Consider the following 144,179-nt stretch of genomic DNA (forward strand, 5'->3'; position numbering starts at 1 on the left):
CATGCATTTAAAAGAGGGGCCCTAGCCAGGACCTGCTACATTGATTACACTGGAGCCTGATTGACTTCAACTGCTGTTGAAGTCCCAAAACCCGATGGAACTCACAACTTCTACTGCTGATTGTCCTGAGTAACTGCTGATGCCAGTTTATTTTAGTCCATCTACATCAAACATAGCCTAGAGGTCATGCTGCAGATATATTTCTTCTACAACTACCATGATCCTCAGCCAGGTAAAGACTAGCCAAACAGCTGTCTGAGAGCTGACCACATCAGAGGATAGCATTAGCTGTAATTTAGCAACAATTTGGACAATGTTTATTGAGCCCCAATTCTACACAATGTGCACCCTGCACATTAACGTCCATTGCAGTCTAATAAGCAGAGTACTTTACTCAATACCCTTAAGACATTACTCGTTGAAAAATAAGGCTGCTTACCGACTGAAAAATGAATGAAGTTGTAAAGAAAGATAATTTCACTGCAAGAGTTCTAAAAATGAATTATAGGTAAGCAGCTCCCTCTACTGGAATCTTATGGAAACACCTAAAAGCAGACTTTTTTTTGTTTGTTTGCTTGTTTCAATATTGTTGTGCCTATCAATCAGACAATCTGAGTTCACTGAAGGGAGCTTACTAAAAACAGATTATAATCATTATGATCAGGTCATTAAACAGGTCTATACTATGGATTCATTTTGGTCTGCAATCTATTCCAAAATATAAAAAATATATATATGTGGATGAGGTATGAAACCCCCCCACAGACGATACCGCAACTCCAAGTAAAATGTCTTAAATGTCAGTTGAAATAATCCTGAGATCAAGGCCTTGATAGGGTTAATTCCGGTGCTGGGCTATCCCACATGTGTAGCAAGTAACACAAAACAAAATTCAGTCCTATTATATTATAATATATATATTAACGGCAATAGATTTGGAACCATGCCTATGTAAAGACTCCGCTACCAACAGTTTGCCAATTTTTCCATCTTTAACACACCACATTCTAATATTGAGTTTCTATCTCTTTAATGAAAGGTTCATTCCTCTCCGCTTTCCAATTTTTTCTTATATGGGGTTATTAAACCTAGCAATTTAAAATGATTGTATGTATGTGGGAGTCATTATATCATACTTCGTTATTTTAAAGATATGAGGGAATTTATTCATTTATTTAATGGAGCAGGGAACCGCCGAAGTAGGACAAATTATTAGCAATTTAGATTTTTGTATGCTCCTTCGTTTTTATTAAACATTTCAAAATTAAATTTATATAGTATCCATACTTGTCCTTTAACTATTTCTAAGCAAAGCTTTAGGTCAGTGGTGGTGTTCTGCCAATTAGTATAGAACAGGCATAGGCATCCTTCGGCACTGCAGATGTTTTGGGCTACACCTCCCATGATGCTTTGCCAGCATTATAGATTTAAGAGAATTATGGGGGATGTAGTCCAGAACATCTGGAGTGCCGAAGGTTGCCTATCCCTGGTATAGAACTTCCATCTATACATTTATCTGGTATATATCCCTTTATCGTACTAATCCACTCTGGAACTTTAGTAAGAGTGCCTTAGTTCCCTCTCGCCCATCTCTAGATTCAGGTGTAGGTGATTTGTATTACCTAGTACTTTGAATGTACTCGCCCTCTATTTCCCCAGAAAGCACCAGGGGGGTGTGAAACGCGTCCAGGTTACTCATTCTTACCTTTTTGTGGGTGGCAGTGTAGGTGGTATTCCTCACGTCTGGCAGCAGCAGGTATCACATTTCATTCCCTAAGTGTTCCTATTTTTTGCAAGTGTGCTGTCCTTGCCTGGATATCTGTATCTCCATCTTGGGATTATCATATGCGGTTTGCATTACTCAATATTCCTGCTCTTATATTCAGCTTTTTGGAGTGCTGCCATGACTATTTTCTGCCATACATCGCTACAATTTTTATATCAATAAATGTGCACCTTTTCATTATTTCTGTGTATTTTTCTGTGGATCTTAAGGGTTTACTCCTGAGTGTGAACTGCATTGAACTGCATTTTGTTTTGTGTTACTTGCAATCTATTCCCCCTACCTTTCACACACTCATACACCTTGAAGCTACTACCTTATTCTCTCTCCTGGTCAACCAGTTGAGTTCGATATAGGAAAATAAATAAAAGACTAATAAGGAATGCTCACTATACAAACTGGATAAGGATAAACAAATAATTCTCTCAAAATACTATATGATGAAAGTTGCATTTTATGTTCATTGACCAGTTAAAAGAGCCCACATAGGGCGTGGCCTAACTGCAGGAGCGAGCGGTCGCACTAAACTAGAGCTCCGGGCTACACACGACGAAATCTGGGAGATAAACCCCCCAAATACTCACAAAAGACCCTCTAAACGCCTCCAACACTATGGGGCGAAAAACGAAGAAAATAATCGTGGCAAAACCTACCCAAGGGCTCACAATCGGAGACATGTGGAGACAGACACGAGGCCCAAGCGCGTCCAATATGGCGGCGCTCCATGGAGGCTGCTCGGATTTCTCCGACGACCTCTCGGAAGACGAATCTCCACCGCCTCCTACGACGGGACAACCTCCGCAACAGCACAGACCGGATCCGGACTCGGCTCCGGTAACAACAGCGGTCCTCAAACAATTGCTCGCCGACCTCCAAACGACTCTACAAAAAGACATAACAGCGGTGCGGGGAGACCTGAAGGGCTTGACGACCCGCATGGGCACCCTCGAAAGAGCCTCCTCGACCCACACCAAAGAGATTGGTGAGCTTCAACGGGCGGTGTGTGACCTACAAACACAACAACGTCACTATGAACACTACATTGCAGACCACGAAGATACTAAGCGGAGAACCAACCTGAAGATTCGTGGGGTCACGGACACAATACCTGATGCGGAGCTCCCACAGGTAGTTAACCGAATGCTGGTAACCATTATGACACCCCCACACGCTAAAGGCATCAGTCCTGACCGCATCTTCAGAATTCCCAAGCCACCAAACGCACCGGCAATGGCTACCAGGGACTTAATAGTTACTTTTCGCACCTTCCAAGACAAAATGTCGGTCCTTAGAGCCTTAAGGGGGAAACCGCCTCTTCGTTTTGAGGACATGTCGCTAAGCTTCTTTACTGACCTCTCAAATAAAACCCTGGCGTGGCGACGCTCCTTCCGACCGCTTACCTCACTGCTCCGACAACACGACTTTCAATACCGCTGGCGGCCCTCACACACGCTTGCAGTCCGTCAAGGAACGGAATACCATAAAATACAGGACCCTGCCGACGCGGCGCAATTACTCCGGGCTTTGGGCCTTCCTCCGGACTCCCTTACCCAGATGGGCCAGCACGGCAATGCCTCGCCAACGCACTCCTGGGACCCAGCGAGAACCATCCCATTCGTGCCGCAGGGACTAACCCCCGACCCCTATGTTGCGGTCACTACATGAACAGAGACTGGCGAACACACAATCGGTTACACACCGACAGACGTTGTACAGGGAGCAGTTTCAAAGCCTGAGGTCCCCAGGTTACCCTAGCCCGGCGGGGAACCCTCATCAGACTCTTGTTCAGACATCTACTTTTTATTGTGTTTAGGTTTTTTTCTGTTGTTTCCCGAATAGGTGCCTCTCTTACCTTTGGCACAGACACTAGACTCACAGGAACATTTAATGAATACTGTTAATATTATGTGTACCTGCAATCTACCATAACCTATATTGTTAGAATATGTTACCCCAGATATGGGCACCAATCTCTAAGCAAGAGGGTCGTATGAATCAGATCCAGGTCAACTTGTACACCTTATCTAATGTCCCATATAATGTTGACAGCATATTAGTAGCTGACTTACTGTGTGCTTGCAAAAACCCTTCCCCTGAGCAGTTCCACTGCCTCTCACCCAGAGGCATAAGCTTCGCACGGCACCCAATCGACACACACAAGGTGTCACATGGCTTGCATGTCATTATACCCGCTATTTTTAAGCCTAAAACGGGGCACAGGACTTCACGAGTTAACTTAGCTCAATGTCCTGCACCATCGCACTCAGACTACCCCCCTAGGCTTACGATCCTTAAGGGTGGCACAGCCGCAATGGGACTTCACAACTATACAATTAAACACTGGGGGAGAGACAAGTGAAGGGGACAACAACAACAAACCACTACTAACACTGCACAAGAACCACGGATATCGGTTTTCATTCAGTTAACCCTTCAAACACCTATACAAATATCGCACACACGCACGTATCTCCCAGCGCATATCTCCATATAACATAGCACCCTTACATAAGGGACCTGAGAACCCCACTGCACACAAAATCATCCTCACTCCATTTCTAAAAACCAGCAGAAACTAGTAGATATAGTTCCCGCTGCTATGGCAACACTGAACCCTCCGAATGTTCCTGACAGCTCACTATCATACCCTTTTATGGAGTTATGTTCCGGCATAGTCTAACGCATGAGAATTTCTGTTTGTTATAACTATGTTGTTCTCGCCTACCACGAGCAAAGCCAAAGCGCAGTTCTAGCCTACCTTTTTCATCTCACCGCTACAAACAAAAGCGAATGTTTTTCACTTGTATACTGTCTAGACCTTAACATGTGCTTGCTCTTAACCTTAAAAAAATGTGCTTGACTATTGACTGCCACAACCTGTATTGCTAATGTCTATTACCATACCTTGAGTTCGCCGTTGTGGCCCATCAAGGATTACTGTTCCTATTATGCACAATAAAAATACAGAATTTAAAAAAAAAAAAAAAGAGCCCACATTCTCACCCATGTGTAGGACAGGACAGGGAATCTCCAAAGCAGCCCTGGAAAAAAAGTATGACAGCCCTATCATTCATCATGTCACATAGTGTGCACTGGAGAGTGACTTAAAGGGACACAACAGACACTTTAACCATTTCATCTCTTTTAACTTGTTATAATTTATGGAGTTCCCTGGCACAGTCCCTCCATTCAGTGTTAAACCATTTTAGAGCAGTTTAACATTAAATAAGAGTCCCTGTTCACCCACAGTCCGGCCCCTTCTGGAGGTGTGGCTAAGAGAGAGATTACACACTTCCTTCTAGCCATACTATTCATACAGTCAGTTGAAGCTCTAATAGCCTAAAAGCAGTCAGCTGACACTCTCAGACAATCACAGCTGCCCATTGCTGATCTGGCTAATACTTCCTTCATTAGCCAAAGTAGGGCAAAGGGCGACAGCAAGGATCAGGATCAATGGCGCTCTATCGGATCCGTTCCACATCCACAACGGAACCAGGCAAGGCTGCCCACTCTCACCCTTACTATTCGCTCTGACACTGGAGCCCTTCCTCAACAAGATCCGACACCATACAGATATTCAAGGAATGAGGATTGGAAACTCACACCACAAAATCCTGGCTTACGCGGATGACCTTCTGTTCGTGGTAATGAACCCAGAAAACTCCCTGTGGGCAATACAGACAGAATTCGAACTATATGGCCGACTTTCAAATCTTCAAATCAACCACTCGAAGTTGGAAATTCTGAACCTAAACGTCGACCACGCACTGAGATACACGATCCAGAGACAACACCCATACCGCTGGTGCGACCACCGACTGAGATACCTGGGGGTCTGGCTCACACCCAACCCAGCAGACCTAAAAATTCTGAAAAAGGCAACAGAGGAACTACACAAATGGAACTCCTACTACATATCATGGCTAGGAAGGGTAAACACGGTCAAAATGACGCTGCTTCCCAAACTACTATTCATTTTTCAAACAGTCCCAATAACAGCCCCGCAATCATTCTTCGAGGCATTGAAAACGGAAGTACGCAGCTTTATATGGAAAGGCAGATCACCTCGTGTAGCACACGCCCAACTAATCCTCCCCAAACTCCGCGGGGGACTGGCGCTGCCAGACTTTGAAAAATACTACCATGCGGCACACCTCACGAGAATCATCAGTTGGACGGTGGCCAGCGGCACGAAACTGTGGACCCAATTAGAATCGGACACGACAAACTGCGACCTTAGAACATTACCATGGATCTCTAAAGCAACATACAAACACAAACACATCAACAACCCATTCATAGCTGCCACCATGCAAGTCTGGCATAGACAAGGCACGAAGCAATACCTGACGACAGTCCCAGGCCCACTCCTCCCCTTGAGAGGCAACCCGGACTTCCAGGCGGGGGACATGGGCCCAACCCCGAACCCAATAGGAAACAAGCCAATAATCTGCATGAAGGATGTCCTCCAGAATCCCTTCGACGTCTGGTCACTGAACAAATTATTTCCAGACAGACCACTCACCTTTATGCACACACTCCAGAGAGCGCAATTGTCGCAATACGCCTGATCTATCCCTCAGAAACCATCCCTCCTGAGAGAACCAACAACGTTTGAACATCTCTGCACGCAAGACAGGGAACCGCCACGAGCTATATCACAGATCTACTCGGTCCTAATCACGAGCAGATACCTACTAGCACCCCCATGTATCAGACAGTGGGAGGAAGACCTAGGCGAACCCATGACAGAGGCAGAATGGGACACACTCATCACCTTGATACAGAAAACACCAGGATCAGCACGCCTACAGGAGAATTCCTACAAAATCTTCACCAGGTGGTACCTGACACCATCAACGCTCCACGCAAGGAACCCAGAGATAACAGGCAAATGCTGGAGATGTGAGGAGGCAGTGGGAACGTTCACGCACATCTGGTGGTCATGCCCGAAGATCAGACCATACTGGGAGATGATCAGGAAAACTATACACGAGGTAACAGATGAATTACTGCCTCAGACCCCGGCCGCCTTCCTCCTACACAAAACCACCATGCCAACACAGGCATATATCAGATCCATCATCCCCAGACTACTCAACGCGGCCAAGGCGACCATCCCCATCTACTGGAAGCAGACCAATACACCCCCACTGAGACGCTGGGTAGAAGAAGTGGAAGCGACGCGGAAATTCGAAGATATGAAAGCAAAGGGACCGCTACACACAACGCTAGTTCCACTGGCTACGCCACACCACATCAGACCCCTTCCAAAGCAACCTCGCAGCAGGCACCCCCTGAGAGGAATGACAGAGAAAGAGACAGTCCCAGTCGGTGGTCCAAGGAGCCCGGAGGCTAAGTGGGACGGAGCGGCGAGGGGGGACCAGATAACCGACCTCCTACCCACAACCCTCCCACCCACACACCCAGGACACACCCACATACACTAACAAACTCACTCAAGTGAACTCAGACACAAGAGTAGGTCACTCCATGGGACGAAGAGAAGGAGACACATAATACAACCGTAACCAGCCACACGACCAGTGCATGACACAACTAACCCCACACAACACAAACACCAGGGAACAAACTGTAAGACTAAAGCGAACAAGCACGAAACGGACAAAACTACAGCGCAACAAAACACCCTCACGCCAACGACAGGAACATAAGAGGCACGGGCCGCGACAACGGCTCCCCTCACACACAACACACGAAACAGCAAATCAGACCCGCACACTAACAAAACGTATAGACAGATAAAAACAACTGCAAGACCATACTACAGGAAACACCCTGACCCGGGGAACTCCACGGAGACAACCCAAGGACATAAACCCACTCGACACGCCGGACGCTGTATAACCCACTAGACCCCAACGGACCCCGCAAAATTCATGACAACAAATAATAAAGTAAGACAGCAGGGATCGTGATGGAGACGGGCGGGAAAGACGTCGATTAAGAGGCAGCAACCCAGACACCCGAAACGCAACAAGCACTCACACCACACACCCATACAACACCCAACCATACACAGCCTTACGGAAGATTCAAGCGCACTCAGCACGGGCTGACCCCCCAATAGATACAACAAACAACACTGCAACAGGCGACAAAACCCAAAACAAGCATCGGGACGAGCACCAAGTTCCCTGAACAACACACACATACAGGCAAAACCACACACAACACGCTAACTATGCCAGTCGTTAATGATGCATATGACATGACCGAACCGCCTCTGCGCAGGCAGAAGTGGGGTTTGTTCACTAAAAATTAAACTGTTCTGAATTAAAATTAGAATGGAAAACATTTCGGCAAACATAGCCTTTATTTCGTCATTTGAATTATTTTTTTTTATTCTTTATTTAGGTTGTGCATGAGTTAACAAGCAGATGTGCACTGCCACAATAGCTAGTAAACATGTTCATAGCAATAAACATTGGTGATCAACAGTGTGGCTGCAGATACAATGCACTTTTTTATATAGAGAGGAGTAGTTAGTAAGCTAGAAATACAGGTCTAGACTGTGCTTATCATACATTTGTACGTAAGGTTTTGCAATCTAGACTGATATTAGGTTAAAGCAAAAATGCTAATAGTTATACATGCATGAATGTGAGCTATACAACGTGTGGGTGCAAATAGTGTTTAGTCGAATAACATCTATTGATGTACCCCCTACGATCCCCTGGATGATCATAAACGAAATGATAAGTTCACTAGAGTGTACATAAATCTTAGGAGAGTGTTCATCTGAAGCATAGTAAGGTGGGAGATATAGGGCACTTTGCCTGGTATTAAGTCCCAGTCCTGGTTCAGCCGATGCCTAGCCGATGCGGTGTGTATTCCCGCCGCTCTGTTCGTTGCAGCTTGCTCCGTCTCCAGGGTATGGGAAAGCGTGGAGCCCCTGTGCCGCGAGGTGGTGTGCTTGTCTGAGGATATGTCCTCCAAGGTATGTTCAGAGCTTGGTTTGCCTGTCGGTGGCTTCTAAACCTCTTCATTAGCCCTCCTGATGCGGTCGCTTTCTTGGGTTTCACGCCCCTCCTTGGGTTCACATGGCGTTGCCGGGAGGCGGTCTTTGCTATGCCTGCCATGGATGGATGGTCGGGTTTGGTCACTGCCTTACCCCCCTGGGTCACACGCATCTGGTTCCGCGGCGGGTCCTCAGGCAGTGCCCCTGGTACTGGGGGCTGCATGCGGGCCTCTAGTTTCTCCCAGAAAGAGGCGAATATTTTGTTCAGCCTGCGTTCCGTGTCTGTCCATGCTTGGATGAGCCCGGTGTCGTGGCAGGCATCCGCCATTTTAGAGGTCTCTCTGGTGTTATGGTTAGGGCCCTGTGTCGATGTATTGAATCCCCTGCTTTGCTTGGGGTTCGCATGAGGGTGGACCGGGATAACCCCCACCGGTCCAGAGGGGGAGGAACGTAGGTCCAGTCTTAGGGTCTCAGTTTGTCGTGGCTGCGGGAGAGCGGCCGTTTCCCCCACGCCCGCCATGCTTGTAGGCCGCAGAGTAGTTGCGAGTGGCCACAGCTCGGATTGTCGCTTGGATAGTATCATCCTATTCGTCTCAGTGTCAGCAAGAGCTGGGTGGCCTCTCTGCAGTGAGAAATCGTCTTTTTGTTAGTTAAATTCTGCTTTTTCTCTCTGAATTAATTTTATTTGCTACAATGTGAACTATAGTGAATAACCTTGGGCAGATATGCATTTGTTTTTTTGCTGCCCTAGGCCTGACATACGTCTTGCACCCCTTGCTCAGTCGAACATGACTGGAAATATAGTTCATATACACATGGCATGCCAAGTTTGCAACCATATTTTACTAATCACATAGTGCAAGATGGCTAAACTTGGCAATCCAGATGTTTATTAACTACTCAAGCATCTGGGGTAGCAAGACATAGTTTAAATGTTATAAAGTAACAACATTAAGCATTAACACACACACACATATATATATACATACATACATACATGCATAAGAAAAAGTGTACTCACTGGACTTCTGTAAACTCTTAATTGCCTTCCATTATTTTACATATACAGCAGTACAACACAAGCTCACTGAAAGACGACGTCACTGACACACGCACACAAGATCCCTTCCTACAAACTTACAGGCAGGCACACAGAAACCTAAGATCACTATCTGTAACGGGCTACTGCCTATTTGAAGCCTACTAGTACAGGACACTGGCAGTGGGGACTATGAAGAGGTTGCCATTTCCTGGCCTCTTCCTGCAAGGTCAGCTGGTTGAGGGTGTCACACTCAAGTGCAAGGGCTGGCTCCTGCCAGTGCCACCTTTTATGTGGCACACAGTGCTGGGAAACACAAAGGGGCACTTGTGAGAGAGACTTAAAGGGACACAGTAGGCACCCAGACCACTTCAGCTAATTGAAGATGTCTGGGTGCTGTGTCCCTATTGCACTTAGTGCTTCAATGTAAAAAATTGTAGTTCCAGAGAAACTGCAATGTTTACATTGCAGCTCTAAGTCTGCACTGAGTGGCTGTCTACTAGACAGCCACTGGGGGCGATTATGGAATCCAAACAGACTTTTGGTCCATTATCTAAAGCTGGACGTCCTCACACTCTGCATGAGGACCTCCAGTTTCCGATTTTCCCCATAGGAAAGCATTGAATGGGGAGGTATAATGCGCCATTGCCACACATGCGCATCAGGTCTCCCCCGTCGGCTGACGGGTAAGTGACTGAAGGGGTTTTAACCCCTTTAGCCTCCAAGGAGGGGGGGACCTATTAAACCTACAGTGCCAGGAAAACGGCTTTGATTTCCTGGCACTATAGGATCCCTTTAAAGTACTCCCTCACTCCTCCCAGTTGGTAGCCAGCTGCTAGCTATTCCAATGTACCGACCTCCAGCAGCCAAGTCGCGTGCACCAGCTTCAAACACCTCATTAATTCCACAATCAACCCACAGTCCCAGGGGAAAAATGCATGAATAGAAAAATGTTTTAGGCAATCTGGCTGCACTGCCCGGCCCCACGTGGCAAATTCTACCAGGAATTTGTTCCTGCATCCCTGTGAGCCATTCCGGCCCTGCCCAACTGTCCAAATAAATCATGCTGTTTATTTACACAAAAAATAAGATTAAGATATTATATCCTAAAATATCTAGCATAGTGCTTTATGCATTCATTAGAAATCTGCGTTATACAAAAATCACGGCCTACAAGCATGGTCGGCGCAGGGGAGGTGCCCGCTCCCCTGCCACGTTCAATGGCTGAAATTTGTGGACCGGGGGGTTATCCGGTCCCAGAAAAGCCCCCCCCCCCCCCCCATGCTGTGTGGCGGCATTCTTGAGTAAAACCTCCTAACCCCTAATTGGCAGTGATCAGCACTGGGCCATCTGACACAGCAAAGGGGTCAGAAATACTGGCACGGCTGGACACCATATTTGCGGCCTTCTGGAGGAAGATGGAAAGCAGAGAGCGGCAAGCTATCGCACACTCACCAGATGAGTACTCACCCTTGGCACTGCCCTCACACTCCCGTCTCGGAGGCACATACCACCGAACGAGGCAAGCCCGAAAATGGCACTGCAGATGGCAACTCCTCTCTGAAAACAAACCCACGTGTCTGCACCCAATTGCAGCTACCTCCTAACACAGGAAAAGGCCAACTCTAACTAAGCCCAGCCGCATACCACAACCCAACATGGGGTCCCAGAAGAACCTGCATCCCCACACTAGGACTCTCAGGACTGGGCTCTGGGATGCCACAGCGGGGCATTGGCTGGCCCTGGCAATGAGCCACAGAATATACTATTGCAGACACAGAACTCACCACAAGACCTCCAGTGCAAGTTTAATTTGATTTTATTAACGTTTTCATAACTGCCTACCTATCCCTGATGCCTTTAACGTGTCTATGTATGCATGGTTGGGCCGACCTGATAATTTTAGTATTGTTCTCTCAAGTATCTTAATCCTGTACAAGTTATCATAATCTCTTTAAGCATGTTTAGCTTGATTAACTTAACATAAAATTGTGCTGACTTATTATCACATGCCATGCCATTTCTTGTATTACTCATGCTTACTACTGCTGTTGTGGCACAGTGAGTTTGTTTGTTACCTGTAATCTCATGCACAAAAAAATAAAGAATTGAAAGGAAAAAAAAAAAAGAAATCTGCACTATAACAAGTATTTCAATCAGATAACCAGACCTTGTACTTCCTGGTTTGCTTAACTCATTTGCACTGAACTCAAGAGGCAGCAATTGCCCAGAGCACCTACCTTGCAAAGACTTCTCATTGAGCTGCATTGGGAAGTCTGTGATTGGACAGTCACAGAAAGTCTGGGCGGGTTTAGAAGGGGAGGGCTTGCAAAGGCTGCAGACAAGTGATCTGCAGCTTTTGCAAGATGTTTTTAGATATAACTCCAATGAAAGAAACGCATTATTAATGCATGCATGGTTTCATTGGGGGTATATCTACTAAACAGCGGGGTGTGTTGGGGCCAGTGGAGTGTCTCTTGAACAAATATCTTCATATTGTGATAGAAATGTATGGGTTGAAAACCTCTTCTGCCTGTAGTCCTTAGCCGCCAAACCTGTAGCTTACTCATCTTTCCATTCTGTGTACATACACCGAACTATGCACTAAACTCATATTTGTAGTGGACAGTTTACTCTAAATTAGTTAAGCTAGGGCAATAGCAGGGTTTTTTTTCAGAGAAGCTATATAGCCTACATTTAGCTTAGTGAATAATCCTGGTTTACTTTCACTTATAAGTTGAATAATATGTATCTGTACATTTGTTAGAATAAATGAAGTTGTGTTATCACATACGGGGTTGGTGATAATCAGCACTCATCATTAATAGAGTGCCCAAATAAATAACTCGTATTGTCCACCCAAGCTTGCTTTTATAGCTACAATTCCATTGCAAGGTTTTATTATTTTTTTTTTATAAGACTGCCGGAAGGAAAAGGATGTCTTAACAGGGCACAGTCTAATAAATTGTGTCCATACAGGCACTCGAGTCAAATTGCTAATGCCTCTCATCTAACAAATATGAATACAATGTCACAGCATTCACCCTGCTTTTGTCACCTGACCTCATAAACTCAGAATTACAAAAACAGCTTCCGTTTCCTTCCAAATATGTTTGGACCAAAATCAGAAGATTTTTGTGCAGCGTTTTTTTTTTTTTTTCTATTTGCCTTTTTTTTTTTTTGGAGTGAATATTTAGTCGAAAGACTCAATCGCACTTTTTGGATTATGGAGACTGTGGCAAGCTATGCCTTTATGTTGGTATGTGTCAATTCATTGAGAAAATCTGAGTTAAACAGACTTCAGAAGCTAAGCGGTGCAAGCTTCACTGCATCTTGTGTTCAGTTGCTATGCAGCGATCGCTCAGTCATAAAGAACGCTGGCTTTTTTTTCATACCCGCGAGCAGTGTGGCATTCATGTTGCTCCAATATTTTTCAGAACCTCCATCCCTCATTTACGTGTTGGGGAGGGTGTGTTAAGTGCAAGCTCGCAGGATTGCTTGATCACATGCAAAAAAAATTACAGCAACCAAATAAAAAAAATATATATATTTTACAGGAAATTGATTTTATGTTTTGATTTGTTTTTATACATGTGTGTTCATAAATAAATCACGCTGGTTTACACACAAAAAACAGGATTGAGATATTATATCCTAAAAAAATCTAGCATAGTACTTTATGCATTTATTGAAAATCTACAATTTAACCCTTTACATTACGTTTAGAAATCTGCCAATTGAGATAAGTTTTAAAGTCTCTTATTTATTTATTTTAGATTTATATTTTTTGCAGACGGAACGGATTATATAATTGAAAAATGGGCAGGCCATTGGTACTGCGAAGCAGAAATATTTATACATATGTGGTGTATAAATAAACTCACGCCAATTATTTTCTTATAGTACAGTGTCTGAATACTTCAGAATCCAATTTACAATGTAAACTCTATGGATAGGCTGCAGGGACCACCTAATCTAAATATATGTAAGAATATATCACTCACTGTAAATGTAACCTCTAAAATCATAAATAGTGGCAAGAAGATCTTACATCAGGGATTCGATACAAAAGAACTAAGCCTTGGTGGTCAGTCTTCGTTGTTCTAAAAGTTTAAACCACAGGATGACGGATTCTTTATAAAAAAAAATTAAAAAAAAAAGAGTATTTGTTGGACAAAATGCTAAAGTTGGAGCAACCAACAGGAGCATTCTTTTGGTTTCCATGGTGACTGCTCCACTTTTAGAACTTACATCAGAATTTATCTTAATATAGGTGAGCCAGTGTGTCCCTAATTTAAAGATGGAAGTAAGAGCAGGACATGCATATATATGAGATAATACACTTTAACTATGATTAGCACTCACCTTACCAAATTACCCTAAGCACCTCTTGGGTGTCAAGAGAATTTAAAGCTTTGCCAAAACATGTTAATGCCATCATGTAGAATGTACTGCTTGACAGTCTAGTGGATAACTTTGTGCAGTTGTGACCATAGGTACGCTGGCTATCAAGATGGTGGACTGGGCCCTGTTTGGGGTTTACTGGCTCAGTAAGGGCAAACGCAATTTAGCACACTTTATGGTTTGGTGAGCGATTTTTAATGATATGGTTTTATGTTGAATGAAAAGGGGGGAAAAAAAGCACTGTGCCTTTAAGAGCTTTGTATGTGAACACCCCTTCAGCCTCAAACTGTGGAACGTGCACACAAGCTGTGGAGCAGCAGGATGTTAAAAAAAAAAAAAAGTGTACTCTGTGTGTGCCAGTCTGTGCTGTGACACTGCCTTCAAGGAGGTAGAAGAAGTAGTAGTAGTGAGTTCTCCTCACTTAGACATACCTGGTGTGCAGAGGGTCAACATCCCCACAAGAGCCCGAGGACGTCAAACTGAAACATTCAACAAGGCTGGCTGGCAGCTGAGCTGGGCATACAAATTCAGGGGACTGGAGAGATGGCTGTAGAAAATCAGCTCGAAAACTCTAGCAAGAGCAGTCCAGGGCACGAACAAACAGCAACCACGCAGCACCTACCCAATGCCACAGCGAGTGCAGACAGCACCACGGAAAAGGTGACACTAAAAAAGGAGATAGGACTTGTCAGTGCTTGTGCCATTATCATAGGTAAGAAGACAATGATCATTCACACCTCTTTCACCGAACGTTGACAGGACATCAGATGGAATGTTAAGGAGGGTTATGGTTAAAACAACGTTACTGCAATAATGTTATAGCTGTTGCATTACAAAGAGAATTGTTTGTGCTTCTGCATAGATATAAATTTAGGAAACACATTTTTAAACTTACTGAAAGTGTGAGACAGGTGCGAATAATTGTTTTACATTTTAATATCGCATAAAAGAAACAGTAGCAATATTCCAGTGGCAACTGGTGCACATTTTGATTAGACATTTTAAGATTCTCTCTTGTGAGATCCTTGTAGACAGAATCTCTAAAGTTCGGGGGGGGGGGGGGGGGGCAACTATCTTATGACATATAATGAATATTTAAGTGAAAACCACACATACAGCTCCTATGAGAGCAAAACAGAGGGAAACCAATTGCACTGGTCTTTTCCCATTCCAATATATTAAGATCTTTATTAAAGATTTAATAATAAAAATATGTACTGAGTGATACATAAAACAATCTAAATAGTATGGATATATAAGAGGCTTATACACATAATAATGTGATGTATTCTGTGACAAATAGAAGGATTTCTATAGTACAGATCATTTAATAAGATGAATAAAAGGTGCAGGGGTTTATTCACTAAAGACCAAACTGTAGTGAATGAAAAACCTTATTTCAAAAATGTATGCAAAAACTGAAAAAAAATCCAACTAAACTGTCACAATTTGGCTATTTTTGCCTTTATTTTTCAATTTTTCTTTCTTTTTTTTTTTATTCACCACAATACAGTTTTTAGTGAATCAACCCAACAGAGATGTAAATTGGCACACACAATCTAACTTTTCAAAAAAAAGAGTTCCCCAATCATTCTTACGTTCAGCTCGATATGGCTAAGGATTATGGGATGTGGAATTTCAAATTATAAAGTCTTCCTTATGACCACACATTTTGTGCTTAACCCCTTAAGGACACATGACATGTGTGACATGTCATGATTCCCTTTTATTCCAGAAGTTTGGCCCTTAAGGGGTTAAATTATTTTGTGCAAACACAAAACACATTTCCTGGCAATGTATGCCAATACCCCACTGGAAAATTATAGCAAGGAGAATTATGATGTCCTTTTTAGGATCTACACACGGTCGGAGATGAGAATTGTATCGTATAAAGCCGTTTCTGACGTTTTAAGAATTTACAGCCACAGTAAAGATCAATATATACGAGAAGGCAGATTTAACATCCAACACACGTAAAAAGTGTTGTAACTTGCAAGTTCCAATGGAACTTGGATGCTTCGGAGTTATGGAAACATACGCGAATATTTATACAGATAATTCCATATATTCGTGCATGCCTATGGTGTCCCTTTAACAGAGGAATAAGAGACCAACACAATGACCAATAGATAGGCATTATGCCCTGCTTTGAAAAGCCTGAGTGCTGCTTTTTCAGATCAGGTTAATTACCTGTGAATGAATGGGCTAATGAATGAATGCTGAATGACTTCTTGGTGTGGGATCTTGTCGTAATATTGGGCTCATTAGCAAGTCATTGAGCCTATTGCTGGTAGTGATCAGGTACCTGCCCCTTCTCTGCACCCCGGAATACAAATGTGAGGGGAATAATTAGCGGATGTGGATGTGGACATCACGTCCTGAAATGTATTCTTTCTAAAACATCACATAAATCTGAGGCTCGTTGCTTGGCTGGGAATCACTTTGGCCTGCTATGTTCTGGGCTGACGAGCTGTAAAACGTTTCTTTAAGACGGTGCAGTGTGAGGGTGTGACATTGTGGAAGATTTATAAAAGTGTCGCAAAGTTCTAAAAGTGAAGCCATTACCGTGGAAACCAGTGAAATTTTCCTGCTGATTGCATTGGTTTGCACTGTGATTGCTCCTCTTATAAATCTGGGTAATCACTTTTCTGTTGGTGACTTTAAAAAAAAAATAAAAAATATGCCAAAAATAAAATTTTATCCCGGGATTCAGCCACACTTCTAGCAGAGAACACCGGAGTACGGTCTACTAGTAAGGCGACATATCCTTCTTTGTTTTATTTTTACCGATATTGGCAAATTACAAGATGTGCACATGTAAAAAACCAACTGCATCAAAAGGGATATTTTAAAATGAATTAGTGATTATCAAGGTTAGCTTAATACAACATAAACAGCGTTAACATATGTACCATAAATGGTTCTGATAATAATGATTACAAACATAGGACTGGGTAAATTACAATGAATTGTCCTTTTTGCAATTCTAATAATAGAAATATATATTGTAAATGTTTGTATATCCCTAACTAAACAAGGATCAGCTAAATCAAGCTATAGCTTCATTACAAAATATTCCATGGAAAATTTCAGTAATTTTTAGGCCGGTCTAGTAGTTGAGATTATTGCATTTAAAGGACCATGCTTTAGAACTCCTTTAAATCTTTAATAATGTCAACATGCAAAAGCAAGGACCTTCATACATGTATTCAATTTCCCCACAATGCAGGTGCCACTTATTTCTCATAAGGAAATACTAATTGTCATAAGATGATTTGATTGAATGGATGACATAATTCAATTAATCTTTCCTGGAGAATCGGCAGAACCGAGAGCCTTGCTTATTAGCAATGACTGAAATAGACTTTGAAAATCATAAGCAGTATATGAGGGCAAGCAGCTCTCGTGACACAATCAGGTCGATTCCAACAAAACAATAATTGGATGAGTAGGTCTTTTATCTAAGTCCCTGTTAAAGAGGGAATGATAAAAAAAAAGGCAGTAAAAAGATACAAATAAAATGGTTTATATAGTTTGAAGCTTCAATTACACCCAGCCATCAATCATAAGAATGCCAGCTCAGTTCTTCTTAATGAATTAGCCTTCCTCATGACAATGGGTATCTGGCACAGAGTACGGTCCTTTAACCTGGACAATGCAGTGAGGAACACTCATTTGGGGGGATGATAACATTTAATCCTAGATCCCACTCTTACATGGAGAACTAAGATTATAGGACCCTAATGGCAAGCTGGTCAGGTGAGGACCACAACAGCTAGCTGGCTTGCAGACCTTTCATGCTGGGTCTAGCTCCAAGCAGGAAGCCTTGATTATTACATTTTTATTATTATTAATTATTTATTTTTACACACCAAAGAATTACATGTGCAACAGCATTAGATGGACTCTCCATCTGTCCACAAAAGGTAGCAGATTTAATGGGGTATATTTTAAGATACTTCATTAAAAGGAAACCTATCTCTAGCTACAAAAATAAGCAGTTGGGTTGAACAGGAAGAATGCTCACATTAATGGAACAGATGACACTTGCTGGATGGATGGATGGATAGATACATAGACAGACAGACAGACAGACAGACAGAAACACAGATGCTACCCAACCTAGGTTGTTGTCAATTAAAATATATACTCTTTCATCAGTAGGTTTGAACTTTTGAGGTATAGTAGATAAAAGATTAAAAACTGATCAAAAAGAATAATTCAATGACAGAGGAAAGCTAGAATGTTTAAAACTGAGGTGTTATTCACATTCTGGGAAAAAATAAAAATTGCAAAATAACTAGGACAACACAATATTAATGACCAACACACACAGTATAACTATTTATATTTCATGTATAAGGCACGCTGAAACAAAACGGTGTTCTAGGAAACAATGATCGTGATATAACCGTTTTGCGTTCTAGAATCATGATGATACACTTGACATCCATGGGTTTTTGTGTTGTTCAGTCTCTGATGTTAACAGGCACATGCACAGTAAACAAAACCACGAGCAGCAGTTTTGTGGGTGAAATACAGATTGTTAATGAGAGCTTAGAGGAGGATAGGCAGATACAGGCAAGCTGCCACAAATGTTGACAACACTCAATATAGCCACTCTTTAAAATAATGGTGTACAGGCAACATTCCAGAATGCATAAGTTGCATTTGGAAGTACATTGGCTACAACAACAAAGGATCACTATAAGGGTGTAAGCAAAGCCAACGGATCTCAATTTTTGATGGAGGCTAAGAGGGTTATTCTCTAAAATGAGAATACATATTGACAGAAGCATATTTTATTGGAGGTAAATCTAAAAACAGCTTGCAAAACCTGCTGATCTCCTGTCTGCAGCTTTTGCAAGCCTTCCCCTTCTAGCCCTGCCCAGACTTCCTGTGGCTGTCCAATCACAGACCTCCCACTGCAGCTGAATGAGAAGGCTTTCAAGGCAGGTGCTCTGGGTAATTGCTACCACTTGAGTTTAGCTTTACTGGGCTAACCAAACCAGGAAGTAACTGAACCTGTTGTCTGTTTGAAAGTCAAGGGGATGTAACCATTTTAATTTATAAAAGTGTACATTCATATTGAAATCAGCACTTTTTGCAAAATGAAAAAAGAGGACACATTCTTTAACCCCTTAAGGACCAAACTTCTGGAATAAAAGGGAATCATGACGTGTCACACACGTCATGTGTCCTTAAGGGGTTAAACATAAAGCCTTTTAGCCTAATGTAAGGTGTTTTAGGGGTCTGGAGTGCCCCTATCAAATGGCTGTCTCTTAATATCACAGTTATAGCTTAAAGGAGCACTATAGGCAATGGGAACAAGACCTGGGTGAGGTTTTAGAGGGGGTGGAATGGCAAGAGATATGGGAAGCTAGCAAAACGTCCTCAGTATGCGTAACCCTGCAGGAGCAATCGTTTAAGATGATGTTCCGCTGGTACACTACTCCGGTAAAACTGTATAGGATGCACAAATCCACCACTGATGTCTGCTGGGGGGGATGTGGAGCCAAGGAGACATAAATACATATGTGGTGGGAGTGCCCACATGTCATGATATTCTGGAGGGCTGTTGAAAACTTGTTGAACCAGGTGTTCTCCAGAACACCGGACTAAGACCTATGGGTGTATCTATTGAATAGATCCATCGATGGATGGAACCGACGGGAACAAACATTAATACATAAAATTACGTTAGCTGCGAGACGGGCTTTAGCATACACATGGCTAAAACCAGACCTCCCCCAAATAGCGAGTGCGATAACTAGAATCAAAGAAATACGTCTGATGGATGACTTAACGGCCAAAGTGAGGGGAACTACTGAGGCGTTGGCCCACCCGCGGGGGTCCCCCGGGTCCCCTCCCCCTTGTCACTCTGCGTGCCCACCTTCTTTCATCCCCCCCCCCCGGACCTTCTTTCTTGTTCTCTCTCTCTCTCCTCTCTTCTCCTTCTTTCTTAGGCCCTCCTCTGCAGGGCAAATGCTTAGATTTATGCAACTGTGCTCGCAGCTCAGGTACAGTGTGGACACTCAACAGGGTGAAGTGTAACGCTGATTTATGCCAATAACAGGATAACTGTTGTTGAATTGCTATGATGCTGCAAAATAGGCAAAGATATTTAAACTCAATATATGTTTAACAAATATCCAGGTTCATACGTTAAAATGGGCACTTGAATTATGCCATGACAAAGTGCTCGAATTATACCACAAAATGTGATAAGTATGTTATGGCTATTTGAGCCATTATACACTCTCTTCACATCATAACTAAAGAATGCTATGTCCAGTGAATGACCCCAACGGGATGCTAATATGATAACTGATGTCCCAGATCAATATGTCATTGTAATTAAATCAGAAAGTTTTAAAAAGTACTTTATGTATGAATCAATGTCAATAAGTCAAAATGTGCACTTTGCTCATGTCACACCAAAGTACCTGTGCTATTATGTAATATGTAACGAGCCTGCTGAACGTTTAATATTGTCTGTATTATCGCTGTTGTGGCGACTATAACTTGACTGTTGTTATCCATGCCCAACAAAAAAAAGCATTAAAAAAAGGAGCACTATAGGGTCAGAAACACAAACATGTATTCCTGACCCTATAGGGTTAAAACCACCATCTAGCCATCCTTGCCCCCTCATGCCTCCCTAAATATAGTAAATCTTACTTGTATTCAAGTCTGGAGCTGCTTATTTTGTGCCTGTTTCCTTTAGACCTGCCCACTGCCTGCTGACATCATCAGAAGTGGTAGCCTAATCCAATCACAATGCTGCCCAATTGGCTGAGACTGACAAGGAGGCAGATCAGGGGCAGAGCCAGCACAATTCAAACACAGCCCTGGCCAATCAGCATCTTCTCATAGAGATACATTGAATCAATGAATCTCTATGAGGAAAGTTCAGTGTCTGTATACAGAGGGAGGAGATACTGAATGTTTGGATGCATTTTAGGCAGCCATGACCCAGGAAGGATCTCTAACAGCCATCTGAGGAGTGGCCAGTAAAGTTATCCCTAGGCTGTAATGTAAACACTGCATTTTCTCTGAAAAGACAGTGTTTACAGCAAAAAGCCTGAAGGTAATGATTCTACTCACCAGAACAAATTTAATAAGCTGTAGTTGTTCTGGTGACTATAGTGTCCCTTAAATGAATGGATAAATAACTGAAAATGATTTATTACAAGAAGATGTAAAGTTTAACATTTTCCCTGTAAGCTACTTCAACAATTCAAAAAATCCAATTTAGGTTGTACTGAGATATTTCAGTCTCCATCCCCCTCCCTTTCTTTGGTTGACAAACATTTATTTTCTTTTTGTCAAATGTATAATCTTCTTTATAAATGTGTGTTGAATCCAAGGAAAAGTTCAGTGAAATAATTGGGGTTGTACTGCCCCCATTTAACATCATTAAAGATCATCTTACAGCTCGTAATAAAAAGGACCAATTATTGGATACAGTAGGGAGTTTTTAAAATGTCCTGCCTTGCTTCATTTCAGTACAATAAGCGTGTTGTGGTCACGATGAGGGAGAAAGACAAATAGGTATGCAGAGAAAATCTATAACAAGGCAAAGGGATTCATTTTTCCATTAGAGATGTGTATTCCCACACAATAGCAGAGCTAAATCGCCACCAGAATAGTTACTAGTCTCGATGATGGACAGTGGTCACAGTTATAGAGAAAACATGCTGACCAAAGACACTAAAGCTAGAGTTGACACCAATTTTTAATAAATTATACAGAAAAAAAAAAGTATAAATTAAACAAATAAAATGTGTATAAAAAAAAGCCTGCATAAGCTACAAATCCACAGAGTTTGTAGCTAACGCACTGATCAGACCAGGAAGTAAAATACTGAAAATCTATCAGAGAAATCCTGCAATCTAATTTCACTCCATACATCCCCTGAACATAGTCGAGAAACTGTTGCCCAGTAGAGGTTTATTGTAAATGTAGCTCAGCATAGACAAAATGGATTGCAAAAATTATTTTTTTTGGACAAGCTGGACATCCCCGCACCATAACCTACATTAATTATTTCAGTACCTGGAGGGTCCCTTAAACTTAGCATGAAAATTCTCGTTATAGTCTTTACAGAAACATTTACGGTATTTTAAACATCTTTGCATGTCTAATCAGGCATAATCTGTAGATATGTGAAACTGAGATACAGTTGTCTGATCTATTGTGATAGACTAGGGCAGTAGTAGGCAACCTTTGGCGCTCCAGATTTTTTGCACTACATCACCTATAATACTTTGCCATTATTATGGTAAGAGTACTATGGAAAATGTAGTACACAACATCTCTGGAGTGCCCAAGGTTTTCCCCGGGAAACTTCCCTGTGGGCCGTGATAACTTCAGACGGTGCACGGTTGTACTAGACTGGGGGTCGCAGTCTTATGGTGACCGGCAGGAGTAGAACGCAGTGCACATCGCTCCCCTCCTACCAGTCACTGCATTTTGTGTGGCCGAGCAGACCACAGTCTGACAGGAAGTGCTCTTTCCTGTCAGAAACATAAGATCCCCTGCCCGGTTCGCTTGGGCATGCTACATGGAGGTCCGCAAGCTTAGGGATGAGGGGGATGAAACACATGGAGTGGCTGGGGAGGAATGAGACACATGGAGGGGCTGGTGGGGATAAGATACATGGATGGGGGCATGAGACACATGGAGGGAATGGGTGGGAATTAGACAAACAGAGGGAATGGGGCTGAAGAAAGACACACAGATGGGCTGGGGAAAGGAATAATGACATAGAGGGGCTGAGAAGGGGACAGGGGCACACAAAAGGGTTTGGGAAGCAGAAAAAGACACAGATGGGCTAGGGGAGGGGACAGTTACACACACTGAGGGGCTGAGAAGGAGGCAATTCCACATAGAGGGGCTGGGGAAGGGGACAATGACACACAAAGGGGCTAGAGAGAAAGAGAAATAAGGGGCTGGTAATGTGAGAGACACACAAAGGGGCTGGGGGAAGTAAGAGACACACAACAGGGCTGGGGGATGTATGAGACACACAATGAGTAGGGGAAATGTAAGACACACAAAGGGGGTGTGAGACACAAAGGGGGAAAATGCTTCTAAGCCAGAGTAGTCAAATATTATTGTGGAATAAAAATTGGCATGCATGTAGAAAAGGAAAGCACAGGGCAAGTTTAACATCAGTGTTTGCATGTCTGTATTTGCCTGGGTGTCAGTGTTTTTATCTGTGTATCTGCATGTGTGTCAGTGTGCTATCTGTGTATCTAGGTGTGTGTCAGTGTATGTATGTATCTCTGTGTCTGTGTATCTTTATCAGTGTTTGTATCTGTGTATCTGCATCAGTGTGTGCATCTGTGTCTTTAGATGTGTTTCAGTGTTTCTACATGAATCTTTTGTTTGTCTGTGTATCTGCATGCGTGTCAGTGTTTCCATCTGTGTGTCTGTGCATCTGCATGTGTGTCAGTTTTGTATTTGTATGTGTTTTTGTGTCTGTATGTCAGGGTAAAGCAGGGTATAGTCAATACTGTCAAACAAGTCACACTAAAACAACATGTATTCAAATGACACTAGTGAAAGTTATTTTGGTGAAAGGGGATTTGGTAACAATTCCGCTCTCAGGCCCTTTGTATTGCATTCCCTTTACATGCAGATTAATATCCCGATCCATGGGAATCATTTAACAGACCCTCCATACCTTCTCACAAACCGTTCCCTCCACTCTCATCCCCCCTGTACTCTTCAAAGAACCTGGTTGGTGTCATTTCACAAAGCATTCCCCTTTAACCCTACAACAAGAGCAGGACTATTCAACCTCCCCTAACAAAAGCCATGGCCCTTACACCAAACTCCCAAAAAAGTATTTCACTTTAATTCCCCCATATAAAGGTATGACTTTCTTCTTTGACAGAAATCGCCTCTCCTTTCATCCTACTCAGGGCCGGACTGGCCCACCGGGATACCGGTAAATTTCCAGGTGGGCCGCGGCACCTGGGGGCTGCACTGACCATGTATGTGCCACCAGGTGGCCGGTCCGGGGGCACACACTCTGAGGGGGCCGGTCGGCGGCCGCATTCCACGCTGGAGCCGCCGGACTGGGTGGCAGCCTCGCCGGTCCGGCGGCACTCCTGTCAGGCTGTCACTAGTGCTGACTCGCTGGGGGCTGAAGGAGGAGGATGGAGGAGCATGTCTCTGTACCATGCTCCCTCGCGGTTCCTGTGCTGGGAATTGTGGGAACCGCGAGGGAGCATGGTACAGAGACATGCTCCTCCCTCCTCCTTCACCCCCCCGCGAGTCAGCACTAGTGACAGCCTGACTGGAGTGCCGCTGGACCGGCGAGGCTGCCACCCGGTCCGGCGGCTCCAGCGTGTAGAATGTGTTCTATCAAAAAACCCTACTCCCTACTCGCAGGTAAATGGGAGGGGAAGACGGGAATAAAGAGACACAAGGGGAGGGGGCAAATAAAACAGAGGGGCACAGGGAAAGGATGGGGGAAAGAGACACAGAGGGAGAAAAAGTGGGAATAGAGAGATGGTGGAGGGAGGAAAAAGAAACAGGGGGAGAGAGAGGGGAAGGGGGAGAGAGAGACAGAGGGGGAGATGGAGAAGAAGGGGGAGAGAGAGACAGAGGGGAAGATAGATGTGGGGGAGAGAGAGGGGAAGAGAGATGTTGGGGAGAGAGAGACAGAGGAAGAGAGATGTAGGAGAGAGGAAGAGAGAAGTGGGGGAGAGAGAGAGAGAGACACACACAGGGAAAGGGGGGAGAAAGATGTGGGGGAGAGAGAGACAGAGGGGAAGAGAGATGTGGGGGAGAGAGAGACACACAGGGAAAGGGGGGAGAAAGAGACAGAGGGGAAGAGAGAAACAGAGGGAGAAAGGAGAGAGACACACAAGGGGAGGGGGAGAAAGAGCCCCACCCCCCACGAGGCTCTCCCCTGCCAGCCGATCTCCCTCCCCGTTCCACAGGCACCGTGCGGGCAGCCAGCAGGGGAGGGAGGAAGAGAGGACCCGGGAGCTCAGCCTGCAGCTCCTCTACGTCCTTCTTGCACGAGCACAGAGCGTTGCTGCGGTTACCACGGCAATGCTCCGGCTCTCACGAGAGTGAACTCTAGCCCTGGAGCTATGGGCTAGAGTTCACTCTCACCACTGCGACCACCATGAATTCCTGGTGGTCACAGTGTTGAGAGTGAACTCTAGCCCCATAGACACACGGCCCCCACACATACACCATACACATTCACACACTGCCCCCCATACACACCATACACATTCACACATTGCCCCATACACACACACACACACCATACACATTTACACACTGCCCCCATGCACACATTGCCCCACACACACATACACAGCCCCCCATACACACACACACACACACACACACATTCACAGCCCCCCATACACACATTTCCCCCCACACACTACACCCCCCCCACACACACACACACATACACTGAACCTTTCACACACACTGCACCCCTCACACATTGCACCACTGCTCCTATACCCTACTACAGCCCCATATCCCAGCAGACCCCAGGTCGCGACGCATTATGGGGCTGGTAAATATTTTTTTCCAGGGCTGCTTTTAATTCCCAGTCCGGCCCTGATCCTAATTCACACATTAACCCACCTATGTCTCCCTACATCATGTCCTCTTTATGTATCCCACTCTCCTCACACACGTGTCCCATCTCTCCTCCACCCCTCACAGTGTCACCCCTCTCCTCAACCCTCATACTGTGTCCCCTCTCTCCTCCACCCCTCACACAGTGTTAACCCTCTCCTCAACCCCTCAGACTGTGTCACACCTCTCCTCCACCCCTCACAACCCTCAGACTGTGTCCCCTCTCTCCTCCACCCCTCACACAGTGTTAACCCTCTCCTCAACCCCTCACACTGTGTCCCACCTCTCCTCCACCCCTCACAACCCTCACACTGTGTCCCCTCTCTCCTCCACCCCTCAGTGTCACCCCTCTCCTCAACCCTCAGACTGTGTCCCCTCTCTCCTTCACCCCTCACAACACTCAGACTGTGTCCCCTCTCTCCTCCACCCCTCACACAGTGTTAACCCTCTCCTCAACCCCTCACACTGTGTCCCACCTCTCCTCCACCCCTCACAACCCTCAGACTGTGTCACCTCTCTCCTCCACCCCGCACAGTGTCACCCCTCTCCTCAACCCTCAGACTGTGTCCCCTCTCTCCTTCACCCTCACAACCCTCAGACTGTGTCCCCTCTCTCCTCCACCCCTCACACAGTGTCACCCCTCTCCTCAACCCTCAGACTGTGTCCCCTCTCTCCTCCACCCCTCACACAGTGTCACCCCTCTCCTCGACCCTCAGACTGTGTCCCCACTCTCCTCCAACCCTCACACCGAGTCCCCACTCTCCTCCACCGCTCACACCGGGTCCCCCCTCTCCTCCACCCCTCACAGTGTCACCACCCTCCTCCACCCCCACATCATGTCACCCACCCCTCTCCTCCACCCCTCACACAGTGTCACCCCTCACACAGTGTCCCCCTCTCCTCCACCCCTCACACAGTGTCCCCCTCTCCTCCACCCCTCACACAGTGTCCCCCTCTCCTCCACCCCTCACACAGTGTCCCCCTCTCCTCCACCCCTCACACAGTGTCACCCCTCTCCTCCACCCCTCACACCGTGTCACCCCTCTCCTCCACCCCTCACACCGGGTCCCCCCTCTCCTCCACCCCTCACACAGTGTCACCCCTCTCCTCCACCCCTCACACCGGGTCCCCCCTCTCCTCCACCCCTCACACCGGGTCCCCCCTCTCCTCCACCCCTCACACCGGGTCCCCCCTCTCCTCCACCCCTCACACCGGGTCCCCCCTCTCCTCCACCCCTCACACAGTGTCACCCCTCTCCTCCACCCCTCACACAGTGTCACCCCTCTCCTCCACCCCTCACACAGTGTCACCCCTCTCCTCCACCCCTCACACAGTGTCACCCCTCTCCTCCACCCCTCACACAGTGTCACCCCTCTCCTCCACCCCTCACACAGTGTCCCCCTCTCCTCCACCCCTCACACAGTGTCCCCCTCTCCTCCACCCCTCACACAGTGTCACCCCTCTCCTCCACATCTCACACGGTGTCACCCCTCTCCTGCACCCCTCACACGGTGTCCCCATCTCCTGCACCCCTCACACGGTGTCCCCCCTCTCCTGCACCCCTCACACGGTGCCCCCCTCTCCTGCACCCCTCACACGGTGCCCCCCCTCTCCTCCACCCCTCACACCGCGTCCCCCCTCTCCTGCACCCCTCACAGTGTCCCCCCTCTCCTCCACCCCTCACACCGCGTCTCCCCTCTCCTGCATCCCTCACACAGTGTCTCCCCCCTCTCCTGCACCCCTCACACCGCGCCTCCCCTCTCCCGCTGATCTCACACAGTGTCCCCCCTCTCCTCCACCCCTCACACGGTGTGTCCCCTCTCCTGCACCCCTCACACCGTGTCCCCCCTCTCACACACCTTTTCTCCTCTCACCACACACAATGCCCCCTCCCTTCTTTCACACCGTGTCCCGTTCCCCCGCCCCTCCTCTCCCCTCTCTTTTCACTACCCCCCCACACACACACCTTTCTCCCTCTCACACAGCGTGTCTCCGCAGACCATCTTTCAGCGGCGGTCTCCATGTCTCCCCCCAGCGGAGCGCTCTCCCTGCTCGCTTGTCCAATGGCAGAGCAGTATCTCTGTCTGTTCCCGCCCCCGAGGGTTCCGCACTCTTTACAGCCCGAGTCCTTTGCGACGGGAGTGGGCGGGGCCTTTGAGGGGTACTTCCGCCCCACATGGGGCCTAGACCGGGTGAGATCTGGGCCTTGTGCCACCAGGGAAATGAGTGGAAATTAAGGCGGCCATTTCACATGGTATGGAGGGTACTGCCCCATCTGATACCAACACATGGTGTGCAGGTTACTGCCCTATCTCATACCAACACATGGTGTGCAGGTTACTGTCCCATCTGATACCAACACATGGTGTGCAGGTTACTGCCCCATCAGATACCAACACATGGTATGCAGGTTACTGCCCCATCTCATACCAACACATGGTGTGCAGGTTACTGTCCCATCTGATACCAACACATGGTGTGCAGGTTACTGCCCCATCAGATACCAACACATGGTGTGCAGGTTACTGTCCCATCTGATACCAACACATGGTATGCAGGTTACTGCCCTATCTCATACCAACACATGGTGTGCAGGTTACTGCCCCATCTGATACCAACACATGGTATGCAGGTTACTGCCCCATCTGATACCAACACATGGTGTGCAGGTTACTGCCCCATCTGATACCAACACATGGTATGCAGGTTACTGCCCCATCTCATACCAACACATGGTGTGCAGGTTACTGTCCCATCAGATACCAACACATGGTGTGCAGGTTACTGTCCCATCTGATACCAACACATGGTATGCAGGTTACTGCCCTATCTCATACCAACACATGGTGTGCAGGTTACTGCCCCATCTGATACCAACACATGGTATGCAGGTTACTGCCCCATCTCATACCAACACATGGTGTGCAGGTTACTGTCCCATCAGATACCAACACATGGTGTGCAGGTTACTGTCCCATCTGATACCAACACATGGTATGCAGGTTACTGCCCTATCTCATACCAACACATGGTGTGCAGGTTACTGCCCTATCTCATACCAACACATGGTGTGCAGGTTACTGCCCCATCTGATACCAACACATGGTATGCAGGTTACTGCCCCATCTCATACCAACACATGGTGTGCAGGTTACTGCCCCATCTGATACCAACACATGGTATGCAGGTTACTGCCCCATCTCATACCAACACATGGTGTGCAGGTTACTGTCCCATCAGATACCAACACATGGTGTGCAGGTTACTGTCCCATCTGATACCAACACATGGTATGCAGGTTACTGCCCTATCTCATACCAACACATGGTGTGCAGGTTACTGTCCCATCTGATACCAACACATGGTGTGCAGGTTACTGCCCCATCAGATACCAACACATGGTGTGCAGGTTACTGCCCCATCAGATACCAACACCTGGTATGCAGGTTACTGCCCTATCTCATACCAACACATGGTGTGCAGGTTACTGCCCCATCAGATACCAACACATGGTGTGCAGGTTACTGCCCTATCTCATACCAACAAGTGGTGTGCAGGTTACTGCCCTATCTCATACCAACACACGGTGTGCAGGTTACTGCCCCATCAGATACCAACACATGGTGTGCAGGTTACTGCCCCATCTCATACCAACACATGGTGTGCAGGTTACTGCCCCATCAGATACCAACACATGGTGTGCAGGTTACTGCCCCATCTGATACCAACACATGGTGTGCAGGTTACTGCCCCATCAGATACCAACACATGGTGTGCAGGTTACTGCCCCATCTGATACCAACACATGGTGTGCAGGTTACTGCCCCATCTGATACCAACACGTGGTGTGCTGGTTACTGCTCCATCTCATACCAACACATGGTGTGCAGGTTACTGCCCCATCTGATACCAACACATGGTATGGAGGGTACTGCTCCATCTGATACCAACACATGGTGTGCAGGTTACTGCCCCATCTGATACCAACACGTGGTGTGCAGGTTACTGCCCCATCAGATACCAACACATGGTGTGCAGGTTACTGTCCCATCTCATACCAACACATGGTATGGAGGGTACTGCCCCATCTGATACCAACACATGGTGTGCAGGTTACTGCCCCATCTGATACCAACACATGATATGGAGGGTACTGCCCCATCTGATACCAACACATGGTGTGCAGGTTACTGCCCCATCTGATACCAACACATGGTGTGCAGGTTACTGCCCCATCTGATACCAACACATGGTGTGCAGGTTACTGCCCCATCAGATACCAACACATGGTGTGCAGGTTACTGCCCGATACCAACACATGGTGTGCAGGTTACTGCCCCATCTCATACCAACACATGGTGTGCAGGTTACTGCCCGATACCAACACATGGTGTGCAGGTTACTGCCCGATACCAACACATGGTGTGCAGGTTACTGCCCTATCTGATACCAACACATGGTATGGAGGGTACTTCCCTCAGTGACACCATCATTTGCAGAGAGTGAGAGATGGGGTTATGGGAATATGATTTCTTCAGAGTAAGATACATGCATGAAGCATAATACCTGGAGATGAATGGGAGGCAAAGAGGTAAAATACCTCCTTGTGGAAAAGAGACCGTTTTAATTAATAATTTAAGTGAAAATTTAACAAGGGAGATTATGCATCCTCCCAAAATACTCTCAGCCAGTTCTTTTAACCCTCATAGAGTAAAAGGGGCGGTAATGATGGCAGCCTTCAGCGCCAGTACTCAAACGTTGCCCCGGATTTTAGCTTCTAATACGCACAGTCAAGACATTGCATTTGAGAAGAGGGTTAATTTATAGGATGGGTTTAATTTGCGCAATGGTTTTCTGTTAAACTGTATACATGGAACTATTTCCATGAATTATCAGGCCATGTGTCGTCATCATACAAAACTAGTCTATTATTATGGAACACTTAAAAGGACACTATAGTCACCAGAACAACTACAGCTTAATGTAGCTGTTCTGGTGAGTATAATCATTCCCTGCAGGCAGTGTTTTCAGTGCCCCCTAGGGATAGCTCCACTGGCCACTCCTCAGATTACCACTAGAGGTGCTTCCTGGGGCAGTGCTGCACAGTGTGACTGACATTCAGTGTCTCCACCCTCTGCATGGAGACACTGAACTTTCCTCATAGAGATGCATTGATATCAATAAGAATATGAGGTAAGTTTTATTACCTTTGGGGGGGGGGGGAGGGGGAGAGTAGAGGGGGGCAGCCACCTAAATGGAGGTTTTAACACTATAGGGTGATGAATACATGTTTGTGTTCATGATCCTATAGTGTTCCTTTAACACAGGTTCTATAGCATCAATAACGTACATATTTACATAATGTTACCAAAACCCACATGACCATAGTTTAACAATTCATTTCAGGCATTTGAAGCAACAGACCAAGAGATTATAGGATCAAGTGTAAATGAAACTAGTAACGAGGAAGGTAGTAGCAGAACAGTGCCCATTCAATATGCGTATTTACTACAAAAAGAATGTTAATGATCTAGATGCCCTGGCACAGAACAAAGGTCCTCACAACTCAGCACGGCTGAGCTATAATCTAATGTGGGCCAAAGGTCTTCAGACAATCTACAGCTATGCCAAAAAAAGGCCAGGTCATAAAGTATTTTAAGAACACAACGCGTTTTGCACCCCTCCCTATCACAGGTGCCCCATCCCGGGGCCCTATTTAGCCTTGTACTGCAGAGAACTCCAGATGGAATTGTTTCCCAAGTAAGTATCTCATGAAGCAGACATTTGGCTGTTAGAGTAGGACCTGCCATGATGGGGTACATTGATGTTGTGGCAGGCTTATCCAATGTATGATCATATAATGTAACTAAACCCCCATTATTTTTGCCTTGATTAGGTGTTTTTAAAAAAAACTAACAAAATCTGTCAGCACCGAAGTTTCCGTTTAGTGGATAAGGGAGTGTGTTGGATTTTCTTTTTTATTGTATAAATTGGCTCCCAGCAGCACTCTATTTATGCATGTTCAGGTGAGTGCAGCCAGCCCCCTGGTTTCTCATAAGAACTCAATGTGGTCTAAATTCATCTAATTTATGAATGCTTAATGCACATGGGGGCATAAATATACCATAATAAATATATGTTTGTCCCTAAAAGTAAAATGAAGAAATTTAGATCAGTGGGATTTTTTGAAGTTTGAATATTTTTAAAGATGTCAGAATAAATTTATATACGAAGATACTCCAACAACAGAAAATGCTTGGAGGCTAAATTACTTTTTTCCATCAAAGTAGCTGTTGATGCCCTGTCCCATGCCCACCAAGAGTGAAGAACGGACTAGGGGAGATATTGTAATGTGTGGAACTAGTAGACCTAAGTCCGTGTAAATAAACGCAGTATGTCACAATGGAAGGTTGAGGTGGAGACTGGAGTCTTGCAGAGTTGACATAAAGCCAGTAGTGACATTCATTTTGAAATTAGCAGAGCTCTCCATTATATAATCCTCTTACCAGTTCTTAGCTCAGGAAAAGCCGGTCGGAATGTTGAACTTATGGCTCACAATGATTTTTCATGTTGTTACTTGTTAAGAATGTTAATGTACATTTTCTTTTTTTTAACATCTGGGACAAGTCAAGTTCTTCTTAACCCTCTTTCTGTGTAACACTAAACTGCAACATGCAGCGGGTCATTTTAGGAATCAAGACAAATGGCTTACACAGAAAAAAAAAACCTGGTTTAATCTGAAGAAAAATTCCTGATCTATGGAATTATTTCAGAGCACCAAGTAGGTTTATATTACAATGTAAAAAACCTCTGTGTTAACACAGACCTCTCACAAAAGGAAGTAATGAGGGGTCTTAGGGACAAGATGCTTATGAGATGGTTTGGGACTCTGGCAGAATTGTCCCTTATGGGAGCAATGGTTTCAGATGATTGTCGGAGGGGTTGTGGAACTAGAGACACCTTTTTCCATATGTAGTGGGTCTTGCTGAATGTGATCAGGTTCTGAGATTTGATACGCTCCATCTTGCCGGCTATGCTCATCAAGCCGAAAGATCCTCTCCCCTGACTTTCTCTAGTTCTGTAGACTCATTCACCACTTCCGAAAACCGTTTGCTAAGCAAAATTAAACTGGTGGCATGCAGGGCCTTGGCTTAGACCTGAAAAAAAATGATACTCTGCCCTGGCATTGGTAATTCTTAAAATAAGGGAAGCAAATTTGATGGATGACTTTAAACACCACTAAAGGTGCCCAGACCATTTCATCTCAATTAAGTGGTCTAGGTGCAGTGGTCTTGTCATTTTAACCCTAATTGCATATTGTGGTTCTACAAAATACCAATTTATCCCGTTAACAGTTTCAAGCTGAGCTGCGTAGCACACAGTGCCCATTACCTCATAATTTAGAATTAAAACGGTTTCTGATTTTTTTAAGATCTTTATTATAATGGTCAATATCCAGAAGAGACTGAGCATCACTTGATCAGCTGAGACCAAAAAAAAAAAAAAAACACAAAACATGTAAAATCATTCTCTCTCACACAATGGATGTAATGATACAAGCCTTACAGGCCATTCTACACAGTTAACTCACAAACACAGAGTGAAGGAAGCAAATTTAATGGACGATTACATTTCTCATTTTCAGGCAATAGATAATTTTTAATTAAAATACAAGATATCTTAAGCTATTATTTTTTTTAGCCTGGCCATTTTTGCCTTAGGTCAATGAGGTGGTCCCGTCTTTTTAGCTCTGCGATATAAGGGACTGTTATCCCTTGAGGAAGACACTGTTTAGTGTTGAAACGCTGTTGTTTGTTTTGGTTGTTACCAGCTCTGGTAGGCCTGGTAAATACAGTACGTTTGTTGCTTTTTGTTGTCTTAGCCTATTTATTTAGTTTTATGTGATTTATATGAGTATTGTGTATTCTTGGTCTTTATAGCAAATAAAGATTGTTTTATTGCTTGTATTGACTCATTGGTGTGCATCCTTTTGTTTATATTTAGTTTTTTTATTTAGACATGTAGAGGGAGTGACCCTTTAGGATTAGCACCCTGTTTTTGTTTATATTGTTGTCTATGTTGATACTCTCTACATGTCGTTATTTTGGAGCCAAGCAATGTAAAACACTGTCAATTAGCACATATGATTAACCCCTTAAGGACCAAACTTCTGGAATAAAAGGGAATCATGACATGTCATGTGTCCTTAAGGGGTTAAATGACTCTCCTAGCATTTGATTGGCGCAGCGTGACATTTTGCTGCGCATGCACAGTAGCCTCTCCAGGGTTTCCCATGAGGAACAATTGGATTGGCTGCGATTATCGATTTTAATGCTTTCAGCCAATTAGGCAGACTACAAGATGGAAACCTGCAAAGACTGTAAAGTAAAGTTAAACACTCAGACGATAGCATTATAGTGTTAAGTGTTAAATGCAAATGGAAAAAATGATCAACACACATTATAGTAAGTTTTAACAAGCTCTATAATCATACAGATACTATTTCTATTGGCAGAGCCACTTCAACATTAAACCTATGGAGTTTCGCTCAGGGTTTTCAATCACATAGATTCGGATACTGTAGGTTCTTGACCTTGGGGAAGTAGAACCAAGAGTTCTAACATGATGGAAACGTCCTTCCCCTTTGTTGGATGTTTTATAAGCCTCCTGTGCCAGGGCCTGAGACTCTGCCACCCTACTTTCTTACTCACCTACCAGGGAGACACTACTTGGTATGTATAGATGCTTTGAGAGACCATCATCTTTCCCAGAAACTATGGGCCCTTTTTGGTATGAATTGACCTATGTGGTTATGTGGCCCGGACCCCACATCCCGTGTCTGCCCAACACAGACAAGGGCAACATATCACATAGTCCGTGATAAAGATAATTTTTACATCTCTCTTCGCTGTGGCTGGAATTGTTTCATATATAAGCACAGGTAACAGTTGTGTCATATTTGCATGACTTTTCACACTGGATTGCTTTTCTAATTACCCCTAGTGCATCCGTGACTACTGCGGACTAGGATCAAACACCAATTAACACTTTGGAATACAAATCAGACACTTTTACTCTCCACCACCCACACAAAATGTCCTTATCCAATAATTTTAATATGTTTACGTCTAAAAATGTAATAGGGGCTTAACCCCTTAAGGACCAAACTTCTGGAATAAAAGGGAATCATGACATGTCACACATAAGGGGTTAAAGGACCACTCTAGTGCCAGGAAAACATACTCGTTTTTCTGGCACTAGAGTGCCCTGAGGGTGCCCCCACCCTCAGGGACCCCCTCCCGCCCGGCTCTGGAAAGGGGAAAGTGTTTAAAACTTACCTTTTTCCAGCGGTGGGCGGAGAGCTCTCCTCCTCCGATCCTCCCCGTCGGCTGAATGCGCACGCACGGCAAAAGCTGCGCGCACATTCAGCCTGTCACATAGGAAAGCATTCATAATGCTTTCCTATGGACGCTTGCGTGCTCTCACTGTGATTTTCACAGTGAGAATCACGCACGCGCCTCTAGCGGCTGTCAATGAGACAGCCACTAGAGGAAATAGGGGAAGGCTTAACCCATTCACAAACATAGCAGTTTCTCTGAAACTGCTATGTTTCTGAAAAAATGGGTTAACCCTAGAAGGACCTGGCACCCAGACCACTTCATTAAGCTGAAGTGGTCTGGGTGCCTAGAGTGGTCCTTTAATTCAGCTTGCAAAACTTAGATCGAAATAGTGTAGTCAGAGGTACAGTTCCCAGCTTTACCCTAAACTGGACATCACCCACTAAGGTTAAATACCCATTTTGGCAAAGGCTGGCAAAGCATCAGGGAGTTCTAGTTCAAGTTGTAGTTCAATAACAGTTAGTGGGCTACTTCTAGGGCCATCACCAATGCAAATCAATTTATGTTCTTTAAGAGCCTACGGGACCAACAATTCATTTTTTTCTAAAAAATATTCAAATAGTTTATATAGTGATCTTTTATCCTGGGTTAGTGATTTTTGGTTGGTCTGTTTGTTCTCATCCTGTTCTGTATCAAGATCTTAACATCTCGATCTGTTTCCAGGTCTATGAGGGTTAAACGTTCATTAGTGGTCTTCTTGTTTTGGCTGCCCTGCTCTGAATGTCTGCCTGCACCTCTGCATGCCAAGCAGGGAGCAGTAAGGAAAACGAACACCATTTCTCATAGTGGTTGCCTGGGGGAAAATTAGAGACTCTGAACGTGGCATGAGCGTTTGACCTCATGCCACTAAGCTAAAAGACTTTTTGCGGGATAATAAAGCGCTTCTGCTGAGGACGAATAAAATTTCCTTCTAGCAAGGGAACTTGGAGCAGATCACACAATTCCGTTGCAAAAGGACGTTCTTCTGACTTTGCATTCTATCTGGAATAAACGGTTGAAAATGCATGCTCAGGGCTGTGTTTAATTGTAGCCTTTCCGTGTACATATAACCCCTGGAAGATCGCATCTCTGTGGCACGGTTTGTGACTCTCATTAGGCAATATCCCTCTCGCTCTATCAGAATAAAGTTTAGAGTTTTGGGAGCGTTTTTGTCTGCATATATCAATTAGTTCTGCGCATATGGTCTGCTGCCTTACAGAACAGCTCACACTTGGTGCATGGATTGAGACCCAGCACTCTCAGCCATCAGTAGCACAGTTATTTTATCTAGAACATAACAGATATTTTGTACAGTTCAGCGAAATGTTGTATTACCTCAGCGCTGCGGTTTTAGGCAAGGATGGCTAATCTAGGCACTCCAGATGTTTGCAAACAACAACCCACTATAATAAGTTAGCTATAATTATTAGCCATCATTATTAGAAATAAACTGGGGTGAACTTCAGTTATCATTAATAACATGATGTCAAGATCAACACTCTGAGAATGTGAGGTTTGAAACAAGTAAATTGGATCAATCGTGCAAAGATCCAACTTGCTTGTCTGACCCCTTTTATAATGCACTGAGGGGATAATCGGCAACATTTGTGCAATTATTATTTTGCGTTCCAAACTGATGTTGTTTTGCGTCGTGCTGAGAATCTGATTTTACTTTCCTTTTCTCCCATGCCGTGTCGTTATTGCAGCGGCTGGTCCCGCCTCCATAGCTGAGATTATCAATATTGATGATCTCAGCCAATCCAATGCTTTCCTGTGTGGAAAAAGGATGTGCCGGTCAGCATCTCCTCAAAGAGCAGCATTAAATCAATGTATCTCTATGGGGAGCGTTCAGCATATCCATGCAGAGCGTGGAGACAATGAACACCAGTGCCGCACAAAGTGAAATTATTCATAACACACCATGGTCTCAATCACGATTTCTTGTTTAATAGTTATTGAAATGTTAACACTGCTGAGGAGTTGTTAATGATGTTGACACAAATGCAATTCTGATATATAACATTGCTTTTAAAAACACTGTTGACATTACAGATTTTTTACTAAGTAGTGTCTTAAAGGGACACTCCAGGCACCCAGACCACTTCTGCCCATTGGAGTGGTCTGGGTGCCAACTCCCACTACCCTTAACACTGCAAGTGTAATTATTGCAGTTTTCATAAACTGCAATATTTACCTTGCAGGGTTACCTCCTCCTCTAGTGGCTGTCTACTAGATAGCCACTAGAGGGCACTTCCTGGTTTATAGCACAGAATTTGTGCTATAGCGTCGCTGGACGTCCGCACGCTATGTGAGGACCTCCAGCGTCGCTGAAATCCCCATAGGAAAGCATTTTCAATGCTTTCCTATGGGGAGGTGTAATGCGCGTGCACGGCATTGCGCACATGCGCATTAGGTCTCCCCCGTCGCCGGCCACGCATGCGCAATAGGTCTCCCCTGCCGGATGACGTCGGCGGGGAGGAGCAAGGGCGGACCCTGAACCAGCGCCGAGGTACATCGGCGCTGGATACAGGTAAGTCACTGAAGGGGATGGGGGGGTGGGAGGGAGGGAGAGGAGACCTGCAGTGCCAGGAAAACGGTTTGTTTTCCTGGCACTGGAGAGTACCTTTTAAAAGGATCTGAATGATGCTCAGATATTGATATAGCTAAAGTAGATTACTTTGGTCATGTAAAATGTAACACCGCACCATAAAATGTAAAAAGACTTTGCAAGGCAGGTGCTCCGAACTATTGCTGCCTCTTGAATTTAACGCTGCTGAGCTATGTAAACCAGGAAGTAACAGGTCCATTTGCATGCTTGAAAGCCAAGGGAGCGTATTGAAATCTGCACTGTTTGCAAAATGAAACAAATAAGAAACACTCTTCAAATACGTAGCTTTTCAGCAAGATAAAGTGCTTTAGGGATCTGGAGTGTCCCTTTAAGTTGACAACAATTTCTAACTTTGCTGTCAGGAAACAGTCAAAAACACAATATTGCTCAATTTTTATTTATTTTTTAATTATCATTTAGATACCGAACTAGATAGATAGATAGATATTCAGGGTTATTCTATGAACTATGCTTTAATTTGGGCTGAAAGTTTGGAATTCAGGACATTGCATTAATACCGGAAGTGGCTTTTTTTTTTTTAAACTGCTCCCAGCATCAATCTTTAAAGGACAATGGTCGCCTCAAAACAATTTTTAATAGAATAATCCTTTTATGAAGTATTCAAAAGGAAATAGATATAAAATAAATAAATAAATGTTAAAAAGAAAACAGAAAAAAAAAACCTCATCCCTGCCTTTACTGGACAGGATTGTTCAGCCATATACATACAGCTTGGGCCAGACGGTGTTTGGAAACCTAACGTTCCTATGGCTGAAGGATCCGATCATTTACTAAAGGAAGGAATGAGTTTCTCTTCCTTTCCTCTACTTCCTATTGCATTCTTTCTATTTTCTTATTAATGTGCTATTGAGCTGTAGGCTATTTTGAGCTGTAATTATATTATTCTGTCTGATTTTCTTTAAAGGAACACTATAGTGTTCGAATAAACAAAAACAAAATTGAAGTTAAATCAGCAGTTCACGTTATATAGAGAATAAGCCTCTCAGTAAAATCAAAAGCCAGCTTTCTGGTAATTATTTAGATTTTATTTATTCTCAACCCTCAAATGACAGTGTGAGTTCATCCATCGTCTTCATTTTCCTTGCTGTAATAAAATCTGCATGAATGACACATTAGTGGGTTGTTATTAAAACATGCTTTCTCTTATTCCCATAACCCTATAACACGGTTCTCCCTATGTTCTCTTTCAGGTAATATTATTGGTTCTGGAATTTTTATTTCCCCCAAAGGTGTCCTTGAACACAGTGGGTCGGTAGGACTGGCATTAATCATCTGGGTTATCGGAGGTGGAGTTTCAGCCTTGGGATCGTTATGTTATGCTGAACTTGGAGTCACAATCCCAAAATCAGGAGGGGATTATTCATATGTCACAGAGATATTTGGCGGGTTAGCGGGGTAAGTATCAGAGCGCAATGTAATGTTTAACAAAAATGTATCTAACCCAGGCTGTTAACCTAATTCAACTATATTGGCCTAAAATGTTGACATTCTCTTGGAATTCCTGCCAGTTTACTGAAACCCTGATATTTAACATTTTATGCCAAAATAGCAAAGCAGTACAAATTCTTTACGGTATTTAAAGCCGGAATAATTCCACATGCACGGTAAATGTCACGGTTCCCATCCCAAAGTGAAACCACTTTATTTTGCTTACCTGTCAGATAAAAGTCGATTATGTTAAGTTGTTATGGTGCCCAAAGTGTTCCCATACTATAACCCACTGCTACTTAGTATTACTTTCACTTCAATATCTGGTTTAATGACTAAAGCCCAACAATGTACTGCAGAATGAAAATACAAGAATGTTCTGCAGAATAAGGAAGAGGAGTTCAAGGTTCCTGACATTTCTGGAAAGCTGTTATTTTGTATTTAATATGCCACATTTGATTTTCAATGTACCCTATTCTGTGCTGCATGTTGTCTTTGTCTAAAAATGGAGCCTCTAGCTAGTAACCCTCCTGCCCTTGTGTTACTGTCCGTGCAAAGAGGTCCACACTGCATGTTCCAGGTCAGAGTTGAATTACCATGCATACTCGTGTTTAATTCGAGAAATGTAAAACGCAGAGTCGACTTTTCCACGGGTCAGTGCTAGTTTTGATAGAATTTTGTACATTGAATGCGGGGCAATATCGACTCCCGAACGCCGTTCGACTCCCAAACGCGATTCTCCTAGCTGTTCGGGAAGTCAAACAGGCAGGGGCACCAGTTTCAGCGGGGTTCGCAGACCTGCGTAGCCGACTCAGAGATCCATGCCGTCGACGACCATGTACCGCTGCCTGCATTCGGGAGATCACACGGGGGCCACACAGAGTCTGTACAGTAACCGAACGGAAGGGGGACAATTCGAAAGTCGTACCTTCGACTTATCCACAAGTCATAGCATATTTCACAAATGTTGGTCAAAAAACTGCACTCGACTTATACACGAGATCGACTTATAGACGAGTATATACGGCAAGTACCAGAGCTCAAAGTGTTGGAGGGCTATGGGGGTCTATTTGCTTTATGGAAATATCTACAATGGAAAAAATATTCCATCTAGAGCAGGGGATGTCCAAAAGGTAGATCCCCAGATGTGTTAAAACTACAGCTACCATGATGCTTTGTCATTCTAAAAGCATGCAAAGCATTATGGGACTTGTACTTCTACAACATCTGGGAATCTACCTTTTGGGAACCCCTGACCTAGGGATTGTTTCCACATCAGCTACTTTTGCCTAACTTGAAATTCCATCGTAATTCCACCACAGTTCCTCGTTTATTAGTTCACTAAACACAGAATTGTACATTTCATTGACAACCGAATTGCAAAAATGTAGGTAAAACAGCCAGGCTGTGACTAGAACGAAGATTTAATAATTCTTTAGACTAAAAGCTTGTTTGTTTGAGGGGGACCTTCGTCACCTACTGTTCCCATATATTGTAATTTTTTGTTGTTGTTAGAATTACATGTTTTTTTGTACAGAGCTGCAAAATATATTGGCGCTATATAAATAATGGTAAAAAATGTATTTTAAAAATCAGTTATTTTTTCTCCTAAATACTGCAATTCACTACAATTCCGTTTTAGCGAATAAATGACTCTATATGCTGGCTTCTGCCTGCCTTCATTCCCTCTTGTCATAGCTGTACAGAGACATTTTACTTTCCTTGAAAGCAGCATGGGAAGTGGTGTAAATATAATTTCTCTGCAATTATAACAAGAGTTCTGTTATTGTATTGCTAGAAAAGGAAAAGAGGAATGGTACAGTTTTAGCTGAACGTGTTCCTGCTGTGATCGTTGTCTGCATGATTTGTCTAACAGTGTGAAATTACAGCTCAATCATTTGGGTCAGCGATCGGCTGGCAATGCGTTCAGTCTCCGAGCTGATTATTTATACTATGCCATGTGGCAAGCCATCACTAACAGGGTACTCCCTCCCTTTCCCAGCATGTCCGTTAGAGATCTAGAACAAAATTAGGTTAAAAAAGAAAGATGCAATAACACTGGCAAGACAGCCACATCGGGCCTACAGGTTGAACTTCTAGGGTCGGGATGGCCACAAGATACAACTACAATCACAACCAGTGATGTTTTTCCAGTCTCAAACTCCCACATGTTCTCGAACACCTGGAGGGTCTACTTTCTGACCACGCCAGCCCTTTGGTCATGTAAAACTGCACCATAAAATTCCTAAAAGAATGCCATTTGGAATCATGAATTTCAAAGCTGGCAAAGCATCTTGGGAAGGAGTCCACAAAAAATTGGGGTACCAAAATTACGGTAGTCCTCATTGTCCTAAACTGTAACCTTGGAATTTCACATTCAAGTATGTAACACCGTCCGAAGAAACTTTACGTAGATGTGATTGCATTACACTCGTCGTCTTTATGATACAGCCAGTCCAGCACGGAAGAGGTATATTTTTATTTTAGAATGATTTTACAAATTGCTTGGCAATAAACAGGAGCACATTGTGGCTCTACAAAATACCAATTTGTCCTGTTAACAGTTTCAAGCTGAGCTGCGTACCGCACTGGGCCCATTACCTCGGAATGGAGTCATATTTTGAGCAGGTTTATTTAGAAGGTCTTTATTATGATGGTCGGTATCCAGGAGAGAGTATCACTTGATCAATTGAGGAAAAACACAAAACACGTAAAATCATCCTCTCTCGGTATGCAGCACAGAGTGACGCAATTATACAACCATTACTGGGCTTTCTACTCGGTTAACTCACATCTTTATTGAAATAAAATGTGAAATAACTCTGAGTGAAGGAAGCAGATTTAATCCTACACTGTTTCAGGCAACAGACAAACTGTAAATATTTTAGATGCAGCTATTTTTAAAGAATGCCCATTGTGGCCTTAAAGAGTCAGACTTGGCTCTCACAGCTGACTTCCTAAAATGCTTCTCATAGAGAACATTCGATCGGAGTCAACACTCACGTCTACTATGCTCCTCTATAACGTCAGGGTTACCAATACAGGTTTGTATAACTAGCGCTATTGCATTGGTTTGAAATTCAGGTTTTAAACAACTGAAACAACTTTTTTCCCCCCACTGAACATTCACACTTGTAAGTGATATATGGAAAAACGTGAACTGATGTAACCTATCGTATTAAAGGGACTCTCCAGTGCCAGGAAAACATATCCGTTTTCCTGGCACTGCAGGACCCTGCAGTGCCCCCCTCCCTCCCACCCCCCATCCCATGTTGCTGAAGGAGATAAAACCCCTTCAGTGACTTACCTGAATCTAGCGCCGATGTCCCTCGGCACTGGGTCAGGCTCCGCCCTCGCTCCTCCCCACCGACGTCAGATGGTGGGGGAGACCTAATGCGCATGCGCAGCAATGGCCGCACGCGTGCATTAGACCTTCCCATAGGAAAGCATTATTCAGTGCTTTCCTATGTGGATTTCAGCAACACTGGAGGTCCTCATGCATAGCGTGAGGACGTCCAGCGTCGTTTAAAACACTTTTCGTGTTCTAAGAACAAGGAGGTCCCTCTGGTGGCTGTCGGATAGAAAGCCACTAGAGGAGGACTTAACCCTGCAAGGTAATTATTTACACTATGGGCAGAAGTGGTCTGGGTGCCTGGAGTGTCCCTGTAAGGGTCAAATCAAATTTGACATGAACTTTTCCACTATAGAGCTTGTAACTGTTGTCTTGTTGGGAGAGATACAGTTAGCACCAGTATATGTAGCAATCATTTCAAGCTTAGTGCCCGTCCCGGGATCTTCATGCATATTGCCAAGATTATGATGGCAATGTCTCACGGACTGCCTGGCCTGAATATTTCACCATGTTTTTCGATTTTAGGTTCTTGCTGCTCTGGAGTGCAGTTCTCATTATGTATCCCACAAGTCTTGCAGTCATTGCCTTGACGTTCTCCAACTACGTACTACAGCCTGTTTTCCCAGAGTGCATACCTCCCTACGATGCCACCAGAGTCCTCTCTATGGTCTGTTTGTGTAAGTTTTACTCAACCTTCTTCACAAGAAACCTGTGTGCTTAACTAACAGGGAACACGGACAACAGTGGAAATAACCAGGGGATTTTTTTATTTCTGAATAATAATATAAAAAGTTGATAACTAGACCAGGGGTATGCCACCTTCGGCACTCCAGGACCACATGTCCCCTGATGATTTTCAATTATTTTTCGTGCAGAAGCATTACGGGAGATGTAGTCCATAACATCTGGACTACATCTCGCATTGAATCATTTGGAAGGCTTATTAAATCAAGGCCAGCATTAGATTGATATTTGTTTTTAATTGTATTATTTGTATTATATTTATATATTATTCATATTACGCACACATTATGCTGTGTCTATTCTGACATGTCTTTTGCTTTGTACAGTTTTACTAACGTGGGTAAACAGCACCAGCGTACGATGGGCCACTCGAATACAAGATATATTTACTGCCGGGAAACTGCTCGCACTTGGACTTATTATAGTAGTTGGGTTTATGCAGATATTTAAAGGTACGCGCTTCTATAGTCTGTCACTCTATATTACTATATGCGCTATATTACTACATTGGTCTTCTGCTAGAAAGATGAATAAAGTTAATTTGAATTGAATTTAGACTTTGTAGCAATCTTCTGCATTCCAGTTACCAAAATTACAAACCGATACATTATGCATTGCTGCACTGACTTACAATGGAAAATTTACTTATTTACTAATTCTCTGAAAAGGCAGTGTTTACATAAAAAATCCTGCAGGGACCGGCATTAGACACCAGAACAGCTACATTAAGCTGTAGTTGTTCTAGTGACTATACTGTCCCTTTAAGTGCTTGTCCATTGCATGTAGCAAGCATAATGTGTTCAGCTGGTCCCAGGTAAATGCTCATAACAAATACCTTAACAGCACTGCCTTTGCCAAGCCAAGATTTAGTGTGTGTGTTTTGCAGAATGTATCTTGGCAGATTTATCACAACTGAAGAATGGGTCACCAAATGATGTCATGTTAAAAAAAAAAAATCAACCCTATGCCAAAAATAGATCAAGAATGACATAAAATTGAGAGATGGAGCGGAGAGACAGCCCTGACGAGGTCACTGCTACTTTTCACCACCCACCCCCAGCCTTCCAAAATCAACAAGTATTCACCTTTCTCTCCCCCCCATTTTTTTTCTTCTTCTTTTCCCTTCCCCCCCTCAGCCCCCTCCCTCCGGCGTCTCGAACCTCTACCTTACTCTAACACCCCCAGGTGAAAAGGGAAAGAAAGTCTGACGGCTCGCCCTCACGGCTTAGCCATTGGGTACCCAGAGGGCAGGGGGAGGGTTGACAGCTAGGGGAGGAGCCGCAGACAATTAGAAAGAGATACCCAGGAGAAGACACCAATTGTGACCAGACGGCATACGACAAAGGAATACTCCATAGAAAATCTAGTCAGAGGGGCATAGTTACATAGTTCAGGTACAGCTAGAGAGACGGGATGGAGACCAAACGGAAACTGACGGAACATCAGACGACTTGAACATTAGAATAGCATTAGGAGTTACACACATGACAAACCTCGTGAAGATCACTCACGGCTCGTTGACACACTGTTAGGTATGACAGCAGTATACACACTCTCTGTTAAAATGAAGCTAAACTCTCAGACTCCAAGCCACAAATGAGAGTGATACAATAAGAGCAATTTCACTGGAACCCATTGCTGTTCACCTATTACAACGATTGTACGGGCTGTCATAGCTATAAATACTAACTTGTTTGTAATTCTATAAATGCTTCAAAATAAAAACCACAAAATTGACAGGATGACTTACTGTCATACGTTATTAATGCTTTCATTTGACAACAAATCTGTAGGCAATTGCGACACAGAGAGCAGTAAATAAAAGTACGCTTTTATAGCTGTTTTATAACGAGATCATAGAAAAAAAAAAAAAAAAACCTTTGAGAAAAAGAAGAATTATAGTTTTGAACAAGATTTCCCAGAAAAACCAAGAAGCAGTTTCTAACATTCCGTTTAGGCTTTACATTAAAATAAACCTCCACAAATCCCAGTCTAATTATGTCATGCCTTAACTACCGGTAATTCCTTGTCTCTTCCGGGTTGACGGAGCTTAGCCACACCCCCTTCTCTGACGCGGTCTCCCCACGCTACATAATGCGACCGCGCCAGATACAAGACGCTGGATTATTGAACAGCGTTACCGCGAAATCAAACCGGCTAAAGATTCTCTGCAGTATTCTCTATCAGTATTACACTAACCCTGTACTTGAGCCATACATTGCCCTAACTCTCTCCTGTAAAAGACCCAAGGCAGACTTCTATTCCAAGTCAGATAAATAAAAGCCTTCTTAATCAAAGGCTCAAAGCAAATGGGTTCCGTTCTTGTTCTAAAAGTAAAAACATAGAATTTTAAATAATAATTGAATTAGACCTGAATATAGTTTAAAATGAGCAAACATTTTGAAATAGACAACAAATCCATTTTTTTTGTCCACAGGAAACTATGAGGCATTGAAACCAAGCAACGCATTTAATTTCTGGATGACCCCAACAGTGGGGCAGTTGGCATTAGCGTTTTTGCAAGGATCTTTCGCCTTTAGCGGTTGGAACTTTCTCAATTACGTCACAGAAGAACTGGTCGAGCCAAGAAGGTACGCATTTACTTTCACGGGGAAGTTTTATATTTTAGTAACCATCATCCCTGTCACTTCTCAATATCCAAACAGCTGGAAGCACACGTCAACATAATGTCTAAAACCTGTATCAGTTATCTAGATGTGCCTTATTGTATACTTTGAACCTCAATAAAAGAGTTGAAAAAATGTAAATATAACAATAGTTTTTATATATATATATATATATATATATACACACACAAATATATCAAAACAGTTGTATATAACTATGCTCTGTTTAGCTTATTGTCAAGTCAGATGAATTTATGTTAAAATACTTTGTTTCTATACTGTCAGAAACAAAACAAAAACGTTAATTTCCTTTTTGCGTAAAATGTTTGCTTTCATCATGAGTTATAAAAGTAATACAAAATGAGGGGGGTGGGAGAAGAGAAGAGAGAGGGAGTTATTTGTAAAGTACTAACCCTCTTAGTCCAGTCAGCCTCCTGGGATTGATAAACAGAATGCAGGAGCTGCACTCAGTGCTGTCCTATGATATACTATATCACTAAGTCCTGCCCCCACTCCTCCTGCAAGTCATTTCCTGTGTGAGAGGCTGTTCGTGGGCAGATGGGAAGTGATCCTTTTCACTTCCTGTCCAGCCTCACACACAGACCCTGGAGGAACCGGGACAGCACTTTTAGTTTTACATCCTCTAAAACAGTTCCTGCAGCTCTGTTAGAAGCCAAACTGGACTACAGAGGACACTGGCCAAGTCTCCTGGCACTTATCTCCCCTCACTTGCCTATTTAAGCTCAAAGAGATGTCAAAGGAAAACAAAGATACTGAAAAGGCGGCCATGTTGGATAAAATAAAAAGAATAAAACTCACACACAACTAACCTGCACCATGGACATTGAAATTACTACACAGGCCTGTGTGAGCCTTCCCATGATCTGTGAAAAAAAATATTTATGAGGCTGATTAGTATAATACTTCTCTTGAGGTAGAATTTGACATCTAATAAAACATTTTTTTTAAATATTTAAAGTGCATTAATAAAGACTATATGCTCCCAATGAAAAATGCATAACTAAACGCACGCATGTTTTCACTGCGGACACATCTACTAAACAGTTACTAAACCCTTGCATGGCAATAAACACAGACATACATCCTTCTAGGATTTAAAGATATTAATATAAATTTAGACCGATAACCCCTTTCAGGGGATCACAGGACACAGAAGACTCACATATTTAATAAATTATGCGCACAGTCACAGTACAGGCTCTCTCATAGAAATCTAGGAAAGTACAGATTATTTAGGATGTGTTCTATGTGCACACACCATACAGGGTATGAAGTATGGCTCAGTCTATGACATAATTAAGTATATAAGGGAGAACTCTTAGTAATGAAGAAATATGGTAGCCAGTTTTATCAATATCAATTGAGAGCAGGAGAGTCAATACCTCGCTGTGTGACCCTGATATTGGAGTAAAGAATAGTGATGTCCCGAACAGTTCGCCGGCGAACATAGCGTGTTCGTGGTCGCGAACACGCGCGCTGTTCGGTCCGCCCCCTATTCATCATGGAGGTGGGAGGGTCTGGGAGGGAGGGCCTGCTGCTGATTGGCTGGAATGTGTCTGCTGATTGTGAGGTACAGGGTCAAAGTTTACTCAATGATGACGAATAGGGGACGGACCAAACATCGCGCTATGTTCGCCTGCAAACGGTTCCCGGCGAACTGTTCGGGACATCACTAGTAAAGAACTGTATATGCCCCAATCTGGCATACACTGATTAAGGGCTCTTTTCTAAACAGTACAGGCCACACGAGGTCCCAAGGTTCAATGCCTGATGCCCTTGATATAAAACTTTATTAAGTAACAATGTATCTGTGACAACACATAACATTCTGTCTGTGTTTTATTGTCAGGAACCTACCTCGAGCCATATTTATCTCCATCCCTTTGGTAACATTTGTGTATACATTCACCAACATCGCCTACTTTACGGCCATGACCCCCGAAGAGCTGATGTCTTCGAATGCCGTTGCAGTAGTAAGTAAGCCTCTTACGGTCTCAGACACGTAACACCATCTTTTTTACCCCCCCCCCCTCAGCCTTTATTTATCATTGTTATTATTTATCAACCTTTTATTACTGTAGACGTTTGGTGAAAAACTACTGGGTTATTTTTCTTGGATCATGCCAGTATCTGTAGCGTTGTCCACATTCGGAGGGATCAATGGATACCTCTTTACCTCATCAAGGTTTGAGGAAGTATGCCCTAACACCGTAGTATTAGCATCTAATCTCTAACATCTATCTAAGATTTCCTATTATTTTTTCTTAGACTAGAAATAGTTACAATTACATTTAAATTAACAAAAAATGTTTTGCTGATTTTACGAAGTTTGATTTTTTTGTTCTAATTTATAATATATATATCTTTTTGTTTTTTGTTTTTTTTAATATAGAATGCCAGAAGAGTAGGGAGTAAATGCATTTTCTACCTCTAATTTAGAGTTCTTAGAGCACCTCTTCAATATACAAATCACTTTGTTTGGACACCAAACAGAAAAAGAACAATTAAAAAAAAAAAAAAAAATCAGACAGATAAAGGTTCTAGATCAGGACTGTTCTACCAGATCCGAGACAGTTGGAAAGTATGGAGAGAGTTTCACAAATCAAGCACCACATATCACCTACCCCTCGTCTAATGCAGTACTTAGGGTTATTTGTGACAGGGTTAATCAGGAGAGTGTGAATAGTTGAAAATTAAAACAGTGTCATGCAAGAAACCCCATATACTGTATCAAACTGATATCTGACTTGCAAGACTGAGGTTAGACTAGCACAACGATGACAGTAGTTGAGATTTTTATTTTAGTCTAAATTTTTTGATTTTATCTCGGTACTATTTGGAGTTTATTAACCCCTTAAGGACCAAACTTCTGGAATAAAAGGGAATCATGACATGTCACACATGTCATGTGTCCTTAAGGGGTTAAATGACCAGGAAAGTAGAAAACTTTAAGTAAAAAAAAGCCGAATTGGAAACAAAATTCAAGGCAGCTAATGCAAATCTGGTTTGGCGTTAAATTTGAAATTCAGTTTGAATTCCCAACAATTCCTAAATGGGTGATTAGCCCTGCACTAGCTTTGTACACAAACAGTTATTCTCTACAGTGAAAATTATCAGGAATAGCGAAATAGGAAGTATAGAGAAAATAATCCCCAGTTTAGTCTGGTCCTTAAATTTGAAATTCATTTTAGCAAATAACCAGAAAGGTGAATAAATTATATTACATTTAGCTTAGCTTAGTTTGTTTTTATGCCGTTATCATCATTTACTTTAGATGATTGTGTTATAATCTTTCTCTGCTACATATAAGAATTTTCTAATCGGATACAAATCCTGTCATTTTTTTGAGATCACATCATGTGTTTTTTTTAGATGCTGTAGTGGGATGTGAAATCTCTTTCTCTTCCAGGTTATGCTTTTCTGGGGCTCGAGAAGGCCATCTGCCTAGCTTACTTGCTATGATCCATTTTAAATACTGCACCCCAGTGCCGGCCTTGCTCGTCTGTGTAAGTATAAAATTATATTTTAGTGAATTAGAAATACCTGGAAACGATTAATCCGCAGGACCAGCAATGATTTAAACGCAGCTTTTGCGGAGACGTGGCTGCAGTGTCTAGAATTCATTGAAAGCAGAATTGTAATAAACAGAAATGACAAAATTTAGGCTGAAATAGTCAAGTTATGACAACAGAGTTGGAGAATTTCTCCAACTCAGCCATTTTATCCTAAACATTTTGTCTTATAGTTCAGTGTTAGTTTAATTCAAAAACTTGAAAATTCAAAGTGAATTAAAATGTTCAGGCCAAAGCAGCCAAACTGGACGTAAGTCTAACCAGAGAATTTTTCCAGATTTGACTAGTATGGCTTTCATTTTGAAATCTCACTTTAGTTAATATCCTTGTTAGTGACTATACCCCAGTAATATAGCAAACAGAAGGTACATAAAAGACCAGATAGTCCCTGTTCTTGTAACTGATTAAACTACCATCTAGGTAGATACCAGGCTGACTAGATTGCTATAGAATCATAGAGGTTTGGGTTGGGTGGAATGTGGCATTTAGGCAATTTTGAGACCATATACGATTGGTAACAGACTGGGGGGGCGGGGAGTTAAGGATGGAGAGAGTTGACGAAATACAATTACCATATAATATTTATTATAACCTCTCATACGTTTCTCTAAATGCACTTTATAACCCCCTCCTTCCCCACTAAATTTACAATATTTACCCCCATCATCCTAAATTCCTATTCTCTACCACCTCTCACCTTATTTCTGGCTCAGGATATTTGCAATGCTGGACAGGGAGTGTTTCAGTGAGAACAGGTGAATGTAATGTGTATCTAACCAACAGATGGGATACCGCACAAGGGTTGGAAAGCAACAATTCAAAGAAAATGTATCTTTGAAGGCCACAGTAGACGATCTATTTTAAACTTAAATTTAAAATCCACTTTGAATTCTCAGTTTAGTAAATAAAATGAAACGTATTTCAAGTCTTTATTCAATAAACTGGTAAACTAAAAACGTAAATACTTATAATTTTAGTATGAAATAGCCATGCTAGAACTGCAGCAGAGTTGGGGGAAGTAAAAAGGAGTTCAGTTTTCAATTCACTCCATTTCACTGCTTAGGGAATTAGTCCCATAATATTTTACTGAACTCCAAATTGTTGCCAATGAAAATCTGAATTGCAAAATGTAGGCTAAACTAGCCGACCACAGTTGATTATGGGGAACTTTTCCAGATCAGCTTTCCTGGCCTACGTTTTACAATTCAGACTTTCATTCACTATAATATAATTTAGAGTTAGTAAATTTTGCATTTTCAGGCACAATAGTTGTGAAAAGAGAAAAAAAAGTCAATTATGTGTCAAGTTTGGCAATTTCCACCATTTACACTTTAGTGATTAACCCTGTATTGCTTTGTAAATATCCCATATTGAACCACAGTTCATATTAACGACCCCCAGACACCTCTCTTACCTCCTGCCAGGTAACAGCCATTCCTGGTGACAGCAAGTCTATTTAAAATGTAATTACAGTGGTACCTCGATTTACAAACGCCTCGATTAACATCATTTTCGGTTTACAAATAAAAATACATTGAAAATAATGCCTCGGTTTACAAATTGTTTTCGCAATACAAAGAAAGTTTCCCCAGGATGCATTGCGCCTGGGAGGTTTATAGCGCTGCCCCCGTGCATGCTGGAGTCTGTGGGTAGCACATGACTTCGAGTGTGGAGGTTTTGGAGCGGTTTTTGCATCGAGTTTTGGAGCCATTCTGGATTTTTTTTTGCATTGGTTTTGGGACTTTTTGGGTGCATTTCTCAAGCGGTGGAAAGATAGGGAACTGAGCTTTGCTGTTTGCATGCCTTTTACTGTGTGTTCTGCATTGTGGGTTGGTTTCCATGCCAGCTCATTTTGACCCCCGGAACGGATTGATTGGGTTTCAATGCATTTCTATGGGAAACCGCGTTTCGGTTTACAAATATTTGGCAATAAGAAAGGTCCCGGAGAATGCATTCAATTTGTAAACCGAGGTACCACTGTATTGATTAATCATGTATGTATATGTGCTGGGTTTAAATAATCAACCACTCTCTTGGTGCAGTCGGCCTGTAGGCTTCACTCTGCAATGTAATGCATTGCTGTTTTGTAAATCCTGCAATGGCACCCTCTAGTGGCTGTATGGCGGTTATACTAACAGTCACTAAAGGTGCTTCACTGAAATCTATTTTTCTAATTTGATTATTTTAGCCTACAATTTGTAACTTCCTTGTTAGGTATGAACAATTCCTTAAAGGTGAATAAACCTAAACATGTGTTGCTATTAAAATACATTTATAATTCTGTAATTTTCAAATAAGTCCTGGGGTTCATGTCTGACCACAACACCACAGGCTGCCACCCCACACATGCACAACGGTCCTTTCCAGCCTACAAGCTAACGTAATGCAAGTTTTGTTAAATTAGCTTTATTTCTTTATTTTAACAGGGGGTGACATGCCAACAAGGATTAGTCCTTCCAAAAACAGCCCATGATCTCCTATTGCCTGGGACAGAGTCAATTCTCGGTTGGTGCAGACCACCCAGGATCTCTGTAGATAGGCAGGGTGTGCAGTACTAGGATCTGTCACCTCAGGTAGATCCTGCCCCCTATCATTAAGCCCTGCCCCTGCAGAGCAGTGCCGGTTGGCAGATGGGGTGGGGCCTAACGAGAGGGACCAGGATCTACCTGAGATGGCAGAGCCTAGTGGTGCACACCCCACCTATCTACAAAGCACATGGGTGGTCTGCACCCAGGTTTTTAGTGAATACGCCCTTTACTATATTAGCCTACCCATATAGAGCAAATATTTCTGAATTCAAATTATTGGGTCCCTAGAGTCCTTTATTACTATTATTATAATGAATTCCTAGACAAGAGACCTGTTATCTGTCCGGTGCAGGGATGTCAGTGGTGGCCTCATGTTCGAGTTCCCCGTAAGACCTCGTAAAGTCTAGAGCCGTCTCTAGTTCCTAATACTGAAATAATTAATATTTCTATGTGAAAGCTTGAAAGCTTGGGAAACAATATATGCTAATTCCGATGTATCCTTTCATTTTAATGAACAGTACTCTGATCTCTTATTTGTTTCTTCCAGTGTGGGGCGACCATAATTATAATGCTTGTTGGCGATACCTACACCTTAATAAACTATGTATCGTTTATTAACTACCTCTGCTACGGAGTAACAATTATGGGACTAATTGTTCTACGTTTCAAGAAGCCCAAAATGTTCCGACCAATTAAGGTAAAGTTTACTGTTTATAATGTAAGGGACAAAGCAATAAAGTGTAGCAGAAAAGAACAGTGATTGTTGCACAAATGACCGTTGTTGACCAAATATCTCAAATTCCGGAAGCTGCTGCCCCGGCCGGGCTAACCTGTGACGTTCACAGCATCACAAACTGAAATAAGGACCGCTTATGAAAGCCGAATAATACAGGGTAGCACTTCTAGTTCCCTGCCCAGCAGCATTAAGAAGTCATGTGCCCAGAAAAACCATAATGGACCATGGCTGGAGGACAACGGTTGGACTTCTAAAACAAACCCAAAGGTGGACATTGTTAAGACCTGCAGTGGTTATGGTACTGTGGTCTTCTATTCCTTTCCCAACAGCTGAGCCTAAGTGATTATAGCTACAGCAGGGAGTAGAGGAATAATAGAGATGAATGCAGCTTACAAGACGATTCTCCCCAGCAAATAGAATCCAAACATGAGCCTAGACTTCATGAAGTGTGTAACAGGAATGATCTTTATTGAAAACAGGCTGGCTTTTATGAGAAATCCTCCTGCAAGAGGACCTCCCACAGCAAACAAATACATTAACCAATCATTATACAGTTTTGCACTAATACACGCCTTCCCTCTGCCTGGGAGATATTGAGATAAGTTAAGGAATAAATCAATTATCTCCAGGCAAAGGGCACACAATTTCCCCGAAAGTTAGAACACCCCTTTCCCCACAAGGTATCCCCACAAAATACATATCCCCTGATATCCTTGATCTGGGGGACAAACATATCCAAATTTCACCCAGATCAGGTTCAGGGGTTCTTAAAAAGTGTGGAAGTCATGTTTTACCCACCACACGAGGCTCCTGCCCAAAACAGTTCCACAAATTCAGCGTGTGCGGTCGGTCAATTAGGAAAAAGGCGAAAAACAAGCAAAATACCGAATAGCTCCTCCTGGCTCATAGAAGCAATTGTTCCCCTAGTCTGCACGAACATAACTACCAAATGCCGCTCTTCTGGCTGTTCGGTAAGTGGGAGAAGCCGGTGTTTGGTAGTTTCAGCGGTGGTTCGTGAGGTCGAGTGTCCGATTTTAGTTCCAGACACTCAACGACCAAGTCCCGCTGACTCCCCTCGTGCGAACAAGATGGCCACCGTTTTCTTTTTCACGTGGCGTTCGGCTATACGAACAGCCACCCAGGGAACACTTAATCAACGGTTCTTTTGAACTTAACAAGCCAGGAGGGTGGTCGGTGTTCAGTAGTTTCAAACTGCCGAACTAATATCCTATATTCATACAGTAAATGGAGGAAACACACGAATACAGAAGAAAATGTCAAAATAAAGTTCATTTTCTTCACAGACATTAACAAGGTTCTTTACTAAAATGAGAATTCAGAGTGAATTTCAAATTTAAGGCTAAAGTAGCTGAACTGATAGAAAAAAAAAATTTTTTCCAGGTCAGCTATTTTTACCTTAAGTTTGAAATTCACTTTGAATTCTGAAGAGTAAATGACCCAGTTACAGTCTGGAGAATGTTGGAACTATTGGTGCTTTGGCTTCCTATTTCCCGACTATGAAAAATTTCCAATATAATACTTTCAAGGCCTAATTTTTTTAAATGTCTCCCCCCTGACTATCCTAGTCCTAAATGTCACCCCATGAAATTCTTTGCCTGCTCTGTTAATAGACTGCTAGAGCCTGCAATATCCTCCTGTGATTAAAGACTAATAAACAGAGCAAGAGATAAGAACTTCTAAAGTAAACACACTGTGCTGTGTGACCTGTGTGAGTCACTGTCAGGGAAGGTTTGGCTAGGGCTGCATATACAGAGCCAAAAGTGATTTAACTCCTAAATGGCAGCTAATTGAGCAGTGAGACTGCAGGGTGCTCAGGGTATCCCGTTACATTTAAAATTATGTGTCTGAATGAATATTTCTACCTCTCCTTACCTTACCTCTTGTGACCAAATTATGGTCATGATTTCACCCCCCTCCTTCAATTTACAGATCTAATTAGGGCTGCACTTCCCCTATACTCCCTCTGTTCCAATTTCCCCTAGAAGTCAGTAACCTTTTTTGTTTTGCCCATCAATGTCTGTTGTCACCGTGCACCCTAACATCTTCCTCATTGTTATGGGGTCAGGAGGTCTCCGGACACTCTTACCTGAAGGGGTTAAACAGTTTCATTCCAAAGGTTGCCTCGGCGTCAAATCTCCAATTCCCCCAGAGCTACCGTGCTTCTGAAATTGACTTTGTGCCATCTGACAGAGGTGCCGCTGATTGGCTAGAGTGGCCAGCTGATGCTCTAAGCAAATCAGTAGCTTCCCATTCATTAAACTAAAAAAAGTTACGTACTATTTTCAGAACCTGGATACCACTGAGGGAATTGGATATCAGGCGCTAGACTTTGGAGTTAAACTGTTCGAGAACGCTTTAACCCCTTTAGGCAAGAAAGCGCCTGCGGACCTCCTGGCACCATAACAACTTCATTTCCTTTACTTTATCTATGTTGACTTGTCCATGGTACTGCGTGACCCGGTTAGGTTTTCTATGCCAATTGACTTGTTTGACTTTTGTTCACTACAATGTATTAAAATGAAATGGGTATACCTTGTAACCTTTTCCCTATGTTATTCTTGTTACCTTTTGTCTGAAAATCCTACCTAAATGAAGAATGTTAAAAACAAAAAAAAATTAGTAATAAAATTTACTGGAGCATTTTTGAAAAGTCATAGTTTGCTTGAATTGTTGGATGTTTAAAGTAAAATGTAAAATGTTATGCCAAAATAGCCAATTTGAAGACAACATTTTATAATTTTGCTATTGTAGAAAATTTGAAACTCACTTTAAATTCTCTGGGAAAATCCGGACAAATCCCAACTTAATGACGAAATGCCAAACTGAATTGCAGTTAATTAAAAGCCAGTGTGCAAGATTCAAGCTAAAATAGCTCATCACTGCTTGGAATAGAATTGTGCTATTCTGATTTTCATTTGGTACAGTTCAGAGTTTATTGAATAACCCTATTTGTGTATGTATAGTAGATTTATTTCTGAAGACAAACTTGTCGTTTCACCGTTACTGACCTGAAAATCTGTTTTGTAGGTTAATCTCATCGTTCCTATCACGTACCTGATATTTTGGGCATTCCTCCTGATTTTCAGTTTTTACTCCGAGCCAGTTGTCTGCGGTGTAGGACTCATTATTATTTTAACTGGAGTGCCTGTGTTCTTCTTGGCAGTCTACTGGAGGAATAAGCCAAAGTGTATAGATAGATTTTTTGGTGAGACTATTTTCTTACTATATAACAACAGTCCATTGATTTGATGTCATGCTAAATAATATGTATTACGTTATATAGGCTTGGAGGCCACTCTTTATGCAAAACTACCCGATCTGAAATATGAGTACTTTAATTACAAAAAAAAAAAAAAGGAACCCGAAATGGCATTAATGTCTTGCCGCTGCAGTATGGGGGCAGCCATCTTTAAGTCCTGTAGGGCCTCCCTTTTGCTGGCTTAGAGTGAGAGCATGTGCTCTGAGCCAATTAAATCCTACCAAGTCTTCTCTAAGCATTAGACCTCAATGAGGCTCCTGTGACATCAGACGGGGTGTAACGTTAGCGTTACCATGTATTTATGCATTGACATTTAAGCAACACAGTTATATTACATATCATCCTTTAATTTTAGTTATAATAAAATGATAATTTTCCTCTGAGAAGAATTTGCAATACATTATATGTTGCAGAGAGTGTAGTATCCATTGTGCAGTATTCCAAATAATGCTTTTCCACTGAATATTCAGTATGATCACATTTAAAATCATTAGCAATTTCACCGATAAGAATATATAGTGTTGGTTCTCCTATACTCTTATTTTTTATTTATTTTTTTAAACTTTACTTTTAACCAAAGTGTTGTCGATTTCTATGTGTGACACAAAGTTTAGGCCACCAAAGCTAAATTGCAATCTGCTGCTTAGTGAATTTCTAAAAAAAAAATATATATATAGAAGAGAAGATATATCACAGAAGTGTTCATATTTAACCCTTGATAGGTAAATCCCTTTTTAGAACTAATTTTCCAAAATGTGACCTCCTTCCAAGTCCTACAGACCCAAGCACTGCTTTGCTGCCATCTAGTGGTCAAATGGTGATTGTCAGACAGTTACACAATTCAGAATGCAGCTATACCCATCAAATGGCTTTGTGTGCCCAGTACACTTCATAGTTTTGAGTTACATTTGAAGTTGGGGAGGATTTATATTACGGTTTGGTTAATGCATCTGTTTGAGCCTATTTCCCCAACAAGAAAGTGTAACTTTTTTTTTACAGTCTGGCTATTCTGCCTGAAACGTTGCCATTTATGTCAATTTTCCATATTTCACCATTTAGTGAATAAATGTCACAACACAATTCTACGGTTAATCCAGTTTTCACATTTTGCACTTGTTACGGTGTGTTATCTTGCCACAGGCTTTACTTTCATTATAGAAATTCTATGATGCGCAGTTAATTTGTGTTATTTCAAATTACATTCAGTTGTACACATGCTTATTGGCATATTTTATTTCAGAATCCATGACAATCTGTGGACAGAAGGTTTGTTATGTCGTCTACCCCCAGCCCTCCATCCCGGACGATGACCTGATGCCCTATGACACAGAGGTTACAGAAAACTCCCTAAAAAAGCAATGACTGGTGCTGAAAGTCAGACGTAGCATTTGGTTTACACGCTGATTTTTGGAAAGAAGACAAGAATGTACTTGAAGACCTAGCATTGTAGAGAACCAGTGAAAATAAGGCTCACAGTGGCACAACATCATCAGAAGAACACAAAGAACGAAGTGTGTATTGGAATGGATATGCAAGAAAGCAGACGAAAATGCCATGCCATGGATTCCTTCCCATTATAATACATTAATTAAACCTTCCTGCCAGGGACAAGCACAGTGTGAGGGCTCCTGGCATTAAATTGATTGACGTACAGTATATTCTGAGGAAAATACCATTGGGGGTCCCTTTTATGTACATTGCTCCATCATATATGTTGATTAAAGCCTCATTTTCAACCACGTGACGCTCAGTCTCTATAAGTGTCAAGTTGTTTATATGTAAAAGTACTTGTTAAGGCAAGCATTCGCTAGTAAAGGCAGATTGTTTGAACATTTTCGCATTCTTTACACCAAGTTTTAAGAACTATAATGTAGCGAACTGCGTTGGTTACTCGGGGGAGTGAGAATTGTACAGAACTGACAAGGGATTACAAATAATTTCAGGTCAAAATTTAGATTAAGGTGGATATATTAGAGGACGTTTCCAGTTCAGTTTGGATCTACAATTTGCAATTTCCAAGACTTTGTGCACAATTCTTAATTAAGTGCATAATCTCATCGGCGAATTAAAGTTTTGTGGAGTTACAGCTCTGGTAGCCAAGGGGTTAAACTGCGAATCGCTGCACAGAGACTCCAGCTACCATAACCACTTCAAACCACTGAAGTGGCCATGGTGCATGGAGTTACTCTCTAAATGCATTTTCTATTTTCTACAATCTATTGAGAATTTGCAGGCATTATCTTGCTACAAGAATGGAAATATTTGCCTGGTTGTTAATACTGAATTAGATAGTTGATATAATAAGATTACATTTATTTTTGCATGTTATTTGCATAATTGCAAACTATAAAAACCTTATTTTATAGATATAATGCATAAAAAGAAAAATGCAAAAGTAGATAGGGGACACAAACAATGATGGTAAGAAGTATGCCAAATTTAATTATTAGTTGTACTTTCCCTTTAAACCCCTACCCCAGTTCTAAGCTCCCAGAAAATCAGTTTGGCATCATAATGAATGTAAACCAGGCAGTGAATTAAGCTATTCATTCACGTGATATGCTTAGACCAGGAGTGCTAGCAATGGAGTTTAAGTCTGCCCTTAGTAATCTCAGCCAAGACATGGATGGCTGGCAGTGATGGACTTTGTCTTTAAACAACCGGTATATCAAATAAATAATTGAATGTGTGGATTAATGTATGCTGCCTGCTCTAAGATCATTTCAGGAACAAGGAGTTTTGAGAATGTTGTAATTGGGAGCGGTCATCAAGCAGAATTAGGAACAATGATCTAGCTGGGGGGCCACAATGGCGGCACTTTTCATGTGAGACACACCGCCGTGCCGGTAACCGGCCACATACCAGCATCGGTGGGCTGGACAGAGGTGCAGACGGAGCTCAGCCACGCTACATGAACTGACTGTCACTTGGACATTGTGCCCCTTGTTAATATGCCATTACTAATAGCAATTAATGGCGAGCTAATGTCAGCTGTGGCTGCTTGGCGCGGACTCAGGCACAAAGCTCCATCAATGAACTGAACAACACTTGGCCATGTTCTCCTTGCTGATTGAGCAGGACCATGAAGCGGAGTCCATTACAGTGTAGCAGGCGATAAGAAATATAGAATATATTTCAAACTTTCTTCTTAACCTTCAACTGTGTGCTTGCTACAAGTAACAAAGTGCCACGGTTGTCACTAAATAGCCCATATCTCCAACCAGCTCAGTGTGTCAATGAGTTTGTATCAAAGACAATGGTGCACGTGCCCGAGGGGATCATTGTCCAATTGACGGGCAAGAGTGGAGCGCTATGTGCTCCTCTCCTGGCGGTCAGTTCATGTAGCATCCACTGGCTCTGGAGCATGCTGCAAGCTGTGTGGAATCCCCATATTCCTCACAGCGAGGCTGGCGCAGGGGTTGCAGGATTTTTTTTTGGTGTGTATTGAGAGGGGAGGCAAACTCAGGTACTGCTCCAGGTGGCAAAAGCTCTAGCAACGCCACTAAATTAGGAAGAGTTGGTGTTTGAACAACCTGCTCCAACCCAACACATTTGTAACTAATTAATGCTCTGAGGATTATATGCTAAATGTAGGCCACAGCAAACAAGATGGAAGAATCCTTGTGATTTTTCCATTCCTAATATGTGAGAATCTAACGCTGTTTATTATAACAAGGTTTAATTTGAAATGTGAATTTAGAGAGGACAAAAATCTGAACTTCAATTATTGTATTTTTCAAATAATGATCATCAAAAAATAATTCAGGTGTATTAATCATGACTTTGTAACATTATAGATTTTAAATAGACACATTTCCATATCACATCACCCTCTGCAAACCAAAATCCTATGAATCAGCATAATTTCATGGCTACACCGTAGGAAAATGTAAAAAAAAAAAAAAAAAAAAAAGTGACCTAGTGTGCTTGTTTGGTATGAGATGGGATCTTGCCCTTCTGAAAATTAAAATGACAAGAGTTTACCAGCAAAGTCACAAAATGAATCATCATTTAAAGACATTCAGTAGACGACAAAAAATGTAATTATTTTATGGCAAATGTCTCAATTTGAAAAAAAGTAGTCAAATGTGGTTTTCTTTTCTTTTTTTTTTTTAAGTGCCTTATATGCAATTAAATCAGCTCAGTCATGGATTCACAACTACTTTTGCTTTTTCTTGCTGAAATGGCTTTTATTGTTCTTTATTGATGCATTTTCTTCCTGTTTAGTTGTTATTTTGTTTTACCTATATGCATTTGGTTCTTATCATTAATGAAACATTGTATCTCCCCCCCCCCCCCCCACCTCCCCCACATTTACAAATCATGATATGTTTCTAGAGATTTATATAAGTGTTTGCAAGGGGCTCCGATCGCCTTTCTGTACCATTCATTAATACATAGTTTAACACATTTCCATTCTTTGGAGATTTTAAATTGATGGGGGAAGATGTTTCTAGTTGCACTTGTCATTTCCTCCTTCATCTTACAGCAGCTACAATAACAGGAAATAAAAAGGTATAAAGACCACGTGCAACAGGTCAAATACTTCCCCACCTGTAAACAGGAATTAAAAATTTTACTCATACATACGTGTGTCACATATTCTTTCGCATGGGATTGTTTTAGGTATAGATTAACTTTGAAGTCAGAAATTACTTATAGCAGAATGTTTTATATAAAAATAGATGCTGCTGGTCAGAAATACAAAAAACAAAACAAAAATCTAGGACCAGAAACAGCAGCGATTAAGTTCTTGTTAGCAAACCAGTAAGTGTTCGTCATCACTAGTGTCCGAGAGGGGATGAGAGGTCTGCGGTGTTGGCATTTCAACTGGGCTGTAACAATCAACATGTACCCCCAATGGTTCCTGATATGGGGTTACACAGCAGCGTGGATTATCATTCACCTGAATTTGGACATTTACTGAGTCTATGTTATTGGAATTCAGATTCCTGAAAGGCAAAGGCAAGCGTTCATTTGTCTGTTGATGGCTAGGAGTTATATTGCTTATATTAGATGTAGTTCTTTTTGATAGAGGCACCAAACATAAGGATCCAGGGAGTTCAGTGATTAGAGAGTCTCCACTCATTGCTCCTCTCTCCTCCAATATGGCTGGATTAAAATAACTGTGAGTGGGTTCGCTGGAGCGCGAATCTGCAAAAAACAGTTCTGTCGGAGTCTGTGAATTTGAATCAGTGCATGTGTCCTGTAAGACACGTAAAGGGAACTGGTCTACAGCTCCCAAATCAAGATGCAAATCCCTGATGGACAAGTCACTTGTAGCCTCCTGGTCATTAGTTTGTGTTTGTGTGTCATATCTTTCCGGAGGTGTTGATGGACTCTGCCAGTTTTCTTCATTTATGCTGAGATCAGTCTCACTGATTCTTGCTTGTGAAAGTAACGATGGTGTCAGAAGTGGGATTTGTCCTCTTGCATGTGGTCTGTGGAACAATCTGTTCCAAAGTCGTCCTAAACGACGCCTAGAAGAGGCTCTCCTGGAAGAGTGTCGTCTCATTTGTCGCCTCATGGCTGTTCGAATATTCTGTAACATGGAGACCTGTTAAATAAGAATACAAGGTTTATTTCTTGCCAGATCTTTTAGTAATTTGCGTTCCATTTTTGTTCAGGTACTTACTAGTGTATGAACCAGTACACGACTGCAGTGAATCTGCTATTGGTAAAATTTTTGGCTTTTAGTAGAAAACATATGGACAACTCACACAAACAAGCACCTAGTTTGTTTCTTTAGACCTTTAAAGGGACTCTCCAGTGCCAGGAAAACAAATCAGTTTTCCTGGCACTGCAGGTCCCCTCTCCCTCCCACCCCCAGTTACTGAAGGGGTCAAAACCCCTTCAGTGACTTACCAGAGGCAGCGACCATGTCCCTCGGCGCTGCTTCTTGGTCCGCCCACGCTCCTCCCCTTCATCACGCCCGCCGGCTGGGGAGACCTAATAAGCATGCGCGGCAATGCCGCACACGCGCATTAGACCTCCCCATAGGAAAGCATTGAAAATGCTTTAAATGCTTTCCTATGGGGATTTTAGCAACGCTGGAGGTCCTCACACAGCGTGAGGACGTCCATCGACGCTATAGCACAGAAAATCTGTACTATAATCCCGGAATTCCCCTTTAGTGGCTGTCTAGTAGACAGCCACTAGAGGAGGAGTTAACCCTGCAAGGTAATTATTGCAGTTTATAAAAAATGCAATAATTACAGTTGCAGGGTTAAGGGTAGTGGGAGTTAGCACCCAGAAGTGGTCTGGGTGCCTTGAGTGTCCCTTTAATAAGATAAAAGGGCTATGAAACAAGGCAATGAGGCTATGAAACACTTGACCTCTCGCAGTCCATGTTCCTATTCAATGAAAGGGGGCATGGATAAGATATAGAATGTACCACCTTCCGTTTGTGCTGCTAGAGAATTAGCATTACTCAGTGCTATGACGTGGTTATGGTGCTTGGAGTCACTATGCAACGCTGCACATATACTGAAAATTGACTTTGTTGCTGCAGTGTCATTAGAGCGTCATTAGACAGCCGGGAACTCTTGCCAGCACTCTTGTCAGCACTCACAGCATGCTGCCAAAGTCCTACCATCAGCCCATCCTCTCTGACATCAGTTCCCACGAGGGGAAATGTCACCAGAGGAAGATCAGGCTGCCGGGAGAAATTGGTCTCAGAGCTGGAGAAAGTTTTTACTATTAACCATGCCAGTAAAGGTTACTCCAACCGGAAAGTAAAACACTGTTTTTAGGTTGAAGTAATCCTTTTAAAGAAATATGTTATTTTTATGATTATTTAAATAAAATACACAAATCTTTTATAACATGTATGCATACTATTTTTAATGCATACATAGAAGTACATACTTTGAAATCAGTGTTTCTCCTGACTTCCAAGGTAGCAGCCACCCTTCGATCATCATTGATCGGTAGCACCACTTATCAAGCCAAGCTCATCTATGAAACGGAGATTCTGTGCCCATTCACAAACTCAGATGTCGTGTGATGTCAAGTGATGGGCATCTCAGAAATGCTCTGAGTTGGTTTTAGTCTTTCAAATCCCACATTGTTTGGTCATACGTGTATTGTTTATGACCAGATTTTAAAACATGTTGCCCCCACAGTCCAAGGATGACCTTAAAATACATTAGGTATTTACTTATATGTAAATGTATTACAATATAATACCACGGGGGCTGTAATACATTAGCTATAGCTATTAGCTGCCATCATGGCCATAAGATCACAGCCACATATCCTCCTTTAAGACAGAATATGAAAATACAATGTATTTACTTGAGAGTCACTGAATGCTGGAAAGTCTTCAACGGGGGGGATGAGCCCTTGTGCAATAAGCTGCCCATAGGAGGGTGGAGCGTCACGTCTCACAAACTCCGCCTCTAGACGCGTCATCTGTGTTTCAAATGCTCTGAAAAAGAAAGCAAACACATTGTGTAGGTGAGGGGGTCGTGTGATACAATAATAGGACAGATATAGTATTTGGCCAGATTGCAAGTACATGTTACTGTTACCCAACTTAATGGTATACAGGTCATCAATTTTGGAAGGACGGAAGGCTGAATTAACTGTGCTGTAACTATGAGACACTGCAGCTGGCTTCCTTAGTCCCTGGGATATCTTTCAGAGTATATAGTGAAGGGGAGTGATATAGTAAGTGTCAATAAATTTTGCTATCTTAGCACAGACAAAAGAAAAATACAAACAAAAATACTTGGCCATGGCCTTGGGGTGACAGAGAGGAGAAGGGCCGCACAGCCTGCGGGAAGACCAAAGAATTCCTTTACTTGCTACCCTGATCTGCACCCCACATGCATCCTGGTCCACCCCCAAAAAGTGGTATCCAAGTTACCAGCATCACTCGCAGTGTGTGCGGTCTCCCCGTTACCAGCATCACTCGCAGTGTGTGTGGTCTCCCAGTTACCAGCAACCCCCGGAGTGCGCCGTCTCAAAGTTACCAGCATCCACCGGAGTGTGCCGTCTCAAAGTAACCAGCATCCCCCGGAGTGTGCCGTCTCAAAGTAACCAGCATCCCCCGGAGTGTGCCGTCTCAAAGTAACCAGCATCCCCCGGAGTGTGCCGTCTCAAAGTAACCAGCATCCCCCGGAGTGTGCCGTCTCAAAGTTACCAGCATCCCCCGGAGTGTGCCGTCTCAAAGTTACCAGCATCCCCCAAAGCTAACTACAGCTTACTTTAGTTTGAACGCTCTTCTATTCCACTGATGTAAAAACTACAATTATCAGCAAGACCTAGTGCAGTGATGTAATTGCATGAGGCCAATGCTTTTGAACTACAACTACTAAGAGGTGGAGGGGAGGGCGGGCAGAGGTTAGTGGAGGTCAGTGGGTACTATGTGTGTTCTCCTGGGCCTGTGGTGTCTAACTGTGGCACATAACTGTTTCTGAACTCCATTTTATATGATGCTCTGCCAGTATGAAGGATAGAAAACATTGGGGGCGACATGTTAGGCATCATTGTCCTTACGTGCAACATCTGAAATAAGTACAACAGCCCCATATCATTCCCCCACACACACACACACACACACACACACACACACACACACACACACACAGTCTCCCCCAACACAACCTACAGCCAATACCACAAAGCACACTTGCGTTCCATTTTTGTTCAGGTACTTACTAGTGTATGAACCAGTACACGACTGCAGTGAATCTGCTATTGGTAAAATAACACTACGGCACCAACCGCCCCCCCCCCCCCTTTGGATGCACTGTGTAGGTTAGGTTGCAGTTAGTTATACTGGGTGGATTTATATTATAAAGGGACACTCCAATCTCCAACTCAGACAGATTGCTTAGTAGTACATTGAATCTAGACCTCACACTGCAATCTGCTCACCTGTACTCCCTGCTCCGCAGTGAATAGAGTTTGAACGCACATCCTAAAGCTATAACCAATAGCAATCCGCACACAAGGCTCCCAATGAGCGCCGCTGTGATGACTTTTCTAGGCACAATAACAAGGCAGTCCTGTTCGTCGCTTCCATCCTGGCAATCTTCCTGCCCATCACAGCGCCATGTCTCAAAGATACACAGGTTGGTGCCACAGTGAAAGTTTCCCGGTTGGCACGCAAAACAGTTCTTTTCGTCAGAGCCATCTGGGCAATTCTTCTGGTTGTTACAGCGATCCAGAGATGAATAGCAGAGTCCACTCCCTCCTTCACAAGGATACTCGTTGACCTGACAAGCTGGGCAATTCTCCTCATCTCTGCCATTGGGGCAATGCCACCACCCATCACAGCGCTGGCTGTCGGAGAAGCATGTCTCATCACTACCGCAAGTGTGTTCCCATGGGAGACAGAATCCTTTGACCTGGTAGGTTGCATTGAAGCCGTGACCGGTACTCTTTGATCGGGCATGGTATGACAGAGTGAGTTGGCCATTTGGAGACTCTGCGTTAACCGTGTGCCTGTTGTTGCGTACAGTTAGCGTCTGCAAGAGTCTGTCACTTTTCTCACCAATGCCATCGTAAACTTTCACAAAGTCACTGTATCCCAGCTGTAAATCCATTTGAAGGATGATATGCCGGTTATCCTGAGTGTCTACATACCAAGTACACTGAATGTCTGACCGGCTGTGGTCAGGACGAAAAAAGTCTGGTGAAGCAAAGGAACCGTAAAAATTACTCAGCTTTCCACCACATGACAGATCGGGGCAGTTATCCTCATCCGATCCATCACTGCAGTCTTTAATTGTGTTACAGCGGAGCTCGTTGGGCAGACACTGCGTAGATTGCGCCGTACTGCATGCGAAGGTGCCAACGCGACACAGACTGGTGCGCGTCTCAGTGGAAGGTATTGAGCAATTTCTCTCATCGGAGTTGTCTCCACACTCATCTATAGAATTACATTTCCACGTATTAGGGATACACTTCCCATTTCCACACAGGAACTCATCAGCTGGACAGGACGTCAGACCTATTTTTCCTACATGAAAAATGGAGAAGAAATATTATTGCACGAATTCAGGGGATTTATTTATTTATTTTTAATTCTGGCAGAGGATATTGCATTAAACTCTGGCATAGATGCCATAGAATATTATTAAAAAAAAAAAAAAATGTAATATATACTTTACAAGTTTTTTTTTTTTGCTCTAAAACTTTAAAAGATTTTAAAAAATAACATGTCTAACACCCCAAGCATGATGATCCCACATTAAGTAGAAACCCCCAAGGGATTTGTTCACGGTCTGGGTTATGCAGTAAAATGTGAAGTGCTGTAAATTGAAAGGGTTCTATTTACTTAACGGCGAATGGCAGTAAACGAAAATACGAATTGCAGAACTGATCTTAAAATAAGCCAAGCTGTGATTATAGTTAAAATGGAGAATAGTTATTTTTTTTAAAACCAGTCCTACTGGCCTAAACTGTACAATTCAAATTTCAATTCACTGCAATTTGGTGTGTAGGGAATAGAAAATAGCTGTCTGGGAAGAATGCTTCCAGTTTAGTAAATTTGTTTGCATAATGGAAGTGTTGAACTAGCTATTTAGGTCACCAGCCTACTCGAAGTGGAGTTAAAAGGTTTTAAACTCGCCTTTTCTCCATCGCGTCTATCAAACTTGATGATCTCAGCCAATCCAATACTTTCCAACAGGAAAGCATTTGGAGGTTGTTGCGCATGCGAGACAAAATTCTGCAGTGCACCAATCAGCATCCAAGAAAACCAAATGTAAATATTATAGGGACTGACAGTGAGAAATAAATAGACCCAATGGGATCAAATAACAGTAGGGCTGCGTCACATACAAGGGAGCGACTTATCTAATAGAACAGAAAGGATATAACTGGTATGTGAGCGCTCCAATTAATTATGCAAATCAACAAAAAATATAATCTAAAAAGTAATGATGACCAATATCGCTGGAATCACCACAATGACCACCATAAACCAAAATTAAAAATACTGGGTGAGTCTATCTGATTCAGAATACTCTACACATATATAAAGAGTATACAAAATATCATTTATTGTCAAACATAAAAATATGAAACACCATCTCAAAATGTCCAGTATCAAATGTAAGCGTGGTGAATAGTAAGGGGCCCCTTGTTCATATTCTTGTCGACAAAGGACTGATGTAAAAAATCCGAGATGTGCACATAAACATAACAATTATATGTGAACTTAAAAGAAATCAAGCGATAAACTCCATGTACGGTCCATAAAAAATATAAGTAGGTAGACGGATAGTGCCCAGACGACAGAGCCGTCTCACGGAGAGGGAGCTCGAAACCAGCCAAACACCCTGGTCAAGACTAAGGGGGAAGCGATAGGGATGGCCCCAAAAGTGAAAATCACATCCACCAGATATGGAACACTATGGGGATATCACTACGGCAACTTACCCTATTCGTCCGACCATCTGATGAGATACTGGGAGCACATAAACTCCAAACCGTGGGAGCTGCAGGATCAGTCGTTCACGCCAGGTCACTTGCCGAAAATCACTGGCGGGTCATAAAAGACGGACCGGCTGGAAAGTTCAAATCCGTCGGCGGTGTGGTGAAGCAGCAGACAGCACGTCTACGCGTTTCGTCCTAACTGGAGGACTTTTTCAAGACAATGTATGCTGTCTAAGAGCCGGGTATATATACCCACTCTTAATTGTTTCATAGAATGGTCATGATTGTTGATTGATATACTGAGATCAATTACAGATCTAAATAGAAAATGCTGCAAGTAGATCAAGCAACACCAAATAAAATAAATGAAAACATTTATCCTTATTGGGACAATGTCATATTATTCACATCAAGAAATGCATATATGTAGAAATAAAATAAAATAAGGATTTAAAAGATTTTTTACTAATAAAATATTTCAATCTCCAATTTAACAAAGCTTGATGATATTAGTCAATCTTAGTTTGCTAGCCTTTATTTAAAAATAAAAATAATAATATAGTTGAATTACTTTATGAATCATAAAAAATTTTTTTTTTTTATATATATATTTAATTAAGAAAAAGAACATTGAAATAAATGCTGAGCACTGTATTTTTATATATATATATATATATATATATTTAATTAAGAAAAAGAACATTAAAATAGATGCTGAGCACTCATGTGAAATTCATTTAAGTGTCATAGTAACAATGGGGTCTATGGTTAATCACAGTATATATGTGGTTCCCAATTGATTCCCTCCCACATATAGAAACAGTGAAAAAACTTTCACTGACAGGGACAAAGAAGTATATATTCCGAATCTTAAATGTTACATTCCACTTCTTCATTTAACCCATTGGGGGTAAGTGTATTGAGTCTGAAGATCAATTTAGTTTCCGCTGTGATTAAAGCTAATTTTCTATTGGGTGTATTCTCTGCAATATGCTCAATGCCCATTACTATTAGCTGTGAAGGATTACTGTCATGGGCCATTTGAAAGTGTCTGGCTACCGAGGATTTTTTGTCACGGTTGCTGATGGCTCGTCTATGTTCCCTAAACCTAGCTTTTAATGGTCTCGAGGTCTGACCTACATATAGCAAGTCACAAGTACATATCAGCAGATATACTACAAATGAGGTATTGCACGAGATTCTAGTAGTTACATGGAAGTTCTCATCTTTAGAGGATGGGGAAAAATTCTTCCTTCCATGACATATGTGTTGACAGGTTAGGCATCGAGTAGCACCACATTTGAAATTTCCTGCTTCACATGATATCAATGTTTTGTTGTTTTTTGCAGTCGGAAGTTTGGAAGGGGCCAGTAGGTTCTTTAGATTCCTATTTTTACGGAAAGTTACTCTGGGTACTTCAGGGATACTGAAACGAAGCCATGGATCCAAACGTAGAATTGACCAGTGATTATTTAAAATATGAATGATCTGATTGTACGCCCTATTGTACGTCGTCGAGAAAATGGGACCTTTATTCTGACCAACCTCTCTAGTACTGATGTGAAAGTCAATCCTTGATTTAGGTCTCCTTTTTATCGGATGATTCTCCAGTAAAGATAGAATCTCCCTATGTCTGACTGAGGGGGGGGGTGATGAAATCGATGTATCCACTGCAAACCCAGGGATAATCGTGGAGTTCTTTCCGTCCATTCCAATTTTTCGCTGATTGATAAGGGAATCTCTATTGAGCCCTCTAGCCTTCTGGTATGCCCGACCAATGATGTTCGGATCATAATTTTTATCCAGAAATCGCTGGCAGAGGTCCAACGACTCCTCTTCAAAATTCTCCAAAAAGGAACAATTGCGTCGGAGCCTGGTGAACTGGCTAAACGGGATATTATTAATCCACGTAGGATGATGACCACTAGTGGAGTGCAAAAATCCATTGACATCCACTTGTTTTTTATATGTTTTGGTATGGACATGACCAGATTTCCCACTCAAGATTAAATCCAGAAATTCAATCGTCGATCTGTTTTTGTTGCTCGTAAAGGAGAGCCCCCACTCGTTGTTATTAAGACTTTGAACGAACTCCTCAGCTTCATTTAAATCGCCTTCCCAAATGATCAGGATATCATCAATGAAGCGTTTGTAGAATTTCAAGTGCCTCTTCCAGATAGGGTTATGGTAGATGTTGGAATGTTCCCATAGACCCATAAAGATGTTGGCGTATGCTGGGGCAAAGCTCGCCCCCATTGCTGTCCCTTTCTTCTGTAAATAAAATTGCCCGTTGAAACTAAAATAATTGTGGGTTAAGATGAAGAATATGCTTTCAACAATAGCTTCCACTTGGAAACGTGGAAGCAGAGGATCTTCCAGAAGGAAATGTTTGACCGCTTTCAAACCTAACTGATGGTCAATATTGGAGTATAGGGCCGCCACGTCAATAGTTAACCAGCAGAAGTTCTCCTGCCACACAAACTCTTGAATCAGAGACAGTACATGTCCTGTATCTTTAATGTAGGAGGGAAGGTGAATCATGATTTTTTGAAGGTGAGTGTTTACCCATTTTGAGAGTGGTGCAGTCAGAGAACCAATAGATGAAATGATGGGTCTCCCCGGCGGGTTGGTGAGTGATTTATGAATCTTGGGGAGAAAGTAAAAAATGGGGATATTGCCTTCACCAGAAAGGAGGAAACCTTTCTCCAATTTGTCAATAACCTTCATGTCAAACATCTTGTTCACCCAAGCCCGTAATTCTTTAGTAAAGCGGGTTGAGGGGTTGAAGGTGAGAACTTGATAGTATTCTTGGTCTCCAAGAATTCGATTAGCTTCCTCCAGGTAATCCTCTCTATTAAGAAGGACAATCCCTCCTCCTTTATCTGCTCCCTTTATAATGATGTTATTATCCTTTTTAAGGCCCTTTAGGGCTGACATTTCGATATTAGTGAGATTGTGTTCCAATTTTCGATCTTTCTGTTGCTTCTCAAGATCCAGGACCAGGTGTTTAAAATCCTTCATAACCAATTCATAGAAGATAGGAATGAACCCTCCTTTGTCAGCTAGAGGATAGTATGTAGAACGAGTTTTAAGTCCTGTGGATATGCTAGCCTCCAACACCTCCAAGGCATCAACTTCCCCAAGGGATTCAGTTTGGTCATTTAGTAGGCTCATCAGATTCTTCAGGATGATTTTATCTTGTGGATCATTTAGAAAAATCGAAGCCGTTTGGGCGCTATTGGCCTCCTTGATATTAAACGACCTGGTTAAGGTTAATTTTCTAATAAATTGGTTGAGATCTCGAAATAGATCTAGGATATCTGGGTTCCTAAAAGGAGCAAAACTCAGACCCTTGTTAAGTAGGGAGATCGCACCGCACCTGAGATCTCCCTACTTAACAAGGGTCTGAGTTTTGCTCCTTTTAGGAACCCAGATATCCTAGATCTATTTCGAGATCTCAACCAATTTATTAGAAAATTAACCTTAACCAGGTCGTTTAATATCAAGGAGGCCAATAGCGCCCAAACGGCTTCGATTTTTCTAAATGATCCACAAGATAAAATCATCCTGAAGAATCTGATGAGCCTACTAAATGACCAAACTGAATCCCTTGGGGAAGTTGATGCCTTGGAGGTGTTGGAGGCTAGCATATCCACAGGACTTAAAACTCGTTCTACATACTATCCTCTAGCTGACAAAGGAGGGTTCATTCCTATCTTCTATGAATTGGTTATGAAGGATTTTAAACACCTGGTCCTGGATCTTGAGAAGCAACAGAAAGATCGAAAATTGGAACACAATCTCACTAATATCGAAATGTCAGCCCTAAAGGGCCTTAAAAAGGATAATAACATCATTATAAAGGGAGCAGATAAAGGAGGAGGGATTGTCCTTCTTAATAGAGAGGATTACCTGGAGGAAGCTAATCGAATTCTTGGAGACCAAGAATACTATCAAGTTCTCACCTTCAACCCCTCAACCCGCTTTACTAAAGAATTACGGGCTTGGGTGAACAAGATGTTTGACATGAAGGTTATTGACAAATTGGAGAAAGGTTTCCTCCTTTCTGGTGAAGGCAATATCCCCATTTTTTACTTTCTCCCCAAGATTCATAAATCACTCACCAACCCGCCGGGGAGACCCATCATTTCATCTATTGGTTCTCTGACTGCACCACTCTCAAAATGGGTAGACACTCACCTTCAAAAAAATCATGATTCACCTTCCCTCCTACATTAAAGATACAGGACATGTACTGTCTCTGATGCAAGAGTTTGTGTGGCAGGAGAACTTCTGCTGGTTAACTATTGACGTGGCGGCCCTATACTCCAATATTGACCATCAGTTAGGTTTGAAAGCGGTCAAACATTTCCTTCTGGAAGATCCTCTGCTTCCACGTTTCCAAGTGGAAGCTATTGTTGAAAGCATATTCTTCATCTTAACCCACAATTATTTTAGTTTCAACGGGCAATTTTATTTACAGAAGAAAGGGACAGCAATGGGGGCGAGCTTTGCCCCAGCATACGCCAACATCTTTATGGGTCTATGGGAACATTCCAACATCTACCATAACCCTATCTGGAAGAGGCACTTGAAATTCTACAAACGCTTCATTGATGATATCCTGATCATTTGGGAAGGCGATTTAAATGAAGCTGAGGAGTTCGTTCAAAGTCTTAATAACAACGAGTGGGGGCTCTCCTTTACGAGCAACAAAAACAGATCGACGATTGAATTTCTGGATTTAATCTTGAGTGGGAAATCTGGTCATGTCCATACCAAAACATATAAAAAACAAGTGGATGTCAATGGATTTTTGCACTCCACTAGTGGTCATCATCCTACGTGGATTAATAATATCCCGTTTAGCCAGTTCACCAGGCTCCGACGCAATTGTTCCTTTTTGGAGAATTTTGAAGAGGAGTCGTTGGACCTCTGCCAGCGATTTCTGGATAAAAATTATGATCCGAACATCATTGGTCGGGCATACCAGAAGGCTAGAGGGCTCAATAGAGATTCCCTTATCAATCAGCGAAAAATTGGAATGGACGGAAAGAACTCCACGATTATCCCTGGGTTTGCAGTGGATACATCGATTTCATCACCCCCCCCCTCAGTCAGACATAGGGAGATTCTATCTTTACTGGAGAATCATCCGATAAAAAGGAGACCTAAATCAAGGATTGACTTTCACATCAGTACTAGAGAGGTTGGTCAGAATAAAGGTCCCATTTTCTCGACGACGTACAATAGGGCGTACAATCAGATCATTCATATTTTAAATAATCACTGGTCAATTCTACGTTTGGATCCATGGCTTCGTTTCAGTATCCCTGAAGTACCCAGAGTAACTTTCCGTAAAAATAGGAATCTAAAGAACCTACTGGCCCCTTCCAAACTTCCGACTGCAAAAACCAACAAAACATTGATATCATGTGAAGCAGGAAATTTCAAATGTGGTGCTACTCGATGCCTAACCTGTCAACACATATGTCATGGAAGGAAGAATTTTTCCCCATCCTCTAAAGATGAGAACTTCCATGTAACTACTAGAATCTCGTGCAATACCTCATTTGTAGTATATCTGCTGATATGTACTTGTGACTTGCTATATGTAGGTCAGACCTCGAGACCATTAAAAGCTAGGTTTAGGGAACATAGACGAGCCATCAGCAACCGTGACAAAAAATCCTCGGTAGCCAGACACTTTCAAATGGCCCATGACAGTAATCCTTCACAGCTAATAGTAATGGGCATTGAGCATATTGCAGAGAATACACCCAATAGAAAATTAGCTTTAATCACAGCGGAAACTAAATGGATCTTCAGACTCAATACACTTACCCCCAATGGGTTAAATGAAGAAGTGGAATGTAACATTTAAGATTCGGAATATATACTTCTTTGTCCCTGTCAGTGAAAGTTTTTTCACTGTTTCTATATGTGGGAGGGAATCAATTGGGAACCACATATATACTGTGATTAACCATAGACCCCATTGTTACTATGACACTTATATGAATTTCACATGAGTGCTCAGCATCTATTTTAATGTTCTTTTTCTTAATTAAATATATATATATATATATAAAAATACAGTGCTCAGCATTTATTTCAATGTTCTTTTTCTTAATTAAATATATATATAAAAAAAAAAAAATTTTTATGATTCATAAAGTAATTCAACTATATTATTATTTTTATTTTTAAATAAAGGCTAGCAAACTAAGATTGACTTATATCATCAAGCTTTGTTAAATTGGAGATTGAAATATTTTATTAGTAAAAAATCTTTTAAATCCTTATTTTATTTTATTTCTACATATATGCATTTCTTGATGTGAATAATATGACATTGTCCCAATAAGGATAAATGTTTTCATTTATTTTATTTGGTGTTGCTTGATCTACTTGCAGCATTTTCTATTTAGATCTGTAATTGATCTCAGTATATCAATCAACAATCATGACCATTCTATGAAACAATTAAGAGTGGGTATATATACCCGGCTCTTAGACAGCATACATTGTCTTGAAAAAGTTCTCCAGTTAGGACGAAACGCGTAGACGTGCTGTCTGCTGCTTCACCACACCGCCGACGGATTTGAACTTTCCAGCCGGTCCGTCTTTTATGACCCGCCAGTGATTTTCGGCAAGTGACCTGGCGTGAACGACTGATCCTGCAGCTCCCACGGTTTGGAGTTTATGTGCTCCCAGTATCTCATCAGATGGTCGGACGAATAGGGTAAGTTGCTCCCAGTATCTCATCAGAAATAAAATCAGTGAGACAGCCACTAGAGGCTGGATTAACCCCATTATAAACATAGCAGTTTCTCTGAAACTGCTATGTTTACAGCAGAAAGGGTTAATCCTAGCTGGACCTGGTACCCAGACCACTTCATTAAGCTGAAGTGGTCTGGGTGCCTATAGTGGTCCTTTAATTCCCTACAAATCCATACAATCACTGGGATTGTAATTAACCCACTGAATGAATCCCTAGGTTTTTACAATATATATGCGAAGCAATTAATAAAACCCAAGTTTACAATTTGATTTGCAAAATAATGCTGTGTTCTCAAAATTTGTATCTCTGAAATCTGCTGTAAAAGCAGAATGGCTGTGCATCATATCCTGGTAACTGGAATGACAGACTAGAATAATGAGCATTATATTTTGGTGTATCAGATCAGTCATCCACGCTTTAAATGCACATTTATGTTTTGCCTATTTCTTTCCAGCTCCCTATTTGTGACTGCACTTCACGGCTTTACAGCTCATGTATCAAAACAGCAAGTCACAAACAAACAAAATAAGAACAGAAACAGAAAACAAAGGGGAGGGTCCTGCATATCTTACCCAAGAAGCTGACAGTCTAATCACGGAAAAGGAATCACAGAGCGTGGATTGTGTAGTGATGTGCAGAAAGTTTGACCTTTTTAATTTTCTTTAAAATATTCCTCAATTAATGATCACTTACACTACAGTCCAGATTTGACACATTATTGTGTTTTTTTTTTTATTGTGGGTTTTTTAACCAATAAGTTATACAAAGAAGCGGTTCCATTGAAAAATCTGAAGGTTTACAGTAAGTTACGGGACGTGGGTGACATGGTCAGCGTAAATCTTAAGAGACAGGACTGGCTCAGGAACAAAGGGCCAGAGATTTATGGATTCACCAGCCCCAAGAGGTGATCTGTCTAAGGCACTCTTGGAGTTACGTAGGAAATACACTTATTATTATCGCCATTTATATAGCGCCAACAGATTCCGTAGCGCTTTACAATATTATGAGAGGGGGGATTTATCTATAAATAGGACAATTACAAGAAAACTTACAGGAACGATAGGTTGAAGAGGGCTCTGCTCAAACAAGCTTACAGTCTATAGGCTTATTATTATTATTTTAACAGTTGAGTAGTTACCATGGAAGCCAAAATAATGTTCGTGCCGTCTATTCCACCTCTAAAATGTTGCCCCAGAATTGCTGTTAGTACATGCACCGTGTTGCAGTTTTTAATAAAAATTAGGCTGATTGCAATTTAAGTAATTCCTTGACATGGAGAAGAAATGTAGTTGCAAATCAGCTGGCAAAGATGTAGCTGTGAGTATAAGATCATTAAATCATGGTGTACTAGAGAACAGCCGCCGTTTGCTGCCAATTTCTCTCCGTTCTGAAACCTGTTGTTGGTGATTATAAAAGGGCCCCCTAATGGCGATCTATGAGAATGTTTCCTCTACACATAAAAAACTGAACATAGGTAGTCAGACCCCTGGTGGTGATTATAGAAACTACAATATTATTGAGGGGACAATAGTCTTTTTTTGTAGCAGTAAGACTGAGTCTTCATCAGAAATCGCACATTTTACGGATTACAGCATGTTTTTAACCTTGTGATATTTTTCAAATTAACAGATATTATGGAGGCCTACTGTGACACTCTGACCTGATTTTGTAGTATAGACTGTAAGCTCGTTTGAGCAGGATCCTCTTCAACCTATCGTTCCTGTATGTTTTTTTGTAATTGTCCTATTTATAGTTAAATCTCCCTCTCATAATATTGTAAAGCGCTACGGAATCTGTTGGCGCTATATAAATGTCAATAATAATAGTATTATAGTGGCCCTAGTTATGTAGAGATTAAAACACAAATAAACCATGTTTTAGCGATTTAATAAAAGTTACTTTTTAGATACTTCCCTCCCCTTCCCTTCCCTCCCCTTCCCTTCCCTCCCCTCCCCTTCCCTCCCCTCCCCTCCCCTTCCCTCCCCTCCCCTCCCCTTCCCTTCCCTTCCCTCCCCTTCCCTCCCCTTCCCTCCCCTTCCCTCCCCTTCCCTCCCCTTCCCTCCCCTTCCCTCCCCTTCCCTCCCCTTCCCTCCCCTTCCCTCCCCTTCCCTCCCCTTCCCTCCCCAGAATAAGACAAGTGTTAAATCAATAACTTTTTTCTTTCCCATAATTATTTTGGCTAAAACCCTTTGGTCTAGTGGGGGATCTTATCAGCTGTTAGATGCGTTGCATTTCTATGTTCAAACTATTGACACACAATCAGAATATTTTTTAAAGAGAGTCAATTGTCAGGATCTCACAGAAGAAGCAAACATGAAGTCAGCATCACGTCATGACAAAACCACCCTTGTGTCCCTGGTTTATGATCACATCAAACACCAGATTGAAAAGAGTCCTGATGACCACGTCAGTGGTCCCTAAACCTATTACTCACGACCCCCATAACAGTAGAGGATTCTTTTCTATGGGGTATATTGACAAAACCTGGACACTGATGGCCATGAGGACAAGACTAGGAACCACTAGCATCACTAAGCTATAAGCAAGGGATGATATGTGTTCAGCATACCTCTGATGTAGGACAGACGAAATCCCTGAGATTGCCCTGAGCTCGTAGCATCAGAATGGAAAAATATCCAGACATGGTCCCTTGACGAGGTAAAAGCTGGAGGGGTGGTGGAGCCACAGACCTTGTACTCTTCCCGTTTCGAAGACGGGCCGATCAACAACCAGTCGACTGAACACTTGTGGGAATCTTCTAGGTCAAAATTCTTAAAACTGTCGAATGCAAGTCAACAGGCATCAGTCAGCATACTTCTAATGTAACATTCTCATACAGTGCTCGTATTCAGAGCACGTTATCACAGGGTTACAAACAGAGTGATAGGCACTGGTATAAATGGGGTGCAGAAACAGGTCTCTGTTCTTTAAACATTTGCTGTATTTTATACAAAATGCTATGCTAGACAGTTTACGTAACGACACACAACACATACACACTTTGGGATTTTTTTTTATTTTTTTTGTCAATCTGTTTTTTATTTAGACATGAGCATAACAACATGATAATGCATAGGTTATATTTGGACAACATAAGAAATATGCAGCATATACCTCTGAAGTGGTAATAGGTAGGCTAGTGGGTACTAACAGTGTGTCTGGTTCACTTAGGGCAACGATATATGAAGAGTGTAAATAGAGTGAACTTAGCGGATTGTGTGTCTACCAATGGCGGTTCGCCACGTAGTACATAGAATATACAAGCAAGGCTTTAGGCAATGTATGAGGAGCTACAGGGATTAGGATCTCCGCACTTTAGGATTGTATAATATTCTATTTTATTAAGGTTTTGTAAAAGGCAAATATTTATTTATTGAATACCATATTATAAGGAATAATTATAATCCATTATAATTATTATTTTTTTATTCAACAAAATAAAACTAGACTAACTTAAAGGGACACTATAGTCACCAGAACAACTACAGCTTAATGTATTTGCTCTGGTGAGTATAGTCAGTACCTGTAGCCATTTTCCTGTAAAAGCTGTCTTTTCAGAGGAAAGGAATGGTTTACATTGCTCCCCAGGGACACCTCCAGTGGCCACTACTCAGATAGCTATTAGAGGTGCTTCCTGGGGCAGTGCTGCACAGTGTCTCCAGATCTGCATGGAGACACTGAACTTTCCTCATAGAGATGCATTGAGGAAAGGTGACAGGGTGGCTTTTGACTGTGGCCCCTAGCCCACCTCCTTGGCTAACATCATCATAATTGAAACTCTTAACAAATCAAATGCTTTACTATGGGAAAGCATTGTAATTTGCTGAAATAACCACTTCTGATGATGTCAGCACCAGCAGACTAGATTAAAGTTAAGATTTTACTATATTTAGGAGGGCAGAAGGGGGGTGGGGGGCAGGGGTGATAGATAGTGTTTTTAACAATAGGATCAGAAATACATGTTTGTGTTCCTGACCCTCTAGTGTTTCTTTAAACATACTCGTTTTCCTGGCACTATAGTGCCCTGAGGGTGCCCCCACCCTCAGGGACCCCCTCTCCCGCCCGGCTCTGGAAAGGGGAAAAGGGGTAAAACGTACCTTTTTCCAGCGCTGGGCGGGGAGCTCTCTGCCTCCGATCCTCCTCCGTTCCGCCCCGTCGGCTGATTACGCACGCGCGGCAAGAGCAGCGCGCGCATTCAGCCGGTCGCATAGGAAAGCATTTAAAATGCTTTCCTATGGTCGCTTGCATGCTCTCACTGTGATTTTCACAGTGAGAATCACGCAAGCGCCTCTAGCGGCTGTCAGTGAGACAGCCACTAGAGGCTTTGGGGGAAGGCTTAACCCATTCACAAACATAGCAGTTTCTCTGAAACTGCTATGTTTATAAAAAAAAATGGGTTAACCCTAGCTAGACCTGGCACCCAGACCACTTTATTAAGCTGAAGTGGTCTGGATGCCTAGAGTGGTCCTTTAACTTTTTTTTTTTTTTTTTAATGTGTATGTATCTTTTAAAAAATTTCAAAATTAAAAAAAATAAAACATAGAACTGGGCACGGGGATTGACTGCCATGCCAGATGTTTGCACAGCAAGTGAACTCCTCAGCAATTCTTACGAGTTTGGCAGATATTCAGCTACTTAATTGCCGATTATCCACACGATTACCCTAGAAATAACACTACTGACTCTCCCTTTCAGACGGCAGACTGCTGTTCCTCTTTTGCCTAAGGTTTCTACAGCTGCAGCCTTGATGAGGGAGGCGGTTGATATCTTGTCTCGGATCCAACGCATCTAGCTGTGGTGTTTCCCCACCACCCCCCTTTTGAACTGTGGGAGTTATCCCGGTCCCCACTGTGAAGCCTGCTCACTAAACTGGGCCATGGACTGTGCATCGGAATGGAGGCACAACTTTGGATATCACCATCAAGGGATATACTTCTCTAGTTTGATTACCCTGAAGTTCTTGGCTCAGTTGTACCAACAACCACTTCCAAGAAGACCTGATACATACCTTCCAGATGGGGGTAAGTGACAGCACAGATTAAATCTTCGGATACCTGGTATGCCTGCCATTACTCCAACCACAGTCACACCATCCCAGGCTGAGAGCCACTTGGGATTACATCACCCACATCCATGGAAGGCCTCTTGGAGGAGACATCATAGCCTATAATTTGAGTCCCTGCACAGACCCTCCAAGGGGAAAGACTTGGGCACTACATGTTCCTGGATTTGTGGTGATGGTTTGGTACCACTTCTTTGCTTTACTATTTGGACTTTGTAGGATTGTCCTAACCTTACCAAGTACGGGAATCTGTTGACTGGTAAAATCTACAGCTCTCTACGGCTCTCTCTCAGGATTAAATTTCGTGCTCCTAGTTTTGCACCCCGTGTTCTCGATATTTATAGATCTCTTTCCGATACGTGGCCTCCCTGTGGTTTTTATACTCTTATAAGTTGTATTCTGTTTTCAGCTATAATTCTTTGAAAGGGCAACGATAAGCCGAGTAATTCGTAATACTGGTATGAACTTGGCAAATCGACTATCTTCCTTGTATTAACCCCTTAAAGGACCAAACTTCTGGAATAAAAGGGAATCATGACATGTCACACACGTCATGTGTCCTTAAGGGGTTAAAATACGGTATTGGTTTTACAGAATTGGCTGTGTAATTTCTTTATATCTCTCAAAGTAAGATTGACAAAAATATAAAAAAAATAAAGCACAACATCATTTTTTTCCCTTTACTGATAAATGTATTAACGGTTGTCTGCAGTAACACTTATGACAAGATGCAAATGACTTTACCTTATCGTTATAACATCGCCGTGATCTCCTTGTATGTACCAGCTGCAATTCATGGTAGGCGGATAGTTTAGGGGCCAGGCTGGACTATATATGACTCCTCGCCTCTCTGTGTGCTGTTCCAGTTTACCCCCGCAGGCGGCTGTCACATCGCGGATGGAAATGAGAATAGAAATGATTTCTATTAATAAAGCACACGCAAGGTCGGAAAACAAAACCAACGTACAATACACTAGATCAAAATGGAACAGAAATCTCATGATGAAAAATAAGAACAAAGTCATTAAAAGTATTCACAGGCCAATCTCTTTCTGTAACAAAAAATATAAAAAATTGACAACCATGTGGAATTTTTAGTCTGAAATGCATGAATTGGGGGGAGGGGGGGGGGGGGGGGGGAGAAATCTATGGTAAGGAAATAAACTCCATAAGATCAAACGTGTGTTTGTTTTAATTTTTGTTAGTTTGGTTTTTGGTTCTATTTTTAATCACCCCCTGAGTTAGGTATGCTTACAGATCGGCTACTCTGATCTTAAAGGGACACTATAGTCACCAGAACAACAACAGCTTAATGTATAGTTTACAGCTTAATGTAGTTGTTCTGGTGAGCCGCAGATGGACAATAGAGGTGATTCCTGGGGCAGTGCTGCACAGTGTGGAGCACTGACGTTTAGCGTCTCTACACTCTGCATGGAGATACTGAACGTTCCCCCATAGAGTTGCATTGATTTATTGCATCTGTTTGGGCAGTTGCTGATCGGTGCTGCGCAGTGTTTTGCATGCACAATAGTCTCCCAATGCTTTCCTATGGGATAGCAGTGGATTGGCAGAGATCGTCCATTTTGATGATCACAACCAAAGTAGTAGAGCAACAGACCTGTGCGGCGCTGGAAAAAGGTGAGTTTTTACTCTTTAAATTGAGGTAAGGGGGCCAGAGGCCTAATCTGTGATTTCAACACTAAAGTGTCAGGAATACATGTTTGAATTCCTGACACTATAATGTTCCTTTAAATTTGAAATTCACTTTGATTTGCTACTTTAGTAAATATTCCTGTTAGAATCCATTGCTTGAGATATACAGGAGTTAGAGAAAAGTCTCACGAACGGAGCAACCCACAGGCTTACGGACATCTCAGAATCTAAGACTTTCCTACTAGCCTTAGGCCTCGTCGCTGCTTAGCCGCAACAATGTCCCACGCAAGAAGCACATCACTGGGATGTCGATGCAATACAACCCTTCATCCCTGCTGATGGCAAGCGACCTACATCCAAGCCCACTTCAAACGGCTAAGACTGTACATACTTTGATTTTGGTAACTTTCTTCCTTCATAGTGCTCTACTTCTCATGCAGACACAAAGAATGTTTCACCACTGAACTTGATTTATTTTCCCCTCTCCAACAGACCCACCAGTTAGTAACGCTACAGTTTTGGTTCACCACTCGTGCACTTACCGTGCTATAAGCCGGACAGCAGCTACCAAGCAATGACAGTTTCTACTTTATTTTCCCCAGTGTTTCATGTTCTATTATCATGATCCTTTTAATTCCCTCATTGTGTATAATGATCCAAGTCTAGCATAGGTCAACGGGTTTATCTGGCCTAGTTATTGGGTACCTATCTACCTTACTGGGCATCTCCCTATTCTGCTGGGTATATGGGCGGCCTAGTTTTGTATAATGATCCGAGTCTAGAATAGGTCAACAGGTTTATCTGGCCTAGTTATTGGATACCCATCTACCTTAATGGGCATCTCCCTACTCTGCTGGGTATATGGGCGGCCTAGTTTTGTATAATGATCCGAGTCTAGAATAGGTCAACGGGTTTATCTGGCCTAGTTATTGGGTACCTATCTACCTTACTGGGCATCTCCCTATTCTGCTGGGTATATGGGCGGCCTAGTTTTGTATAATGATCCGAGTCTAGAATAGGTCAACGGGTTTATCTGGCCTAGTTATTGGATACCTATCTACCTTAATGGGCATCTCCCTACTCTGCTGGGTATATGGGCGGCCTAGTTTTGTATAATGATCCGAGTCTAGAATAGGTCAACGGGTTTATCTGGCCTAGTTATTGGGTACCTATCTACCTTACTGGGCATCTCCCTACTCTGCTGGGTATATGGGCGGCCTAGTTTTGTATAATCATCCGAGTCTAGCATAGGTCAACGGGTTAATCTGGCCTAGTTATTGGGTACCTATCTACCTTACTGGGCATCTCCCTACTCTGCTGGGTATATGGGCGGCCTAGTTTCTGACTTTACCTACACATAGCGGGCTATACCACTCCACTGAAAGTTAGGGCAGTTAATGCAGCGCATCTGACTAAATCGATCCCCTAACTCGGCCTTCTGTCCTTTGGCTCACTTACTTAATCTCCCCCCTCCTTGTTCTCTCCATTTAATTGCTCTACAAGGGGAAGTGCTGCATAACAGCATAGTGGTACCAGTAGGGCAAAGGGCATAAATTATGAAGCCTTACCCTGCTTACCTCCCAAGCTTCAATCATGCGTGCTTCAAAGTAGGAACACACTCCCCAAAAAAACAAAAACCTCATTCTTTTACCCCCAATCCACGATCGCGTGGACAAGTATTAACGAGGTTCAATGCCTAAACTTGTAACTGCATTACTGTCATGGTCCCTATGCTATTTTACTGCATGCATTGCAAAACTAAAGAAAAGGTCTCATGTTCGATATATGCTCGGGATGTAATTCGTTAACCTCATCTCCATCAGTTTCCGTGGGTGATATACAATATTCATTTTAATGCATTAAAGATGAATGACTGAATGTAAACGTTTTATAGAAACACCGTTGTACAGATTTATTGAAAAAAATGCCCAGAGAGCTCCTGCCAACCCGATACGGCCGAACAGAACCGCTGACCACAACGGAAAGGTTAATGATGTATACACACAGCTCCCTTTGCCACCGCTGCTAGAATAATATCTGGCCACAGGCGATTGCAGCGTAGTTATGGATAAACAAGAACTCCCTTCATATATAAAGGTTTATTCAATAAACACTCAATTCTAGCGAACCAAACATCAAATCCCAAAATATAGGCAAAAATAAATGCAGATTTAGAGAAGGGAGTGCTTTGTCCAGAGTGTGAATAAACGTGATCTGTGAATATGGAAAAATAAACAAATTGGCCACTGGTATTATTAATAACAGATAAAATGGCTTTCTAGAATTAATCAGTAACTGTATATTGATATAACCACAGGTAAAAGTAACTATACCCCTGAATAGAACACAGGGTCAATATCACATCAGAAGTTGCAAACATGCAAAAGCTCTCCAACATGGAACATTATTTCCCATGATGCTCTTGGGAAAGCATCATGGAAGATGTAGTCTTGACAACAGGTTGAAAGCATAGTGTTCACTGCTTCTACATTACATGAGATTATATATATATATATATATATATATATATATATTTATACATTAATTTGAAATTTGAGATCTTACCTGCAAAGGAGTACGCCGTATCTATCCATCCAATGGACAAAACATTAACTGAGGAGAAAACAAAAACAGAATATATTATTTAAACATTTACATTTCTACATTTATAGATAGGTTTTGTGATGGGATTTTGTGTCAGTTTAATTTCTTCAAATCATGTGTCAGCTCGCCAATAGACTCTTAAAAGACAACGGCCACCTCAATGCTACATTTGAATAAAATTATACTTATATCAAGTATTGAAAAACATACAAATAAATGGATTATTTGATAAATGAAGTGTATGTAAAAATAAAAAATAACCCCCCCCCCCTTTAATATGAGAGGGATAGACAGACAGACAGACACATAGATAGATAGATAGATAGATAGATAGATAGGCAGAGACAGACACAGACAGACAGACACACACACACAGACAGACAGACACACACACACAGACAGACAGACACACACAGACAGACACACACAGACAGACAGACACAGACAGACAGACACAGACAGACAGACACAGACAGACAGACAGACACAGACAGACACAGACAGACAGACAGACACAGACAGACAGACACGGATACACAGACAGACACGGATACACAGACAGACACGGATACACAGACAGACACGGATACACAGACAGACACGGATACACAGACAGACACGGATACACAGACACACGGATACACAGACAGACACGGATACACAGACAGACACGGATACACAGACAGACACGGATACACAGACAGACACGGATACACAGACAGACACGGATACACAGACAGACACGGATACACAGACAGACACGGATACACAGACAGACACGGATACACAGACAGACACGGATACACAGACAGACACGGATACACAGACAGACACGGATACACAGACAGACACGGATACACAGACAGACACGGATACACAGACAGACACGGATACACAGACAGACACGGATACACAGACAGACACGGATACACAGACAGACGGATACACAGACAGACGGATACACAGACAGACGGACACACAGACAGACGGACACACAGACAGACGGATACACAGACAGACGGATACACAGACAGACGGATACACAGACAGACGGATACACAGACAGATAGATAGATAGATACACAGATAGATAGATAGATAGATACACAGATAGATAGATACACACACCAGGCCCGGACTGGCCATCGGGCACACCGGGCAAATGCCCGGTGGGCCGCGATGGCCGTGGGGCCGAGGCCGGCAGGGGAGATCACAGGATCTCCCCTGCCAGCCCCTGCAGGGCCAGCGCTACCCGAGCGCCAGCCCTGCTGTGTGTCTCCATGGGCCGGTGGGGAGATTAAAGATCTCCCTCACCGGCCCAGAGACACTTCCAGGCGGCCGCCGGCAGGAGAGTGTGTGAGGGAGGGAGGCAGGAGAGAGGACCGGCGGAGCTCTAGCCAGCAGCTCCGCCAGGTCCTCTCGCTAGGTCTGAGCGTTGCTGCGGCAACGCTCAGATCTCGCGAGAGTGAACTATAGCCTTCAGGCTAAAGTTCACTCTCACCACTGGACCACCAGGGAAGGATGGCAGCACGGCACCCCTCCTCCCCCCAGGCAGAATGGATCCTCCCCCCCCCTCCCAGGCTAAAGGTAAGAAGGGAGGGGGGGGGGGGACTTTTTTTTAGTAATAAAAAATATATATTTAAATTTAAATAAAATATACATTCACACTCACACACACAGCACCCACAGACACACACACAGCACCCTCAGCCACACACACAGCACCCTCAGCCACACCCTCAGACACACACAGCACCCAAACACACACAGCACCCCCAGACACACACACACAGCACCCCCAGACACACACATCACATATATATATATATATATATATATATATATATACACACACACACACACACACACACACACTCTCTCCTATACACACTCTGGGTCCTTTACACAGTAGATCTCCTACACACACACACTGCACCACCTACACACACAGTACCTTCCTTGTCAGCAAACACATACAACATTCTCTAAACACACCCTCTCTACAACCCTTACACACTACGTCACCTATACACACACACTACAGCCCGTATGCACACACTCGCTACATCCCCTATAACACTATGCTCCCTATACACACACTCTTTACAGCCCCTAGCCACACATATTACACCACAAACACAAATGAAATTGACCTATTTACACAATACCACACCACACTCTACACACACGCAATCCCACAAGCAGGCTCCATACACATGCACCATACACTTTCCTGGCCCTTTTGTCCTCTGGTATCCCACTTCTGGAGACACCAGAGACAATTTAAAAGCAAACACAGCGCAAGCATGTTATTAAATTTGCTTGCGCTGCGCAGAACAAATACAGGGCCTTTTTCTAATGCCAGAGCTCTTCAGCGGGGCTCTGCGCATTGAACCAACATGCTCACTTTGAGAGGGGGCGTGCTTGTCACTAGTGATGACAAAACCCACCCTCTCTGGCCCCGCCCGCTTCTTAGGGGGCCGCTCTGATTGAAAAATGCCCGTGCCTAATTTTTTTCCCAGTCCGGCCCTGACACACACAGACAGACCTTGGGTCAGATATGGTTTGAATTTGACAGTTAGTTGGTCTGATAAGGGAGGACCATACAGACTATATAGAGGTTTGTACGCTATAATGGCTGAATGACCTTGTCATACACTGAAGGTAGGGACGGGTTTTACTTATTTTTTTCGTACATATACTCCATTTAAAGAAAACCTTTCAGTGAGGAGGTGACAATTGTCTTTTTAAAACAAATATTTGTATGTTGAATATCGTGATCACGAAATCAAACAGTTATTCCAGAGGGTTTCAGGTGGATTCATCAGACGACAAAATACTTTGATCGCCGGGGGCGGGGTTTGAGCCTAATGGCGGTCGGACGCGCTTCGAGAGTGCTCCTCAGAAACCACCTGCATTTTTGAAGTTCTTTGCCTCTCACCACCCCCATCTAGCACCTATTTGGGACTCATTTACTTGCTGGACTAAGAACTAAGGGAGGTGTTTTGGGGAAAGGCGCCATAAGGTGCCTGCTTTGGATTTCAGCGGCCCTCCAGGCGAGGCCTAGTGGAAACGTCTAAGAGAAGGGGCGAGGGAAATGTTGGTACCAGTGGTCTCGTAATATGCCTGTTTTACTTAGTTAACAATCTCCATGTCCACGAAATTCATCTAGATTGCGTAGTTCTTGTATATCTGCATAGCCTGTGTTTGATGCTACTTATAATACATTTTTTTTAAAAGGTTGGGATTCTTTAAAATTTAGATAATCAGTTATGCCTTGACTTGCACTGAACGATTGTTCATGTATCTTGTGACAAATTCTAACCTCAATAAAAAAACTAAAATAAAAAAAACAGACTGACAAAAAAAAAAAAAATAAAGACCGATACACAGAATGACAACTATAGGATTGCTTCCTAAATACGGACACCTCGGACACCTTATTAACTTTAGTTTAGAATTTAAGGAAAATGTAAACCTTTTAAGTCAAATTTCCTACCATTCACAATTCACTGAACAAACATGTTGGGCGCGTCTCCTTTCCATCTTTTACATATTTAACAAGTATGGCTACATAATTCTTTAAACGGCGCACTAAGCACTATAAGCAACCACAGTATGTTGTAGTGCTTATGGTGTTAGCAGGGAAGGCACCGAGGCTGCTTTACTGGTGTCATGATAACCTGGTCACATGATAACCACTACAAAAGGTTGTAGTGGTTATGGTGTGTAGAGTGCCCCCTTAAAAAAATTACAGGAATTACGCAGGAGCACCCGACCTGCTCGCCCTTCTACGGCCCCAGCAACCTATGCCCAGCGTGACGCTCCCGCACAGGAGAAAGCATGGTACCGACCGCGACGCTGACCGGGATGTGGTGAGGTCAGTTGCAGGAGGGAACCCCAGGCGGAGGACCCCTCAACTCACAGACGGGGGAACCTTCGAACCATCCCGGAGCCGAAAGGAGGGAGAGTGCTGCCCCCACCGTCCCACGACCCTGGAGAAGCCATCAGCTAGCAATCAGACCACACCGAAACTGGTTATTGCCTAAAGCAAGCACTGGACTAAATACTTGAGGCGGGTGGCCGCCGACTGCACCGGACACTGAACACTGAAAATCCGGTGATCTTCCCCTCTATTAACTCATACGCGCTGTGCAATTTGCCAGTAATCTTTACTGGTTTTATTTATATATGTTTTGCAAACTGCAACCCTAGGCATCTCATCTCTTCTTACACTTATGTAGCCTTAGTTTATACGCCTAGACCCACAGTTTAGCCTACCTACCATGCGTATACTAATAAGCACTTGCCTCATAAAATAGATACACTAGCAAAGTACTGTGCATGTTACTAACCTAGGTCAGTCATGTATATTTATATTTTAAAATATAGGTATTTTTTTATTTAGGCGGCTATTTTTGCTATATTTATTTCTACAAGACAATACAACATTCAGGTTTACAATTGAATTTTATTCATCTATATCTAACCTTATAGGTTAATGTGAGAATAATTAGAGTGCAACTTTAGCTGTTTTTAATTTTTGGTTACCATACCACGTTTTCATTTAATTATTTACTTCAGGTTTTTCCACTTTATTTATTTGTGTGTTACACTTTGGGTGATTGCCAAGTTTCTAGCAATTTTTAGCATATATATTTTTTTCAATAAATTATTTTTTGTTTCATCTTTAGCCTCCCATTGGTACTATTACCTATAGCACTTTTTATGTGCTTCTAATACCCCTATACTGGTATACTGCTCTCTAACTTCCCTCTTCAATTTATTTAAAGAGCACCAGACATTATAAATATATTTCAGAGGTAGAATCTCTTTTCCTTAAATCTTAGGCAATCGCCCACGCTGCTTGAAAAAAAACCCCCTCTTTTTTATGTATTTTTTTGCAAGCAAATCGCAACAGGATTAATCTTGGAAATATCCCAGGTTCATCTTTGCGCATAGCCTCTAAACATTTAGTTTTTCCTTCTGTTTTGCCAAAAAACAAGGTGGGATTTTTTTTTCATGAATGGGTGCAATTATCTAACCACACAGCGACACAAACTCGAAGATCGGAGAAGTGAAGGCCTGTCTCAATATTGACTTAAGAACATTGCCAAGAAGAAAGCACTTGCCAAAATACTTCAATAATTCGAGAGGGATCTCATCCATTATGCCTAAGGGGGCTTGCTTAATGGAACACGACGCAAGCCCACCTGCAAGGGAGGAAACAGCTGCAAGGCTTTTTGGAGGAAACCCCTCAAATTTACATAGAAAAAAGGAAACCGCAAGGCAAAAAACAAGCTAATTGAGAACAAGGGGAGCCAGGTGCAAACACGATAATATCAAAGATTTGAGAAATCATCAAAGTAAAATGCACATCATGTTTAGGCAGTCTCAGGGCATGCAATAGACAGTAATTCTTTCCCGAACCCTGCTTGCAAAGCATGCGAAGCAGTTATAACTGCTTTTCCCTCGCTTTCTGGTTATTCAATACAGTGTCAATTCAAGGTGAATTTTAAGATTTAGGCTAAAAGACATGGCTAACTCGGAGTTAATTTCTTTTGGTCTAAAATTGGAAATCCACTTGACAAGTCACAGCTTAGTAAATAGATCCAGACTAGAATGCAAAGTCTAGATTAAAACTGTTAAGTATAGTAGGGACATTTCAAATTGACGTATAAAACTGGTGATTGTGTATAAAAACAATGTCTTGTTTGCTATTTAATTGGGGTGTTTGTAAAATTGGTTGACACTAGATTTGTAGAACTTTGCACCATTTTCCAGATTGTGACACTATATCTCTCTCCAAGTACAATCCGTTGGCCGATGCTTTTGTATTTGAGCGGAGTTTAGAACAATGTCCATACAGACTTTATAAATTATAACTACAAGGTTTATTCTCATATTTGTGACATTCTATTCTTGGAAATATTTTTGCACATTTTAAAATATTTCACTATGATTCACAGGAATTGTAAAATACTATGCTCACTACTGCAATCGTCCAAACATTATCAGCCTAACAGATCACTTTAAAAACATCGTCGAGGATTACAATAAAATCTAGAACGTGTAATTCCATTCATTATCTGGGAAGTGGAGGATTTTACCTCCCCGTACTCCTCTTCCATTTGATTCCCGCTAAGTACATTTGCCTTGAGAACTGTCTCCTAGGTATAGATGTGGTATCTCCAATACTCCATTATTTTTGTGCTTAACCATTTAACTACCAAAAATCATGCATATAGGTTATATCAGGGAGAGACACAAAATACAGGAGATATAACATGTATCAAAGAACAATCTGCTCATACATTCCATAAAATGAAAAATGTTTAGAATGATGGATATATTTCCTTTAGGCTTTCTAGATGTTATTTTAGGAGACGAAACAACGGATCTGGCATGCAAAATCTAGCCCAGGGCAAAGAGAGGTGGCACAATGCCATACACTCTACTGGCAACTAGATTGTGCTCAAGGTTTGGTAACTGGGCATCTAATTACAGGAAACTATTCTAGATATAATGACCCAGCAGCAGCTTTAGTTCCATTAACTCACTGTATCTGGGCATGGTGCACACCTTGGCATCATTATCGAGCATGTTTTGGATTTAGTGGCAATGTGGCTCTGGGTTGGGTAGACACTTCTTTATTGTTAAAAAAAAGTGTACCATGATCATTGCACATCTCCGGACAGTTTGTGCATTTTCAGTCCTTGTTTTGTCTTTCTTGGGGCAGCTTCACTGGATGGCTCCCACCTGCCTCCCACAGCATCTTGGCTTGTCAATACTTGCGCCCACGCAGTCGCACCGTGGATTTGTTTACGCACACATTTTGTAATGGTTTTGCAAAGACAGAATTTGTCCTTTGTTGTTTACATGTACAGATGCTAATTTAGTGCCAGGTTCTTTGTATACGTGTATTGGACCATTTGCTCATTGCTTAGCCATTGTTTCATGTACATATATAAAGGAGGAAAGAGACAGGCTAAAACAGTCCAGTGCAATGCAACGCAGTCTAGAGTGGCCAACTTCAACTCAAGTGTCTTCTTAAGGAATTTTATTCCACTACCACGGGGCAATGCTTCACCAGAAACAGACATTACAGCCTACAGCTTGCCCCACTTATTCAGTTCCAGTCTGGAGGATCCCAGATCATTCCTTAATCTTTTAACATGGACCCTGCAGTACATTCTGCATTTCTGATGTGGTTCGCCATCCAGATATTTACTACACATTAGCCACCTAGAACCTATACCACTTGTGCTACAGGCAGAGCTTAACTTGATATGAAAAAACTGCGGCCCAGCATGCAGGACTCACATTTCATGCCGACAATGTTGTTGGCCGTAAAACATGATAGATACATACACCTTATTGAAAGGGACACTGTAGGCACTGTAACTGCTTCATCTTATTGAAGTAGTTATAGTGTCTGGAGTTCCCTGGTGCGGTCCTTACTTTCAAAGTTAAGCCATTTTTAATGTGTTAATGCCAAACGAACAAAGCAGCCCCATCTCCTCTGTGCTGTTTGGGGTAATGAGGAAGCATTCGCCTGAGCAACACTGGGCAGATGGGATTGGCTGCGAGTGTCAGCTGACCACGTTTAGTCTATCACAGCGGACGATTGCTGGTATAAATTGGTATGGCTAGAAGGAAGTTGTAAGCTTTGTCATAGCCCTACCATCAGTGGGGGCCAGGATGTGTGCAGCCAGGGACTCTCATTCTGTTTTAAACCGCTTGAAAATGGATTAACACTGAACAGAGAGACATTGCCAGAGGATTCCAGGCACTATAAGCAATTCCATAAGATGAAATGATTATAATGCCTATGGAGTCCCTTTAACAATGAATCTAGACAGGTCTGTATAGGCCATGACGCCAAGATCCAGTCTCTTAAGTCAATCTTTAATGTGTCAAAGGCTGTGTAGGATTGTCATAGGCAATACACACCCGTTGCAAATATGATTGCAGACTATGCCATAAAAAATTTACTTTTTTTGTCCAAACTCAGAAGATTGTAATGTCCTTGCCATCTCCAATTGCATATGGTTCTAAATCCAGTATTTTATAGGAGCATTAAACATTCGTGGGCAAGTTACAGATAAGAGCAGCTATTGATTCACCAACTAACAAGCTATCCACCAAGACAGCACCCAATAAGGGAAACACAACATACAGAATGAGCTGCGCTTTTTTAAGACGCACAATAAACAGTGATAATCTCCTAGGTTTCTAAGCCTGGTGTATATTGAACTCTGTTTGCCATTACACAAGGTTCGTCACCATGTAAAGATAGGTCGTGTTCTTGCAGACAATGATGCAATCTGCATTAATAAATCCCACTGGGTCATGCTAACTAGCAGTGTTGGGTACAGCCGTATGGGGCTAGCTTCTAAACCCGCTGCTCTCTTACCGACGCATTTCCAAAAGAGCTCACTACAACCAGAGTTCTGCATTATTCGGATAAATATTATAATTCTGATGTAAGAACGGTTCACCAGGCAAAGAATTGACCCAGATATAAAGCCGGGAATGATTTTCATAAATAAAACAAACAAAAAGGTCTGATTCACTAAATGAATTAGATTGTGGGATTCTTTTGATGGTTGTTCAATAAAGTGCTAACAGTCAGGAATTCAAAGTAAATATAAATATATATATATATTTATTCTTAAGCAGCATTGATGTATTTAATTTTATTCGTATAGTGTGTCATATTTTTTTCTTTAAAGAGGCTCTTACTCCTGTGATACAAGTATTCTGAGCATTTCTGAATCCAGCCCAAATAGTTACATTATTAAAGCACCATCTAAGCACCATCACTACTTTGCATGATTGTAAAGGTAATGGTCACACAGCTTTGAGCCTGTCCCTCAAAGCTGTCAATCACTCAGCAGGAAGCCTGCGTTCTAGCTGACCAACATTAACTAGGCACCACACCTACAACTCAGACAGTGCCCTGTCTCCTACCAGGAGAGCGAGCTGAACCATGGGCCGCGGCTTTATTAATTGATGCAGTTCAATAACCTGCGAATTGGGCAGAGTATAAACTTATAGCAGTCACCGTATGTCTGCTGTCAATATTATCAGCTTATAGAGCGCGTCAATTATCACATGGGATGAGTGGAATTACTCTTACTTATCCCATAGACCTCTGCGGCAGCTTCTGCGACTGAGACAGACCCTATACACCAGAATATGAAGATTCGGTTAGTGAACAGCACTTCGATTAATGGGATCAATGCTATTTCAAACCCCCCTTTTTTTTTTACCCAACTTTATTTAAAACCCAATTTAAATGTTGGAATTCAAAGGATAGATTCTCTAATTCTTCGGACTCCTATCAAGGTTTGCAATGCATCAAAGGACAGGCCTAACCATCACTAATTCATACAATTCAATGCCATTCCCCAGTCAAAGCTAAACACTTTTCACTGGATTAACGGTAATAGCATCACTCCGCTAAACCTCTGAAATCCAGCAATGGTTCCATGTTAAAAGCTGCGTCGGCCCCTTTAAGAGCCCCTTCACTTACTGGTTTACAGATGATGTCATCGCTCAGCACTAAAGGCAGATGGCTTGTAAGTCAGCGAAGGGCTGTGCGTCTGCGAACAGGCACAGCAAGCTCTGCAGAGGGTTTCAATGGGAAGCAACTGAGAATTAAACTGTTATTTACAATGATGTACAACCAAGGGCCTTCAACGTGCCAGACATGAACATGATAACACGCTACAGCAAAGACACGCAGTATAACAACTCACATTGCGAGCCTGCGTTAAAAGCTGAACATTTGCAGACAGGTAACAGTAACTGATGGTGTCACGTCATGTGAACTGTGGCCGCTGAACCTATCACACAATCACAAAGCCGTATTCAATCACTGTACAGTGAATTGCAAGTTTGAAAAATTAATTGGCAGTTTTGAATCCCCCCCCAATTCAGCTATTCATGGTTTCCATTTGTGCAATTCATCACATGTGCCAGTTGAATGAATAAACTCTTTTTAAAGGGTTACTACAAGAACCATGGCCGCTTCAGTAATTTGAAGTGGTCATGGTGCCTGGAGTCTGTATGTACAGCGTTTAACCCCTTAGCTGCCAGAGGTCTAACACAACTTCCGGCATCGTCGTTGGGGCATCATTAGCAAGCATGGAGCAAGAATTTTTTAAATGGCTATATTTTATGCACAGAATTTTATTAATTGGCCAAGAGTGATCAGCCAAAGAATGGCCGGCGGGATAATTCAGGAAGGAGTACAGGAGCCTTGGCGCTCAGCAGGACCCAGTTAAGAGCCAAACAGTTTGACTCCATTACCGGGGAACTGTGGCAGGGTACTTTGGGCATCCCATAACCACAACAGCAGGATGTAGAGGTGATGCTTGGAATAACCCTTTAAATTGTCTGTAAAAGTTATTAATTACAGAACTACTAGAATAATCTTGTGTAATAATCATTTGCCATTATGTTGCTTCATTAGCTCCTGCTTGGACCATTGCAATGCAATTATCTGTACAGTTCTCACATTCCCAGAAGCCTTTTAGCTTTTGGTATAAACATTTTCTCTGATTCTAGCAATGTGGTCTATGTAAACTCCCAGTGCCCTTAAATGTCCCCAAATGATCTTTAAAGGGGAACGGTCCCTTTCTGGGATTTTTAATACCACGTCTACTGATCCCTATATTTAACAAAATATGTATTTGTAAGGTGTGAAAAAGCAAATCATATGTACAAATCAACGCCTCTTTCTCCCGGCACTGGGCGCCTCCATCTTAGCTCCCTGTCAATCATTGTTATAAGTTCTGTCCTTTGCAGATTGCATAGTGAAAGTGAGAGACTAATCAACGTTTCTATTATCCTCTTCATTTAAAAAGGTTTGCCTTGTCTGAACTGGATTACAATGTAATTGGAATTATATCTAAAATAAATTTAAACAAAAACAGGATCTCAAAAGTGAACACAATTTATTGGTGATTTACTGTGTTTTAATCAATGATTATTCCAGGGAAGTGATGGTTCTGTATAGACAACTCACTCAAAGCATCATATTAACCAAACTTTCCATACCGTCTACTTCCAGAAAAAAAATATTTAAAGGGACACTATAGTCACCAAAACAACTTTAGCTTAATGAAGCCGTGTTTGTGTATAGATCGTGCCTCTGCAGTCTAACTGCTCAATTATCTGCCATTAAGAAGTTAAGTCACTTTGTTTCTGTTTATGCAGCCCTAGTTAGGCCTCCCCTGGCTGTGACTGACACAGCCTGCATGAAAACAAATGGGTTTCGTTTTCAATCTGGTGTAACTGACTTCAAAAGTTTTTATCTCCTGCTCTGTAAATTGAGCTTTAATTACATAACGGAAGGCTCCTGCAGGGTCTAGCAAACAATTAACAGAGCAGGAGATAAGAAATTCTAAGTTAAACAGAATTTGCAATAACATGTAAACATTAACATGTAAACATTAGATGACTCTTTACAGGAAGTGTTTAGGAAAGCTGTGTAAGTCACATGCTGGGAGGTGTGACTAGGGCCTAGGGCTTTAACTCCTAAATTGGAGAGAATTTAGCAGTGAGACAGTAGGGGCATGATCTATACACCAAAATGGCTTCTATGAGCTAAAGTTGTTTTGGTGACTATAGTGTCTTTTGACACCATTGCATAAAACACTGGAAAGTCAACTATAGCCTTTGTTAACCTTTTAGCAAATATCATCGCAATCTAGTTCAGTCCAAACACAACAAGGGCACACATCCCAAATGAGGAGAGAAAACTAAAACATTGTTTAATTTTTCCTCTTCTCTTCAAGCAAAGGACAGACCTTATAACAATGACTGACAACGAGCCAAGATGGAGGCACGCAGTTGCAGCATAAAGATGTGTGGATTACTATAAATTAATTTTATTTTTCACACATTAAAAACACATTGTATAATATATGGGAAAAGTAAACATAATATTTAAAGTCCTGGGTAGCGATGGTTCCCCTTTAAAAGGTATTTCCCTACCTGGAGAGCAACAAGGCCACAGTCTGACGCTCGGACCTGTATTCAGCCTAGTATAGTATCAAAGTATGGCCTGATCCTTCACAAAGAATAGTGAATAATAACAATATAATACATGTTTATATCTGGGTTTGTATATATTATATACATGTATGTGCAAGCTTTTGACATTATCCGTGGTTACAAAATGGAATTTTAAAAACATTTGTCTACAATTAGCTACACAAAACGATAACTTAGAACACAGACACAAACAGTCCAAAAATAGTCATGGAATATGGAAAAAATAAAAATGAACCCCAGAAATATGCTAACAAAACACTGCATAGTTTTCTTCAATAGAACATAACATTTGTTTTATTATTATTTTGTATTTTTTTTTTTTTAAACTTCCGTTGTGCTGCTATTTTTTTAAATTATAAACTAACAACGATCGGCGTGGTTTCACGAAAACTAGGGATGTCTCGGGTACCCAAAGGCCAAGCCATCCAACAGGCAATGGCAGGCTGTGAGCATTTTTCAAATCACAAAATTTCGGCGTTTAGTGAAAAAAGCCCAAAATGGGGAACTGAAAAGTGAATTGGAAAATCCAGGTTACAGCAAACAAGCTGTGGCTACAGCTAGCACCAAATCAGCTATGTTGGCCTATAATTTGCAATCTGGGCTTGCGTTCCAACAATCCACTATTTCGTTTTCAGTCCCCCTTGGGGGTTTATTCGCTGAAAAGTGAGTTGTGTTGGTCTGACAACTGTCTTGGCCTAAATGTTACAATTCTCCAAATCAATACACAATTTAGTGAATAATCCCCATCAGCCACAAAAGCCAGCGCTGATAAAGCTTCCAGATGCAGCAGCAGTAGCGGGCTCAGGTCTGTGATTATATAAAATCCCTGGTTTTAATACTGCAGGGGTTAAACAGTGTGTGCAATTAATTCCCATTCTGCAATAAGCCACCCAGTGTTCTCAGGAAGCATGACATAAACTGCAACAGACAGAGGTTCTGGCTGAGATGGGCAACAAATGGATGTGGATACAGCCACCTTTAACCCCTGAAGTGCCAGGGAGAAATAATGAAAAACAACCCACATTCAGCCATTTGTCAAGATTAGTGAGCACATAAAAAGCATGCCTTGTTATTAGATGTATAACAAAGTCCACCCCATTGTAAAAACAGACACATACAGACAGACAGACAGACAGGCAGACAGACATTCATCCTTGGATGATAGTTTAAAGGGCTCCATAGACATTTTTTATGTGATTAGCACAGAATGCATGTCTGCTTTGTTCTAGGTGTGTGGATATGGCTAATATAGCATAGTATAAATGACAGAAAGAAACAGTACAATACAATCACAGAGCCCAGCACTGCAGGCAGCACAGAGCCCACACTGGGAACCTGCAGATGAGATCATAGTATTAACCCATTTCAGTGCCAGAGCCAGCCTTATACAGAGTGAGGACCCAGTGTGAAGGTTTATATACAGGGCAGATGTATTACTGCAGCTGGAACATGCATTGGGATATTGGTAGGGGGGCACCCACCATAGCCCACCTGGCAGCTGGAACATGCATTTGGGATATTGGAAGGAAGGGGGGAGGGGGGGGCACCATAGCCCACCTGGCATCTAGAACATGCATTGAGATATTGGAAGGAAGGGGGGGCATCATAGCCCACCTGGCATCTAGAGCATGCATTAGGATATTGGCAGCTGCTGTTTAACCCTTGATTTGATGCAATGGCACTACCAGCTGTGCACGGCAGACACTGCTCTAGGAATGGTAATGGAAGCAGTAGGGGGTCTCTCAGGGAGAGGAGTCCCCAGGTACTCACCCATGCAGAGGACAGAGATGTGGTGGAGGCAGTCCAGGTCTGCACTGCTAAGCATGGTGAGAGGGGGCCTGTGGTCCAGGGGGGGACAGGAGGAGAGAGGCTCCACATCAGCTGTGCCTTTGTCATGCAGGGATGTGCACTTGTCAGCTCCTTCCACACACAGCACATGCACCAACAAGCACTGCTCAGCCTTCTCTGTGAGCTGGGAGGGGGAGGAGAGCAGCCCTGGCTCCAGCTGATAGGCACTTCCGCACTGACACAGATGGACAGCCCAGCCGTAAGCTCAGCCCCACCAACTACAGCACAGGTTCCCCCCTGCCATCAGCTCAGCCCCCCTCCTACAGCACAGGTTACCCCCAGCCATCAGCTCAGCCCCACCATCTACAGCACAGGTTACCCGCAGCCATCAGCTCAGCCCCACCATCTACAGCACAAGCTACCCCCAGCCATCAGCTCAGCCCCCCTCCTACAGCACAGGTTACCCTCAGCCATCAGCTCAGCCCCCCTCCTACAGCACAGGTTACCCCGAGCCATCAGCTCAGCCCCCCTCCTACAGCACAGGTTACCCCGAGCCATCAGCTCAGCCCCCCTCCTACAGCACAGGTTACCCCGAGCCATCAGCTCAGCCCCCCTCCTACAGCACAGGTTACCCCCAGCCATCAGCTCAGCCCCACCATCTACAGCACAGGTTACCCGCAGCCATCAGCTCAGCCCCCCTCCTATAGCACAGGTTACCCCCAGCCATCAGCTCAGCCCCCCTCCTATAGCACAGGTTACCCTCAGCCATCAGCTCAGCCCCCCTCCTACAGCACAGGTTACCCCCAGCCATCAGCTCAGCCCCACCATCTACAGCACAGGTTCCCCCCAGCCATCAGCTCAGCCCCCCTACTACAGCACAGGTTACCCCCAGCCATCAGCTCAGCCCCCCTCCTATAGCACAGGTTACCCCCAGCCATCAGCTCAGCCCCCCTCCTATAGCACAGGTTACCCTCAGCCATCAGCTCAGCACCCCTCCTACAGCACAGGTTACCCCCAGCCATCAGCTCAGCCCCACCATCTACAGCACAGGTTCCCCCCAGCCATCAGCTCAGCCCCCCTACTACAGCACAGGTTACCCCCAGCCATCAGCTCAGCCCCCCTCCTACAGCACAGGTTACCCCCAGCCATCAGCTCAGCCCCACCATCTACAGCACAGGTTACCCGCAGCCATCAGCTCAGCCCCCCTCCTATAGCACAGGTTACCCCCAGCCATCAGCTCAGCCCCCCTCCTATAGCACAGGTTACCCTCAGCCATCAGCTCAGCCCCCCTCCTACAGCACAGGTTACCCCCAGCCATCAGCTCAGCCCCACCATCTACAGCACAGGTTCCCCCCAGCCATCAGCTCAGCCCCCCTACTTCAGCACAGGTTACCCCCAGCCATCAGCTCAGCCCCCCTCCTATAGCACAGGTTACCCCCAGCCATCAGCTCAGCCCCCCTCCTATAGCACAGGTTACCCTCAGCCATCAGCTCAGCACCCCTCCTACAGCACAGGTTACCCCCAGCCATCAGCTCAGCCCCACCATCTACAGCACAGGTTCCCCCCAGCCATCAGCTCAGCCCCCCTACTACAGCACAGGTTACCCCCAGCCATCAGCTCAGCCCCCCTCCTATAGCACAGGTTACCCCCAGCCATCAGCTCAGCCCCCCTCCTATAGCACAGGTTACCCTCAGCCATCAGCTCAGCACCCCTCCTACAGCACAGGTTACCCCCAGCCATCAGCTCAGCCCCACCATCTACAGCACAGGTTCCCCCCAGCCATCAGCTCAGCCCCCCTACTACAGCACAGGTTACCCCCAGCCATCAGCTCAGCCCCCCTCCTACAGCACAGGTTACCCTCAGCCCCCCTCCTACAGCACAGGTTACCCTCAGCCATCAGCTCAGCCCCCCTCCTACAGCACAGGTTACCCCCAGCCATCAGCTCAGCCCCCCTCCTACAGCACAGGTTACCCCCAGCCATCAGCTCAGCCCCCCTCCTACAGCACAGGTTACCCCCAGCCATCAGCTCAGCCCCCCTCCTACAGCACAGGTTACCCTCAGCCATCAGCTCAGCCCCCCTCCTACAGCACAGGTTACCCTCAGCCCCCCACCTACAGCACAGGTTACCCTCAGCCATCAGCTCAGCCCCCCTCCTACAGCACAGGTTACCCCCAGCCATCAGCTCAGCCTCCCTCCTACAGCACAGGTTACCCCCAGCCATCAGCTCAGCCCCCCTCCTACAGCACAGGTTACCCCCAGGCCATCAGCTCAGCCCCCCTTCTACAGCACAGGTTACCCTCAGCCATCAGCTCAGCCCCCCTCCTACAGCACAAGTTACCCCCAGCCATCAGCTCAGCCCCCCTCCTACAGCACAGGTTACCCTCAGCCATCAGCTCAGCCCCCCTCCTACAGCACAGGTTACCCTCAGCCATCAGCTCATCCCTCCCCCTTCAACACAGGTTCCTTTCTGATATCAGATTGAGTTCCCCCAGCCATCAGCACAGTTTCTCCCACTGGACACCCCCAGATCTGGTAACCACTTGTAGCAACTCACATCACCTCCTGCCATCAGTTTAATTCTCCACTGCTATCAGCTCAGGTCTCATCCAGCCCTCAGCTGTCACCCCTGAATTTAAAGTGTCACTCTGTGCAGTGTTATTGTGTGTGTCAGTACACACCAAAATTAAACATCAAGCACTGCATGTTTGTGAACTAAAGTTTCCATAATGGCCAAACAAGCTTATGTGGGGGACTATCACCTATTTAAATGGACACTACAGTCGCCTAAAAAACTTTAGCTTAATGAAGCAGTGTTGGTGTATAGATCATGCCCCTGCAGTCTCACTGCACAATTCTCTGTCATTTAGGAGTCACATGATTTTGTTTATAGAACCCTATCCACACCCCTGTGCATGTGACTTACACGGCCTTCATAAACTCTTCCTGTGCAGAGAGCTCTAATATTTATACTTCCTTTATTCCAAATTCTGTTTTTAATTTAGAATGTCTTATCGCCTACTCTGTTAATAGGTTGCTAGATCCTGCAGGAGCCTCCTGTATGTAATTAAAGATCAATTTGCAGAGAAGGAGATAAAAACCTCTAAAGTAAACACACTGTGCAGTCACATCGTATTGAGAATAAAACCATTTTGTTTTCATGCAGGCCGTGTCAGTCACAGCCAGGGGAGGTGTTGCTAGAGCTGCATAAACAGAAACAAAAGTAATTTAACTCCTAAATGGCAAAGACTTGTGCAGTTAGACTGCAGGGGCATGATCTAATTTGACGATATAGCCAATTATGCCACAAAAAGGGAATAAAATCCTTCTTGACTCAAAAAATTATTGCATCTTTGCCCCTCTGATCATTTGTCCCCTTATTGAGGCTTTTTATTTTGCCATAAATGCAGTGTATCTTAATTGGAAAAAAAAAATGACCACAGTTATCTTTTCATTTATTCTTTGGTTTGTTTTTTTAATGAGAAAATAAATGATTATGCATTATCCTTTGACAGCCCTTTGCTGACAATCATTCAGTAATCATTCAGACACTCTCCCTACAGTAAACACAATTGATTGTTCTTTATACCGGTAACAAACCCACTAACCTGAAACGGAACATTAGACTGAGCCATCTACAAAAGTCTGTCTCTAGAAAATTGTTGGGGAAAAGTAGTCATTCGTGAAAGTCAAGAAATTCGGGCAACCAGATCAAAGTGAGTGCTGGCAATTAACAGGGAATAAGTCAAAGTGCCATCTATAACAATTACGTACATACTGATCAATACATACCGGCCCTATATTTTTATACTGAATATTTTGATGTTCCATTTTTATATTGGATATTTTCTTCATCCTTACACCCCATTCAGATCTAACACAGCCCGCAGCCTTCTCTCAGTAAACCCATCATTTATTTTCAGTAGACACAGGTACATTATCTTGGCACCTCGTACCAAGGCCGTAAATGGTTGCTTGTTCTAAGTTGCCTAGCAACACATGTTCATTACACGAACATGTATCCACAGAGGTGTAGGTTGGTATAATTATTCTTCCCATGCTATACTCATTAGCACATCTTTAAAAATGCATCCATTTCCATTCATATCATGACAGACGGCAGCAAAATTATTATGACAGCAGACAGATGTACCTCTGATAACTAATGTGATACCTGACGAACAAATCTAAATCATTGTATAAATATTAATACAATTAGCCATTTGTAGGCTCTCATCCCAAAATGCTGACTAGGTGACGGGATAATAATTTATCTTCTTGATACACAGTAAAACTGTGGGAAAAAAGACTCGGCCTGTCAAGATCAGTCTTTCACACGCCTTTTTCTGCTGTAGATCCCGAAGGCTTAAAAACATATTAGAAGCAACTCGTAACAAAATAGGGAAAATAAATATTCTTAACTTTAAAATAAGAGAAAGATTTCACTATGGATTAGCACCCTCATGTTAAAGGGACACTACAGGCACCAAATCGACTTTAGCTTTAAGAAGCATTTTTGGTACATAAATCATGCTCCTGCAGTCTCACTGCTCAAATCTCTGTCATTTAGGAGTTAAATCACTTTGTTTATCCATATGAAGTCCTAGCCACACCTCCCCTGGCTGTGACCCACACAAACACCACGAAAAAAAATTGTTTCATTTTTAATCAAATGTAATTTATTTTTTTAGAGAGTTTTATTTCCTGCCACTTAATTTGAAGTTTAATCTCACACAGGAAGCTCTTGCAGGGTCGTCAATGCTATCGACAGAACAGGAGATAAGAAATTCTAGATTAAACAGACTGCGCATTAAAGGAAGTTTAAACATTAGATCTCTCTTTACAGGAAGTGTTTCGGAAGGCTGTGCAGGTCACATACAGGGATGTATGGCTAGGCCTGTATAAGCAAAGCTTCTTAACTCCTAAGTGGCAGAGAATTGAGCAGTGAGACTGTATGGGGCATGATCTTATACCCCAAAACTGCTTCTTAAGCTAAAGTTGTGTTGGTTCATATAGTGTCCTCTTGAACTATTATATCCTTAAATAGTATTTTCCAGGTTAGGTTAGTTTTTAATAATCAGACACTTTAGCCTGTTAGTTTACATTATTATTTATTATTATTGGTATTTATATATCGCCAGTTTATTCCGCAGTGCTTTACAATAAAAAACATTTCTGCTAGTACCTGAAATTATTAGATGAAATAGTGGGAGTTTATTTACTAAGCGGGGAACTGTGGAGATTCGACATATGCATCTCCTCACTCCATTACATGTACTGCACATTGTACACATTTAGAAATCCTTCCCCTGTATGCTATATGTATCTTTAAAGGGACTCTTCAAGCATGACATAGGCCTCCATTTAATATATTTGGATACTATTTTCAAATGTTTTAATATCTTTAAAAAGGTTTTTTATGTGGATATTTTTTGTAATGTAATATTTTTTTTAATATTTTAATATTTTGAAAAAATGTTTTTAAAACCTTATCAAAAACTATTAATGATTAAATGTACGGCGCTATGGAATATATGCTGGCGCTATATAAATAATAAAATAAATAATAAATATAAACCCACTCCTTTTTGAAAACAAAAAAAAACCTGAAGGGAGGGGGTGTGGTTAAGCTGGTCACATGAATGCGGCTCTCCATGATGTGCAAGAAACCCAGGGGGACAGCAGGGAACACGCCCTCCTCCTCCACTGCCCAAAAATCCTCTGTGAGGTAATCCTTCCTGGATCCAGCAGGACCACCAGACCCAGCCAAGATGACACCGGCCGCGCAGTAATACGGGAGCCCTCCAGCGACGCCCTGTGGCATTCAAGGCCTTAGCAAACAACATCCTCTCCATCGTGCTGTAATTTCCCTTGGGGGGTAACCTAGCAACAATGATGGATAAGCTGTATCTAGCTTTACTAGGGCCTCGTTCAATGGCCATTGAGGGGACAAAGTTGATATTTCTTAAAGGGAGAAGGTGATACATATAGGGGAGTGGTCAGACCAGGCTATAGTACTGATTGAGAGCGAGGTATTAAGTACATACGGGTTTTTTTATTTGCGCTTACTGTTCAGCGCCAGAGAAGACACCCGACTGTCACTTCTTCTGCTACTGTGTAATACTTCGAGAAGACCCTGGGCCTCCCTGAGAGAGAGGTGGAGGATTGGACTTACCCCCTCAACCTGCTTGGCCGGAATCCATACACTAGTACCCTAGAGGGAAGTCTGTAGCGAAGATGAGGAGACGAATCAACCCCGATGTCGCTGACCACGCAGAAGCCTAGAGGGAAGGGTATACCTGAGCGGGACTTTACCAGCTCAGTCTTGTATCCTTTGCCCTGACCATTGAGCCTTGGTTACAATTTATCTGTGTACTGAAGTTGCTTGCCACGTTTCCCTCGCTGCCCGTTCCATTATGGGACGGTTGGTGGTGTTGGTTATTGGTTCCAGCCCTGTAGCCAGATATTACCCTATCAAGGCTAGTTTGGCCAGTTTATTTGAATTCCTATTACTTGTTCTGATTCGTCCTGGCTACAGGTTTCCCACGATCTTAGGGTGCAGTTGTCACCCCTTCTCTACTTAATATAGGCACCACGTGACGCCATGTGGCACATCATTTCCTTACTCCACATTATACACCCCCACAAAGCGGGGCAGCATAGATTCCCTTAGATAGCGTGACCTCCGCAGGATCAACAACTATCTCCTGTGTGATTAAATTATTTCCTTTTGTTATGCATGTATTATGTTGGGGTTTGTTTGCACTACTTGGTCACAAACCTTTTCTGACAGTGTATTGTACTATAAGCCAGAACACACCCCAAAATATTCCTGGCTAAGGCTGTGATCCAAATAATATCTCTAAAAGTTCAGGGCCTAAACCTCATTCTACTAAAGGAACTCTCACGTTTCCGAGGTGCCAGTTGGCTCTTAGAGCTTGTATACGCTTGACCTTGTTAATGTCGTACCATACATCCTGCCTTTACGTAGGCCTTAGTGCTTACAAGTACTTAAATGGAAGAAATGTCATTTTATTATGAGAAGTATTGATAGTTTGTTTGTTAACTTGTCTATGCAGGCATCATTTTTAGCCAGATAGCGACTGGTGGTTAATTATTACCGTTTAGCACATTGGAAATCAGATGTTACGAAGGGTTTAGCATCACTCATTAATCTCATGGGAGATGTTTAAGGATTCAGTAACTTCCCCTCCCCTTCAGTATAACATTAAACAGAGAGTGGGTGCCGGGGTATGAACTCAGATCCTGACCAGCAGTTACTGAAAGGTCCAACGAGTGGTTAACACTGTGACGGCACTCCTGTATGTCACAGTTTTCCCCTTGTAATTTAACCTAGACACGGGTTACGAGGCGGGGGGGGGGGGGGGGGGGAGCACTAGGGGCACACATATTTAAATATATACGGGCTGCATTTAGAAGCAACTGCTGATGTAAACTCTTGTAGAACAAACTGGGTGCCTAATAACACACCGGGGTACATAGCACCTGCCAGAATCCCCGTAGAAGTGCCACTGGTTACATGGAAAAAGTTGTACGTTTTGTCCAAATTTTTACAGACTTTTTCACTAAACCATAAGGTGGATTTCAAAGTAAATTCAAGTGAATTCAAAATTTTAGGCCATGATGTAAAATATATAAATTCAGTTATGTTTCAGTTCAACAATGTTGCCTTAAATTTGAAACGGAAAGCGTTTATTAGATCCCCTACATTTTTTTACGCCCAATACACAATATGTTTTGATGCAATCAACTAATGAATCAGCTTTATTCAATATACTTGGCTTTTGGAGCAATTGACCAGAACATTGCAAATAGCAGACAGATTCTACAACTTAGCATTTTTTCAGCTTGTATTTCACATTCAGCTATTCTGGTTCAAAAGATGCAGTTCCAGGTTTAGTAAATAAATCTCTCAGTATATTTACACATTACATCACAGACTCACAATGAAAGGGAATAAAACAATGTAATATTATAAATTGACCATATGTTTATTTTTGGAAGAACTGTTTTGACAGTCACAGACAGCAGTACATCTGATTTCACCACTAGGTGGCTCTCTTCACATAACAATATACTTAAAGGTGGTCATTTTTGTAGATACATTTACCTGTCTGTGTCTAATATTGTGTATTAATAATGTGTATTAATAATGTATAATCTTTTGCTAATCCTTTTTTTCAGAGTTCACCACAATAGGGGTTATTTCACCCATAGGGTTACTCATTAAACTCAGAACTGTTGACTAATCGACTTCCATATCTTCAACCGATGAGTCTTGTGTACCGGGATGGTTGATGTCCATTGATTTAACTGGCCGGCTTTCAACATGTATCTCTGACAGCTTTTTAACCAGCTCCTCTAGTGTTATTCTGGGAGAAGTGAACTCCATATCTGCGACCCGTTGTCTTTTGGGCTGGAAACCGTCCTCATCTTCAGCTTGACCTTCAATAACAATTACAATATTTTATATAGTGCTGACATATTGTGCAGCGCAGTACAATAGCTTAAAAAAAAAAAGAAAAGCAATGCTAACAAAACACATTTGACAAACGGAAACAGTAGATGTAGATGGCCCAAATGAGCTTACCTTCCCAGCATCTTTTGCGTTTACGACTGTGAGACACTGGGCTTTCATTGGCCTTAGTTTGGCCTGCTTCCCCTCTGCTGCTTTTAACTTCAGGACAATGACCATGCTTGGTGCTATCCCCTCTAATCTGTTGGGATCTCCCAAATTGAGACTGACAATTTTGGAGATCGTTGAAGTCCGTTGATTTAACTGGCAGACTTTGAGTAGGTAGGTCGTATTCTGCTAGTTTTTTATCCAGCTCCTCTAGTGTCATTTTGGGAGGACTGTACTCCATATCTGCATTTCGTTTTCTTTTGTGCTGGAAACCGTCCCCATCTTTGACTTCGACTGGACACAGGTAAAAAAAAAAGAAACCATTCTAACAAAACGCATCTGACAAACAGAAACAGTAGGTGAAGAGGAAACAATTGAGCTTACCTTCCGAGCATCTTTTGCGTTTACTATTGCAAGACACTGGGCTTTCATTGGCCTTAGTTTGTCCAGGTCCCCCTCTGCCCCTTTTAACTTCAGGACAATGACCATCCTTGGTGCTATCCCCTCTAATCTGTTGGGATCTCCCAAACTGGGACTGACGGTTTTGGGGATAGTTGAAGTCCGTTGATTTAACTGGCAGACTTTGAGTAGGTAGGTCGTATTCTGCCAGCTTTTTATCCAGCTCCTCTAGTGTCATTCTGGGAGGACTGTACTCCATATCTGCATTTTGTCTTCTTTTATGATGGATATCATCCCCATCTTTGGCTTCGGCTGGACCTTAAATAACAATTACAACGATTTATATAGTGCTGACATATTCTGCAGCGCAGTACAATAAGTAAAAAAAAACATCGACAATTCTAACAAAACACAATTGACAAATGTAAACAGTAGGTGAAGAGGAAACAAATGAGCTTACCTTCCCAGCATCTTTTAAGTTTATGACTGCGAAACACTGGGCTTTCTTTGGCCTTACTTTGGCCAGGTTCCCCTCTGCCCCTTTCAACCTCATGCCAATGACCATCCTTGGTGCTATTCCCTCTATACTGTTGGGATCTCCCAAGCTGCTGGTCATCTTTGGGCACCTGCCTGGCATGGTGAACATTCTGCATCTTTCTTTTCTCTTGCCTTCTTCCCACCTGTCCTCCACATTGGGACTGACAGTTTTGGGGATAGTTCTGCCTCTCTGATCCATCCATTGTATCTTGCACAGAACGTCTTTTTTCCATGTTCTGGTCAAATCGCCTGTTTTTAGCTAGATGTTGATGGATCTGGCGCGCAGAATCCCGGAAGTTGAACTTTTCCCGTGGTTGGTCTTTCACTCCGTAACTAAAGCTCCTGTTTTTGGGGCGCTTCCTCTCGCGCTCCATCTCAAATTTCGACATGGGTTGTAAAACCCTATCAATGTAGGTGCACCTGCTGTGCTATGATATTTTCTTATGTCTTTTCCACAATTTGTCCGATAAATAAAGTTTGCAACCTGCTGCGACGATATACAACAGTGATATGACCCATCTGCTGCCTTTCACCACTGATGGTTTACTCGTTATGACATCACAGACACTATATGCAAATGTATGAATCAGTAAAGTTCAAGAACAATCAAATACCAATAGGATACGAGAATTATCAATAATAAAGGAGCAGCTTTTAAATCCAGCATTTTTATTATGTTTATTAAGTTTAAAGTTAAATTAAACTATATATATATATATTCAATGAACGTACAACACAATATAGGTTTACATAATAAAAAAAAGCTATATTTCACAATAAACAGGTCTTATTAAATACACATGTGTATTTTGTCCCTGGTATAATGGCCCATAACTGTATCACACAATTGTGTTAATAAGTTGAATTCAAAATAATTATAAATGGAATAGCTATGAAAAAAAATTATATTTATATACAAAAATAAAATATATATATTTTTAAATAAATAGAAATTCTAAGGGTATGTTCTACCTTTTATCTTGACTTTGGGTAGTAGAACCAAGTAAAATGAGTCACATGACTACGGCAGATTAACAACATGAACATTAACTTTCCACATAAGAAAACCATTTAAAGCTTATATTCCTTTTCAATTTCTTTTCCCATATTTCCCGATCGTAAGCAAGATTGTCACGCAGCTGAGAAGGCTGTCTAATGGCCAATTCATAACTTTTATTCTCCAGAATAGAACTGCGATCTTTAACTGATGGAATTGCAGGTGACCTCCAGACAAGTGTAGTGGCAGCAATGACAAGATGTCCAACAATGATCTTACCTAATTTTTTTTTTTTTTATTTCTTTATTTATAACAAGGTTGAACACCATCAATACAAACAAAATCAATACATACATCGCATATCGGACAAAATCACAAGCTTAGACACATAAAGCTTACATCTTGTAGGGTAATACCCGCAAGTGCGACTGTATCAATGGCAACGTTGGTAAATCGTCTCTAAAGTGTCCAGATATGTAGATGGTGATCTTCCAATTTTTAATATATGTACAATCCAAAGAGATCTAAAATGGCTATCATGCCTGAAATTGAGGATCAAGTGTCAAAAAATACGCATACATGGTGGCATAACCTTCATGTTGTCTGAGATCCCCCTCCAACCCCGGTAACAGGGGCACCCAGTAGTATGATGACACACAGCTATAAACATTCCAAGCCGTAGTGCCCCCTACCTAGCATAACAGAGTCGGGGTTCAGGAGACGTTGGAGTATACTATGAAGCCATTCAGATGAAAAGAAAATGAAATAGAAAAGAGAGAGAAAAGGGAAGAATAAGAAAGATATAAGAAAGTGGGGCTAGAAAAGAGATCAGGGATAGGGGTCGTATGCGAAGGGGGAGGGGGGGAGGGAAAAAAGGAGGGGATATATGGGAGGGGACGGTGCAGTCACAGTTCTCCTAATTCCAGATTATAAAGTCACGTCTTTAGTCCTATTTTTAGCAGCTGTGATCCCAACCCAGAGCAAGCCAACTCCCATGTAGACTTCCACGATGTGGAGGCCCCCATTTCCCCTTCGAAGGGGAGTAAATCCGACAAATATTCGGTGAACATTCGGACCCCGGGAGTTGCTCCGAGGGGGTGGAGCGAGTACTCCAGCCCATTTCCCACGGCTCCTAATCGCCCATGCCACTATCTATCCAAGGTGTCCAAATTTTCTCAAATTTCGCATTCGTGCCCCTGACCCTTGCAGTAAGTTTATCCATGAGGAAATTATCTTTAATCTTTTGCAATAAAACCTGAAGCGAAAACCATTGCTCTGGCCGTGTCGTCGATAAGTGTCTCACGCACTGAGGTACGCAGCTTCTGTACATCCGCCAATGTGTCGGCGGATGGGGCAGTTTTATGTCTCTCCTCAGCCTTGCCCAAAGCTTCCAAGAGAGACGACAGTAACTGCGTTTTGCGTTTCTTCTTTAAGGTGGCTTCGCGGATAAATATGCCCAGTATAACCGCTTTATGAGCGGCCCACACTGTAGCCGGGCGGATGTCAGGGGCCACATTCCTATCGAAATAATCGGACAGTTCCGTATGATCGTCTCCACCACGACCGGATCTTGTAGCAAAGAAGTATTTAACTTCCAGGACCACGGAGATGCTGTGCACAAATTGTCTAATGATAGCGTGATCTCAGCATGGTCCGACCACGTGATAGATCCGATCGTGGATTCCGAAATTTTAGCCGCCAAGTGTGAGTTAACCAGGAATAAGTCAATCCTAGAGTACGTACCGTGAGGAGCAGAGTAAAAAGTATAGTCGCGATCATCAGGATGGTGAGCTCTCCAGATGTCCAATAGGCCAGTACGTTGGATGAATGAACGAAGCAATTTATCCTGCCCCCCCTCCTGTGTGATCTCGGCAACCCGCCCCCCTGGCTCCGATCTACAGCTGGACATGGGGTGGCGTTAAGATCCCCTCCCACAACAATCATGCCATGCGGTAGGTCATTAACAGTTTGGGCCATAGTGTCCCAAAATTCAGCAGAGGGGTCATTGGGTGCATAAATGTTAAGGAGGTGGATTGTATGGGAGTACAAACTCCCCGAAATCACTAAGAAGCGTCCCGCCGGATCCGCTGTCACAGTCCCTATCCGGAGGGGGCACCTATGATGCACAAGTACCGCTACACCATTTCTTTTGTTTAACCCCTTAAGGACCAAACTTCTGGAATAAAAGGGAATCATGACATGTCACACATGTCATGTGTCCTTAAGGGGTTAAAGCCCTCGCCTCGTGCACCGTTCTAAACGTGTGGTCTCTCAAGGCAAACTTTGCGGCCTTTGGTATATGCGTCTCCTGCAGGAATGCAATGTCGGGATTAAGGCGCTTGAGTTCCCTAAACATAAGGCGTCTTTTACTTGGGGCATTAAGTCCTTTAACATTTAAAGATAGTATCTTTAGCGGCATATCGGTGAGTCAGAGGGCAAGCTAATTCTATCAGTCAAGCCCGCTGAGGGTCGACATAATAGCAGCGTAACGGGCACAACGGCAACCCCTCCCAATAGGGCATAAGTAGGGTAATGGGGTAAGGGGAGGACTGAACTAGGGGAAACAGAATAGGGTGAGAGAAGAAAGATTGAAGAGAGTAACAGTGAAAAGAACTTTTGACTGGTCTTACCTGTTGCCAGGACAATACGGGTTATATGTTGACGCCCCTCTAGGGCACCAAATGGACCCCAGATCGGCATGAACATAGACCAATCAAGATGAGCACCCCAAGGGTGCCAAGCACACTCAATATGGAGACAGGACAGCAACACGTAATCAGTGGGAGGTAGAAGAACTGCTTAAAAACAGCAGGGGGGCAACAGCTAGGTCCCCTCTGGGTGGGGCCCGAATTCACGACACGACTCAAAGAGGCGCCGATCCAGGCAACCGGGGGAAGGTAGTGGGACAGCGTCTCCTCCCCCCGGCCTCTGGCAGCGTATATAGTTAGGGGGAGGCCAAACGTGTCAACTGTAGAAAACCTATTCACGCTTCATTAGGTATGCATAACAATCAACATCATTTATACAGATAACTATTAATAATCATAGAGTAAGTGATCCATAATGTCAATTGTTCCATTCCGGTTCCCCACATGGTGATTGCGAGAAATGTTATCTGAATATAGGGTTACCTTTATGGGTACATAGATATAGATACCTATGTAGCTTGCTGGGGGACCGGAAAAGGAGGGCAGAGAACGAGCGAAGGTATACATAACGTGTACCTCAATATAGCTAAGCGGAGAGATAGGTCTTCCAGATCCGGATTACCGGACGGAGCAGTCACCACCGCCTCCCCCGCCCCCAGGCGAACCCTCCCGAATCGGTGGGCCCCGGAGCAAAAATAAGATATAACAAAAAGGTGAAACATAACTGAAGGCCCAGGGAGGTAGTAGCTCACCTGAAAAACCATCAGAGCTTTAAAACCCAATGGGATGGGGGACTTACAGTTAAGGGGCGCAAAAACACTGGCATTGGTAGTATTAGCCCCAAAGGTCGGCCCACGAACCCCAAATCGGGGAGGGGGGGGGACACATCCCAGCCCAGCATAGAAATACACGTAACAATATGCAGTCAAAAATGAAACGCCCATATATTGTACCCGCCGCCCACCTCCCCGCAGCGATCCCGCCCACCCTCCATTACAAAACGATAACATACATTTGGCCCCAGCTCCCATCAGCCCAGCAAAGAAAAATAATAATAATCGGGTGGCGGAGCTTGTCAAAATCGTAAGCAAAAAAGGGGCCTATCCAGCCTGTTAAAGTGGTCACAAGGCCAGGATTGGGGGGAGCGAGGATCCCCATCCCTCCCCAGTATTAATAATCCCGCCCGCATCAAAGGCAACCCACCCCCCCAAGAAGGCCTCCTAGAAGATCCCGGTTACAAGGGGCCAGGCCTCCTACAACCACATGCCCCACACTTAGTGAAACACCAAAAACGCAACATAACTCAAGATAAATATACGTGCGAGGTAGGTTAATATAAAACATACAAAAACGATAACCACCCTGAGCAACCTCGAGCAACCCCCGTCGCCCGCCGCTCCATCCCGATCCCGTATCCCGGCCATAACATAAACAAAGTACATACTAGTCCACAATCCGCTGCGATTCAGCACAAAACACAAAAGTTGAGCGGTGGGGCTCATCATACAGTAGGCAAGTAAGAGGCCATGTTTACATAGCAAAAAAGAAATCAAGGCCAGGATCGGGAAAAACGAGCAACCCTAACCCTCCCCAACATCAGCGGGCCCACCCGTGAAAAAAGCACCCCATAGGCCCAAGAAGGCCTCATCTAAGGTCCCGGATGCCGGTGCCCCAAATAAAAAGGGGGAAAGAAAAAACCCCCAATGTAGGGCCCCACATCCCCCTCCCAAACAAGGCATCCCACCCGTGAGGCCTTACCATCCGGGACATCACCTAGCCGCCTGGTATTGGAGACTGGGGCAGCAAACCACCTCAATCCTCTGTTGAATACCATTCGCGGGGAAGAGTTTTCAGGACCTCCGCCTGCACCGTCGGGACCACGAAGTCGCCGGGGGATCGGATCCCCAGCTCACTCAAGAATCTCACCGGATTGCCGTCTGGAAACAAAACTTTCGTACGTCCGTCTTTGAAGGCCAGCAGCCTAAAGGGATGCCCCCAAGCATACTTAACAGAGTGATGCTGCAACAGTTCGGTAATAGGGCGCCATTCCCGCCGTCTCTGCAGGGTCTGAAGGGGTCAAGTCCTGGTAGAGAGCAAGGTCTGCCCCATTATGAGTAATCGGGTGGTCTCTGCCGTACCGCATCAAGGCCTCTTTCGTTTGAAATGACAGGAACTTAATGATTACATCTCTGGGGCGCCGGTCATCCGCCCTTTTAGCACGGAGCGCTCTATGCGCCCGTTCAATATGCCAGAGATGATCTGGGATACCGGGGAGAAGTGGCTTGAAAATACCCAAGACCACCTCATGTAGGGCTCCTTCCCCTGCCTGTTCCGGCAACCCCCGGAGGCGGACATTGTTGCGCCGCGATCGATTCCCCAGATCATCTATTGCAGAGTTTGCAAATGACAGTTGGGAGGTTAAGTGATTAATCTGGGCTGCGGCTGCATTGTGGGCCACGACTGTGGACTCCACCCGCTGCTCGAGGGCCGCCGTCCTTACCCCCAAAGCCTGAATCTCGGCCTTAACTTCGGTCGTGGTGCGGACGATCTCCGTGGCCAAATAACTGCGAACTTCAGCCAGTTTAGTCAAGATCTGGTTGATGTCGGATTCCGGAGACCCCACAGCCCCTCCACTCGCTGGGCTCGAAGGCGAACGGGGTGTGCCCGGGCCTTCTCGTCCGCCATCTTGCGTGCTCAATCGCACGGCGCGAGAGGCCGTGAACATTTCAGGTACAGAAACCGACTCCGTTACCTTTTTCGTCTGTTTTCGTGGGGTTCTCTTGTCCATCTTGGTTCCCCCAACCAATTTATTATTTTTAGAGTTCCGTCTCCGCTAATATACGCTATTGGCACCGCGGTCGCAGCAGAGCTCTACCCGGACACGTCCAGCTCGCTCGGCCGCAAACCACCCTTATCTAATTTTTTAAGGGAACTTGGGATTTTTTTTTATTAAAACCAATTCCGAGGGTAATACTGAGATGTTCGGATTCACATTTTGAATGCATTTATGAACGTCTTTCCAATATTTTGTTAACGTTGGACAATACCAGAGGATATCTGAAAGAGGACAAATCAAGACACAATGCATTGATCCGGAAGACTTGTGCTCATTTTGCTCATTCTATATGGCGCCAAATGCCATCTGTATATTATTTCAAGGTGGTTTTCCCAGTGATTGGAACGCTGCGTTATTCCTTTTAGAGTAGGAATGAAACTGAGCCATTCCTCCAGGTCGTACCGAGCCCCTAGATCTGTCTCCCAAGCAAGCATACAATCTGCTTTTAGCTTGGGCCTAGGCATTATAATAACATTGTGTTATTAAAAGAGCTATTAAAAGAGCTTAGTGGTGTACTAGCAAAACCATTAACAGATTTATTTAACCAATCATTGTTAACAGGAGTAGTGCCAGAAGATTGGAAGTTAGCGAATGTTGTGCCCATTCACAAGAAAGGTAATAGGGAGGAGTCGGGCAACTATAGGCCAGTAAGCCTTACTTCAGTAGTGGGGAAAGTGATGGAAACCATGTTAAAGGATAGGATTGTTGAACATCTAAAAACACATGGATTTCAAGATCAGAGGCAACATGGGTTTACTTCAGGGAGATCATGCCAAACTATTCTTATTGATTTTTTTGATTGGGTAACTAAAATTATAGATCAGGGTGGTGCAGTAGACATTGCTTACCTAGATTTCAGTAAGGCTTTTGACACTGTTGCACATAGAAGGCTTATCAATAAACTACAATCTTTGAGTTTGGATTCCAATATTGTTGAATGGGTAAGGCAGTGGCTGAGTGACAGGCAACAGAGGGTTGTAGTCAATGGAGTATATTCGAAGCTTGGGCTTGTCACCAGTGGGGTACCTCAGGGATCTGTACTTGGACCCATTCTCTTTAATATTTTTATTAGTGATATTGCAGAAGGTCTTGATGGTAAGGTGTGTCTTTTTGCGGATGATACTAAGATATGTAACAGGGTTGATGTTCCAGGAGGGATAAGCCAAATGGCAAATGATTTAGGTAAACTAGAAAAATGGTCAGAGTTGTGGCAACTGACATTTAATGTGGATAAGTGCAAGATAATGCATCTTGGATGTAAAAACCCAAGGGCAGAGTACAGAATATTTGATAGAGTCCTAACCTCAACCTCTGAGGAAAGGGATTTAGGGGTGATTATTTCTGAGGACTTAAAGGTAGGCAGACAATGTAATAGAGCAGCAGGAAATGCTAGCAGAATGCTTGGTTGTATAGGGAGAGGTATTAGCAGTAGAAAGAGGGAAGTGCTCATGCCATTGTACAGAACACTGGTGAGACCTCACTTGGAGTACTGTACACAGTACTGGAGACCATATCTTCAGAAGGATATTGATACCTTAGAGAGAGTTCAAAGAAGGGCTACTAAACTGGTTCATGGATTGCAGGATAAAACTTACCAGGAAAGGTTAAAGGATCTTAGCATGTATAGCTTGGTGGAAAGACGAGACAGGGGGGATATGATAGAAACATTTAAATACATAAAGGGAATCAACACAGTAAAAGAGGAGACTATATTTAAAAGAAGAAAAACTACCACAACCAGAGGGCATAGTCTAAAATTAGAAGGATAAAGGTTTAAAAATAATATCAGGAAGTATTACTTTACTGAGAGGGTAGTGGATGCATGGAATAGCCTTCCAGCTGAAGTGGTAGAGGTTAACACAGTAAAGGAGTTTAAGCATGCGTGGGATAGGCATAAGGCTATCCTAACTATAAGATAATGCCAGGGACTAATGAAAGTATTTAGAAAACTGGGCAGACTAGATGGGCCGAATGATTCTTATCTGCCGTCACATTCTATGTTTCTATGTTTCTATGTGTTACAGTGCCACTTCTACCAGATATGGCTTTTTCAAATCAGTTAGTGCTATTTCTTTATAAGTTTGATCTAAATTATGAATATAATTTTTTAATTTTTTTCTGTCAATTTATTAAGAATTAATTCGTATTCTGTCTGTAGATTATCAGGTAGGCCTTTAAATGTTCCAAAAGACATCAAAGAATTGCTCTGAAAGAAAGCATAGACATTTTGAATTAAATAGGAATGCCAATGTTCAAAATCAATTTGAGGAAAATTATATTTGAAAATAGATAACGGCATTGCCCGTGACCACCCAGAGGAAGGACCCTCATCTTTCAACACAGTGTCCCAAGCGCTGAGAGTACTTTTTGCTGTAAGGAACATTTATAAAAAATTTAATTAAACATGTTTAACATGTTTCACTCCTCTGAATATAAATCTTGGTTTATCCCCTAAAGAATGGATATCTTGATCTTCTTTTAAGATACGCCAATTTCTATGTATAACCTTTCGCTAATAAAAATTCTTGGAACTAATATCAAAAATCAGAGGAATCTCCTTTTTTTCTTCTTTTTGTTATCTAATATCAAAAATTTAGGGAATCTCCTTTTTTAGCTAGAAAAAAAAATCATAATTGTAAATGAAATTTGTTTATTGCAAATTAATTGTATTTGCAAATTATTCCATAACTACCATCATACAGCTCACAATGCAGCGGCACAGGGAGCCATGATACTGCAAGCCTCTGACCGCTGAATACAGAGACTAGCTTTCTATATCCAGCACTGCAAGCCCATCCTTCAAAATAACTACAGCACCTTATACACACACAATGCAATTCCTATGTATTCACTTTAGGCGTTAGTGAGGACCTCACGTTTGAGTTTCGCCTAATGCCTCACAAAGTCTAGAGCCGGTACTGCCTCAGATGGACAACCACACATGACATATTACACCGTGTCATGATTTATTTAACAAAAATAAAGCCAAAATGGAGAAGCCATGTGTGAAAAACTATGTACCAATACCATGTAGAACCAACTTTAGCAGCAATAACCATGTCCCAATTTCAGCCCAGTTTTAACTGTTGTACAGATGGCCTCATGTTACACTCTAGAATACTTTCGTATACAGGAGTTCATGTATAACTTAATAACTGCAAGGTTCCCAGTTCATGTGGCTGCCAAACAAGTCCATATAATCAACCCTCCACCACCGTGCTGAACAGTTGGTATGAGGTGTTTGTGTTCAAATGCTGTGTTTGGGATGAGCCAAACATTGCGCTATGCATTATAGCCAGAATCTCTACTTTGGTCTCGTCTGTCCATGGACATTCTAACAGATGTCTTGTGTTTTTTTTTCAGATGCAACTTTGCAAACCTTAGCCGAGTTGCCATATTCTGCCCATAGGAAAGTATTGGGTTGGTTGAGATTGTCAATTTTGATGATCTCTCAGCCACGGAGGTGGGACGGAGCCAAATGTCACCCTGGCCAATCACCATCCCCTCATATACATGCATTAAATCTATGGGGAAAGGTCAGTGTCTCCATGTAGAGTGTGTAATTGAGTGAAATGTTTTACCATTGGAGTGGAATGCACCAGGACCAGATAAGAGTGCGGATTCCTCCTTTTGTTAGATCAAAATAGCAGACGTATTCTACAATCTAGCATTTTTTTAGCTCAAAGATGCAGTTCCAGGTTTAGTCAATAAATCTCTCAGTATATTTACAAATTGCATCACAGACTCAGACACAATGAAAGGGAATAAAACAATGTAATATTATAAATTGACCATACGTTTATTTTTGAGAGAAATGTTTTGACAGTCACAGACAGCAGTACATCTGATTTCACCACTAGGTGGCTCTCTTCACATAACAATATACTTAAAGGTGGTAATGTCGTAGATACATTTACCTGTCTGTTTCTAATAATGTATATTAATAATGTGTATTAATGATGTATATAATTTAGCAAATCCTTTTTTTCGGAGTTCACCACAATAGGGGTTATTTCACCCATAGGGTTACTCATTAAACTCAGAAATTTGACTAATCGACTTCCATATCTTCAACCGATGAGTCTTGTGTGCCGGGATGGTTAATGTCCATTGATTTAACTGGCCGGCTTTCAACATGTATCTCTGACAGCTTTTTAACCAGCTCCTCTAGTGTTATTCTGGGAGAAGTGAACTCTATATCTGCGACCCGTTGTCTTTTGGGCTGGAAACCGTCCTCATCTTCAGTTTGACCTTCAATAACAATTATAACGATTTATATAGTGCTGACATATTCTGCAGCGCAGTACAATAGGTAAAAAGAAAGACAAAGAATGCTAACAAAACACGTTTCACAAACGGAAACAGGAAGTGAAGAGGAAACAAATGAGCTTACCTTCCGAGTATCTTTTGCGTTTACGACTGTGAGACACTGGGCTTTCATTGGTCTTAGTTTGGCCTGCTTCCCCTCTGCTGCTTTTAACTTCAGGACATCGACCATCCTTGGTGCTATCCCCTCTAATCTGTTGGGATCTCCCAAACTGAGACGGACAATTTTGGGGATAGTTGAAGTCCGTTGATTTAACTGGCAGACTTTGAGTAGGTAGGTCGTATTCTGCCAGTTTTTTATCCAGCTCCTCTACTGTCATTTTGGGAGGATTGTACTCCATATCTGCATTCTGTTTTCTTTTATGATGGAAACTGTCCCCATCTTTGGCTTCGGCTGGACCTTAAATAACAATTACAATGATTTATATAGTGCTGACATATCCTGCAGCGCAGTACAACAGATAGAAAAAAGACAAAGAATTCTAACAAAACACTTTTGACAAACGGAAACAGTAGGTGAAGAGGAAACAATTGAGCTTACCTTCCCAGCATCTTTTGCGTTTACGACTGTGAGACACTGGGCTTTTATTGGCCTTAGTTTGGCCAGCTTCACCTCTGCCCCTTTTAACCTCAGGACAATGACCATCCTTGGTGCTATCCCCTCTAATCTGTTGGGATCTCCCAAACTGAATGTTATCTTTGGGCATCTGCCTGGCATGGGGAACATTTTGCGTCTTTCTCTTGTCTTGCCTTGTTCCCACCTGTCCTCCACATTGGGACTGACAATTTTGGGGATAGTTGAAGTCCGTTGATTTAACTGGCAGACTTTGAGTAGGTAGGTCGTATTCTGCCAGTTTTTTATCCAGCTCCTCTAGTGTCATTCTGGGAGGACTGTACTCCATATCTGCCTTTTGTTTTCTTTTATGATGGATATCATCTCCATCCTCGGCTTGACCTTAAATAACAATTACAATGGTTTTTATAGTGCTGACATATTCTGCAGCGCAGTACAATAAGTAAAAAAAAACATCGACAATTCTAACAAAACACAATTGACAAACGGAAACAGTAGGTGAAAAGGAAACAAATGAGCTTACCTTCCCAGCATCTTTTAAGTTTATGATTGCGAAACACTGGGCTTTTCTTGGCCTTAGTTTGGCCAGGTTCACCTCTGCCCCTTTTAACCTCATGCCAATGACCATCCTTGGTGCTATTCCCTCTATACTGTTGGGATCTCCCAAACTGCTGGTCATCTTTGGGCACCTGCCTGGCATGGTTAACATTTTGCATCTTTCTCTTCTCTTGCCTTCTTCCCATCTCTCCTCCACACTGGGACTGACAGTTTTGGGGATAGTTCTGCCTCTCCGATCCATCCATTTTATCTTGCACAGAACGTCTTTTTTCCATGTTCTGGTCAAATCGCCTGTTTTTAGCTAGATGTTGATGGATCTGGCGCGCAGAATCCCGTAAGTTGAACTGTTCCCGTGTTTGGTCTTTCACTCCGTAACTAAAGCTCCTGTTTTTGGGGCGCTTCCTCTCGCGCTCCATCTCAAATTTCATGGGCTGTAAAACCCTATCAATGTAGGTGCACCTGCTGTGCTATGATATTTTCTTATGTCTTTTCCACAATTTGTCCGATAAATAACGTTTGCAACCTGCTGCAACGATATACAACAGTGATGTGACCTATCTGCTGCCTTTCACCACTGATGGTTTACTCGTTATGACATCACAGATAATATATAAGGTAATGAAGTCCTTTATGTGTTCAAGATTTGGAGAAATATTCAAGGTACTTTTTTTAAATTTAAGTCTTATTATTACATATATGTTTAATTGTTGAGCCTACATATTTGTAGACCAATATTTTACAGTGAATTCTATATTATTAAAATGCACTGTAATAATAAGGCACTGAGCGACATGACATCCCTCTACAGGGAATATGTAATTTAAATGCACCACTCACTATTAAACTTCCCGGGTTATACCATGCACACCAAACAGGTCAGACACAAGCCTATTTGCCTACATGCAGCACACACTGCTTATTACACTCAAACCGCACTTAGCCAAGGGACCGACAGAAACAACAAGCTCACACAGGACACCGGGAATGTAACCCCAAGCTATAGAGACATAATGCCTACATAATACGACCAAAAATTAAAATGTGCACGATATGACAAGCCATGCAATGCTACCAACTGTTTATTGTTTAGTATTCCAAGTCGCAAAGCTGTTGTGGCAATGTGACTATATATGGTACTCTACGCACAACCAAAATAAAGAATAAATAAAAAAAAAAAATGCAATGTAATAAGCCAAATAAGTTATACTAATTCTAATACAAATATACATTTTTGTGCGTCACTTTTTCAGTTCATGCACTTAATTTTCGTATATGAATATTTGTGTTACAATGAGTATTATTTATTTGGTTTAATACACTGCATTTTAATATTACGGTAGTCATTGTATAATCTTGGTCTAAAAGACACAGTGCACCTTAGTTTTATTTTGCATTGTGAATTTAGTCTTAAGTATACTTTCACTTTTTGAATTTATCGTTTATAGTAGTTTGATTACATTGCACTTTATTCTCTATGCTCTCAATTTTGAAGAATGTTTTATAATTTTATCATAAATAGCTTTATTATAGTTCACTTTATTACGTATGTTTTCAACATTAACGAGGTCATGGACTTTGTGATGTATTCAGACTTTAGATATATATACAAGGTTATTTTTAAATCTCAATGTTATGTACATTTTTTACCAATGAACCTAGTTGTTGAATTTAAAATCACATTATTATAATTTTTTCTCTTCTCTGTTTGATTTTGATGTTTGATTTTCACTTTGTTTGATTTTGATATTAATGAGTTTTTTTTGTGAATATGTTTTCAAATATAAAATAAAAGGGGTGGGGGATTAATACTTTGGATTGATTTAACGTTACTAAGATAATTACATTTTTGGTGATATATTTGAAGTTTTCTTTGAATTTATGGCACAACACATTGCATGAATAGAATTATTGAACCTAGAGTTTGTATTTAAAGTACATGTTTTCCTTTTCTAAAAAAGGGGATTCAACATTTTCACCCTTGGTGATTCCAGCACCTGTATGATATTGTACCCTCTTTTTGTAAACCTGTTCCTTTGGAAGGAAACTTGATGTTTGGGTTTTTCGTGAAGATGTGTGTCAGTTGGAGGATTGTATTTTTGGAGGCTGAGATCAGAATGAATGTTTGCCGAATTCTAGATTCTAGGTGTTAACAGGCACTATGGGGGAAACTCGAGATTTAAATGACTATTAAAGAAAGTTTTTTGAAATACGAGCGTTAATATTTTAGCCGTTTCAAATTGAATTTCCTGCAGTTTTTATACAGTTCCACTAAATGTGATAGAAATGATCTCTATGTTAATTAAATCTCCACCAATGGTCTGAGGCAGTTCCATCACACATAGCAATTAGAGAGGAAACATGGTACCGGCTATGTAGTATTGTTTTGGTTACTAGCAATTCATTTTTTATTATAAGAGATGAGTTTAGTACCCGATCTCTTTGAATAAAGTCATCTAGAGTTGTTATTTCATTAATGAGACTGATTTTGTAAAAAAAAAAAAAATAGATACGAAAATACGTGTTTATATGAAAGCAAAAGTTTTAACAGAATTTCATTAAATAAAAGAATATTTCCATTAAAAGTAATATCTGCTAGCGTAGTAATTCCTTTACTGGTCCTACCAGATTAATCCATTAGCTTTAAATAGTATTTTAGGACTAATAGGAGTAGCAGATGTAAAATAATTGTAAGTTCCCAGTCTTGACCTAATCTTTGCCCCGGTCTTTACTGCACCTTTAAAAATGGATTATAACTTGTGCGAGACTTAACCCCTTATGGACGGAGGGAATTGTACAAATTCTGATCAAAACCAAATCAAAATAAAACCTGGAATTTGACTATATGTCTGTTCAACCACCTTTAACTTACCTCTTTTATATTAAGCGCACCTAAACTTATTATATATCATTTTGTTCAGGAGAAACCAGGCTTTCATTTCACATAAAATATTCATATATGAAACATAATTTAATATTAATAAAATCTAAAAAAAAAGTGTGAGACATTAAGAATGTTTTTTTCTTAGTTCTGCATGACATTTTAACTGTGAATGTCATAATACTATTCACTTTTACCGCAAAAAAATGTGTGTTCAGCAATTTCTTACGAGTACAACAGTACCCCCCATGTACAGGTTTTATGGTGTTTTTGAAAGTTACAGAGTCAAATCAAAGACATGCCCATTTCAGTTTTTACACTTTGAAATTTGCTAGATTAGTTATGTAGTGTTTGAGACCGTATGGTAACCCAGGAATGAGATTTTTCCCCATCTGCAAAAGTAGACAACCTAAGGTATTCAAAATAGGGTATGCCGAGTGTGTGATGATGTAATACGCTGGAAGAGGTGGGGGGGATAGTCCATACTGAGCAGGAGGACAAAGCAATGATGACTAGCTATTTAAACACCATGCTGGTCTCGCTCTGTGTGCCGAGTAAGACACATCATAGAACCAGCTTGTGAGTCACTCTAAGCCGCCCAAGAGCCTACAAACTTATTATGCCCTAAGCTACCTCGTAAAGGAGCCGACAGGACTCAGTGCAGCAGGCAACGTTGTAAATGCCTCTTGGGAGATCACATTCTCAAACACTCTTAAGTCAAGACACTGATAAGCTCTATGTCTGATATACTGCACTTGTGAAGAAGGAAAAATCAGGACAACCATCCTGCTAAAGGCACAATTCACCACCAAAGACCCAACTCCAACTACTGTCAAGCTAAGAAATTTCCACTAGCTTTGCAGGAATAAAGCAGGAATTAGTGGATCTAAGTCTAAAAGTGAACTCAGTTGAAGAAATTTCTAAGATAAACGTACAGCTCAAATCATTGAAAGAAGTTAATTCGACGATAGATGTCAAAATAACACATGTGGAACTAAAGAGAATTAGAAGAGCAATCAAGAAGGTCCAACTTGAGATTCAGGAACATTCCAGAAGATATCTCTCAAGAACAACTTAAAGATTTCAGATTTCAGGATGTCTTTCTTCAAAGACATGGACATATATATACAATCAATAGAAGACCATCATACCATTCTAGAAAAAGTCAATTGCCTCTTTAAACCAAAAAACATTCCAGAACACTACCCAAGAGACGTCATCGCAAACTTTCATTCATATTCATACAATGAGCAAGTTGTGATGAATCTTGGAAAATTAAAATGTTCTTAAATTTATCACCTCAAACCATGGAGAAAGAGTTTTTGTCAGTCACTAGGCTATCTAAGAAAGAAAGGCATTAAGTATCAATGGGGATATCCATCTACGTTGTTGATATGGTGGAAAGATAAACAAATTAGTTTTGATTCTCCAAGTGTTCAGAAATGGCTAAAACCAGAACATTTCCTGATAGTACGCTGGGTGTGTTTGACCTGCAGCATGGTGGCTACCTTTACCTCCGTAGTGGCGTATTAGCCAAGCTCCCGAGTCCAGACTTCTCTGCCCCTTACTTTGGCATTCCCCCCATGAAATATTGGCGTCTCAGAGGAATCTCAAGCAGCAGGGAGACACGTTAATGATTGTTGGTACTTGAAGACAAGAGGCGGAGACATTGGGTTTGGTACCCATGACAGCGAGATACTGAGTAAAGGAAAGACTCTGGTCACATGGTCGTTGGTTTCCAGGGAACCATTGGCGGTGCAGAGAAATTTGAAATAGTACTAAATTTTAATGATGACGTATGGTAGAGACGCCATATTGGAGAAACCCACAAGCCAAAATCTACAATATAACATGCAAAGCGATAACCTAAGGGACAGTGAGTAGCTCCTGTGGGAGCAGATATTTCCTTTCATCACAATACATTTATTGCTGCTTGCTTTTAGCAAAATGTCTTTTTAGTTCTCGAACCGTCTGTAATTTATATTAAATACAATAGAACACTGACATCATACTAAGAGAGGTTATAAAAAATATAAGGAAAGGAAGAGAAATAGGGCTTAAAGGAAAGTAAAAGAAAGGAATCAATTAAAGGAAAAGACGAAAAGAAAAGAAAAAACAGGAAAAGGGGGTAACTACAGGGTTAAAACTTGAGGAAAAGCAGGAAAAAAGACAAAGAAATTGTAAAGTGAAGTGAACTATTGCAGATTATATCTATTGCAGATCGTACAAATTGTCCAGCTCTACGTAGCACAAAGTAACCATATACATCTAAAGTTAAAAGCCACAGACAAATATAGTGGCACATAAATCCTAAAGTTTGCTGGCTGAAAGTTGAAAACACACAATCTCAAAATTTAAAACTACAAAACAGCAAGGGATATAACAATATCAGAAAGGTTTTAGCACAAAAAAAATAGAAAAAGAAAAAACAAAACAAAGAATTAAAAAATATATATATAAAAAGAAAAAGAAAAGAAGAAACAAGGGAGAAAGGAAAAGAGAAGAAAGATGGAGGGAAGGTGTAAGAAAGGGAAAGAAGGGAAAAAGAGAAAAAAGAGAGAGAAATGGCTCCAAAGAAAAAAATTAAAATTCTCTGCTCCAGATAAAAACAAATCCATAAATATATATTGCTCTCCCAAGTACCAGCATACTGCAAAACCAACTCCAAGAAACTCAACAGGAACAACTAAAGAACATACAGAACAGACTATTGGAATTTCATTAAAAGATGTAGAATCGCATAACCTCACTCTTTCTCAAGGATCATTCACAAACACGATCGACAACTTATATCAGAAAATCAAACAAGATTTGGATCCAAATACAATAGAAAATAGTAACATCTCTTGGCCAACAGTTATCCCAGAATGCCGAGCTGATATTAAAATTTCAGGAAGAATTTGCAAAAAATCCAATCAGAAAATTTACGACTAAAATCCAAATGACAAAACTTGGAAAGTAAAATCTCGGACCTTGAAGTTAGATAGACACGCAATGGAATCAGAGTTATACCAGAAAACATCACAAACCAACATGGAAATGTTCTCATCAATAACGGATACAGCATTATATGGCCCTCGTCCACTGGAGAGATTTCATAGATTAAAACAAAAACAAAGGAATTTTCAGCCTATCGAGACGTAATAGTACGATTTTCAAACTATTACCTTAAAAATATCATCCCAAGAGAACTAAGGAACAAAGCACTCACTGAAGATAAATATAAAGAAATCTAAATTTTTACAGATATATCGGCAGCAACCCTCCCACTTGGGAAACGATGCAATGAGATCACTACAATCCCAAGACAAAAGAAGATAATTTACCATTGGTGATTACCCTTTAAACTCAAAACTTAAAAGGAATTGAAACCCGATATCGCTATTTTGTACCCGAAATGTCAAAGTATATTATTGATTCACAAATATAGAGGATCTCGGATTCTGGGGCTCGCTCCTTCCTTCCAAATTTTTCAAGTACATTAATTCTAAAAAAACAAAAAATGAAAGTGTAGGTACACTGAAAACAGAGATAGGTCTGTTAGTTAATGTAGACCAGGAAAAGGCAGACATTTTAAATAACTATTTTTCTTCAGTATATATTCATGAGGATCCTATGGCAAGAGATATGCAAATGATTGCTGCAACAAACTTGCATATAACTTGTGATTGGATAACTCGAGACAAGGTAATACAGCTATTAAAGAAAATTAATGTAAATAAAGCTCCGGGGCCTGACGGTATTCACCCACGAGTACTTAAGGCGCTAAGTGGGGAATTAAGTGAACCTCTGTATTTAATGTTTCAAGATTCTTTTGTTTCAGGTATTGTCCTGGAGGATTGGAGGAAGGCAGATGTTGTTCCTATATTTAAAAAGGGTTCAAAATCCTTGCCTGGAAATTATAGACCTGTGAGCTTAACTTCTGTGACCGGGAAATTATTTGAATGGCTATTAAGGGATAATATTCAGGAATTCATTGGGAAGAACTGTGTTATTAGCAATAATCAGCATGGTTTTATGAAACATAGGTCATGTCAAACTAACCTAATTGCATTCTACGAAGAAGTAAGTAGAAATATAGATCAGGTTGTTGCAGTGGATGTGATCTACTTGGATTTTGCTAAGGCATTTGATACGGTTCCTCACAATAGGTTAGTCTTCAAACTAAAAGAAATTGGTCTAGAGGAATATTCTTGTTCTTGGGTAGAACATTGGCTTAAGGATAGAGTACAGCGAATTATCATAAATGGTAAATTTTCAAGCTGGACAAAAGTGGTAAGTGGTGTCCCTCAGGGTTCTGTTTTGGGACCGCGTCTATTTAACATATTTATAAATGATCTTGAAATGGGATCAGTGTGGGATCAGTGATCAGTGATCAGTGTTTGCAGATGACACAAAACTTTGTAAAGTAATAAAATGTGAGCAGGATATTGCTTTGCTGCAGAGGGATTTGGATAGATTGGGGAACTGGGCACTAAAATGGCAGATGAAATTTAACGTAGAAAAATGCACTTCGGGCTTAAGAATGCACAAGCAATTTACACCCTAAATGGTAGTGAACTAGGGATAACCACACACGAGAAGGATTTGGGAAGTGTTATAGACAACAAATTAGGTAGCAATATGCAATGTCAATCTGCCGTTGTTAAGGCCAGTAAGGTTTTGTCATGTATAAATAGGGGCATAAATTCTCGAGATGAAAATATAATTTTGCCTCTTTATAAATCGCTGGCAAGACCACACCTTGAATATGCTGTGCAATTTTGGGCACCTGTTCTAAAGAAAGATATCATGGCACTAGAAAAAGTGCAGAGACAAGCTACAAAATTGATAAAAGGAATGGAGCATTTTAGTTATGAAGAAAGGTTAAAAAATTTAAATCTGTTCAGTTTGGAAAAACGGCACCTGAGAGGGCATATGATAACATTATACAAATATATTCGGGGTCAGTACAAACCATTATCTCTAAATCTATTCATAAACAGGGCTATACATAGGACACGAGGTCACACATTTAGGCTTGAAGAAAGGAGATTTCATCTAAGGCAAAGAAAAGGTTTTTTTTACAGTAAGAGCAATGAGGATATGGAATTCTTTGCCTGAAGATGTGGTTTTGTCATAGTCTATACAGATGTTTAAACTGCAATCGGATAAATACTTGCAAAAACATAACATACAGGGATATAATTTCTAATTAGTGGGGTAATAGCTGCTTGATCCAGACATCTGACTGCTATTTTGGGGTCAAGAAGGAATTTTTTCCTAATTTGTTGCAAAATTGGAAGCGCTTCAGACTGGGTTTTTTGCATTCTTTTGGATCAACAGCAAAAGCATATGTGAGGAAGACTGAACTTGATGGACGCAAGTCTCTTTTCAGCTATGTAACTATGTAACTATGTAATGGGGGATCATCTCCAAAATCCGGGCCCAAGATATACATTTTACTGTGTTGGATTTAGATTGAAGAGTATGTATTAACCCACAAGCATGGCAGATAATATTTAAATTTACACTTTTAAAATAGGATAAAATGGAATTGGGATGATAATAAAGAAGGGATATAGGGAACATTTTAGGGAAATAACAGAGAATTAATGATTGGGAGAAGGATTAGAGGACTAGAGATAAACAGATAAGAGAAAAAGAAAGTCAAATAATGATAAAGAAAGTAGATTTATTTTATTGCAAAGAATTCTTTGTACGACATCTGGAGGGTACATCACCCTAAATCCTTCTGTCCATATTATGGAAATATAATCGATGTAATGATAATATGTATATGGTTTGTGGGGCTGTGTACATAAAAATCAGATTTCTAGGTCAACCGTGAAAAGATTAGCATATTGTGGTGAAATGTTTGTGCCCATCGCTGTCCCTGTTATTTATAAGTAGTTATTGTTATTAAAACTGAAATATTTGTGTGTGAGTATGAATTCTATAAACTGGGCAATAATTGTGTGTTGGTTTGTTGGACGAGAGAAATTTAATGCAGTTCTCAATACCATCCTTATGTGGGATGTTACTGTATAAGAATACCATCCTTATGTGGGATGTTACTGTATAAGAATACCATCCTTATGTGGGATGTTACTGTATAAGAATACCATCCTTATGTGGGATGTTACTGTATAAGAATACCATCCTTATGTGGGATGTTACTGTATAAGAATACCATCCTTATGTGGGATGTTACTGTATAAGAATACCATCCTTATGTGGGATGTTACTGTATAAGAATACCATCCTTATGTGGGATGTTACTGTATAAGAATACCATCCTTATGTGGGATGTTACTGTATAAGAATACCATCCTTATGTGGGATGTTACTGTATAAGAATACCATCCTTATGTGGGATGTTACTGTATAAGAATACCATCCTTATGTGGGATGTTACTGTATAAGAATACCATCCTTATGTGGGATGTTACTGTATAAGAATACCATCCTTATGTGGGATGTTACTGTATAAGAATACCATCCTTATGTGGGATGTTACTGTATAAGAATACCATCCTTATGTGGGATGTTACTGTATAAGAATACCATCCTTATGTGGGATGTTACTGTATAAGAATACCATCCTTATGTGGGATGTTACTGTATAAGAATACCATCCTTATGTGGGATGTTACTGTATAAGAATACCATCCTTATGTGGGATGTTACTGTATAAGAATACCATCCTTATGTGGGATGTTACTGTATAAGAATACCATCCTTATGTGGGATGTTACTGTATAAGAATACCATCCTTATGTGGGATGTTACTGTATAAGAATACCATCCTTATGTGGGATGTTACTGTATAAGAATACCATCCTTATGTGGGATGTTACTGTATAAGAATACCATCCTTATGTGGGATGTTACTGTATAAGAATACCATCCTTATGTGGGATGTTACTGTATAAGAATACCATCCTTATGTGGGATGTTACTGTATAAGAATACCATCCTTATGTGGGATGTTACTGTATAAGAATACCATCCTTATGTGGGATGTTACTGTATAAGAATACCATCCTTATGTGGGATGTTACTGTATAAGAATACCATCCTTATGTGGGATGTTACTGTATAAGAATACCATCCTTATGTGGGATGTTACTGTATAAGAATACCATCCTTATGTGGGATGTTACTGTATAAGAATACCATCCTTATGTGGGATGTTACTGTATATGAATACCATCCTTATCTGAGATGTTACTGTATAAGGATTCCACATCCATTGTTACTAGTATCGTGTTTTCAGGTAGTTCATTTATCTGGTTAAGTTTATTAAGGAAGTCTGTAGTGTCCTGTATAAAGCTCTCAGCTTTAATAACTAGAGGCTTAAGAATGTTTTCAATGAGGCCAGATATTTGTTCCGTGAGTGTTCCCATACCTGTTACAATGGGCCGTCCTGGGTTTCCTGGCTTGTGGATATTGGGCAGCATGTAGAAGGTTCCCATCGGAGGATTGGAAGGCACCAGATTTCCTAATTCTGGCTGTTTTGGAAATTATTTGTAAGTAGAGCTGTGTATTCGTTGTATTCGTTGGTGGGGTCCTTGTCCGTTTGTTTGTAGTAGTTTTACATCAGACTGTCTGTTCCCTTCTTTAATATAGTCCTGGGTGTTCATGACAACGACACTATTTATACACATACATACAATACATGGGACAACACACATATATATTATATAGGATAATAGATATGTTAAAGGACTATAGAAAATTATGAGACTGTTTTCTTATCTGTAACTTTATTATTTGGTAAATCATTTTTTTAAAAAGCTTTCTCACCCAGTCGAAATGTTCATGTTTGTTTCCAATAACCCGTTGACACAGGCACTTATGTATAAACAACTGCCGGGTTATGCAGCCATACTCCGCAATCGTGTATAATCTATTAGCATCATTTCTGGTCTTGTGGTTTGTTCAGATGCAACTTTGCAAACCTAAGCCGTGCTGCCATGTTCTCTCCTGCCGACCCTTCCGACAAACCAAGCTTGTTTAGTCTGTTTCTAATTGTGCTATCAGGAGCTTTAATGCCGAGGCCGGTAGAGTCTGAGATGTAACTCTTGGGGTTTTTGCAACGTCTCTGAGCATTACACGGTCTGACCTTAGGGGGAATTTGCTGGGACTTCCACTCCTGGGAAGATTAGCAACTGTCTTGAATGTTTTCCACTTTTGAATCATCTTTCTCACTGTAGAATGATAAACGTTAAATTGTTTGGAAAGAGCTTTATACCCATTCCCTGTTTGATGGGCAGCAACATTGTGTTTCCGCCTTGCATTGTTTATCACACATGAATGCTCCAGACCAGCAAACTGCTAAAACTTTGGCTTTTATAGAGGTGGTTGCACTTGCTGATCATCAATTAATCAAGGTCATTTGATAAGCAGCATCTGTCTGCTACCTAGCCTATGGAGGCAGTAATGGTCACACAGGGCTTCTCCATTTTGGCTTTATTTTTGTGAAATAAATCATGAGACGGTGTAATATGTCTTGTGCTGTTGTTCATGTAAGGTTGTATTTATCTAATATTAAAGAGAAACTATAGTGCCAGGTAACCTAAGTTGTTTTCCTGGCACAATAGTTTACTATAGTACCCTTTCTGTCACTTACCTGATTCCAGCACCGATGCCGCTCAGTGCTGGTTCAGGCTTTGCCTTCACTCCACCACGACGCAGCCGGCAGGGGGGAACCTAATTCACATGCACTGTGATGGCCGCACTCACATTAGGACTTCCCCCATAGGAGAGCAGAATGCAATCCTTTTCAATGCGGTTGGAGTGAGGATGTCCAGTGTCCGTAATGACCCGGAAGACCCTCTAGTGGCTTTAGGGTAGACGGCTACTAGAGGGGGAGTTAACCCTAGAAGGTAATTATTGCCGTTTACTAAAAACTACAATAATTACCTCTACAGGGTTAAGGGACATGGGACACTGCACACAGACTACTTCAATGAGCTCAAGTGGTCTGGGTGCCTATTTTGCCCCTGTAAGACATGCTAAGGAACAGATCATTGTTATAATGTTCTAATTTGTAAAACTATAGAATTCAAAGAGGGTGTGCTTCCCTTTTCCCATGACTGTATATATATTAGGTTTGGCATACAATACATTGGGATCTTGGCATTGGAATAACTGTCCACATACCGTAGCACGTAGGATTGGAGTAATTTGTGTTGGTTTAGATGTTGAAATAAAGCCACTAATTAGAATCACAATGAAAGTCGTGAAAGATGCGTCTGTTCAGACTGGCAGTGGCTCAGCCTACCATTTATAAATAATGATAACATGATTAGAGGAGCACTTCCAACTCAGCAAGAAACTACATTCTAAAAATTCTGTCTATTGTACAGAGAAAGAAACATTTAAATGATCTATGTTTTTTTTTTACTAAATCTTTCATACAAAGTAGAAACCAAATCAACCCTCGGGTCCGAACACATTGTTCCAAAGCAATGTCTGATTCAGCAAATGTGTCGGGATTAGACTCGAGCCACATGTTCAGCGCTTGTTTTTTATTAAACACAACTTCCGCATAGGCTTATAATCCTGATATGTAGCAATGCCAGCTCTACATTCTACATGTCCTCTGTGACTGTGTCCTACCATTTACAATTCCAATGTCGGGTTACACACAATAGGAGAACAGTCACACGTCAGATCAGGCAAATCCAGAGTGATAGCTAACGCGATAACATTTCGTGTTTGTCATTAAAAAGCATTGTTAATACCCACAGCCAGTCTGTTTGTTGCTAAACAAAACCAGGAGATCTCCATGAACCACCGCTGTGTTTAGCTTCTTGCATGTTATAAATGCATGCCTCCATTGATGCCGACCACCACTTAGCATTGCCGTTTTACAATTGGATGTACACAGGTCCGGACTAGGGATACAAAACAGCCCTGGAAAAAAATGTCATGTCAGCCTCCATAAGTCATTGTGCCATGTAGTGTGTGTGTGTGTATATATATATAACATCTATGTTAATAAATGACTCAATGATCTGGCAGGGCAAGTAGAGCCATATATGAAATCTTATGTAATTGTAAATTAAAGTAACATATATATATTGTCTTTATTATCTTTTTATTGTCTTGATAAATGGTTCTATAGTGAACTAAAACATCAACCTTTTTCTGATGGATTAGAAACATAATAAAGCAACATTTTGTTTGTATTAGATAAACCAGAGTGCCGGTTCATATTGAATAACAATGTGTTTGTTTGTCTATATACATATATATTTATTTATTATTGGTATTCTTCTTTTTCTAATTCAAAAATGGGTTCTTTCAGGGTAATAAAATTAAAGGAACACTATAGGGTTAGGAACACAAACATGTATTCTTGACCCTATAGTGTTAAACTAACTATGTAGCCCTTCTGGCTCCCCTTGCCCTCTGAAATAGAGTAAAAACTCACCTTTTTTCCAGATCAGAATTGATTATCTCAGCCAATCAAAATACTTTCCCATGGGAAAGTATTGGATTGGCTGAGATTGTCAATTCTGATCATCTCAGCCAAGGAGGTGGGATGGAGCCAAACGCCACCCTGACCAATCAACATCTCTTTATAGACATGCATTGAATCTTTAGAGAAAGTTTGGTGTCTCCATGTAGAGCATGGCGACGCTGAACATCAGTGCTGCACACCCAGGAAGCACCTCTAGTGGCTGTCTGAGGAGTGGCCACTAGAGATGTTCCTTGGCTGTAATGTAGACACTTTTGTTTGAAAAGGCAGTGTTTACAGCAAAAAGCCTGCAGGGACAGGAATAAGCCTACAGGGACTGACTATACTCACCAGAACAACTACATTAAGCTTTAATTGTTCTGGTGCCTATAGTGTCCCTTTAAATTATACAGTAAACATACATGCAGACACAGAACATCTCACTGACAGAAGCACACAAGCTCATTGATATACCTAAGCTTACTGACATAAAAACACAAGTTCACGGATACACACAAATAGGCTCACCGACAGACAATCTCACTGACACACACTCAGGCTTACTACAGACATCTGCATACACACAGATGCTTACTACAGACTAGCTTACTGTCACACACACACATGTTCACTATAGACAAGCTCACTGACACACCCACATGCTCACTACAGATAAGCTCGCTGACACATATACTCACTACAGACAAGCTAACTAACACACACACAAACTCATTACAGGCAATGTCACTGACACACACACACACATACAAGCTCACTCCCTAGCAGACACATACGCACAAAATTACTGCCATGGGCTGAAGCCTATCTGGCATGGCAGTCTGTGGGAGCACTCGGATGTGGATTTGACATTTTCAGGCAGAGCTTTAATGTGGGGGCGGAACTTGCATTTGAACGTGGGGCTTGAGTGCAGGAGTTGGGTTTAAGAGGTCCTAGATTGCTGGGAATTGTGAAGGGAGACTCACAGTGCTCCCTCCGGCAGCCGGAAGCCTATATGTGGCCGAATTATCCACCAACATCTCCTTCATTAATCCCCTCAGACTGACACAGGCTGTCACAGCACGAGGGGAAAATAAGTTAAAGGGCATTAGTCTAATGATTAGGGCTGTCTGCCCAGTCCCAGGTGCCACGACTCCCCAATAAATTTCCCGATATCCCTGGTGGGTCACTCCGGCCCTGGATGTACGTATGGAAGAGGTTGCTATTTCCAATTACTTACCATAGCAGCTCTACCAGGACAATATTAAGGATTTACTCATAGATCACCTGGAACTCAGCAATTTGCCCTTAGTGTTTGTATACAGCTAACCTGGTTAATGTCATACCATACACCCTGATTATAGATAGGATTTAGTGCTTACATGTACTTAAACAGAAGAGATGTCATTTTAATATAAGAAGTATTGATAGTTTGCTTGTTAGCTTGTCTATGCAGGCATCATTTTTACCCAGATAGTAACTGGTGGTTCATTCTTGCCATCTAGTGTGGAAATCAAATGTTACTAAGGGTTTAGCATCACTCATTAATCTCTATGGCGGATGTTTCAAAACTCGCAATGTCCTCTCCCCTTCAGTATAACTCACATTAAACAGAGACTTTGAAGATTGAAAAAAAGGTCCCCAGACTTCTAAGGTCACCTACAGTTGCTCTTCTCCATTTAAGATGTCCAAATTTAACTAAAATAGATAAAATTAATTAGTTACCCACTGTTTTGTCGTAGTTAAAATTGTGATTGCAGGTAGATGGAGACAATTAGAACCTCCTACCTGGAGTGAGATTAAAAAAAATAAACCAACAATTGGTAATGGAGCGAAGCCTCACTCATCTAAATAACGTGAGTACAAAAGGAGATAGGGAGGGAATTAGTAAGAGGATAGAGGACATAAAACCATGGTCGGAATGACCTTAGCACATAGATGATGATCCATACCTACCGGCACAATCTTTAAAGTATGTATTTCTCTCCACTCGTTGCTGTTTTAATCTGTACAATGTCAGTTATTGGGTGTTAGATTGAAAAAGATCTCAGTTGATTTTCCAGATTTTCCAATAAAAACTGCTGTTTTTGAGTGCCTGGACTACATTTATTGTTTTCCCATTGGAGTGGAGTGAGCCAGCCCCAGGTCCGGATGCACCAGGACCAGATAAGAGTGCGGATTCCTCCTTTTGTTAGATCAAAATAGCAGACGTATTCTACAATTTAGCATTTTTTCAGCTTGTATTTCACATTCAGCTATTCTGGCTCATAGATGCAGTTCCAGGTTTAGTAAATAAATCTCTCAGTATATTTACACATTACATCACAGACTCAGGCACAATGAAAGGGAATAAAACAATGTAATATTATAAATTGACCATACGTTTATTTTTGGAAGAACTGTTTTGACAGTCACAGACAGCAGTACATCTGATTTCACCACTAGGTGGCTCTCTTCACATAACCATATACTTAAAGGTGGTCATTTTTGTAGATACATTTACCTGTCTGTGTCTAATAATGTATATTAATAAGTGTATTAATAATGTATAATCTTTTGCTAATCCTTTTTTTCAGAGTTCACCACAATAGGGGTTATTTCACCCATAGGGTTACTCATTAAACTCAGAACTGTTGACTAATCGACTTCCATATCTTCAACCGATGAGTCTTGTGTACCGGGATGGTTAACGTCCATTGATTTAACTGTCCGGCTTTCAACATGTATCTCTGACAGCTTTTTAACCAGCTCCTCTAGTGTTATTCTGGGAGAACTGAACTCCATATCTGTGATCCGTTGTCTTTTGGGCTGGAAACCGTCCTCATCTTCAGCTTGACCTTCAATAACAATTACAATCATTTATATAGTGCTGACATATTCTGCAGCGCAGTACAATAGGTAAAAAGAAAGACAAACCATTCTGACAAAACACATTTGACAAATGGAAACAGTAGGTGAAGAGGAAACATATGAGCTTACCTTCCCAGCATCTTTTGCGTTTACGACTGTGAAACACTGGGCTTTCATTGGTCTTAGTTTGGCCTGCTTCCCCTTTGCCCCATTTAACGTCAGGACAATGACCATCCTTGGTGCTATCCCTTTTATTAAGCTGTTGGGATCTCCCAAACTGGGACTGACATTTTTGGGGATAGTTGAAGTCCGTTGATTTAACTGGCAGACTTTTAGTAGGTAGGTTTCTTATCCAGCTCCACTAGTGTCATTCTCGGAGGACTGTACTCCATATCTGCATTCTGTTTTCTTTTATGATGGAAACCGTCCCCATCTTTGGCTTCAGCTTGACCTTAAATAACAATTAGGGATTATTCTAGCCCTAGTGACTGAATAATCTAAATTTTATTAACGACAGGAGGCGAATATTTGCTTTATCTTTCTTTACTGAAACCTCCCAGCAGCAAAGAAATAGTTAACAGTAGTATAAAAATTCAACCAATCAGAGTGTATATCAGTACTATATGGCATTATGGAGCTCCTCCCAATTCCTCTTTCTTGCTGTAGCCGACAGTATTGATTATCAACCATGTAAACTGGAAACTGAAACTTGAAACTGGAGTTGTGGACTAAGTTGTGGTTCTGATGCATTCAACCATGTAAACCTTGAATGGGTTGGTGAAACCATATGTTACAAGTAAGCGGAAGGATTCTTCACACTAAAGGAGGAAAAGAGAAAGTCGTGAGAGTATAGGTTCTCATACTAGTTGATTGCAGATTTAGCAAGTAACATAGATATTGACAGATAATTTCAATGCATTTCCTAGCAATGTTGTGACGTATATGAATTTAATGTTGGAATGGTGAAATGTAAACCTGACGGTTGACAGATGATGAATGGATGTGTGTGAGACATTTCGATTAGGAGGAGATAGTAACTTACCTCAGGGTGGGTTGAGCTTGTGCTGGAGACAAGGGTGGGAAAATATTCGCCTCCTGTCGTTAATAAAATTTAGATTATTCAGTCACTAGGGCTAGAATAATCCCTAATTTTATGGCAAGACAGGAGGCTTCATATTTGCTCTTTTAACGCTCTTGTATAATGGACAAAGCGGCGTGTGGCCTAGGTTTGAAGTAGAATGTCCGAAAAGTGGATTCTCTGGACCAGTCTGCCGACGATAAGATGTCTGAAAGAGAGCTACCTGCACGGAAGGCTGAGGATGCGGCTGCTCCTCTGACTGAGTGCGCCCCAAAGGTGGGGTCGATGTTAGCTTGGGTTAGTATCCATCTGATCCACCGTGCAATTGTGGGGTTGGATACTGGTTTATGTGGCTTGACATAGGACACTAGAAGGGGTCCTGTAGGGGGGCGTAGAGTGGTTGTGGCAGCTATATAGTGCTTTAAGCAGAGCGCCACACAGAGTGACTGTCTACTGGGAAAGTAGGGGTAGAATACAGAGGCAGAGTTGGTCTTAGTTCGCCTAGTAATGCGGAAGGTAACGCCTTCCGGCGAGAAAACTATAGCATGGAAGTCAAAAGCTCTAATGTCGGAGACCCTGCGGAGGGATACTAAGCATAGGAGTAAGGCTAGTTTGGCAGAGAGTTGACGTAAGGTCAAGTTCTCATTAGAGGGCCAAGATTCTAAGAAGGAAAATACCTGTGCGACATCCCAGAAATTGGAGTATTTGGGGAGAGGGGGTCTGGCTAGCCTGATCCCACGTAATAGTCTACAGACTGAGGGGTGTTTTCCTATTGATGCGTTGTCAATAGGATTGTGAGCCGCGGATATGGCTGATCTAAAGACATTAATTGATCTATAGGACTTGCCTTGATCGAATAAGGCAGACAGGAAATTAAGGATAATTGTCAAAGGAGCTGAAAAGGGATCGGTGTCCCTTTCCAGACACCAGCCGGCCCATGCTCGCCATGCAGTGAGATAAGCTCGTCTAGTGCCTGGGGCCCAGGAGTCCCATAGGAGCGCCTGAGCTGTCTCCGAAAGTCCTGAGACATTCCAGGATCCCCTGAAACGGTCCAGGCTACAAGTTGGAGCCGTCCTTGGAGAGCGAGAGGGTGACAAAGTCCCGCTGGGTTCGTGAGAATGTCGGGGGACCGGGGTAGTAGGATCGGGCAATTCGCTGACATTTCTAACAGGGTTGGGAACCAAGTCTGGGCTCTCCATAACGGGGTGACAATGACTATTGTCACTACTAGAGCTTTGACCCGGTAGAGGGTGCGTTGGATCATGGAGAAAGGCGGGAACGCATAAGCTCCTGTCTTCGGCCAAGGGTGTAGAAAGGCATCGACTGCCCAGGATTGGGGGTCTGGAAGCCAGCTGATAAAGGCTTCGGTCTGGCGATTCAGTCGTGATGCGAACAAGTCCAGAGTAAGAGGCCCGCGAAGACAGAGAATTTTGTAGAACAGGCGGGGGTCCAGTTGCCAGTCGCTCACATCTCTCCAATGGCGAGAGAACCAGTCTGCGACTAAGTTGTCCGTGCCTGGAAGGTATTCCGCCTTGATGGATAAATTCCGTTCCAGGCAGAACTGATAGAGATCCTTGGTAAGGTCTGATAGTAGTTTGGACCGGGAACCTCCTAGCCGATTCACATAACGCACTGCAGAGACGTTGTCCATGCGCAGTACTAGTGAACAATTGAAACAATCTTTTGCGAAGCTGCGAATCGCAAAAGATCCTGCAATCAATTCTAGGCAATTGATGTGTAGGTCTCGTTCTGAGGGGGACCATAGGCCCCCGGTAGACTTGTCGGCACACGTGGCGCCCCATCCCAGGAGGCTGGCATCGGATTCCAGAACGAAATCCGGTTGTGATCCGAAAATGGCTTTGCCATTCCAGGCTTCCATGTTGTGAAGCCACCAGTGGAGTTCTATGCGAACTTCGTCTGTCAGGGAAATGTACTGATCGTAGGAAGTGGAGCGGTGTAGATAGTGTGTTTTGAGCCGTTGCATGGCACGGTAGTGTAAGGGTCCCGGGTAAATGGCCTGGATAGAAGCGGACAGAAGGCCTATGGTATGGGCCAGATCGCGTAGGCGAATCTGGCGGGCTGACAGTAGTTTGCGAATTTCTTTCTTTATAGATTTTACCTTTGTGGAGGGGAGTTGTAGGATCGCTTGTACGGAGTCTATTAGGAATCCGAGGAATTGTACCTTTTGAGAAGGTTCGAGGGACGATTTTTGAAAATTGATCACAAACCCTAGGTTCTGGAGCAAGGCTGTCGTCATGTTCGTGTGTTTGTGCAAGGTGTGTGGATCCTGGGCCATTATCAGGATGTCGTCCAAATATATGATGGACCGAATCCCTTGAGATCGGAGTAGCGCCATTACTGGTTTCATCAGTTTGGTGAAACACCATGGTGCGGAGCAAAGGCCGAACGGGAGGCATGTAAATTGCCAGATTTCGTCCTGCCAGAGAAATTGGAGGAAGGCTCGGTAATTGCGAGCAATAGGGACTGTGAGATATGCGTCTTTGAGATCGAATCTGGAGAACCAATCTCCCACGCAAAGGAGGTCCCTGAGAAGATGGATGCCTTCCATCTTGAAATGACGGTACCTGACGGATCGGTTCAGATCCTTCAAGTTGATGATTGGGCGCAGGTCTCCAGTTTTTTTGTGGACTAGAAATATGTTGCTGATAAATGTTTGAGGAAAGGGGGATTTCTCTATCGCCCCTTTCTGTAAGAGTTTGTGCAATTCTGTTTGCAGTGTCAGATTGTCTGATGTGGACATCAGTAGAGGTGTAGGAGGTGTGTCCTGGAAGGGAGTGTTGAGAAAGTCTATAGTGAACCCTTGGACTGTTTGTAGGACCCATAGGTCTTGTGACAGTAACTCCCACTGTGGGAAAAAAAGGGTTAGTCTGCCTGCAATAGGTGTGTTTAAAAAAGGAAGGTTGATTACCTTGAGCAGTTCGTCCGCGTAGGGAGGCAGAACCACGTCCCCGGATGGATCCTCTGTTATTGAATAACTGTCTGTGGTATGGTCGGGGTTGTCCCGATTGCCAATAGTTCTCTGTTGGGCGAGGCCTGTAGCCTGTAAAGGCAGCTCTGCTGTTCGTTCGGCCTCTAAAACGTCCAGCTCTCCCAGAAAAACGGGTTGACTGGGAGCGAAAAACCCTGCGTAGGGATGATTGGGCCTTATTCAATGTGGTAAATACAGCCACATGTTTGGAGAGATCCTTCATAAACGAGTCTCCAAATAATAATCCATTGGCCTCTGGCCCCAGTTCTCGGGAGCTCAGATCGGCTAGTTTAGCATCTAGCTTGTATAGTGCCGCCCTGCGCCTCTCCGTGGACATAGCCACATTTGCATTGCCCAGGAGGCATAAGGCTCTCTGGGCCCATTCTCTAACAGTATTGGGGTCGAATTCCCCACTGGTTAAAGCTTCGTCAGCCAGAATGAAGATTTGGACAATTGGGCCAGATATGTCCAAAAGTTTATCTTGGGCTGTCTTGAGGCCCTGTTCAATTCCTTTACGAGGGTCCTTCCCCGTCTTAGTGAGGAAGGTTACAAGCAACGGGTCGAACTCTGGTGTGAGAGCTACTTTATTTGGGATGGTAGGTCGAGGGCACTCGGCTCTGAGTTTCGCCCTGATGTCTTTATCAAGTGGTTTGCGTAACCACATTTTACAGAAGTTAGTGATGTGGTCTGGTGGGGACCATTCGGCTGATCGTGGATGCCTGATGATTCTGGGATCAAAAAAGGGGACACCCGAGGCATCCAGGAGGATGTCTGAGTCGGTTCCTTTCTGTGTTGTTTTAGTGTCAATGTCTTTTGGACTAAGGAAGGTCTCCTTGACGAATTCCGATGGGGTATCCCCTAGCGCATTCACCGCGGGGTCCTCATCGGAATAGCCAAGGTAATAGTCCTCAACTCTATCGCCCGTGTGGAGTGCAAATCCCTCTAAGGGATCGGAGGTTACGTGGGCGGAATGGGATACAGACATTTTCAGGGATTTGGCAGGAGCCTTGCCCTTGCCAGCAGTCCTACTATCCCCTTTCCAGGGGCGCTTGCGTGTGGTTTCTTGGTCTGGGGGCTGAGAGTCCTCGGAATCAGAGGGCAAGCGAGTGGTGGGGGTGACTTCGGTAGAAGTCCTATCTTGGAAGGCTGCTAACGCCTTGGGGATAGACTCGGCAATAGTAGAGACCAGCCAGGCTCTAAGTTCTTGTGAGATTGCTGGTTCGGTAGTATCAGACATGGTTGTCGTGGACAAATATGACCAGTAGTCAAATATTAAGGAATAGGTAAAATGGGGGTCACCCAACAGTTAAAAGTTTAGATTGGGGGTCACCCAAGTTATTAGCGCAATAAGTGAATAAGGGCGGCACAATAGTAAATAGTGGGGTTACCACTAACATACACAAGTGGGTTGTACCACTGTAATAATGGTAGGTGGATTTCACCACTAAAGTAATTAGACAGGTTATGTCTTAAATATGGAGTGATGTATCACTTTAAATACCTGAGTACTAAACGTAGGGGGTCACCCTTGAATGGCGGTATTATGACACCTGAGTGCTTGTCGAAGTGGGGGTCACCCACAATAAAACTCAAGTACAGAGTAAATTATAAGGTGGGGGTCACCCACAGAGGCCACTTTATTAATAATATTATTGTTGGTATCTTTTAATTCGTAACCTGTAAGGAGAAAATTAACCTAAATGAAAAAAACTGTAAAGGGTATTGGCACTTTAAAAGTGCTAGAAAAAAATAAATAAATAAACCTTGTACTTACCGGATCCGGCGGTAGAGGGTGCAAGCGCGCCGCAGAGACGAACAGACCGCGCAGAAGATGGCCGCCGAACAGAAAGGCGGGAAGGAGTGCGTCTGGTAAGTATGCAGACGCGGGAAGGGGGGGAGCCGGGAAAAGGCGCGAAGGTTGAGCCGCGGACTCCTGGGAAATGGAGTCCGCGGCAGTAATTGAACGGGGTGTGAAAAAACCAGCCGCGGTTAAAACGGAGAAAATACCGCGGCTGGGAGGCAAATCAGCTTAATAAATAACTAAATAAATCGCGGTTGTAAAGACACCGCGATTTTAAAGATTAATGCTGGTTAACCAACAGTGGGAAAATAGATTACAAATAAACTAAGGACAAAGGTCCCTGCTGTATATAAGGAACCAAAGGACATATGTCAAATAAAGAGACTATGAAATAAGGAAAATTTAAATCAGATAATGTAAGTTCACTCAAAATAGTGTTAAAGGCATACAATTTATAGCACAATAATTGGAATGGACTCACCTGGGAGGCAAGCAGCAAAGAAAGAGGAATTGGGAGGAGCTCCATAATGCCATATAGTACTGATATACACTCTGATTGGTTGAATTTTTATACTACTGTTAACTATTTCTTTGCTGCTGGGAGGTTTCAGTAAAGAAAGATAAAGCAAATATGAAGCCTCCTGTCTTGCCATAAAATTACAACGATTTATATAGTGCTGACATATCCTGCAGCGCAATTCTAAGAATATACATTTGACAAATGGAAACAGTAGGTGAAGAGGAAACAAATGAGCTTACCTTCCCAGCATCTTTTGCGTTTACGACTGTGAAACACTGGGCTTTCGTTAGACTTAATTTTGCAAGGTTCACCTCTGCCCCTTTTAACCTCAGGGCAATGACCATCCTTGGTGCTATCCCCTCTAAACTGTTGGGATCTCCCAAACTGAATGTTATCTTTGGGCATCTGCCTGGCATGGGGAACATTTTGCATCTTTCTCTTGTCTTGCCTTTTTCCCACTTCTCCTCCACATTGGGACTGACGCTTCTGGGGATAGTTGAAATCCGTTGATTTAACTGGCAGGATTTTAGTGGGTAGGTCATATTCTGAGTTTTTTTTCCAGCTCCTCTAGTTTCATTCTCGGAGGACTGTACTCCATATTTGCATTCTGTTTTCTTTTATGATGGAAACCGTCCCCATCTTTGGCTTCGGCTGGACCTTAAATAACAATTACAATGATTTATATAGTGCTGACATATTCTGCAGCACAGTACATTAGGTAGAAAAAAAGACAATATTCTAATAAAACACATTTGACAAACGGAAACAGTAGATGAAGATGACCCAAATGAGCTTACCTTCCCAGCATCTTTTGCTTTTACCACTGCGAAACACTGTTCTTTCTTTGGCCTTAGTTTGGCCAGGTTCCCCTCTGCCCCTTTCAACCTCATGCCAATGACCATCCTTGGTGCTATTCCCTCTATACTGTTGGGATCTCCCAAACTGCTGGTCATCTTTGGGCACCTGCCTGGCATGGTGAAAATTCTGCATCTTTCTCTTCTCTTGCCTTCTTCCCACCTGTCCTCCACATTGGGACTGACAGTTTTGGGGATAGTTCTGCCTCTCTGATCCATCCATTGTATCTTGCACAGAACGTCTTTTTTCCATGTTCTGGTCAAATCGCCTGTTTTTAGCTAGATGTTGATGGATCTGGCGCGCAGAATCCCGGAAGTTGAACTGTTCCCATTGTTGGTCTTTCATTCCGTAACTAAAGCTCCTGTTTTTGGGGCGCTTCCTCCCGCGCTCCATCTCAAATTTCATGGGCTGTAAAACCCTATCAATGTAGGTGCACCTGCTGTGCTATGATATTTTCTTATGTCTTTTCCACAATTTGTCCGATAAATAACGTTTGCAACCTGCTGCGACGATATACAACAGTGATGTGACCTATCTGCTGCCTTTCACCACTGATGGTTTACTCGTTATGAAATCACAGACACTATATGCAAATCAATAAAGTTCAAGAACAAATATGTAGGATACAAGATTTATCAATAATAAAGGACCTGAAGACATTTTTTTTGTAATTCTTTATTTTATTTGTGCATAGCTTGAACAATCATGTTTGTACCGCCACAATAGCAGGTGCAAGCAGGTTTGGAAACATACATTAACATAGATATGGCTTTGAAATACATAGCACAGTTTTTCTTTTTATATTCAAGATAAGAGACGTGAAAGGTTAAACAATTGATCATAGTTGCACAGAAAATCTGCCTGTCTCAGAGTTTAGTAATGCAGTATACTGATTAATCTTACAGCCTAGGGATTAACATGCTAGCTGAAAATATCTGAGGCTTGCTTGGTACATATGGTAACATCGCTGCTCTATCTGAACTTAGAATTGGCATGCTGTGTCATGAGCGAAGACATTTTTAAATCCCGCGTTATTAATAGCCTTATTAAGAGAATGTTGCTGTACGGCTTAATATCCCTTTGAGGAAGGCACTTAGCCAAACCGTTGGATTTTTTCTTTTGGTCCCCATCCTCCATTCAGAATACCTGATATTTGTTCCTATGGGTTTTGTGTAAGCACTTTACTTGTCTATATATGGTTTTGGTGTCTTTATCCGAGTGTGATTTACTTGATTTCTATTTACTTTATATGTGATGTACTTTCAATGATATAGACGGGGAGGACTGAAAGTCCTAATGGGGAGAGTAACAGAAAATAGGAAAGGGAGCCCTACCGTTCTAAGGATGAACGGATTACGTAAAAAGTAAGGGAGAGACAGAGATATACTGCTGGGTTGGCTAAGTATAAATAGGTCCCAGAAACAAAGCTACTCAATAGGTCTGAACCTAAACTTAGCACTATCCCTGCAAGTATCCAGAGATAAAAAGTACTAGGGTAAAGTGGAGTAGCCATCCCCCCTCCCCAAAAAAACACCATAACAAACTCAAAGGAGGCTGACCTTGTATTACCTCAGCACCGTGGACTAGCCACTACTGGCTACCTGAACCACTCTCCCTTCCTAGTATAAAAAGAAAAAAAATTAAACTTAACTAAGCTAGTGTATATTAGTGCTACCAAGTGAAGTTTAGTGAAAATAACAAAAAGCTTGACGCGGGTTTCGGCTTGTCAGCACGCCGTCATCAGGAGCAAATTAGCCAACCCAGCAGTAT

The 144,179-nt window shown here is 42.3% G+C and overlaps 2 protein-coding genes across 2 annotated transcripts; one reads left to right on the top strand and one right to left on the bottom strand.

Annotated features, from left to right (window-relative positions):
• Positions 1–14,559: 14,559 nt before the first annotated feature.
• Positions 14,560–57,858, top strand: SLC7A10 (solute carrier family 7 member 10). The gene is made up of 11 exons (XM_063438382.1): positions 14,560–14,920; positions 39,030–39,234; positions 43,145–43,296; positions 43,690–43,815; positions 45,801–45,954; positions 47,861–47,984; positions 48,093–48,196; positions 49,421–49,517; positions 52,659–52,808; positions 55,896–56,073; positions 57,368–57,858. The coding sequence occupies exons 1-11, from the start codon at positions 14,752–14,754 to the stop codon at positions 57,487–57,489; spliced, it is 1,581 nt and encodes a 526-aa protein (XP_063294452.1). The 5' UTR covers positions 14,560–14,751; the 3' UTR covers positions 57,490–57,858.
• A 2,631-nt stretch (positions 57,859–60,489) lies between these two features.
• LRP3 (LDL receptor related protein 3) lies at positions 60,490–97,705 on the bottom strand. Its single transcript, XM_063437720.1, has 7 exons — positions 97,458–97,705; positions 83,583–83,630; positions 80,109–80,247; positions 76,872–77,080; positions 65,011–66,097; positions 63,424–63,556; positions 60,490–61,684 (listed from the first exon to the last, which is right to left on the bottom strand). Exons 1-7 carry the CDS (start codon positions 97,510–97,512, stop codon positions 60,884–60,886), a joined length of 2,472 nt encoding a protein of 823 aa, XP_063293790.1. The 5' UTR covers positions 97,513–97,705; the 3' UTR covers positions 60,490–60,883.
• Between the last annotated feature and the right edge of the window lie 46,474 nt (positions 97,706–144,179).

The sequence above is a fragment of the Pelobates fuscus genome, chromosome 12 (assembly GCF_036172605.1).
Source record: "Pelobates fuscus isolate aPelFus1 chromosome 12, aPelFus1.pri, whole genome shotgun sequence".
Lineage (NCBI taxonomy): Eukaryota > Metazoa > Chordata > Amphibia > Anura > Pelobatidae > Pelobates > Pelobates fuscus.

Bases quoted from the DNA above. Each gene is read 5' to 3' on its own strand.
- LRP3 (XM_063437720.1), bottom strand. From the start codon at position 97,512: ATGCTTAGCAGTGCAGACCTGGACTGCCTCCACCACATCTCTGTCCTC. The intron at 63,557-65,010 runs GTGAGCAGATTG...TTTCTTTTTCAG, and splicing joins CTGCGGAGCAGGGAGTACAG to AGCATTTGAAACACAGATGA. The intron at 61,685-63,423 runs GTAAATACATTG...CTTATTTAACAG, and splicing joins CAGCATTCAGTGACTCTCAA to GTCTCCATGTTACAGAATAT.
- SLC7A10 (XM_063438382.1), top strand. From the start codon at position 14,752: ATGGCTGTAGAAAATCAGCTCGAAAACTCTAGCAAGAGCAGTCCAGGG. The intron at 14,921-39,029 runs GTAAGAAGACAA...GTTCTCTTTCAG, and splicing joins TGCTTGTGCCATTATCATAG to GTAATATTATTGGTTCTGGA. The intron at 43,297-43,689 runs GTAAGTTTTACT...TGCTTTGTACAG, and splicing joins CCTCTCTATGGTCTGTTTGT to TTTTACTAACGTGGGTAAAC.